The sequence below is a fragment of the Oncorhynchus keta genome, chromosome 20 (assembly GCF_023373465.1).
Source record: "Oncorhynchus keta strain PuntledgeMale-10-30-2019 chromosome 20, Oket_V2, whole genome shotgun sequence".
Classification (NCBI taxonomy): domain Eukaryota; kingdom Metazoa; phylum Chordata; class Actinopteri; order Salmoniformes; family Salmonidae; genus Oncorhynchus; species Oncorhynchus keta.
In genome coordinates, this window is record NC_068440.1 from 2,813,103 (window position 1) to 2,931,243 (window position 118,141).

At 43.2% G+C, this 118,141-nt stretch overlaps 7 protein-coding genes across 18 annotated transcripts; 3 read left to right on the forward strand and 4 right to left on the reverse strand.

The window, feature by feature from the left end:
* Positions 1-7,800: 7,800 nt before the first annotated feature.
* On the reverse strand, positions 7,801-15,421 carry LOC118399151 (N(G),N(G)-dimethylarginine dimethylaminohydrolase 2-like). Its single transcript, XM_035794976.2, has 6 exons — positions 15,159-15,421; positions 13,256-13,913; positions 12,825-13,013; positions 11,850-11,969; positions 9,078-9,221; positions 7,801-8,734 (listed from the first exon to the last, which is right to left on the reverse strand). Exons 2-6 carry the CDS (start codon positions 13,538-13,540, stop codon positions 8,618-8,620), a joined length of 855 nt encoding a protein of 284 aa, XP_035650869.1. The 5' UTR covers positions 13,541-13,913; positions 15,159-15,421; the 3' UTR covers positions 7,801-8,617.
* A 1,583-nt stretch (positions 15,422-17,004) lies between these two features.
* LOC118399017 (prostate stem cell antigen-like) lies at positions 17,005-20,768 on the forward strand. The gene is made up of 3 exons (XM_035794779.2): positions 17,005-17,382; positions 19,314-19,433; positions 20,280-20,768. The coding sequence occupies exons 1-3, from the start codon at positions 17,331-17,333 to the stop codon at positions 20,489-20,491; spliced, it is 384 nt and encodes a 127-aa protein (XP_035650672.1). The 5' UTR covers positions 17,005-17,330; the 3' UTR covers positions 20,492-20,768.
* An 18,103-nt stretch (positions 20,769-38,871) lies between these two features.
* Positions 38,872-47,971, reverse strand: LOC118399152 (chloride intracellular channel protein 1-like). Of its 2 annotated transcripts, none has more exons than XM_035794979.2 (7): positions 47,581-47,971; positions 47,194-47,272; positions 46,155-46,264; positions 45,135-45,260; positions 44,708-44,814; positions 42,133-42,183; positions 38,872-41,543 (listed from the first exon to the last, which is right to left on the reverse strand). In XM_035794979.2, exons 2-7 carry the CDS (start codon positions 47,233-47,235, stop codon positions 41,395-41,397), a joined length of 585 nt encoding a protein of 194 aa, XP_035650872.1. In that variant the 5' UTR covers positions 47,236-47,272; positions 47,581-47,971; the 3' UTR covers positions 38,872-41,394. The 2 variants fall into 2 exon arrangements, with proteins under 2 accessions (XP_035650872.1, XP_035650870.1); XM_035794977.2 differs by having other exon boundaries at positions 42,133-42,314; positions 47,581-47,967.
* Positions 47,972-48,975: 1,004 nt separating this feature from the next.
* On the reverse strand, positions 48,976-51,134 carry LOC118399153 (ly-6/neurotoxin-like protein 1). Its single transcript, XM_035794980.2, has 3 exons — positions 50,944-51,134; positions 50,073-50,183; positions 48,976-49,490 (listed from the first exon to the last, which is right to left on the reverse strand). The coding sequence occupies exons 1-3, from the start codon at positions 50,996-50,998 to the stop codon at positions 49,282-49,284; spliced, it is 375 nt and encodes a 124-aa protein (XP_035650873.1). The 5' UTR covers positions 50,999-51,134; the 3' UTR covers positions 48,976-49,281.
* Positions 51,135-70,551: 19,417 nt separating this feature from the next.
* On the reverse strand, positions 70,552-74,867 carry LOC118399155 (uncharacterized). The gene is made up of 3 exons (XM_035794982.2): positions 74,707-74,867; positions 73,637-73,747; positions 70,552-71,385 (listed from the first exon to the last, which is right to left on the reverse strand). Exons 1-3 carry the CDS (start codon positions 74,756-74,758, stop codon positions 71,147-71,149), a joined length of 402 nt encoding a protein of 133 aa, XP_035650875.1. The 5' UTR covers positions 74,759-74,867; the 3' UTR covers positions 70,552-71,146.
* A 16,027-nt stretch (positions 74,868-90,894) lies between these two features.
* Positions 90,895-96,766, forward strand: LOC127909822 (uncharacterized protein K02A2.6-like). The gene has a single exon (XM_052471890.1). The coding sequence runs from the start codon at positions 93,193-93,195 to the stop codon at positions 95,398-95,400; it is 2,208 nt and encodes a 735-aa protein (XP_052327850.1). The 5' UTR covers positions 90,895-93,192; the 3' UTR covers positions 95,401-96,766.
* Positions 96,767-100,424: 3,658 nt separating this feature from the next.
* Positions 100,425-104,634, forward strand: LOC127909823 (putative nuclease HARBI1). 11 transcript variants are annotated; one of them, XR_008072399.1, is made up of 7 exons: positions 100,425-101,047; positions 101,923-101,993; positions 102,081-102,256; positions 102,347-102,408; positions 102,491-102,588; positions 102,668-102,709; positions 102,778-103,015. XR_008072399.1 is itself a non-coding variant. In XM_052471894.1 (3 exons), the coding sequence occupies exons 1-3, from the start codon at positions 103,644-103,646 to the stop codon at positions 104,567-104,569; spliced, it is 552 nt and encodes a 183-aa protein (XP_052327854.1). In that variant the 5' UTR covers positions 103,550-103,643; the 3' UTR covers positions 104,570-104,634. The 11 variants fall into 11 exon arrangements, 1 of the variants encoding a protein (XP_052327854.1); XR_008072400.1 differs by having other exon boundaries at positions 102,491-102,580; XR_008072398.1 differs by having other exon boundaries at positions 102,491-102,709.
* The last annotated feature ends 13,507 nt before the right edge of the window (positions 104,635-118,141 follow it).

The following is a 118,141-nucleotide window of genomic DNA, read 5'->3' on the forward strand; positions in this document are numbered from 1 at the left end:
TACGTATTGTAGACTCGTCAACAGATATGTTTGCATGTTCAAGAGATTTCTGTAAGTCTTTAGCTGACACTCTAGGATTCTTCTTAACCTCATTGAGCATTATGCACTGTGCTCTTGCAGTCATCTTTGCAGGGCGGCCACTCCTAGGGAGAGTAGCAACAGTGCTGAACCTTCTCCATTTATAGACAATCTGTCTTACCGTGGACTGATGAACATCAAGGCTTTTAGAGATACTTTTGTAACCCTTTCCAGCTTTATGCAAGTCTACAATTCTTAATCTTAGGTCTTCTGAGATCTCTTGTTTGAGGCATGGTTCACATCAGGCAATGCTTCTTGTGAATAGCAATCTCAGATTTTGTGAGTGTTTTTTATAGGGCAAGGCAGCTCTAACCAACATCTCTAATCTCGTCTCATTGATATGAATCCAGGTTAGCTGACTCCAATTAGCCTTTGGAGAAGTCATTAGCCCAGGGGTTTGCATACTTTTTCAAACCTACAATGTGAATGTTTAAAGGATGTATTCAATATAGACAACACAAATACAATAATTTGTGTTATTAGTTTAAGCACACTATGTTTGTCTATTGTTGTGAAATCCAGGTAATTCCGAAGGGTTCACATACTTTTTCTTGCAACAGAGAGGTATAATTTCTGGGTGATTTAAATATTGACTGGCTTTCATCAAGCTGCCCACTCAAGAAAAAACATCAAACTGTAACCAGTGCCTGCAACCTGGTTCAGGTTATCAGTCAACCTAAGAGGGTACTTACAAACAGCGCAGGAATTAAATCATCAACATCTATTGATCAGATCTTTACTAAGGCTGCAGAAATGTGCTTTAAAGCAGTAGCCAAATCCATAGGATGTAGTGATCCCAATATAGTAGCCATATCTAGGAAAACCTATGTTCCAAAGGCTGGGCCTAATATAGTGTATAAGAGGTCATACAATAAGTTTTGTAGTGATTCTTCTGTTGATGTAAAGAATATTTGCGGGTCTGTGGTGTGTAACAAGGAGCAACCAAACGCTGCACTTGACACATGAAATTGCCCTTTCCAGTTACTAATAAGCATGCACCCATTTAAAAACTGTTAAATACCCTTGGATTGATGAGGAACTGAAGAATTGTATGTTTCAGAGGGATGCTGCAAAAGGTATGGCAAAGAAGTCTGGTAGTACAACCGATTAGCAAACGTTCCCGCAAATTGAGAAATCATGTGACTAGACTAAATAAAAATGTACTATGAAACAAAAATAAATGAGAAAAGGCTAACTCTGCTCCATCATTCATTAAATCAGATGGCCCATTCATCACAAAACCCACTGATATTGCCAACCACTTTAATGATTTTTCATTGGCAAGATTAGCAAACTTAGGCATGACATGCCAGCAACAAACACTGACACTGCACATCCAAGTATATCTGACCAAATTATGAAAGACAAGCACGGTATTTTTGAATTCCATGAAGTAAGTGTGGAAGAGGTGAAAAGATTCTTGTTGTCTATCAACAATGACAATTCACTGGGGTTTGACAACCTGACGATATTGCCACTCCTATTTGCCATATCTTCAATTAAAAAAATACTAGAAAGTCTGTGCCTTCAGGCCTGGAGGGAAGCAAAATTCATTCCGCTACCCAAGAATAGTAAAGCCCCCATTACTGGCTCAAATAACTGACCAATCAGCCTGTTACCAACCCTTAGTAAACTTTTGGGAAAAAATGTTGTTTGACCAGATACAATGCTATTTTACAGGAAACCAATTGACAATGGACTTTCAGCATGCTTATAGGGTATGACATTCAACAAGCACAGCACTTACACAAATGACTGATGATTGGTTAAGACTGCAACACTTAACAAAGAGCTGCAGTTAGATTCAGAATGGGTGGCAAGGAATAAGTTAATTGTAAATATTAAACAAATTAAAAGCGTTGTATTTGGGACAAATCATTCACTAAACCCTAAACCTCAACTAAATCTTGTAATCAATAATGTGGAAATTAAGCAAGTTGAGATGACTAAACTACTTGGAGTAACCATGTATTGTAAACTGTCACGGTCAACACATATTGATACAACAGTAGCTAAGACTGGGAGAAGTCATGTCCATAGTAAAGCGCTGCTCTGCCTTAGCAACACTATCAACAAGACAGGACCTACAGGCCATAGTTTTGTCACACCTGTTCAGTAATGTGGTCAGATGCCACAAAGAGTGATGTGGGATAATTACAACTTGCCCAGAACAGGGCAGCACGACTGGCCCTTTAATGTACACATAGAGCTAACATGAATAATATGCATGTCAATCTCTCATAGCTCACAGTAGAGGAGAGATGGACTTCAACAATATTTGTTTTTGTAAGAAGTGTTGACAAGCTGAATGTACAGAGCTGTCTGTTTAAACTACTAGCGCACACCAGAGGTCTCTTCACAGTCCCCAAGTCCAGAACAGACTATGGGAGGCGCACAGTACTACATTGAGCCATGACTACATGGAACTCTATTCCACATCAGGTAACTGATACTAGCAGTAGAATCAGATAAAATAATTAGGCAAAAGTACACCGTATGGAACATCAGGGACTGTGAAGAGACACACACAAAGGTACAGACACACACATACACAGAAGCACTAGCACACGCACTCTACACACACATACATTGTATATTTTGTTGTATGGTGGTATTATACATTTTGTATTGTAGATATGTAGTGGTGTAATGTTATATGATGTACTGTTTTATACACAACACAATGTAACTCCAAGTCAATCACACTTTGTGAAATCAAACTGTCCACTTAGGAAGCAACACTGATTGACAATAAATTTCACATGCTGTTGTGAAAATGGAATAGACAACAGGTGGAAATTATAGGCAATTAGCAAGACACCCCCAATAAATGAGTGGTTCTGCAGGTGGTGACCACAGACCACTTCTCAGTTCCTATGCTTCCTGGCTGATGTTTTGGTGACTTTTGAATGCTGGCGGTTCTTTCACTATAGTGGTAGCATGCGACGGAGTCTACAACCCACACAAGTGGCTCAGGTAAATGCAGCTCATCCAGGATGGCACATCAATGTGAGCTGTGGCAAGAAGGTTTGCTGTGTCTGTCAGCGTAGTGTCCAGAGCATGGAGGCGCTACCAGGAGACAGGCCAGTACATCAGGAGACGTGGAGGAGGCCGTAGGAGGGCAACAACCCAGCAGCAGGACCGCTACCTCTGCCTTTGTGCAAGGAGGAGCAGGAGGAGCACTGCCAGAGCCCTGCAAAATGACCTCCAGCAGGCCACAAATGTGCATGTGTCTGCTAAAACGATCAGAAACACTTCAGGGTGGTATGAGGGCCCGACATCCACAGGTGGGGGTTGTACTTACAGCCCAACACCGTGCAGGACGTTTGGCATTTGCCAGAGAACACCAAGATTGGCAAATTCGCCACTGGCGCCCTGTGCTCTTCACAGATGAAAGCAGGTTCACACTGAGCACATGTGACAGACGTGACAGAGTCTGGAGACGCTGTGGAGAACGTTCTGCTGCCTGCAACATCCTCCAGCATGACCGGTTTGGCGGTGAGTGAGTCATGGTGTGGGGTGGCATTACTTTGGGGGGCCGCACAGCCCTCCATGTGTTCGCCAGAGGTAGCCTGACTGCCATTAGGTACCGAGATGAGATCCTCAGACCCCTTGTGAGACCATATGCTGGTGTGGTTGGCCCTGGGTTCTTCCTAATGCAAGACAATGCTAGACCTCATGTGGCTGGAGTGTGTCAGTAGTTCCTTCAAGAGGAAGGCATTGATGCTATGGACTGGCCCACCCGTTCCCCAGACCTCAATTGAGCACATCTGGGATATCATGTCTCGCTCCATCCACCAACGCCACATTGCACCACAGACTGTCCAGGAGTTGGCGGATGCTTTAGTCCAGGTCTGGGAGGAGATCCCTCAGGAGACCATCCGCCACCTCATCAGGATCATGCCCAGACATTGTAGGGAGGTCATACAGGCACGTGGAGGCCACACACACTACTGAGCCTCATTTTGACTTGTTTTAAGGACATTACATCAAAGTTGGATCAGCCTGTAGTGTGGTTTTCCACTTTAATTTTGAGTGTGACTCCAAATCCAGACCTCCATGGGTTGATAAATTTGATTTCCATTGATAATTTGTGTGATTTTGTCATCAGCACATTCAACTATGTAAAGAAAAAAGTACTTAATAAGAATATTGCATTCATTCAGATCTAGGATGTGTTATTTTAGTGTTCCCTTTATTTTTTTGAGCAGTGTATTTGGTTTTATATGTAATGTACGTGCCTTGACATGCTTGCACCCCAGGAAGAGTAGCTGCTGCCTTGGCCTTGGAATCCCTAATAAATACAAATACTAATGAGTTCCAAACTACCTCTGGAAGCAAGGTCAGCACACTAACTGCTCGTCAAGACCTTCATGAAATGGGTTTCCATGGCAGAGCAGCCACACACAAGCCTAAGATCACCATGCACAATATCAAGCATATGCTGGAGTGGTGTAAAGCTTGCCGCCATTGGACTCTGGAGAAGTGGAAACGCGTTCTCTGGAGTGATGAATCATGCTTCACCATCAGGCAGTCCGACAGACGAATCTGGGTTTGGCGGATGCCAGGAGAACTGTACCTGTTCCAATGCATAGTGCCAACTGTAAAGTTTGGTGGAGGAGGAATAATGGCCTGGGGCTGTTTATATGGTTCGGGCTAGACCCCTAGTTTCAGTGCAGGGAAATCCTAACGCTACAACATACAATGACATCCTAGACGATTCTGTGCTTCTATCTTTGTGGCAACAGTTTGGTGAATCCCCTTTCCTGTTTCAGCATGAAAATGCCCCTGTGAACAAAGCGAGGTCTATACAGAAATGGTTTGATGAGATCGGTGTGGAAAAACTTGACTGGCCTGCAGAGCCCTGACCTCGACCCCATCGAACACCTTTGGGATGAATTGGAACGCCGACTGCGAGCCAGGCCTAATAGCCCAACATCAGTGCCTGACATCACTGATGCTCTTGTTGATGAATGGAAGCAGGCCCCCAAAAGCAATGTTCCACCATCTAGTGGAAAGACTTCCAAGAAGAGTGGAGGCTGTTATAGCAGCAAAGGGGGACCAACTCCATATTAATGCCCCTTATTTTGGAATGCGATGTTCGACGAGCTGTTGTCCACATTCTTTTGGTCATGTCGTGTATATCATGGTCGGGAAGTGTTCCGCAATAGTCTACAACTCTGAATTATGCGTTTGAGAAATTATGGACAACTGTCAGTGTTTCAGCCCATAGGATTTTCCAATTTGGGCCTCGGTTAATCCACAGGAATTACAAACAATGCAAGCATAACTATGGAAATAGTTGAAAGAGACATTTGAACTCGTACTCTCCCTGGCTGTTTAATTTGGCCATCAGATCTCAACCAGCACATTGGTAAATGTATACAATTTAGTCTTCAGATCTGTGATTTATGTCCTGGAGAGTATGACAAAGAATATAAAATGACAAGTGGGGGGCATTTTAAGTCGGCGAGGGGGCAATTTTTTTATGATATACAGGGGTCACGTTAGCTTTCAAGTCTGCTTTCCAAAACGAAGACCCACTAAATCTCTATTTTAACAGATTTCACGTGTGTTCTAATCAAACAAACATGCATTTAAAATCCCCTTCGTGATAAAGCATTGCATGTATCACATCTCATTTGCATAATAGCAGAGGCATTTATAGGATTTGCACACAGGATCCCCCCCAAAATTGTGCCTTTCATTAATTCATTTGATGCAATTCTGTCATTTCGCCTACATGACTGCAGACATTAGTAGAATCCTTTTTTGATACCACAGAATTTCCTGAGTTGAGTGGCTACTCGGACAATGACAAACTGAGATCAACATGGCCTCGTGGTGAACGCAACCAAAAGCCCAGGCCAATGAAAAGACAGAAAACACTTATTCTACAATATTAGGAGGAAATATACAGTTAAAGTCAGAAGTTTACATAAACAAGTTAATGACTCCAACCTTAGTGTATCAACCACTCCACAAATTTCTTGTTAACAAACTATAGTTTTGGCTAGTCAGTTAGAACATCTACTTTCTGCATGACCCAAGTCATTTTTCCAAAAAATGTTTGGTCTGTTTTAATATTTAATCATTTCTGCCCTCCGAATTCATATTCATTATATAAATAGGCCCTTTTCATTTTGTCTGGCTTGCCCGCCCACATTTAAAAAAAATGCTCATATAATTTTTAAAAAACAGGTCACTAGGTGTAGGCAAGACCATAAGCAAATAGGTCAACTGGGATGTGACTAAAGAGTTAATCAGGGTGATTTTTACACAAATTGACAGGTATTTTCCTTTCCATGGTAGTAAGATCTTATCTATTTTTGCTAACTTTCTATTCAAATGTATTGGACTGAGATCATTTATTTATTTTGGGATATGTATACCGAGTAGGTCAATGGGAGTTCTCTCTGACCTTAAACACAATCACCATACTTAGATCTAACTAATCCCTATTATTAATATATTACTTTGATATATACACACACATATAAATATAATAATTTACTATTATAAATAATACATATAAAAACGCAACTAGTAAAGTGTTGGTCCCATGTTTCGTGAACTGAAATAAAATATCCCAGAAATGCTCCATAGGCACAAAACACTTATTTAGCTAAAATTTTACACACATGTATCATAATTTGGTTAGGAAAAGTATCTAGATTATCTGAGGCTGTGGAGGGATCCAAATTGTAGAATTAATTACTTTCTTATCTCCCTGGCATATTACATAATTTATGCAGCAGCATACAATACATTTTTGGACTCACCATTGTGCTGTGCTCACTTGAACAGGAGGTTCAAGGCTTTTTCATGGCGCTCGGGGGAGGGGGGAGCTTCCAAGTCAGGAACTCGGGCCTCTTTCTCGAGCTCTGACCTGAAGATCACTGGCATCATGATTCGACCTTGTATTTTTTCACAGTTGTCTTGAACTCGCCAAAGTCTAAGATTTCCCAGTTTCCTTGAACGCAGCAGAAGTCATGCTGGATTGACAGCATAGCCAATGTATTCTACCTTTTCTGCCCCATGGTGTTGCGTGTGAATGTCTCCTTTTAAGCTTGGTAAGGAGACCCTTAAACCCAGACTACACACCCTCTCAACCAAATAGCAGGCAGGGGAAGCAAAATAGTGATTGCTTTGCAACGCGTCGCGTTTAGCTACGGATTCCTTCCAAACCACTCAATGTTGAAATTTCGATTTCCAACTTGTGTAATGTTTATGTCCAATGGCCGCTGAGCACCGATATGTTTCATCTATAATTTCTCTTCATCCTTTTCAAGGATTAGCCAGTAGATTGTTGACGTGTTTCATGATGATGACTGCTTGTCTAACTTGCTATCCAAGATTTTGAAAGTATGATGTTGACATGATCAGTCAAATCAAAGCTATGGTAGATATAACGTGATTTGACGTAATTCTATCTGTGGCCAATGACCTTGAGCCTACTAATGGGCACTTCTAATGTAAATCTATGGCAGCAGCCAAGAGGGCTTGAACTTTCTAGCTCTCCCTGTAGATTGTGGTGCCATACTGTCCCCATGAGTGACAGAACACTGAACCAATCACAGCGCAACTAGAAGATTACCAAACCCTACACTCTGTATTTTCCACAGGCTGTCCCTACACCACAGAAAGTACTGAGATAGGTCCAAAATGCAGGTCCAAAATGCAGGTGTTTCAGCCTGCCTTACTCAAGAAAGCAAAGAAAGACCATGTTTGTATGCAGCTTTATTAACTCAATAAATTTTGATAACTGATAACATGCAAAACAGACAACAAAAAAGTGCTCTGCCCCACCTGCCCTGAAATTTGCAAAAGGCCTATACAACCGTGTATAGATTCTATGGATTCTGTCTAACGGATGTGCCCATTTAAGTCAGGACTGGCAGCCACTGTGAGTGTACCCATGTGTTTACCAGTCAAATTGACATGGTTAGCAGTGGCAAGTCCCTTCTATGGATTATATTTCTATGGCCGCAACGTAACAACAGCCTACTTACTCTGAGCGCAGAGAGTGTGGTTCGGAGGATGGATCAGACATTTTGGATAATGGCAGCAAGTCTTGTTATATAATATAGGGACATAAAACTGATTTGGCTATGCTTTTGTCTCCAGAGAGCATCTCTGTAGAGCCAGGCCCGTATACAGTACGCCTACATTTAAAATATAGAGCCTATTAAAGATCCTCAAGCCACACTGCACTCTTTCCACAGAAGGGGAACCCTCTTTAGCACCAGTTAGTGCTATCCGGGATGCTTGAGACATCCCTACCTACCCTAAACTTAACCCTAAACCATACAACTTACCTAACCTTAACCATACCTCTAACCTTAACCCTTACCGTAACAGTTTTAAAATGTCAACTTCAATGGGTTGACGTCAGAGTTGCGATGTCCCAAGGATACAGTTTAGACTTTTCCTTTTAGCCCCTGGCCCAACAGCTGGCCATTTTCTTTATGTTCACATTTGTAATTTTCCTATAGCCAGTGAAGGTCTATGTGTTTACTATGGGAGAAGGGCAGGGTACTCAGAAGTATGGCTTCCTATTGATAAGTAGGCAGAATGAAGACAGATGGCCTCCGAGCTTGGAGGCCTCGCTGCACGCTGTAGGGAGGAGGGTGTAGTCTGTCAGCTTCTGGAAGGCCTGTGGGGTGGGGGTGGAGAGAATACCGTTTTATTACAGCCACGTTTATGGGGGAGAAGCTTCAGCCGATGTCCTTGACAGCTGGCTGACAAGCTTTTTGTGTTTAGCCTCATGTTCATCTTGCATTCCTTGATCTAACGTGCACATCATGAGATTATTTCATGGTGTATTGCAGCAGGGTGGAAAATTAATGCCTATAATCATGGCACATTTGGGATTGAGTCGAGAGGGATTTTGCATTGAAAATAAAATTGTCTCTCACTTATATGCCAAAGACCCAATACGGTGGATATAAAAAAAAGTATAGCTTAGTAAAGTAGCCTAAAGACAGATGTTCACTCACAGGGACACTGTCAGGACACTCCTCAGTGGGTGGGTGAAGCAGGTAGTCCACTTTGGAGGGGCCCCTGACATAGACACAGTTAGCAGCTGCGCCCTCCGGGACCGTGAGCACTTCGTAGTGGTGATCAGTCAGCTGCTCCATCATCTACACAAACACAGAGGCAGTGCTAACAAAATTAGCATGACAGCAGCGGCCAGGGTTTGTTCACGTTTGAGTAGCCCACACAGGGAGAAGCTGAACTGGGCAAGATCCAATCATCTCTGGATGGGGACCAAATGGATTACATACACTTGGGTAATGTGAGCAAATAGGGCTCTAAACAACACAATGACATTTTAAAAACAGCCCAACAAAGCTTGCTTTATCATTTACATTCTCATCTGAGCAGAGACATAAATACTGGGCTGGAGAATTTTCAGTCGATCACTTGGCATGTCTGAATGGCAGTTTTGTGGCAAGCAGAATGTACAGTTGAAGTTAGAAGCTTACATACACCTTAGCCAACTACATTTATAATCCGTTTTTCACAATTCCTGACATTTAATCCTAGTAAACATTCCCTGTCTCAGGTCAGTTAGGATCACCACTTTATTTTAAGAATGTTAAATGTCAGAATAATAGTAGAGGATGATTTATTTCAGCTTTTATTTCTTTCATCACATTCCCAGTAGGTCAGAGGTTTACATACACTCAAGTAGTATTTAGTAGCATTGCCTTTAAATTGGGTCAAACATTTTGGGTAGCCTTCCACAAGCTTCCCACAATAAGTTGGGTGAATTTTGGCCCATTCCTCCTGACAGAGCTGGTGTAACTGAGTCAGGTTTGTAGGCCTCCTTGCTCATATGCTTTTTCAGCTCTGCCCACAACTTTTCGATAGGACTGAGGTCAGGGCTTTGTGATGGCCACTCCAATACCTTGACTTTGTTGTCCTTAAGCCATTTTGCCACACCTTTGCAAGTATGCTTGGGGTCATTATCCATTTGGAAGACCCATTTGCAACAAAGCTTTAACTTCCAGACTGATGTCTTGAGATGCTGCTTCAATATGTCCACATACTTTTCCTCCTCATGATGCCATCCATTTTGAGAAGTGCACCAGTCCCTCCTGCAGCAAAGCACCCCCACAACAAGATGCTGCCACCCCTGTGCTTCATGGTTGAGATGGGGTTCTTTGGCTGGCAAGTCTCCCCCTTTTTCCTCCAAACATAACGATGGTCATTATGGCCAAACATCAGACCAGAGGACATTCCTCCAAAAAGTTGCAAACCATAGTCTGGCTTTTTTATGGAGGTTTTGGAGGACTGGCTTCTTCCTTGCGGAGTGGCCTTCCATGTTATGTCGATATAGGACTTGTTTTACTGTGGATATAGATACTTTTGTACCCATTTCCTCCAGCATCTTCACAGGGTCCTTTGCGGTTGTTCAGGGATTGATTCACACTTTTTGCACCAAAGTACATTCATCTCTAGGAGACAGAACGCGTCTCCTTCCCGAGCGGTATGACAGCTGCATGGTCCCATGGTTTCATACTATTGTTTGTACAGATGAACGTGGTACCTTCAGGCGTTTGGAAATTGCTCTCAATGATGACCCAGACTTGGAGGTCTACAATTTTTTTTCCTAAGGTCTTTTGCTGATTTCTTTTGATTTTCCCATGATGTCAAGCAAATAGGCACTGAGTTCGAAGGTAGACCTTGAAATACATCCACAGGTACACCTCCAATTGACTCAGATGATGTCAATTATCCTATCAGAAGCTTATTAAGCCATGATGTAATTTTCTGAAATTTTCCAAGCTGTTTAAAAAGGCACAGTCAACTTACATGGGACCAAACCGGCTGCGCGCGTGCACCATAGTGCATACATTTATTTTGTCCCCCCACACCAAACGCGATCATGACACGCAGGTTAAAATATCAAAACAAACTCTGAACCAATTACATTAATTTGGGGACAGGTTTTGAAAAGCATGAAATATTTATGGAAATTTAGCTAGCTAGCTTGCACTTGCTAACTAATTTGTCCTATTTAGCAACTTGCTGTTGCTAGCTAATTTGTCCTGGGACATAAACATTGAGTTGTTATTTTACCTGAAATGCACAAGGTCCTGTACTCCACCAATTAATCCACACATAAAACGGTCAAACCGAATCGTTTCTAGTCATCTCTCCTCCTTCTTGGCCTTTTCTTCTCTTGACTTTATATTGCGATTGGCAACTTTCTAAATTAGGTGCATTACCGCCACTGACCTATTTCGTCTTTCAGTCACCCACGTGGGTATTTACATTGAGTAGATGGCACGTAGGTACCTGCTTCTATAAACCAATGAGGAGATGGGAGAGGCAGGAATTGCAGCGCGATCAGCGTCACAAATACAACTGACTTCTATTTTAACCTTGGCAACACAGACACTCGTTGGCACAATAATTTAATAATATAGATTTCTAAATGTATTTTTGCAACGCGAGCGGTGTAGTCAGCCTGTTAGTGTATGTAAACTTTTGACCCACTGGAATTGTGATACAGTGAATTATAAGTGAAATAATCTGTCTGTAAACAATTGTTGGAAAAATTACTTGTGTCATCATGCAAAGTAGATGTCCTAACCGACTTGCAAAAAACTATAGTTTGTTAACAAGAAATGTGTGGAGTCGTTAAAAAACGAGTTTTAATGACTTCAACCTAAGTGTATGTAAACTTCCGACTTCAACAGTACATGGATAGAGAGCTACTGTATATTAGTTCACCATCTTTCTCTCGGACACACACTCACCCGGAGGGTCTTCTTGGCCCCATCACTGTTGCTGATGATGATAGTATCAGGACCTCCCATAGAGCAGATGTTCTTTAGACGAGTTCCCTCACACACTGGCACCGTGGACACAGTGAAGTCCTACAACGAGGACAGAGATGGTAAGAGCATTAAGTGGCCTATAAAATGTTGTAGATTCTAAAATATTATTCTTATTGTGCACACAGGGACCCAAAGAAAAAGATTATATCTTTGAATTACTTTTTTCCTTTTTAACATGATCATGTACTTGGATATCAAATCAAGTAATTCATCAGTTAGATAATATTCTGTAAATATTGCATGCAAAGCAACACCAGGAAAGCAGAAAGACTGCAGACAAACAACGCCCCAAACACAATGGTGTAGTTTGCATGCCCCACCCGGACTGATATTGAATATCGAAATCCAACAGGTTATGGTATTGACTACTGTTATAAGTCCATTAAAATAAACAGACCAGACTGTGAAAATCTAATTTTGTCTAGTTTACGGGAGCATGGTAGAGAATTAAGAAGTATGCATTTTTTTTGTACATTCATACTTTCCCATCCATCTCTTTCTACCCTCACACAAGTTGACTCACACGTGGACAGATATACACACATAACTGCCATAAATGCACTTAGCAAGAGGAAGCCATCAATACTAATGGCGCTACTGTGGACCATGTCAAATCACAAGGGGCTTCCTGGTATGATCACCACCATCCCTGACCAATGGGACATAGCTTGCTCTTCCATCATTTGTCTTTGAGACATGAATCTCATAATACAATAGAACAATGACCACCTGCTCATGTCTGCTGCAACACATGGGCTCTGTCCCAATTATTATTTTCTAGATTCTTTATGTCCTCTTTTCTTGCCTCCTCAGAACACATTGGAGGAGAAGGTTGGAGGGTCTTTGGATCTTGTCCTCGCATGTGGTTTGAGAAAGGAATCAAGCTATACTCACTCTGAAAGTGTCGGCCAGAACCTCAGCTCCTCTGTGGTTGGTGTGGGAGGAGATGCCCACAAAGAACTCCCTGCCAGTGAAGAGCACGTCGCTGCCCTCCAGCGTGGCCCCTACGGAGCCTCCCTCCTCTGCCCCCAACTCCACCACTGTCAGGTTCAGCTCCGACATCACCCTCCTCACCGCTTCAGCCTGAGGAAGAGAGGAGAAAGGGACAGGAAGGGAGAGAAAGAGAGGAGAGGTCAAACTGACTACTGCAACATTAATCTATCATTAAAACATAAATAACAACAATATAAATCAATAGTTGAGACAGAACTACAACACGTTTAATGGAATGATTCGCAACACACACAAATCTCGTTCATTTAGGTTAAAAAAAAAGTCAGCGATACAGAGAAGTACTTTTCTCAGTTGTTGTGGTCAGCGTTTACCTCTCTGCGTCTCTGCTGTATGAATGGCCTGGTGATGAGTGCCGTGTCTCCCTGTATCACAGCTACATCCTCTATCCTCCAACTCTCTGGTAGCTCCGGGTCTGCAGGGATCTCTATGAGCTGCAGCCCCACCTTCTGTCTCAGCGCCCCCGTCAGCACCCCAAACTGACGCTGTGCCTTGGCCAAGTCCGTCGTGGTTTCCTCATTATCAACCTTCCCAAAGGTCTCTGGGATGCCCCGCACCACTGCGTGGGTGAAGCAGCCGTACGGCAACACGCTCGCCATGATGTGTGTGCGTGTGAGAAAGAGAGGGAGAGTGTGTGTGTGTGTGTGTGTGTGAAGGCGTGGGAGTACCCTGGCTTTGGGCTAGTATTGGTGTTGTGCCACTACAAGGCAGAACAGAAGTGTGTTTGCCACTAGATGAGTGGGTGACAATTGTTGTCAGAGTGTGTTTCCAACTGTTTGAGAAGCTGTGAGGTGTGATGGCAAGACCAGCTGGACACTAAAAGGATGTGATAGAGCGAATCAGCAGCTCTATGGGGAGTCTGTCATCCAGGCAGGAAAACACACAGGAGAAAGTCTTCATCCCTGTTCATCCACTCCAATACCAACTGCAAAGTTCCAGGGAGGTAAATATGAGTTTCAGTCTGATTGCTGTCTGAAAGAAAAAAGAGGGAGACATTATTTAGGGCTTTTGATGAGAAGGATAAAGCACGTTAGTACATGCTCAGTGACTCATTAGATGAAAGTTCCTGTGATCACTTGTGTCTGCTCTACTGCACGCATTTCACTCTCTTCAACTGTAGGACATATAGTAGGCTACCCTCAGAAAGACAATGGTCTGTTTTGTGGTGCTGCTGGCATTGGACAGTTGGCATGAAAAAAAAAAAACAGTATAATCTCAAGTGTTCAGTGTCCACCATTTGCCATTGAATACTTGATTTAGTCCAACTAAATAAGAATGATTCAATAATTTGTAATGTAACTTCTCTAACTTATTTCAGAGACACTATTAATACAGATAACAGAGTGGACTGGAAAATGCTGACAAGAGCTGCATTGTTCAAGGGCAGATTATTTGAGCTCAACATTCTACAATGGTATTGCAATGGCAAATCAATCAGCTCGTTGGCTACAGTTTAGAGACACTCACTGCTTTATTTTCATCCTGTTGTGAATCCCAGCGTCAATATTATATTTGCTTAAACGACTGCTCTCCCTGCTAGGCACACGAGTCTACTAAACCAGAATGTTGAGCAATTTCAGGTTGACCCCTCTTAACATTTTGACGCAACAAGTGTTTGCAGGATTGCGCCTATATGTTCAGATGCTACCTACATTTATGGTATTCTGGATAATTCATAGAAAATAGCCATTCACGGCAGAATTTGAGTAATTATCAGACAATAACAAACTAAAAGTGATGTCTCTCAATATTGATTTTTAGGAATGTAACCTACCTAAACCTCAAATCAAATGAATACAACTAGATTTAGGACTATTTCTCAAATGTATTTCATTTTGTTATGCCTTTTTAATCATCCCGTACCAGCCATCTGCTGAGTAGCCAAACAAGTTCTTCAAAACGCATCTAACATGTTTGGCTGCAAGAGCTCATCACGCCCAGTGCAATGTTAAGATGTCTACTTTATTATTACTTTTACAGAGGTTAATCAAATTCAGTTATTCCGCCATGTCTTTAATCGTATGTCTATTTTCTCTGTTTTTTCTTTCAATTTCCAAACCTATCCCGTTATTATCTTCTCTTCTATATTTCCCTTTACCCGTTTTACCCGGCGCCCTGTTCACCCCTTCATCCCCCACTTCCCCTCCCCCATCCGTCCAAATTCCCTCCGCTCAAGGAGAAAAGTAGGATATTAATCACGATAGATTTGCTTCTTACCTTGTATGAAAGTGCAGATCGAATAGAATTCAGCAACCAAAGTGCAACTCGCAACTGATTCGGACTTCTGTCACTTTAAGAAAGTACGTTTGACAGCTAATCTTCTCGTACAATGTTGCCCAAACAAGTTGAAATGTTGCTGTAACGTAAACTCGTTCAATGCAGAACACAGATTGATTTCAAGTGGTTTTCGGAGAGATTATTGCACCGGATTCATATTTTCTCCCTGATTCATTGTTTCCAAGTGTGCCACACCCCCGCGCCCTCGCCAATTTTGTATCCGCCCATTCTACAGATTAACGTCAACAGTTCTATCAATTCGCAATGTTAAATTGTATATAGTCACATTATCACTTCGCACGCTTTCGGAGCTTTTTTATAGACGCAATACGATTGACTATTCAATTTTGTGTCTTTGTGTCTGTGTCTTGTTGGAGTCTAGTCTTTGTCTGCGAAAAATAATCCATTTTTTTCTGCAATATTGGTCATATACTTAACCCGCAGTGGGTCCAAGAGAAAGATATGATGGAGTTACACAACATAGTCTGTCAACATGTATATTTTGTCTTGGAGAATTAAGGACACGTTTCTAATTTATTATCAATGCTAGTGGTTTATCATACTTCCCCATGTTTGGCCTCAGATTGATAAACATGACTCTGTCTCAAATTTGAGATAATCATCTCTGGTTAAATGGTAAACACTCAAACAGACCCGCTAGTGACAGATGGACTGTGACCTGCAGACAGGACAGTGCAATGTTCGTCTAGCGACTGGCATATGTTACTGAAATCAAAACGGTCAAAACAGTCAACTGCAGACTTGATTGGGAGTCAGAAGAAAATGGTAATTTGATGACAAGAGAGAGAGACACACACACAAAGACAGAGAGCAATAGAGATATACACACACACAGAGGTCATAGACAGGATTAAGGAAGAACACCATCTGTCAGCCCATCTCCAGGCCTCACAAAACATCCCGTTGAAATACAGTGGAGGAGGATCAGTATTCTACGCATCAGCACTAGCATGAGCCAACTAGTTCAACCCTGTAACCTCCCTTCCGATAGCAAAGCATTTTCCAAAGGAAAACTCAAAAACAAGCAGTTCTTATTGGACAAGTTCATGTAGTGCCTCCCTGTTTCACACTGTTTTCTCACATTTTGTGCTTAATGAACATGACCCTAGCCTATCTAATATTTATCCACAGTGGAGTGGGTTTCAGGAAGGCTGGCTGTACATGGTGTGTTTAATGACTGGTAAACAATTTATCCGGCCTTAGCCCGCCCCTATCACAAGACTCCTGTCACTTGACTATCCTCCCTGCTCACCTCACGGCACTCATTAGGGAGTTATGGATAACGCAGTTACTTCCTCTCTCTGTCTGTCTGTCTGTCTCTTAGTTACTCTTTTTCTTTCTTAGTCATTCCCTGTCTGTCTGTCTGTCTGTCTGTCTGTCTGTCTGTCTGTCTGTCTGTCTCTTTATTATCTCATGCATAAATTGAATGCAAAAGCTTCTCTGCAAGAAATACTCTTGTGTAAAATGCATAATGTTATATTGTAGGTTTCACATACAGTGCATCCCCTCCACTCTTTTTACTGTGCCTTCTGTATCCACATCTGTGGGTGTAGACTTCATTGTGGACATGATGTATAACTTCTCTTGCTATTTTTGATTCAGTACAATATAAATCACCACCACATTTAGTTGTTTTCTTAAAGGCAGGACCTCTGTAAATCCCCCTTTTAGACCGATTTTGACAAATTGTTAGCACACCACACGGTTACCATCCAAATTCAATTAGGAGAGTTTTGGGTGGAGACCTTGACTCCCAATGTGTCTGGTTGGTCAGAAATAAAGAGGACCAGACATGGGGAGGTAGATTGAGGGAATTTACAACTGACCATTTGAGGACAATACAACTGACATCTGGTCACTTATTGCGTTATCAGAGAGGGAAATATCACAGTAGGAAAATACATGTAGTTGACTGCGAGAGAAAGACTGAGAGTTGGATGGATTTGATACTGACTTGGAAGGAAGGAAAGGGAAATTCAATTTGGGAGTAGAGCAAGGCTGAAGATATTAGGCAGGGGCGTTGACCAAAACAACAGAAGAGTTTGTGATATCTTCCAAAGTGCCAAAGGATCAACTTCTAGGACTTCTGCGATGTCTCATCCACAACTGTTTCTTCTTTTCCTGTGCTGTCTTCCTCTGGCAGGTATGTAAGAAAAGGAGGATCATGCCTAGGAATACTCAATTCAATATGACAAAGTATTTTTGTTTAACAAGGACAATTGTCTTTTTTTTAGATTCGACCCATGTCGCGATAGCAGGAGATAATAATGATACATTAGCCAGTCAGCCAAAAAGTTCAGGAGAAAAGCAATACCTCTAGTGCTGAGTTGTCTCTTTTCCCTCCACCTTAAGTACAATGTTAGTGTTATACCCCCATTAGTATGATGTACAGTGCCTTGCGAAAGTATTCGGCCCCCTTGAACTTTGCGACCTTTTGTCACATTTCAGGCTTCAAACATAAAGATATAAAACTGTATTTTTTTGTGAAGAATCAACAACAAGTGGGACACAATCATGAAGTGGAACGACATTTATTGGATATTTCAAACTTTTTTAACAAATCAAAAACTGAAAAATTGGGCGTGCAAAATTATTCAGCCCCCTTAAATTAATACTTTGTAGCGTCACCTTTTGCTGCGATTACAGCTGTAAGTCGCTTGGGGTATGTCTCTATCAGTTTTACACATCGAAAGACTGAAATGTTTTCCCATTCCTCCTTGCAAAACAGCTCGAGCTCAGTGAGGTTGGATGGAGAGCATTTGTGAACAGCAGTTTTCAGTTCTTTCCACAGATTCTCGATTGGATTCAGGTCTGGACTTTGACTTGGCCATTCTAACACCTGGATATGTTTATTTTTGAACCATTCCATTGTAGATTTTGCTTTATGTTTTGGATCATTGTCTTGTTGGAAGACAAATCTCCGTCCCAGTCTCAGGTCTTTTGCAGACTCCATCAGGTTTTCTTCCAGAATGGTCCTGTATTTGGCTCCATCCATCTTCCCATCAATTTTAACCATCTTCCCTGTCCCTGCTGAAGAAAAGCAGGCCCAACCCATGATGCTGCCACCACCATGTTTGACAGTGGGGATGGTGTGTTCAGGGTGATGAGCTGTGTTGCTTTTACACCAAACATAACGTTTTGCATTGTTGCCAAAAAGTTCAATTTTGGTTTCATCTGACCAGAGCACCTTCTTCCACATGTTTGGTGTGTCTCCCAGGTGGCTTGTGGCAAACTTTTAACGACACTTTTTATGGATATCTTTAAGAAATGGCTTTCTTCTTGCCACTCTTCCATAAAGGCCAGATTTGTGCAATATACGACAGATTTTTGTCCTATGGACAGAGTCTCCCACCTCAGCTGTAGATCTCTGCAGTTCATCCAGAGTGATCATGGGCCTCTTGGCTGCATCTCTGATCAGTCTTCTCCTTGTATGAGCTGAAAGTTTAGAGGGACGGCCAGGTCTTGGTAGATTTGCAGTGGTCTGATACTCCTTCCATTTCAATATTATCGCTTGCACAGTGCTCCTTGGGATGTTTAAAGCTTGGGAAATCTTTTTGTATCCAAATCCGGCTTTAAACTTCTTCACAACAGTGTCTCGGACCTGCCTGGTGTGTTCCTTGTTCTTCATGATGCTCTCTGCGCTTTTAACGGACCTCTGAGACTATCACAGTGCAGGTGCATTTGTACGGAGACTTGATTACACACAGGTGGATTGTATTTATCATCATTAGTCATTTAGGTCAACATTGGATCATTCAGAGATCCTCACTGATCTTCTGGAGAGAGTTTGCTGCACTGAAAGTAAAGGGGCTGAATAATTTTGCATGCCTAATTTTTCAGTTTTTGATTTGTTAAAAAAGTTTGAAATATCCAATAAATGTCGTTCCACTTCATGATTGTGTCCCACTTGTTGTTGATTCTTCACAAAAAAATACAGTTTTATATCTGTATGTTTGAAGCCTGAAATGTGGCAAAAGGTCGCAAAGTTCAAGGGGGCCGAATACTTTCGCAAGGCACTGTTTATCTTATAATTGATACATAACCTTAATGTATGTTGCTCCCCTTCCTTCTTAGCACCTCTGTGTTGTTACACATGTGTGTTTCCTGCCATCTCTCCCATGGACTGCCTCAAGTTCCCCCAGGAGTGTCCTGCTGGACAGCGCTGCCTAGCTAGCACTGCAGTGGGGACGCGAGGTGAGTGCAGACTGTGGGTGTTTGTGTGTATATCCATTCTTGCATGCGTGCGTGTGTGGGCATTGGGGACCGTATTGGGTTTCTGGTGGAGGTGGCATGACATATTGTGTTAATGACAAATACAATGAAGCCTATGTTCCGTGATTGTGCGTTGGATTGAATAACAAACTTGAGTGGCACTGCAATTGTGTTGTGTCAACTGAAGTTGAAGAGTTAAGTGTGGGAGATATTTTATGGTCCACTATGCCTGCCTAGAATTGCCTTTCTACTAGGTATTCAAAAGACTGGCTAAAAACGTCAACTGTCACCACTATCTCTCGTTAGCTCCCTAATTCCTGTGATGCCAGGAAATTATCTAAAAAAAAATAGCCTGTGCGCTCAGTGGGTGGGATACAGGATTCTGTGTGCCTCTGAGGATATGAGGAGGATAAGAGGAAAGGGAATGCTCTGAAAACACAGACAATGTCTTTCTTGGTAAAGAGTTTTTGTAACATAACTCAATGGAGGTCAGTAATTTGCAGTGGTTGAATGTATTGTGTTTAACTCCTTTCTAAATGCAGAGCTGGTGTGGCCTATCCGCTGACTCCTGGTGGGCCAATTGTTTTAGCCTCTTAGGACGACAGTAGTATGTCACAATGCCTGTCAGTCTAGCATTTCCACTGTCATCTCCTCTTGCCTCTATTTCAGTCAGTGCACTGACAAATAGGCCTACACGTACTGAAGTGAAATAAAGTATACTGTACTGTATGGATCCAACTCCAAGTCTGGGTTAACTGACTATTAGTAGTGCTAAACTCATTCTGTGTTTTGAGTACTATTGGTATTACCCTTCTCTCCCATCTGCAGGCTCCCTGCGTCTGGTCCTGTACGAGAAGAGCTGTGCCATTCCCTCCCAATGTGGTCTGTCTGGGGAGAAACATACTGCAGGCCTGAACTTCACCTACCACAACAACTGCTGTGACACTGACCTGTGCAACGGGGCTGTGGCCCATGCTGCCCCCATCTGGAGGGGAGGTGCACTGTGCATCCTGCCTATTCTCTCTCTCATACAGGGCTGATATACTGATTTATTGCATGTTATATGAAAATGCACAATCGTACAATAACATGCACAACCTATATATGTCATGGCGTGAATCCCACTAACCAAAACAATCTTAGTATAGACATACACAGTGTGACAAACTGACAGTGCCTCATTTACATGAGCTGCTTACAGACAATAGACACACACACACACACACACACACACACACACACACACACACACACACACACACACACACACACACACACACACACACACACACACACACACACACACACACACACACACACACATATCACACTATTTGAATAACAACGTAACTAGAGACAAAACATAATGTTGATGAAAATGGTACTTTGTTAAGAACCTTTGTTTAAATAAGGGTTAGCTTTGTAATGTTTAGACTTTCCAACTGTGCTATATTTAACATTACCTTGTTGGAAAATGACTGGCAGCAATTAATAAACAGACAAACAAAACAAAACAATTCTGTTTTTAATGTCGATCTCTTTATGTGACTTAAGAAATGACGGTGTCTTTTCAGGGTGATTGAAACATACAAAAGAAGTTAAAAAGAAATGTCAGTCTCATACTACGTTGATTGACATCCTCTGTAGAGATCTAATGAAATGTCGTTGATTCAATGTCCACAACGTGATCTAGGTTAAATGCAACTGCCTTTGATTGAAATGGAAGGTGAAGATAAGGGAGGAAACATGTCGAAGAAAGAATACATTCAAAGTAGGAAGAAAATTGAAAAAACGTTTAAAATATGTTTTCAAATGACGATGCGTTTGAGTAGGAGAAAAGACTACATTAAAGAAGAATAGGACTGCGTTCCTGCACACGGTTCCAACACCATCCTCAAGACACCACGGTGGTAGGCCTGATCAGTGACAATGACGAGTCAGCCTACAGGAAGGTAAGGCACCTGGCTGCATGGTACGCTGACAACAACCTGGCACTCAATGCAAAGAAAACCAAGGAGCTCATTGTGGATTACAGGAAGTCTAAAAGCTGCAGCCACGCCCCAGTTCCCATTGATGGCACTGAGGTGGAGCGTGTGCCCAACTTCAAATTCCTGGGTGTCTACATCTCCGAGGACCTCTCCTGGACCCTCAACACCTCAACCCTGGTCAAAAAGGCGCAGCAGCGCCTGTACTTTTTGAGGAGGCTGAAGAAGTCCCACCTGTCTCCCAAGATCCTGGTGAACTTTTACCGCTGCACGGTCGAAAGCATTCTGACTAACTGCGCCACAGTGTGGTTAGGCGGATGCTCCGTGGCTGACCGGAAGGCCCTGCAACGGGTGGTGAAAACTGCCCAGCACATCACTGGTCCCCAGCTCCCTGCCGTCGTAGACCTCCAGCGCAAGCGGTGTCTGTGTAGGGCGTGAGGCATCATCAGGTCCCTTCACATCCATGCCACAAACTGTTTGCCCTCCTACCATCAGGCAGGCGGTTCAGGTCTCTACGCTGCCACACTAGCAGGCTCAAGAACAGTTTCTTTCCAGCTACTGTAACCCTGATTAACTCTGTGGCACGGCACTAGCCATATCCACCCGTCCACATCTTAGTACTGCCTCTCAGGGACCTTGTTGCACTACTCTCTTTGCACTCTTCACTGTACTACTGGACTCTGACATTGCTGACATCTGATTAAGGACATATTTCAGTTGTACATGAACATGTCTACCTCGGTAACCTCATTGCTGCTCTCACTACATTTCAGTTGCATGGCTCCTTGCACTTTCAATTTGCCTTCATTGCACATTTAGACTTGCCATTTGCCTTCATTGCACATTTAGACTTGCCATTTGCCTTCATTGCACATTTAGACTTGCCATTTGCCTTCATTGCACATTTAGACTTGCCATTTGTCTTCATTGCACATTTAGACTTGCCATTTGCCTTCATTGCACATTTAGACATGCCATTTGCCTTCATTGCACATTTAGACTTGCCATTTGCCTTCATTGCACATTTAGACTTGCCATTTGCCTTCATTGCACATTTAGACTTGCCATTTGCATTCATTGCACATTTAGACTTGCCATTTGCCTTCATTGCACATTTAGACTTGCCATTTGCCTTCATTGCACATTTAGACTTGCCATTTGCCTTCATTGCACATTTAGACTTGCCATTTGCCTTCATTGCACATTTAGACTTGCCATTTGCCTTCATTGCACATTTAGACTTGCCATTTGCCTTCATTGCACATTTATACATCCCACTTAATGACATACATTGTACTTAAATGTTTCACTTGTACATTTTTTGCACTCTTTTATTTGCACTTCTGGTCAGATGATAACTGCAATTCGTTGTAGTTTACTTGTACTTGTTCAATGACAATAAAGTTTAATCTAATCTAATCTAAATCTAATCTAATTTTACAATAAAAGGTAATAGTTGTTACAAGCTTCAGTAAAGGAAAATACTAGAATCCAACAAGCTGCATTGAAATGAAGACTTGGTCCCTTTTGAAAAATAGTCATGAGCAATGTTCCCTCAAATATTTTCCGGCACTGAGCCAACTTGAACATGGTGAAAATTCTTTGCAACTTCCAGTGCCTGTTTACTGTGAACACCGAGTCTGTACCGGCTTTAAGTTACAGTTTTAACATTGGTCATGTGGGCTACTGTGGCTATTCAATCAAAATGTAGGCCTACCAGAGTGGCCTACCACCAAAAACCATGCATCCCATAACAGTTTAACACGAAAATAGCTGTTATATCATTAATCTTACAGTAGCAACAAATGTATACATTCCATTGAGACTTTTGAAAGAACAAAACATGCAACCTGTTCATTCACTTGTGCTTCTGAAAATGCTGTTGTGTTGTTTGATGCAAGAAACCACTTTAGAGAATACAATCCATTATTATTCTCATACCATTATTACAGAGAATCAGACACATTGTGCTACCATCTGCCTATTTGCTACGTAGTTTATTCAAGCCTGTCTCAAAATACAACACTGCCCCTTTAAGACAAAAAAGCTCTAAATGACTCGCTTTTCAAAGACCTCTAGAAATGTACACGTTTTGCGCTCTTGCAGGAAGTAATCAATCTCCTATTGCTGACTACAGATGATCTATAACTGGGCAAATAATGTCTCACTAACTAGCAAAAGGATATGAACAAAATGTGCACACGTTGCTACATGCAGCTCTCGCTTTGATCTCAAAACAAGCAAATCTCACGATCGCTCATTCTGTAAACACATTCCAGTTCAAAGTGAATGGAAATGGTCTATTTGCATATAGGTCTACACCAGCTCTGATTGTTTATGCCGCGCCGGTCTGTGTAGAGTAGGGGCTGAGAAGTTCGTGTCAATGCAATATACTCCTATTTCGATGCATTCTGCCTACAACAAAATCTCTTGGATACTGTAGTTCCGTTTTGTTTGGGTATGTTGCATTGAAAGTGGCTAATATTGTATTTATTCGATCACAATTGCCACAGTAAAGGGAAACGTTGATAGTGTGAACAGGAATAACTATCGAACAGTGGTCACCAACCTTTTCTGAGTCAAGATCACTTTGAGTCAAAATGCAAGCCGAGATCTACCACTCTTATTTGTTTTTTTTGTATGACTTAAAAAACGTAAGCCTATGTAACATTAACCAATTAAAAACAGTACCGTAGCAATGAGGAGGTGTGTGCAGTAAGCTATAGGATCAATACATCATCACTGCATATTGGCTTTGCCCATTGTTGTTCGGACCATTTTTTTAAATTATATTTAAAAATGTGAGGTAGGCTATTTGATTACTCCAGTAATAGATCCGTTGTTGTATTGCTTGTGAGGAATAACTGAGTGAGCATACTTTTAAATAATTCGCTTTTTATCTTTATTTTACTGGGCTGACGGTGCCTGCATCTGATGGTCAGTCTCAAGGCAGGGAGAGAGCAGCAGACAGAGTCCGCCTCTCAATATCACTCCGCTCACCCTTTCTTCAATTGACACTGACCAAAAACGGACAGTCTCCCTCCACTTGATGGCGAAACTCGAGTCGCAACGCATTCTTTCTGCCTCACGCACAAATTCAGGTTGTTACTCCTATAAACAGAGAACGTGAAATATGAATTGATATTCAATACCCCAAAAGACAGTCTCTCTCTCTAGTCATGGTTTTAAATGGTTTGAAATCTCACAGTATCAAATTTGCTATAGCTTTATTGTATGCCTGCTACGTTAACTGCGGACACTGTAATCTGAGCCATCCGATTGGCGAGCGGTAAACAAAGTGTGCACTTGATTTGCTCTCTGGGGCCGCCGGGAAAGCAGCGTTTGTAGCTTCAAACACACGAAACGCTTAAAAATGGCAACAGTTCGCATTCGGGCGCACAGAGCAGCTGAATCGGGTGCACCTACCATCAACAGCCCGAGACGAATACAATAAAATAGGAACACAAGGCTTTATCGTTGTTTTTTTTAACATAAATGTTTGGGAGAAATGAAATGCCTCTGGGAGATCGACCAATCGATTGCGATCGACCGGTTGGTGACCTTCACATCCATGCCACAAACTGTTTGCCCTCCTACCATCAGGCAGGCGGTTCAGGTCTCTACGCTGCCGCACTAGCAGGCTCAAGAACAGTTTCTTTCCAGCTACTGTAACCCTGATTAACTCTGTGGCACGGCACTGGCCATATCCACCCGTCCACATCTTAGTACTGCCTCTCAGGGACCTTGTTGCACTACTCTCTTTGCACTCTTCACCGTACTACTGGACTCTGACATTGCTGACATCTGATTAAGGACATATTTCAGTTGTACATGAACATGTCTACCTCGGTAACCTCATTGCTGCTCTCACTACATTTCAGTTGCATGGCTCCTTGCACTTTCAATTTGCCTTCATTGCACATTTAGACTTGCCATTTGCCTTCATTGCACACTTATACATCCCACTTAATGACATACATTGTGCTTAAATGTTTCACTTGTACATTTTTTGCACTCTTTTATTTGCACTTCTGGTCAGATGATAACTGCAATTCGTTGTAGTTTACTTGTACTTGTTCAATGACAATAAAGTTTAATCTAATCTAATCTAAATCTAATCTAATTTTACAATAAAAGGTAATAGTTGTTACAAGCTTCAGTAAAGGAAAATACTAGAATCCAACAAGCTGCATTGAAATGAAGACTTGGTCCCTTTTGAAAAATAGTCATGAGCAATGTTCCCTCAAATATTTTCCGGCACTGAGCCAACTTGAACATGGTGAAAATTCTTTGCAACTTCCAGTGCCTGTTTACTGTGAACACCGAGTCTGTACCGGCTTTAAGTTACAGTTTTAACATTGGTCATGTGGGCTACTGTGGCTATTCAATCAAAATGTAGGCCTACCAGAGTGGCCTACCACCAAAAACCATGCATCCCATAACAGTTTAACACGAAAATAGCTGTTATATCATTAATCTTACAGTAGCAACAAATGTATACATTCCATTGAGACTTTTGAAAGAACAAAACATGCAACCTGTTCATTCACTTGTGCTTCTGAAAATGCTGTTGTGTTGTTTGATGCAAGACACCACTTTAGAGAATACAATCCATTATTATTCTCATACCATTATTACAGAGAATCAGACACATTATGCTACCATCTGCCTATTTGCTACGTAGTTTATTCAAGCCTGTCTCAAAATACAACACTGCCCCTTTAAGAGAAAAAAGCTCTAAATGACTCGCTTTTCAAAGACCTCTAGAAATGTACACGTTTTGCGCTCTTGCAGGAAGTAATCAATCTCCTATTGCTGACTACAGATTATCTATAACTGGGCAAATAATGTCTCACTAACTAGCAAAAGGATATGAACAAAATGTGCACACGTTGCTACATGCAGCTCTCACTTTGATCTCAAAACAAGCAAATCTCACGACCGCTCATTCTGTAAACACATTCCAGTTCAAAGTGAATGGAAATGGCCTATTTGCATATAGGTCTACACCAGCTCTGATTGTTTATGCCGCGCCGGTCTGTGTAGAGTAGGGGCTGAGAAGTTCGTGTCAATGCAATATACTCCTATTTCGATGCATTCTGCCTACAACAAAATCTCTTGGATACTGTAGTTCCGTTTTGTTTGGGTATGTTGCATTGAAAGTGTCTAATATTGTATTTATTCGATCACAATTGCCACAGTAAAGGGAAACGTTGATAGTGTGAACAGGAATAACTCTCGAACAGTGGTCACCAACCTTTTCTGAGTCAAGATCACTTTGAGTCAAAATGCAAGCCGAGATCTACCACTCTTATTTGTTTTTTTTGTATGACTTAAAAAACGTAAACCTATGTAACATTAACCAATTAAAAACAGTACCGTAGCAATGAGGAGGTGTGTGCAGTAAGCTATAGGATCAATACATCATCACTGCATATTGGCTTTGCCCATTGTTGTTCGGACCATTTTTTTAAATTATATTTAAACATTTGAGGTAGGCTATTTGATTACTCCAGTAATAGATCCGTTGTTGTATTGCTTGTGAGGAATAACTGAGTGAGCATACTTTTAAATAATTCGCGTTTTATCTTTATTTTACTGGGCTGACGGTGCCTGCATCTGATGGTCAGTCTCAAGGCAGGGAGAGAGCAGCAGACAGAGTCCGCCTCTCAATATCACTCCGCTCACCCTTTCTTCAACTGACACTGACCAAAAACGGACAGTCTCCCTCCACTTGATGGCGAAACTCGAGTCGCAACGCATTCTTTCTGCCTCACGCACAAATTCAGGTTGTTACTCCTATAAACAGAGAACGTGAAATATTAATTGATATTCAATACCCCAAAAGACAGTCTCTCTCTCTAGTCATGGTTTTAAATGGTTTGAAATCTCACAGTATCAAATTTGCTATAGTTTTATTGTATGCCTGCTACGTTAACTGCGGACACTGTAATCTGAGCCATCCGATTGGCGAGCGGTAAACAAAGTGTGCACTTGATTTGCTCTCTGGGGCCGCCGGGAAAGCAGAGTTTGTAGCTTCAAACACACGAAACGCTTAAAAATGGCAACAGTTCGCATTCGGGCGCACAGAGCAGCTGAATCAGGTGCACCTACCATCAACAGCCCGAGACGAATACAATAAAATAGGAACACAAGGCTTTATCGTTGTTTTTTTTTAACATAAATGTTTGGGAGAAATGAAATGCCTCTGGGAGATCGACCAATCGATTGCGATCGACCGGTTGGTGACCAATGCTTTAGAAAGTTAAGTGAAGTTCAAACTCATGCTTCTCTCTGTGGGTTGATATTTAAATGCGGCAGTCCCTGGGGAGCTGCTGCGTAGCGGTCTCAGGGCTACAAGGAACATTGGCCATGACAGCAGGACTATAGACAATTGTCTGGTACAAGTTGGTCCATGGAAACCAAATAACACCAATAACATAAAGGATTCAGTCATGTAAAAATAATAATGGATTTTATTAATGATTTTAAACTACAGACTCCCCATTGGGCACACACTGGTTGAATCAACGTTGTTTCAATGTAATTTGTCAGTGTATTGTGACTTGTCACTGACTACTACCAATGTGCTATTTTAAGAGAGATTATTGAGAGATCTCATAACTAAGTAGATTCACTGCCAGACGGTTAACCCATTGTTCCTAGGCCGTCATTGAAAATAAGAATTTGATCTTAACTGACTTGCCTAGTTAAATAAAGGTAAAATAAATAAATAAATAAAATTGAAGTCATTCCAAAGGGTAGTTTATCAGAGCAAATGAAATGTAACTAACTTTTCAAAGTCAAATATCATCAATGATACACGGCCTATATAGTATTTGTGAAGTCATTAACAGCTATTCTTTCAATTCAACCCAACGTTCAACTAAAAATAGACGATATAGGCTTGGGTTGAATAGAGGGAACCGGGGTAACCAAGATTTACCAAGATTTCCTGCCCAAACCCAATCCCTTTTCCAGGAATAAATAACCAAGAGAAACTGGTCAATTATTTCAATGAACAGCATGACCTTAAATGTAACTGTTAAACTGTAATCTGGTTTCTAGGAGTGCAGTTCACAATACATGTATCATCTCATCGTGTAGGCCTAATCCTATTCAAGAATGATGTCCAGTGCATTCGGAAAGTATTCAGACCCTTTCACTTTTTCCACATTTTGTTACGTTACAGCCGTATTCTAAAATGGATTACATATTTTTTCAATCTACACAATACCCCATAATGAGAAAGCGAAAACAGGTTTTTAAAAATGTTTGCAAATATATATAAAAAAAACAAACAGAAATTCCTTATTTACATAAGTATCCAGACCCTTTGCTTATTAGATGCAAAATTGAGCTAAGGTGCATCCTGTTTCCAATGATCATCCTTGAGATATTTCTACAACTTGATTGGAGTCCACCTGTGGTAAATTCAATTGATAGGACATGATTTGTAAAGGCACACACCTGTCTATAAGGTTCCACATTTGACAGTGCATGTCAGAGCAAAAACAAAGCTATAAGGTCAAAGGAATTGTCGGTAAAGCTCTGAGACATGACTGTGTCGAGGCACAGATCTGGGGAAGGGTACCAAAACATTTTTTTGCAGTATTGAAGGATCCCAAGAACAGTGGCCTCCATCATTCTTAAATGGAAGAAGTTTGGAACCACCAAGAATTTTCCTAGAGCTGGCCACTCGGCCAAACTGAGCAATCGGGGGAGAAGGGCCTTGGTCAGGGAGGTGATCAACAATCCGATGGTCACTCTGACAGAGCTTTAGAGTTCCTCTGTGGAGTTGGGAGAACCTTCCAGAAGGACAACCATCTCTGCAGCACTCCACAAATCAGGCCTCTATGGTAGAGTGGCCAGACGGAAGCCCACTCCTCAGTAAAAGGCACGACAGCACACTTGGAGTTTGCCAAAAGGCCCATAAAGGACTCTCAGACCATGAGAAACAAGATTCTCTGGTCTGACAAAACCAAGACTGAACTCTTGGGCCTTAATGCCAAGCGTCACGTCTGGAGGAAACCCTGCACCATTCATCACTTAGCCAATACCATCCCTACGGTGAAGCATAGTGATGGCAGGACCATGCTGTCGGGATGTTTTTCAGTGTCAGGGACTGGGAGACTAGTCAGGATCGAGGGAAAGATGAACAGATAGATCTTTGATGAAAACCTGCTCCAGACCTCTCATACCTCAGACTGGGGCGAAGGTTCACCTTACAACAGGACAACAACCATTGCGACACAGCCAAGACAACGCAGGAGTTGCTTCGCAACAAGTCTCTGAATGTCCTTGAGTGGCCCAGTCAGAGCCCGGACTTAGACACGATCGAACATCTCTGGAGAGACCTGAAAATAGCTGAGCAGCGATGCACCCCATCCAACATGACAGAGCTTGAGAGGATCTGCAGAGAAGAATGGGAGAAACTCCCCAAATACTCCGCCTTTCACTGTAGAAATAACATCTTAACATTTCAAACAAATACAATACCAAAGCATTTCAAGTCAACTTTCAATAACAAGTTTACAGTCTGGAACTCTTTTAGGGCAGCGATCCACCTACACCCTTTGACATTATACAGGTCTAGGACAGCTAGGACAGCATGACCTCTCTTCCTGACCTTGTGCGATATGATGCTGAGCATGCTTCTGTGTCAGTCAACAGTTCTTGTGGTGTTGCAGGTAAGTATGGTGTATGTTGTGCTGTGTGTGTTTAGTCCATCAAGTTCTCTTTCAGGGGAACAGTTCATCTCATCAGTGTGTTGTTCTTTTGTGTTCAGTAGGTGACGACGATTGCCGCGGTACACCACTCCTTCTGTGGTGCGGATGTGATATGAACGTTCAGTGTCAGCTGGCTGGATGACGACTGCTGGCTTCCAGTGTCCATGCTCCTGGATTCTAACTGACTCTCCGTCGATCAGTGGTGGCAGTGGTCTAGCTGACTTGTCGTAGTATCGCTTTTGTTGTTGTCTCTGTGCACGTTTTTCATGCATTTCCTTGTAGCTGACGACCTCAGGTTGCAGCTGCTGGTTGGTGCTGGGAAGGATTGAGCGAAGTACGCAGCTCATCAACAGCTGGGCTGGTGATATGAAGTTGTCAACTGGAGTGTTGCGGTATTCAAGGAGACTGAGGTATGGGTCTCTCTTGTCTGCTTTTGCTTTGTACATGAGTGATTTAGCAATCTGCACAGATTTTTCAGCAAGGCCATTACTTTGAGTGTAATTTTCTCCTCTCCTCAGGCCATCCATCCTGTATGACTTTCCTCAGTTGTGTGAGTTGTGAGTCCTTTTCTGTTTCTGCTTGGATCTCCTTCAGTTTTGTGTCACTAACTGGTAAGTTGCTGTACACAGTGTGCACTTGCATGTCCATGCCTTCACTGAGGCTGCTGTCCTTATAGGTAAGAAACTTCCCGGAGAGTGTGTCTGCGACAGGGATGTCTTTGCCTGGGCGGTGAGTGATTGTGAAGTTGTATTTTTGTAGTTGAATGATCATTCTCTGTAGCTTTGGCGGGGCAGCGGCTCGTGGTTTCCTCACGATTGACTCAAGGGGCTTGTGGTCGGATTCCACAATGACTTGTCGTCCATATATGTACTGATGGAAACGTTTACATCCGAACAGAATGGCGTAGAGCTCCTTTTCGATTTGAACGTAGTTGATTTCACAGTCTGTGAGAGATATGGAAGCGTAGCCATTGGGCTTTCCTTCTTGCAGTAGCACTGCACCTAGTCCATACTTCGACGGAGTCGTAGTAGGCAAGGATTGGTCCTGGTTCTCTCGTGATCAAGTCTTTCACATTCTGGAAAGCAATGTCGTGTTGCTTGTCCCAGAGGAACTCACTGGACTGCTTTAGCAGTTGACGCAGGGGTGCATTAGCATTGGAGAGGCTGGGTGTGAACTTGGCTAAGTAGTTGGCCATGCCAAGCACTGTTTCCAGCTCTGCATGGTTCTTTGGTGACTCCATTTCTTTTATGGCTGAGATCTTCTGTGGATCTGGCTTGATTCCATCGGTCGTGCTCCTCTTTGGTTCGACCATAGACAAGGATGTCGTCCACAATTGCCACAACTCCGTCGATGCCTTTGTACACTTCGTCAATCTTTCGCTGAAACTCGTCTTGGGCTGAGATAATCCCAAAAGGTAGGCGACAGAACCTGTAGTGTCCAAACGGTGTGTTGAATGTTGAGCTTAGATGACTCTTCTGTGAGCTTGATGTCATAAGGTGTATGCACCAATTTGTAAGTCGCTCTGGATAAGAGCGTCTGCTAAATGACTTAAATGTAAATGTAATGTAATGATAGCCCAGTAGCCTGATCTAGCATCCATGACACTGAAGTAGTGTGCTCCTGCTAACTTGTATGTGATGCCATCTAGCGTCGGTAAAGGATAATGGGGGCGTTTGATAGCCTTGTTCAAGTCTCCTGGGTCGAGACATACTCAGAGCTTGCCTGTGAGTGGTTTCTCCACCACCACTAACGCGTTCACCCAGTCAGTAGGTTCTGTAACCTTGGTGACTATGTCAGATTGCTCCATACTCTCCAACTCTTCAGATGGGCACGGAGAGCAAGGGGAATCTTTCTCGGTGGGTAGACCACAGGGGTTGCGTCTGGTTCAAGGTGAATGGTACATTCTCCTGGGAATAATCCTATTCCTGTAAAAACATCAGCAAACTCCTCCAGTACATTGTCTGTCTCTACTGGTGCTGTCACTGATAAAACTAGCTTGATGAGGTCCATGTCTAAACATGCTTTAAGACCTAGCACTGCAGGTGCTCTAGTGTCAACAACATAAAAGTCCAACATGTCACTTTCCTTGTATTTGCATTTGAAAGTGCATGTGCCTTTTACTGGCAGCTGTTCACCACCATAACCAGTCAGTCTGCGCATGGTGGGCTGTAGCTCGCACTCAGATGTCAAGCTGCTGTACTTATTCAGAGGAATAATGTTTACTTGTGCACCAGTGTCTAGTTTGAACTTTAGCTCTGTGCCTTGTGTTCCTATCTCAATGTCAGCAAAGGCTTGCTCTGTCTCTGATATTTGACTTTTCTGTGTCACTGAATCAATAAACAGTTCATTAGCGTTTGACTCTTTGATTGACATTTCATCTTCACTCACTGTGTGTACTGTTTTTCCACGGTAAGCTCTGCACACTTTTGCAAAGTGATTCCATTTTCCACATTTAGTACACTGTTGTTAGCTGGGCAATTTCCTTGTTCCCAATGCACTTTGTATCCACAATATCCACATGTTTTGAGTCTGCCTTGCTCTGTTTTGGAGTTATGTCTCTCTCCGTTCTAAAACACGGGAGGTGTGCTTTGATGTTTGCCTGACTGCACTGCTTGTTTGCGTGATGCTCTCGTGCTACCACTCGAAATGGTTTTCATCTGAGCCTGTGCTGGCTCGTGAGATCTGGCTATGTCGATAGCTTTGGCCAGCGTTACCTCAGACCCAACATTCAAAAGTTTCTCGCTCGCAGTGAGTGTATTCCAAATACAATACGGTCCCTGATCATTGTGAGGGTTGAAATTATGCTTGGCCTATCATGATGGTGTAGGTGTGTGTGTGTGTGTGTTAGAAGTAACATTAGCGGAAAATGGCTAACCCTGGGTGTAGGCAGTTATCATGAGTTATGGGGGACACATACAGAGCATAGTGTTGCGAAAACAGACTGTCTTTTGAGCAGAACAGTCTGCTCAGAAACAGCTACACCTATCAACTGGAGTGCCTAGGGGCTGGGACCAGCTCGTGCGCCAACAATCAACGATAGGTTGAGTAAGTTTAAACCACACTTGACCTCTACTCTGACAGTCCGGCTCGGAAGCAGGAACTACTTCTTTCAGAGTATTAAAGAAGATACCTTTAGGGTGTTGGCCAGTTCTCTGTTTGCCCTGCGAGGTGTGACAGAGAGCCCGTATATACGAAATTCGCATTTACCATTTATTGCTTGAGTTAAATACTTGAAGGAAAATTGATGACTCTGAATTACACTTTATCCCAATACCAGATTAGATTGACGCAACCCTTAACACCATCTCATCCTTGTTTGCATAATCACAGTCTTTCACAAGCAGACGCAGCTCTGTCACAAACTGTTCAAATGACTATCTCCCTGTACTTTCTCATGGAGTTTGTACCTAGCCAAAATCGTATTGGTCTTGGGCGCAACATATGCTTCAAAACGATCGTAGTATATTTTCAGTACCTTTGATTCAGCCTCGGTAAGTGTCCATGTGTTGTAAATATCTCTCCCTGTTTCACCAATCCAGAGGAGCAGGTAGCTGCATTTTTCCTCTTCTCCTCTGTCCTTCAGAGGACCCGTGAACATTAGCTCCACATGCTGTTTGTACTTACGCCATGCATCGGGTAAGTTTGTAGACTCCCAGTCCATTCGAGGTGAAGGAACTCCAGAAAAATCCATCTTGTAAGACCTTTTACTCTGACAACATGTCTTGTTTTGCACACTTTGTACAAAATAATAAAATTCAGTACTACAGGATATTTCTTAACGTAGCTCTTTATTAGCTAGCTATATATAACTGGCAAGTTCACATATTGCCAAACAGGATCAAACTGACCATGACCTAACCGTTTTGGTGGTCTTAACCAATCATAGCACAGTATGACATGGCGGTAAAATGCATCCAATTACAATTCAGTATTTTTACACATATGAATATTACAGAGGGGTTGATTGTAGTTGAAGGATGGGATTAAAAACAAATGCCATGAGTGTGCAAAACTGTCATCAAGGCAAAGGGTGGCTACTTTGAAGAATCCGAAATATAAAATATATTTTGATTTTGTTTAACACTTTGGTTACTACATGATTCCATGTGTTATTTGATAGTTTTGATGTCTTCATTATTATTATACAATGTAGAAAATAGTAAAAATAAAGAACCTCTGGAATGAGTAGGTGTGTCCAAACTTTTGACTGGTACTGTATGTTTTTGATTTTTTTAAACAAATGTAATAACGTGTAATGTAAATGAAAAGCTGAAATGTCTTGAGTCAATAAGTTAAGCATTCAACCCATTTGTTATTGGCATGCCTAAATAAATTCAGGATTAAAAATGAGCTTAATAAGTGGCACGTTGCATGAACTCACTCTGTGTGCAATAATAGTGTTTAAAATGATTTTTGAATGACTACCTCATCTCTGTACCCCACACATACAATTATCTATAAAGACCCTCAGTGAAGGACACAGATTCAACCACAAAGACCAGGAGGTTTTCCAACGCCTCGTAAAGGGCAACTATTGGTAGATGGGTAAAAAAAAAATTGACATTGAATATCCCTTTGAGAATGGTGAAGTTATTAATTACACTTTAGATGGTGTATCAATACACTCAATGGTTGTCTATCTATGATCAACCATCAATTTGACAGAGCTTGAAGAATTTTGAAATGAATAATGGGCAAATGTTGCGCAACCCAGGTATGGAAAGCTCTTAATTAAGAGACTTACCCAGAAAGAGCCACAGTTGTAATCGCTGCCAAAGGTGATTCTAACATGTATTGACTCAGTAGGTTGAATCTAATCAAGATACATTTGATACAAATGTTAGAATTTTCTTCCACTTTTACAACGGAGTTTTTGTGTAGTTTGTTGACAAAGAAAATACAATTAAATCCATTTTAATCCCACTTTGTAACATAAATACTTGTGAATACTTTCTGAAAGCACTGTATCAATTATTAATGTGTAGACAAACTGGATATTGAATTGTTTTTGGTTGTCAACCAAATATCAGCATTTGAAGGAGATGTATCTTCTGCTTGGATAGTACCATCAATGCCACTGACCTAGTCTGGCTTTAATTCCAGTTTAACTACAAATGAATCATTGATATGTTAGATTCACGTCTCCATCTCAACCAAAAACCAAAGAAAAGAATAGGACTAAATCAAATCAAACTTTAAATGCACTTCAAATAATGTTTGATTCAGTCCTATTCTTTCAAATTTGATATTTGGTTGTGTTGTCAAGCAAGCACAATTCTTTATTACTTTTGTAATACAGTAAATCGCCTACATTTAAGGCCATATTGCAAACTGTAACAGTATTTCTTCAACCTCAAAATGAGTAACAAAATCCATGGCCACATTTGGAAGTTATTGTAACTATAAATGTCTTCTTATGTAATCATGAATATATGCAAAGGTCACAGGTTTGTGGAGATCTTCACAATTGCTATAATATTCAGTGCAGAATCTCGAACAGCATTGATCACTTGCACTATGTGCTTATAGTGTAATCTCAACTGCAATCCAGGTAATTTGGTTGTGCTATTAGATGAAGCACAGTGATAACACATTATGTTGATGTATACACACCAAATATCTGACATTGTATTCCCATTTTCATTTTGTTGTGCTTTTAAATGGTTAAAAGTACAGTGATAGATTCAGATGACAACTAAACCAAAAATCAGACATTGTCTTTCTGTTGGAATTTGGTTGTTTTTAGATGGTTGAAAGCATAGTGATAACACACTGGGAATTCAACAAACTTATTTTTAAGTGTGTAAATAAAGGTTGAAACGAATTGATCATTGTCTTAACCAAATATTACCCAAATGTGCCCAGTGGGTCATCCCACATGTTGAGGAAACGAAAGTATAAAATAGCTGACATAACAACGCCACCTCCAATGCTAAATATGTTGCAAATGACATCCTTGTGGCTGTACTATTCAATAACGTGAATGGCACTTAGGTGATAGTCTTACTAAACCTTACCCATGAAGACATACAAAATACACGGAATGTACAAAACATTAGGAACACCTTAATATTGAGTTGCACCCCCTTTTGCCCTCAGAACAGCCTCAATTTGTCGGCGCATGGACTCTACAAGGTGTCGAAAGCGTTCCACAGGGATGCTGGCCCATGTTGACTCTAATGCTTCTCACAATTGTTTCAAGATGGCTGGTTGTCCTTTGGATGGTGGACCATTCTTGATACACACGGGAAAGTGGTGAGCATGAAAAACCCAGCAGCTTTGCAGTTCTTACATGCATTGAACCATTTTTGTTGTTGTCATTTAGCAGACTCCAGAGCGACTTACAGTTAGTGCATTCATCTTAATAAGATAGCTAGGTGGGACAACCACATATCTCAGTCATAGTAAGTACTGTACATTTTCCCTCTAAAGAACACTGTAAAACTTGATTGTTGTTTTGACAGTATTATACAATAAAGCTAACAGTAAAATACAGTTATTTACAGTAAATTGCTGCAAATGGCAATGCACTCTAGGTGATTTTACGCGTAAACAGTAAATGACACCGTCAATTCCAAAGAAACTTTGGCTTAAAGGTCTGAGCAGCCATTCTGATTCCCATGTAAAATAAGCCTTTTGAATGACTAAAACATCACCCAAAATATTTTTTCCAGATAAAAATGCTCAAAATCGGACAAAAATGACTTTTTCTCTCATGTCAAACTACCAGTAAGTCTGAAAAGATACACTGAGTGGACGGGGAGCTAGTAGGCTGAGTGGGCGGGGAACTAGTAGGCTGAGTGGGCGGGGAGCTAGTAGGCTGAGTGGGCGGGGAACTAGTAGGCTGAGTGGGCGGAGAGCTAGTAGGCTGAGTTGGCGGGGAGCTAGTAGGCTGAGTGGGCGGGGAACTAGTAGGCTGAGTGGGCGGGGAACTAGTAGGCTGAGTGGGCGGAGAGCTAGTAGGCTGAGTTGGCGGGGAGCTAGTAGGCTGAGTGGGCGGGGAACTAGTAGGCTGAGTGGGCGGGGAACTAGTAGGCTGAGTGGGCGGGGAACTAGTAGGCTGAGTGGGCGGGGAACTAGTAGGCTGAGTGGGCGGGGAGCTAGTAGGCTGAGTGGGCGGGGAACTAGTAGGCTGAGTGGGCGGGGAGCTAGTAGGCTGAGTGGGCGGGGAACTAGTAGGCTGAGTGGGCGGGGAGCTAGTAGGCTGAGTGGGCGGGGAACTAGTGGGCTGAGTGGGCGGGGAGCTAGTGGGCTGAGTGGGCGGGGAACTAGTAGGCTGAGTGGGCGGGGAGCTAGTAGGCTGAGTGGGCGGGGAACTAGTAGGCTGAGTGGGCGGGGAACTAGTAGGCTGAGTGGGCGGGGAGCTAGTAGGCTGAGTGGGCGGGGAACTAGTAGGCTGAGTGGGCGGGGAACTAGTAGGCTGAGTGGGCGGGGAGCTAGTAGGCTGAGTGGGCGGGGAACTAGTAGGCTGAGTGGGCGGAGAGCTAGTAGGCTGAGTTGGCGGGGAGCTAGTAGGCTGAGTGGGCGGGGAGGGCTGAGTGGGCGGGGAACTAGTAGGCTGAGTGGGCGGGGAACTAGTAGGCTGAGTGGGCGGGGAACTAGTAGGCTGAGTGGGCGGGGAACTAGTAGGCTGAGTGGGCGGGGAACTAGTAGGGGCTGAGCTAGTAGGCTGGGGGCGGGAAGCTAGTAGGCTGAGCTGTAGGCTGGGGGGCTGGGAGCTAGTAGGCTGAGTGGGCGGGGAACTGTAGACTGAGTGGGCGGGGAACTAGTAGGCTGAGTGGATGGGGAACCAGTAGACTGAGTGGACGGGGAACTAGTAAACTGAGTGGACGGGGAACTAGTAGACTGAGTGTACGGGGAACTAGTAGACTGAGTGTACGGGGAACTAGTAGACTGAGTGGACGGGGAACTAGTAGACTGAGTGGGCGGGGAGCTAGTAGGCTGAGTGGGCGGGGAACTAGTAGGCTGAGTGGGCGGGGAGCTAGTAGGCTGAGTGGGCGGGAAGCTAGTAGGCTGAGAGCTAGTAGGCTGAGTGGGCTGGGAGCTAGTAGGCTGAGTGGGCGGGGAACTAGTAGACTGAGTGGGCGGGGAACTAGTAGGCTGAGTGGATGGGGAACCAGTAGACTGAGTGGACGGGGAACTAGTAAACTGAGTGGACGGGGAACTAGTAGACTGAGTGTACGGGGAACTAGTAGACTGAGTGTACGGGGAACTAGTAGACTGAGTGGACGGGGAACTAGTAGACTGAGTGGGCGGGGAGCTAGTAGGCTGAGTGGACGGGGAACTTACTGTGACACACTTCAAACAGGTCCGCCAGGCACCTACTACCATACCCGTTCAAAGGCACTTACATCTTTTGTCTTGCCCATTCACCCCTAACCATTCGATATTAAACTGATTATGGCAGAAGGCCACATATGGCATTAGTCATGTAAACCCCTTACTCTGGTTATCCTAATCGGTGTAAGGTCAAAATCAAAGTAAGCATACGGCGATTAAAACAACTGGTTTTCTGAGCAATCTTTCAAATTATTAGCGGTGTATTTGATCTGAGCATGTGCCAGCACCGGTAGCGCAAGCCTCCATCTTAAACGCGAGTGAAGTGAGTTGTTAAAAACGGAAAGTATGCATCTTATAAATAGCTTTCACACATAAACTTTATGTGTCCGAACTCAGAATATAATAGTCTTCTCAAAAATAACATGGTTACTGTGGTAGAATGTTTATTTTGATTGGCTATTTTCTGCATTCATCAAAAGTCCCATCAGGTAGCCTGACTTCAGATGTGTCCATGTAAACAGGATCATTAGGGAAATTGGTATTCTTGCAAAGCATGTAAACGTTTTAAGCAAACTACTATATTAACTTGACTATCCACAATAATCATATTATTTTGTGCATGTCACCGCACTTCATGTCTCAATTGTCTCCAATCCTTCTTTAACCTGTCTCCTCCCCTTCATCTACACTGATCTGAAGTGGATTTAACAGGTGACATCAATAAGGGATCAGAGCTTTCACCTGGATTCACCTGGTCAGTCTATGTCATGGAAAGAGCATGTGTTCCTAATGTTTTGTACACAAAGGTTTTGTACACTCAAATTGGATCAGCTTAAAACAAGGCTGTTTTAAGCTGATCCACTTAAGTCAGCACCATGAGACTGCACCATCTATGAGTCAGTCTGAGCGCTCTATTCAATCTGTTTCGCTGAAGTTTGCACTATAGAAAGCTCATTTCCGATTGAGCGGCATAGCGTGAATACAATCTCCTTTAAAGCCGGAACATTGCCTTTAAATGTCAATCACGCTGTAACCCTGAACTTGATACGCTGATATGTATTGTATAGAACCCAAACAAATATTTCCAGTTCTTTCCCAGGGGACTGAATTTCAAGTCACTGGTAAAATGGAAGACTTCAAAGTGTGCACTACAAAGCACAGGACGGTAGTAGGTTCAAAGGTGTTGTCGATTTAAACAACCTAAACAACACCCACCTCAATAGGCCTCAAGTAAAACCCTTCCTTTGGCTCACTAAAGGTTCAAACGCTTTTCTTTTTTCAAGTTTAATTGAGTCTTCCATTGTCATTAACCATATCAAAGAGTACAAACTCACAACCCCGTAGCATTCTCCCCTTGGAGATTTCAGTTTCAGTTATCTATGCAAAGAGCATCTCAAATTTGTATGAATGTGACGTTTATGGTTTAGTCATGCGAGGAGGTGTGTGCACGTCTGCATTACATCCTGTAGTTTTCCTTCAGATTTACAGTGAAACATGACTGAACTGGCTTGGTGCCTCAAGGCCATACAGAGTCAAGTACTTCCTCAATAACCTAAAGTTCACATAAAGCAGCGAAAATAGCCATATTACTTTGTCTGGAGTAACTCAACTCCTCTGCAATATGAGCCTCTCACAGTTTTTTTTTTATTGTATCAAAAATATCCTTCACTTTGAATTACCCCCTGTATATAGCCTCGCAATTGTTTTTTTTACTGCCGATCTTTAATTATTTGTTATTTTATTCTCTTGACTTTTTTTTAAAGGTATTTTCTTAAAACTGCATTGTTGGTGAAGGGCGTGTAAAGTAAGCATTTCACTGTAAGGTCTACAGACCTGTTGTATTCAGCCCATGTGACAAATACAATTTGAGTTGATTCACTAGCAAAAGAGCCTTACAATGGGGACATAAGCTTGATAAACCCTTCACAGCGCTACAAGCCGGAGAAAGGAGAAGCCGAGATCTGTTGAAATCGTTTTCTGTGTGGATAAATGTGTGCTGAGAAACACCTCTGTATAGTGTGCCCCAATTGGCCCAAGACCTGCTTTCCCGTTCCCTGAGCCTAACTTCTGACCATTTAGCATGTATAAAATGACTGGTTCAAACTGACCATGTCATCCACCCTGTTAACGGCTGTTTGCCCTGAACAATATATCAACACTGTAATAATATGTTGGTAATAATGTATAATTGTAGACACGCCTATAACTAACCTCTCTCTTTCAGCTGCAGGTAGCAGTTAAACTGGTCTAGGTATGCGTATCTGTGTGTGATCACAACAGGAACAGTTTTTTTTATGGCTTGGCCGAGAGATGGAAACTAATAGGGGGTAACGTGGCAATGTATGCAGTGCAGAATTAATCATAGAGACTGAGCAGACTACTATACGTTCAGTTGGATGCAACCATATGTAACCGACTGCCCGTGTATACAACTTTAACTGTGTGTAAACTGCCCCTGAATACACAGTATTAACAGTGGATGTGCCACGTGACAAAAAGTGAACCATAAACTATGGTAGCCTAGTGGTTAGAGTGTTGGACTAGTAACCGGAAGGTTGCAAGTTCAAACCCCTGAGCTGACAAGGTACAAATCTGTCATTCTGCCCCTGAACAGGCAGTTAACCCACTGTTCCTAGGCCGTCATTAAAATAAGAATTTGTTCCTAACTGACTTGCCTGGTTAAATAAAGGTAAATGTTTTTTTTTAAATACGCCTCAGAGAGTTTCACAAACTCTTAAGAGGCCAATGAAAAATGTTCAACTTGATCTTACAGTGATATTGATTTCCTGTTCTCAAGAAAGACTGTTGGAATGGTGTGCGTGTGTCTGAGGGAGTGCCTGTATGTGTGAGTGCATTGGTGAGTGTGTCTAGGATATCTGATCAGATATGTGTGTATTTGCTGGTGTGTGTGTGACTGATGGGATCTCCTTGTCCTCCTACTTAAGTGCTTTAGCCACGGCTGAGTAGGCGATGTGTATCTCTGTGTCGTTGGGGCAGGTAGAGGAGAACTCCTCGTGGGCGTACGCAGCATCCAGGTACCGCCACAGGTTGGAGAGAGACTTGGGGATGGAGAAAGTGCGATACTTCAGACACACCACCTTCGGGTTAGACAGAGAGAAACTATTTTTACATCATCCTGTAAAAATAGTTTTTATTCATACATCTCTACATGCATAGTTCTAATGGTGCTTATAGTGTTCATAGTGTAATCTGTACTTTCTGGCTTTTAGCTTCAGTGTGTAAATTCTGCGTCAATATATTTAGTCTGTATATTCTGCTTATTGTCCGTCTGTATATTCTGTTTATTGTGGCAGCACCATTTCACTGAGTCAATTCTTGTACATGCAAATGTATTTGGTGAATAAAAGTGATTCTGAATACACGTGGCCACTGAATAACCAAACAAAAAGTAACATACAAAAAAGCTAAGACAAGAAAGGTAACCGTTATAGCCAATAAATATAATTGTGCGTTTGTAGTCCAAACAATAATGATCAAAAGGCCCATTGGATCTGCCTGAACACTAATGCTAATATATCCTTGTGATCTTACTTTGCAGTTTTCACTGAAGTTATTACTGTACATGTGGGAACATTTAGCAAACAAGTGGTCCACCAACCTCAATTAATACTGATTTGATTATAGACTTCACGCTAGGCCACAAGCAGGGCTTAAACAAAGGATTACCTTGACAATGTTCAGCTTGGGAAGCAAGTTGCAGTCGGCCAGAGTGAGGACCTGCCCATCCAGGAAGGGACGGGAGGAGGAAGTGACATCATCAGCACTATTCTCATCAATCTCGTCAGGAAGTGGGGAGCCAAGGTATTTGTCTAGCTTATTCAGTGCCTTGAGCAAGCCTTTCTCTAGGTCTGACCGTGCAGAGAACACACAAAGTACAACACATGGATTAAGACTGAAACGCGTACATAAACTGTAGTACGAGCAAAGGTAAAGCTCCTCAGTAGTATCAAGCAAGCAAAGCCTTCATTGAGCTCCCTGTGATTAGACTGAAACAAACCTCTGAAAGAAGGAATTGAATGTGCTGCACCATGAAACAATATGACTCATAGAAATATAATTACTATTCTATATATATGGTGCATCCGGAAAGTATTCAGACATACCCGTGGTATACGGCCTGATATACCACGGCTGTCAGCCAATCAGCATTCATGGGTGAACAACCCAGTTTATAAATAAAAAATATTCCTCATCAATCTAAAAACAATACCCCATAATGACCAAGCAAAAACAGGTTTATATAAACATTTGCAAATGTATTAAAAATAAAAAACAGAAATACCTTATTTTACGTAAGTATTCAGACCCTTTTCTATGAGACTCAAAATTGAGCTAAGGTGCATCCTGTTTCCAATGATCATCCTTGAGATGGTTCTACAACTTGATTGGCGTCCACCTGTGGGAAATTCAATTTTTTGGACATGATTTGGAAAGACACACACCTGTCTTTATGAGGTCCCACAGTTGACAGTGCATGTCAGAACAAAAACCAAGTCATGAGGTCGAAGGAATTGTCCATAGAGCTCCGAGACAAGATTATGTCGAGGCACAGATCTGGGGAAGGGTACCAAATAATTTCTGCAGCATTGAAAGTCCCCAAGAACACATTTGCCTCCATCATTCTTAAATGGAAGACGTTTTGAACCACCAAGACTCTTTCTAGAGCTGGCTGCCCAGCCAAACTGAACAATCGGGCGAGAAAGGCTTTGGTCAGGGAGGTCACCAAGAACCCGATGGTCACTCTGACAGAGATCCAGAGTTCCTCTGTGGAGATGGGAGAACCTTCCAGAAGGACAACCATCCCTGCAGCACTTCACCAATCAGAACTTTATGGTAGAGTGGTCAGACGGATGCCACTCCTCAGTAAAAGGCACATGGCGGCCCACTTGGAGATTCTCTGGTCTGATGAATCCAAGATTGAGCTCTTTGGCCTGAATGCCAAGCATCACATCTGGAGGAAACCTGGCACCATACCTGCGGTGAAGCATGCTGTGGGATGTTTACCAGCGACAGGGACTGGGAGACTAGTCAGGATTGAAGTAAAGATGAACGAGCAAAGTACAGGGAGAACATTGATGAAAACCTGCTCCAGAGCGCTCAGGACCTCAGACTGGGGCAAAGGTTCACCTTACAACAGGACAATGACCCTAAGCACACAGCCAAGACAACGTAGGAGTGGCTTCGGGACAAGTCTCTGCATGTCCTTGAGTGACCCAGCCAGAGCCCGGACATGAACCCAATCGTCTGGAGAGACCTGAAAATAGCTGTGCAGCAACGCTTACCATTCAACCTCACAGTTTTGAGAGGATATGCAGAGAAGAATGGGAGAAACTCCTCAAATACAGGTGTGCCAAGCTTGTAGCGTCATACCCAAGAAGACTTGAGGCTGATATTGCTGCCAAAGGTGCTTCAACAAAGTCCTGAGTAAAGAGTCTGAATACTTATGTGAATGGAATACTTACATTTTTCACGTTTCTAAAAACCTGTGTTTGCTTTGTCATTATGGGGTATTGTGCGTAGATTGACGAGGGGGAAAAACAATTGGATACATTTTAGAATAAGGCAGTAACGTAACAAAATGTGGAAAAAGTCAAGGGGTCTGAATACTGTCCAAATGCCCTGTATGCTAATGTCATTACAACATTATTTGAATCAAAACAAAATACATAGTTTAAAGGATTTGAGGCACAGTTGTAAATTGTTGAACTAGAGTCATTTAAAATGTCCTTTTGAATCTTTGCACATGACAATTGCTCATCTGAGTAGAGCGTGAAAGAGCTGCTAAAAATACAAGACAACATGCGACCGCTTTGTGAAGAGACGCCAAGCTCAGAGCATAATGCCATTAACAAAGACATTCCCTGCTGTTTTGGAAAACAGAGACAGATTGTGGGAGCTTCATGCAGGTGCTTGTGACGATACCAGTATTGCAATATTTTTTTCCATGGAAAAAATGAAAACACGAAGCAGGCCAAACTCTTTGGTCATTTAAAAACCTGATGTACAGTATATAAAATGTTGTATGCTATAGCTTGGAAAACAAATCAGTGTGTCTCTCGATGACAACATAATGATGTTTGTTTACAATATTAGGGTTCCGAAATAAGTTACATCCGTTTTGTTTCCTTGCCACAATCGTGGTACTGGTATCGTCCCGGCCCTAGTGCTTGCTAGCATGCAACAATGTTGTTGTACATGAAGGGTCGGGCTCAGTTCATCCTGATTTGTCATTGTCACTCACTGTCATTGAGCTGGGGGTTTGAATTCTTGATGTAGGCTGAGAACTTGGAGAACACGTCTAGGCCGGCTGTGTTAGACTCAGGGTTCCTGGAAGCCAGGCGGGGGTATCTGTGGGAGGGGGTTGGGGAGGCATAAAACATGTCAGTCAGTGAGGTATCTCGAGGAAAACATATTCTCTTCCAGAGAGGAACATAAATACGAATGTTAAAAATATAAAGTATCAAAAGCCTTCATGCATGTACATAAACGATCAACATACTCGACAGAGGCAAACAACAGATACAAATGATTCTTCAACACAACAACGGCACATGTAACATAGACGTGGAAGGGTATGAAACTTTGCTTGATACACAGTAGCAACATAACTGTCTGATGGTATGATCAGAGGATGGATAGAAGGATAAAATGATGGAAGGAGTGATTACTTTGGAGGGGACAGGTTCTCCTCCAGGAACTCTTCTATCTTGTTGGTGTCGGTTTTCACCTCCGTCCCGTAGAGCAGGAAGGGGGGCTGAGCACCAGGGGCCAGGTCCTTAAGGATCTCTGGTTTCCTATCAAGAGACAGAAAATGACAGAGGAACAAACAGGAATGCTCTCTTGTTACTTTTGTTGCTTATTTTCTTGTATTTTTCCTAAAACTGCATTGTCGGTCAAGGTCTTGTAAGTAAGCATTTCACTGTAAGGTCTACTACACCTGTTGTATTTGGCGTTTGTGACAAATCAAATTTGATTTGCAACAATGACAGAATTACAGGGAGTGAGAAAGAGGTAGAAGGTAGAGACATATGAGCGTATGTGAATGTGAAAAATGTATACGTTTGTGACAGAAAAAAAAGATTTAAGTCTTACTATGCTGAACAAAAATATAAAACACAACATGCAACAATGACAAAGATTTTACTGAGTTACAGTTCATATAAGGAAATCAGTCAAATGAAATAAATTCATTAGGCCCTAATCTATGGATTTCACATGACTGGGCAGCGGTGCAGCCACCCCCTGGGGAGCCAGGCCCATCCAATCAGAATGAGTTTTTCCCCACAAAAGTTTTTTTTATTGCAGTCAGAAATACTCCTCAGCCCCCCGTCACAAGGTGCACCTGTGTAATGATCATGTTGTTCAACCAGCTTCTTGATATGCCACACCTGTCAGGTGGATGGATTATATCGGCAAAGGAGAAATGCTCATTAATAGGGATTTAAACAAATTTGTGCATAAAATGTTAAAGAAAATGAGCTTTTTGTGCGTATGGAACATTCCCCGATTTTTTATTTCAGCTCATGAAACATGGGACCAACATGTTACATGTTGCGTTTATACTTCTGTTCAGTGTACAATGGGTTCAAGGGTACAAGACGGTGTATAAAGACAGATAGTAGCTTAGACATGTGCAAATGTAATATCAATGTATATGTAACATAAATACAGATTGATAGGCATTAGACCTCTTCATGTCCACGGTGGTGACGTTGAAAGTGACTCCTTTGAGCCACAGCACCATGAAGAGGCGCTGGGAGAATGGACAGTTGCCAATGCTCTGGCCATCACTGCCTGCCTAGAATGGGGTATAAGTCCTTATATTATGGTCATTCTTCCAAACAAGAATACAGAAGATCAATAGGGGAAATCAAACAGGGAACACATGGTTTTAGATGAATTCTAAACATAAATATTGCCCACATAAGCAAAATAATTTTGAAATGTACTTGGCTTCGATGTAACATGTAAAGTGAGTGAGAATGGAATTGACAATAATGTGTGTAGTTCAAATGTCTTCATAGAAGGAATTAAACGGTTTTACTCAAATATACAATGCAATGTGTGAAAGAGTAGGGACTGTGGGTCTCTTGAAATTAGAATGGTGGGGAAATGGACAAGTCAGCATTTTAAGCTGCTACCAGAAGAACATCTTTTATACATGAACAAAACAAATTTACACATCTACATATTCACACAGAGAAATCATTATAGGCCATGAAGGACCATGAGAGCAGGAAAAACAATTTTTATATTGGATCATTTCCTCCGAATGACCACACCCCTGGGCTGCTCTGGCCAGTATGTATTATCTTAATGTACATTTAATAAGATTAGTACATTTTCTGGCCATTCAATTGAAGTGCCAAATGGAGTGCAGCAATAGGCATAGCTTCTGTTAATAAATATCCTAATGTTATTCCATCTTGTTAAATATAGGCTATTGCCTACTATGAAAGCCATTAGGCCTTCTCTAGGCATTCAGTCTTTGAACAAATTCCGCGAAGGACCAGTGACAACAGTTGACTTTACTCACCGATAGGTAATCTTGTTTTAGAAATGCTTGGGCCATTTTATGATGTTTCAGTAAAATAGATGACACTGTAGGTAGGCTACCACATAGTGACATGTTGATAGCGTAATGTAATGGTGCATTGTTTACAAAGTAACTTGTCCAACGTATGATTATGCATGTCAGAGCAAGATGGATTTGATGACGTCGCTTACCTTCACAAAAAGTTCAACTTGAAGTCTATTTTCGTCACTCATCTTTTTGTTTCAAGTGTTGCCGCTGGAACTGGGAGACCTAAATGTGACACAGGGCAGTTTAGTTTTGGGAGGGGAAACAACTGTCAATGTGCAGTATTACACACATTTTTTTATAGGCCTATTCGGTTAATTTCAACAATACACAGCAACCCGAATGTCGACCAAGGGCTTGACCGCACCATCTGCTATGACAAGACATATTCTGTAGTTTATATAAACGAATACAAAACAAACATCCGAAAATAAGGTCTTACTGTAAACCGTTATGACTTAATAGCAACCTTCCAAGAGATTTGGTTGAGTGAGAATGTAGTCTAAATTGTAACAAATTAATGATTTCCTTACCTCGCTCAAGTTCTGTGTGGGACTTGCAGTAAACGTCTTGTCAGTTTCCCCTCCCTCTGTGTCGCTCGCTACACACGCATTCCTCCATTTCCTGATGGTGGAAGCCAACACTCAACTAGCAACGAGTGATGTTAACCTAGCCGACTCAACTCCACCGATTGTGTGTGTACGTGAGAGAGATGTGGAAAAGAGAGGGGCGAAGAAGGGAAGGTGTAATTACATGTTCCCAACTATTCCGTTAGTCTATAGTAGGTCATCTATGCAATTTGGGTTATGAAATCAAAAAGAAGCCTACACAACGTGGAAGGAATTGCACCTGTACTAGCCCAAAGACCGGCAGACCGCGATATTATGAATATATTTAAATGTCGGTTGTCTGCTCATCGGGCCAGGCACTCAAGCGTCAGTGATAAGCTTATGTAACAGACCTTTGAAGGTGTTGTGTGACACTTAATCAGGTGTTCTGGTGTATTCTTTTTCTGAAATGTGTCATTATGTAGGTAGACAATTATCTACATATTTTAATATTGGACTAATTCCATTTCCTGGAATATTGTGATATCATGACACTTGGGTGGGTTTATTCACGTTGATATGCTCTGTGCCAGAAGGGTATAAAACACAAGCTACTATAAATAATACCATTGTTATTCCATGATGTGTACATACAATTACATTCATCAGGGGAAACAGATGATATGTTTAAATCTGGCCTTTGGGATCAATGAGAGGTGCGTATATATATTGACGTGCTTATATTTAAATATGCATATGTAGGTGTTTGGTGTGGTAGAACCACACTGAATCTGAAATCAAACCCACCAGTCATCTAATTTAAGTACTATTTTCTGGACATTTGACAGCATCGGGCCGAGTCGTCGATTCACCAATGTGCTTTCGTCTCTCTCATGCACTTGATGGCGCTATTGGTTTGAAAGTGAGTTGCTGGGAAACCGGGTGGAGAAGGATTCCATCAGCCTGTCTGCCAGCTGAGTTCGGCTGCCTATGGTGTCAGGGTGGAATCTCCTACTGTAGAAGACACATAAACGTAGGCTAATGTGAATAGACACCCAAATGATGCACACTGACACTAGCTTGATGTCCACACACCGGCTCAACCCTTACCTGAGCCATAGCCTAACCCTAACCCTAGATGTATAAGTTTGTCTTGAATTTATTTGACCATAAATCTTTTACAGTTACAGTTTCTTATGTTTGACAGATTGGCAGCCTCCTAACTAAAGCAGTATTTGTTCAACTTATTATCATGCAAACATCCATTATTGTTTCAGAATTTTGTCCAAACAGTACATTCTCAATGAAAATGTCTGAATATAAAAGTGTAGAGGACATTATTTTGTCAAACAATGAAAAACAGCACCTTTTTTCCCCCCGTTTTGTGACACAACTTAATTCCTTTATTATTCAGAATAATATTACAGCATTGGTATGTGTGTTCAGTAGAGTAGTGGAAGTAGAGTAGTGCACTTCAAGTTGTTGCGTATCATAGTTGCAAGTATTATTCAGTTGATAAATGTTATTAAAATAGATGAGGAGTTTAAGAACAATTCTGAGCTCACTGTTGCCAAACCTAGTTAATAGAGGATGGAGACAAAGTAGTCTGAAACCGGTTTAAACAGTGTGAACAGAAGTGTAACAGGTTTAAACAATACTGTGAACAGAAGTCATTGTTTGTCCAGTCTAAACACCCCAGGCCACCAGGGCGGCGCTGAGTGCCACAGTCACAGAGACCTGGACGGAGCTGGCCCCGTTACACAGGTCTTTCTGGCAGCATGAGGAGCTGCTCGTGACACCAGCACTAAAGATGGTTGCAGTGATGGTCTTGCCACACAGGTCTGAGTCCAGACAACCACGGGTGTGGAGTGTCAGAAACCCAGTGGCATTGAATTCTAGATGGAATGAGATTTAGAACAAAACGTTAGGAAAACATGCTCTTTCCATGACACAGACTGACCTGGTGAATCCAGATGAAGGCTATGATCCCTTATTCAGGTCATTTGTTAAATCCACTTCAATCAGTATAGATGAAGGGGAGGACTCAATTGCACTGATACAATTGAGACATGGATTGCGTATGTGTGCCATTTAGAGGGCAAGACAAAAGATTTAAGTGCCTTTTAACAGGGTATGATAGTAGGTGCCAGGCACGCTAGTTTGAGTGTGTCAAGAAATGCAACGCTGCTGGATTTTTCATGCTCAACAGTTTCCTGTGTGTATCAAGAATGATCTACCCCCCAAAGGACATCCAGCCAACTTGACACAATTGTGGGAAGCATTAGAGTCAACATGGGCCAGCATCCCTTTGGAAAGCTTTCGACACCTTATAGAGTCCATGCCCGGAAGAATTGAGGCTGTCCTGAGGGTAAAAGTGGTTGCAACTCAATATTATGAAGGCGTCCCTAATGTTTTGTACACTCAGTGAATGCTAATTCATTGCATATTCACAAGTCTTTATGTACAGGTTTCCTTACTTGCTTCTCCGGTGAAGCAGTTGAGAGTGGAGTTGTCACACACTATGTTTGTGGGAAAGAAACATGTCCCAAAGACCCCCACATTGCACTGCTTACAGGTCAAGGACTGGGCTGTGGAACATGGAGGAGAGGCAAGAGAAGTGGATGAATCATGTGCAGTTCAACACAATACAACACGACACAAACAATGATACAGTAGGTAGATAGGAGCACCTGAACGTCATGAGTGGCATCAGGTGGAAGAATGAAAGAACACAGATTGATGTCATACCTATAACTCACCCAGCAATTCACAATAAAATGCTGAAACGTACATGTTTAGAAATTCACAGTATGTATTGGTATCAGGTATATATATATATATATATATATATATATATATATATGAAAATGAATGGTTGATTGTATACTGTGTAAATTGATGTTGTACACACAATGCAGCCCTGAAACTAGAAGTGTGCTTAGTGGCTTGTCTTATCTACAAGTTTGCCAGTAAAATGTGGTTCAGTCATTACAATAGAGTCAATATCCTCTTATTATTGAAGGTACTGCTACCACAGGAGACTAAACTTGTCATACAGTATAAGAATGGCCTCGGTGCCCATGGAAAATACGCATCATTATTACTGGTAATCAGACTAAAACAATAGAAAGCACTCTCAGGTTCTTCAAACTCCTTTGTTCTGTACAGAATATGTGGCATGCATCCCACAGATGTCTACCATCATATCATATTACACTTTTATAACCTTAGAAAATAAAAGCACCTAGTACAGGATTTGCGAAAAACCTAAACTAATCAAATCACAACCTATTACTGTATCTGTCTTTGAATATTGCCATAGGAACAGAAGAAGCTGATATGACTTACCCACTGCTATGAAGACCACCAGGACAGTCAGCACAATCAAAATATTACTCTTCATCTTCTTGCAGGAGGGTAGTGTTTGTTGTTGTCAATAGGAGGCCTATTCTCAGAATCTATTCACTTCATAGAGACGGGAAAGAACACTAATCAAATGAATGGGGAAACATCCAGTTTCCTGCTAAAGGTGTGATGCAGATGGAGACTAGAATGAAGTATAGCAGGTTTTATTGTCTTCCATGAGTGTGCTGAGAGGACATTTGTCTGAAATGAAGTCTGGAATGCAGACAGTATCTTATCATTTACATCACATTGAAATGCTCAGTCAAAAAGTTAAGTTGGCGTCTTGATTCGAATGATTTGCTCCAGCCTTTCACACACACACAAAAATACACCATGTAGTGTCTCGTAGTAGCAAATATTTTCGAAAGTGTATTCAGTATGATTACTTGTTGCACATAGAATACATAGAAAGGTTATCTCTATAAAAGAGCAACATGCTCAATGGGGAAACTCACTACGTATGATAATGGTCAGTAATAGTGACATGGTTGAGAAGTTATTCCATTAAAAAGTGAATAGTGACTCTGACTCTGTTCCAAATGTGAATGCAGTAAAGTACATACATTGATTAACTGTTCATACAGATGCTGCAGTAGGATGTTGAGTATTCTAGGCCCTAGAAGTAAAACCAGTTTGAATTGGTACTTGGAACTAAAGCTTAGAGTGAAACTAGTCTGAATAAACATTGTAGTCTTTTCCAGAATAAACCATTTTCAATGTGTTGTGTATCTAAGAACTACAACCGACAATAACATCATTCAATGGAAACCTGGAAACCTATGGAGGAGGTGTCCTTATTGTGAATAGTTTGTCGAGGTCGAAGGCCAGATGGCCACCAGGGTGGCACCAGGGGCCACGGTGAGAGTTAGTTGGATGGCTCCGGCAGCCTGCCACGTTGCTCGGGTTGGTGCTGCAGCAGGTTTGTGAGATGGTGTAGCCGGCTCCTAGATGCTAGCAGTGAATGTGGTGTTACAGGAAGCTGTGGCCATGCAGCCCTTGCACGTGATGTTCAGGATGCTACTGATGTTGAACAATAAATGAAGAAGGAATAAAGCAGGAGCAATTGTAAATACAGGTATTTTTTGTTTGGCGTGCACTTTATTTAACAGTACACAAATTGCTAGGTTAACTGAGAAATGACACAGTAATTATCAAAAAATGACACTTACATAAGCTAAGAATTATTTTTCTTATTTTTATTGTAGCCTTCTACTTGGATGAAACCACAGGGTCAGTACCTGCTTGTCCGCTCTAGCAGTTGGGCTCTGAGGTGCTACATGTTGTATTTGTACCAAACAGACAAAGGCTGGTGATCCCCATAGAACATGTGTTACGATGCAGAGACTCTGCTGTGAGATGGATGGATGAGAAAGATGGTGAGAAGGAGAACAAAAGGAGAGAAACAAATAAGATTGCTGTCATCATGACGCAACCACCAAAAACTATCTCATTGTAATGGCTGGAATGGAATGAATGGAACGCTATCAAACAAATAAGGAAACCATGTTTGACACCGTTCCAATAATTCCATTCCAGCCATTACAATGAGCCTGTCCTCCTATAGGTCCTCCCACCATCTCCACTAATCTATGCCTACCTGCACTCACCAGCGCTGTCTAGTCTGCCTCATTAATTACTGTTGTTGTTTACGTTCTGTCGCATAATTCAACAGGTGTGTCAATAGCAGGATAGTTTCAGATTAAAAATCAATAGACTTGGCTATAAAAATAACACCTATCTATACATACTTTACATTGTCTGCGAGATCAGACATAGTATTACTATCATCCGAATGTTCATTTTCGGAAGTTGCTTTCATTTCAGAGCATAATTTGTAAACATTTCAACTGCATTTAATTATTACTTTTTTTTCAATTCTACAAAAAATGCACACCCATCCAAATGATGTCTTTCTTCTCTTTCTTGTGATGTACAGTGCCTTCGGAAAGTATTCAGACCCCTTTACCCTTTCCACAGTTTGTTACATTACAGCCTTTTTCTAAAATGGATTAAATATTTTTTTTAATCAGCAATCTATACACAATTCCCCAAAATGACAAATCGAAAAACAGGTTTTTAAAAATTGTTGCATATTTAGTAAAATTAATAACCTAAATACTTTATTTACATAAGTATTCAGACCCTTTGCTATGAGACTCGAAATTGAGCTCAGGTGCATCCTGTTTCCATTGATCATCCTTGAGATATTTCTACAACTTGATTGGAGTCCACCTGTGGTAAATTCAATTGATTGGACATGATTTGGAAAGGCACACACCTGTCTATATAAGGCCCCACAGTTGACTGTGCATGTCAGAGCAAAAACCAAGCCATGAGGTCAAAGGAATTGTCCGCAGAGCTCTGAGACAGAATTGTGTTGATGCACATATCTGGGGAAGGTTACCAAAACGTATCGGCAGCATTGAAGGTCCCCAAGAACACAGTGGCCTCCATCATTCTTAAATTAAAGAAGTTTCCAACCACCAAGACTTTTCCTAGAGCTGGCCGCCCGGCCAAACTGACCATTCTGGGGAGAAGGGCCTTGGTCAGGGAGGTGATCCTGATGGTCACTCTGACAGAGCTCTAGAGTTCCTCTGTGGAGATGGGAGAACCTTCCAGCAGGACAACTACCTCTGCAACACTCCACCAATCAGGCCTTTATGGTAGAGTGGTCAGACGGTAGAGTGGCCACTCCTCAATACAAGGCACATGACAGCCCGCTTGGAGTATGCCAAAAGGCACCTAAAGACTCTCAGAAACAAGATTCTCTGGTTTGATGAGACCAAGATGGAACTTTTTGGCCTGAATTCCAAGCGTCACGTCTGAAGGAAACCTGGCACCATCCCTATGGTGAAGCATTGTGGTGGCAGCATCATGCTGTGGGGATGTTTTTCAGTGGCAGGGACTGGGAGACTAGTCAGGACAGAGGCAAGTATGAACGGAGCAAAGTACAGAGAGATCTTTGAAGAAAACCTGCTCCAGAGTGCTCAGGACCTCAGACTGGGGCGAAGGTTCACCTGGCTTCGTGATAATGCTCTGAATGTCCTTGAGTGTCCCAGACAGAGCCCGGACTTGAACTCGATCGAACATCTCTGGAGAGACCTGAAAATAGCTGTGCGGCGACATTCCCCGTCCAACCTGATAGAGGTTGAGAGGATCTGCAAAGAAGAATGGGAGAAACTCCCCAAATGCAGGTGTGCAAAGCTTCTAGCATCATACCCAAGAGGACTCAATACTGTAATTGCTGCCAAAGGTGCTTCAAATAGGTACTGAGAAAAGGGTCTGAATACTTATGTAAATGCAATATTTACGTTTTTTATTTGTAAAAATTAGCAAACATTTCTAAGAACCTGTTTTTGCTTCGTCATTATGGGGTATTGTGTGTAGATTGATGAGGGGAAAAAACCATTTTAATCCATTTTAGAATAAGGCTGTAACTGTAACGTAACTAAAAGGTCAAGGGGTCTAAATACTTTCCGAAGACACTGTAAGTGTCAAGACAATGCGTTTACTCCGAGACAAAGTTTTAGCGTTCTTATAGATGCCACGGAAAGACAATGCACTCAATTGAGCCCATTTCAGCCATTACTCCGGGGTGTGATACAAGCATTTCCATAGTCGTAACGTTAACAAGAAAAAAACGTCAGGCCCAACAGACCCGGCTCCAGGATGAGATGCGTGAGGGGACATTTCAAATCCATGGGGGGGGCACAACTAGTCTTGCTTTAAAGCTTTAATAATGTAAGGTAGATTGGTCCTACTACTGTGTGTCAATTTGCTAAATTTCCACACACTATTCATTACAAAACTTTACAAAAATGTATCTGAAATTTAGCTGTACACATCAACAACCATGGCTTTATATAATAACAGAAATATATACACCCCACTACAACATGTGTATCCAAAATGCAGCCTGTAGCCATAGCTGCCATTGGTCTATTTTTTTATTTCACCTATACTTAACCAGGTTGACCAGTTGAGAATAAGTTCTCATTTACAACTGCGACCTGATAAAGCTAAGCAGTGCGACACACACAACACAGAGTTGCACATGGAATAAACAAATGTACAGTCAACAACACAATAGAAAAGTCTATATACAGCGTTTGTGCAAATGAAGTAGATTAGGGAGGTAAGGCAATAAATGGGCCATAGTGGCAAAATAATGACAATTTCGCAATTAAACACTGGAGTGGTAGATGTGCAGAAGATGAATGTGCAAGTAGAGATACTTGGGGTGCAAAGGAGCAAAAAAGAAAAGCAATATGGGGGTGAGGTAGTTGGATGGGCTATATACAGATGGGCTATGTACAGGTGCAATGATCTGTAAGCTGCTCTGACAGCTGGTGCTTAAAGTTAGTGAGGGAGATATGAGTCTCCAGCTTCAGTGATTTTTGCAATTTACTCCAGTCATTGGCAGCAGAGAACTGGAAGGAAAGGCGGCCAAAGGACGAGATGGCTTTGGGGGTGACCAGCGAAATATACATGCTGGAGCGCGTGCTACGGGTGGGTGCTGCTATGGTAACCAGTGAGCTGAGATAAGGCGGAGCTTTACCTTGCAAAGACTTATAGATGACCTGGGGCCAGTGGGTTTGGCGACGAATATGTAGCGAGGGCCAGCCAACGAGAGCATACAGGTCGCAGTGGTGGGAAGTATATGGGGCTTTGGTGTCAAAACGGTTGGCACTGTGATAGACTGCATCCAATTTTCTGAGTAGAGTGTCAGGGGTTATTTTGTAAATGACACCGCCGAAGTCAAGGATTGGTAGGATAGTCAGTTTTACGAGGGTATGTTTGGCAGCATGAGTGAAGGAGGCTTTGTTGCGAAATAGGAAGCTCATTTTAGATTTCATTTAGGATTGAAGATGCTTAATGTGAGTCTGGAAGGACACCTAGGTATTTGTAGTTGTCCACATATTCAGAACCGTCCAGAGTCGTGATGCTAGATGTGCGGGCAGCTGCGGGCAGCGATCGGTTGAAGAGCATGCATTTAGTTTTACTTGCATTTGCACAGAAGGAGAGTTGTATTGCATTGAAGCTCGTCTGGAGGTTTGTTAACACAGTGTCCAGAGAAGGGCCAGAAGTACACAGAATGGTGTCATCTGCTTAGAAGTGGATCAGAGAATCACCAGCAGCAAGAGCGACATCATTGATGTATACAGAGAAAAGAGGCGGCCCAAGAATTGAACCCTGTGGCACCCCCATAGAGACTGCCAGAGGTCCGGACAACAGGCCTTCCAATTTGACACACTGAACTCTGTCTGAGAAGTAGTTGGTGAACCAGGCGAAGCAGTCATTTGAGAAACCAAGGCTGTTGAGTCTGCTTATAAGTATGCGGTGATTGACAGAGTCGAAAGCCTTGGCCAGGTCGATGAAGACGGCTGCACAGTATTGTCTTATATCAATGGCGGTCATGATATTGTTTAAGACCTTGAGCATGGCTGAGGTGCACCCGTGACCAGCTCGGAAATCAGATTGCATAGCGGAGAAGGTATGGTGAGATTCGAAATGGTCGGTGATCTGCGAAGCAGTCATTTGAGAAACCAAGGCTGTTGAGTCTGCTTATAAGTATGCAGTGATTGACAGAGTCGAAAGCCTTGGCCAGGTCGATGAAGACGGCTGCACAGTATTGTCTTATATCAATGGCGGTCATGATATTGTTTAAGACCTTGAGCATGGCTGAGGTGCACCCGTGACCAGCTCGGAAATCAGATTGCATAGCGGAGAAGGTATGGTGAGATTCGAAATGGTCGGTGATCTGTTTGTTAACTTTGCTTTCAAAGACATTGGAAAGGAAGGGTAGGATAGATATAGGTCTGTAACACTTTGGGTCTATAGTGTCTCCCCCTTTGAAGAGGGGAATGATCATGGCAGCTTTCCAATCTTTGGGGATCTCAGACGATACGAAAGAGAGGTTGAACAGGCTAGTAATAGGGGTTGCAACAATTGTGGAGGATCATTTTAGAAAGAGAGGGTCCAGATTGTCTAGCCCGGCTGATTTGTAGGGGTCCAGATTTTGCAGCTCTTTCAGACCATCAGCTATGTGGATTTGGATGAAGGAGAAATGGAGGAGGCTTGGGCAAGTTGCTTTTGGTGGGTACAGAGCTGTTGACCGGGGTAGGGGTAGCCAGGTGGAAAGTGTTTAAATAACTCTTTTATAAGTCTCAGTCACAAATGACAGCTACAATAATGGTGAACAACGTGAAAGAGAGGCTTGTATAATCATGACTCTTTCAAGTTTACAGTTCATCGTTTGCCAGTATTGTGCAGAAAATCTCCCCCCAATTCTCCAGGGGAGAATTTTGGCAGGCAAGAAAATGGCCTTGCCGAACCCCCCCCCCTTCTAATTTCCTTAATTTTGTGGCTAGAGTCAATAGTTATAGTATGTGTCTTATATTAAACAGAGGAGGGAGTAAAATGTAGTCAAGATATAAACATTTCAGAACAACTACTCGTCGAATAAGACATGGGAGAGATGACAAATGTTGGCAAAGAGATTTATTTATAGACTAATAGACTTGAAACAAATAGCCAAACCGAAAACTGAAGATATTACTAGTGCCTACCGTTTTCTTCTATGCTTGATTCCCCCCACTCTAAACAGAGTAAGGGAACAAATGTTATCCCTCACCTTGGTAGCCCCTCGATGACCAGAAGTTTTGGTTAGCGGAGATTCTTCTGCTGCTTTACAGGAGATTCTTCTCCCGCTTTACAACGAGCCCTGGCAACCACCGTTATGGAAGGATCTTTTGACCCACGCGAACGGGGAGATTTCCCACCTTAACACAGGATCCATGGCCCCCTGGGCCTGGCCTGAGAGATGATAAATCTGAATGCGCATTTGTGAGAAGTGGTGTGACCAGAAACCGTTCAATGTAAAGGTCTTTTCAGCTGCTATCTCTGCCTGTTATATAGGTAATCTTCGACAATAACACAGTAGCGAAACATCCTCTGTTATGTTGTTTCATGAAGGGAGAGCTTCGCTTACACCCAGTCTCCACGCCTCTAGCTCCAATCTGGAACATGTCTATTGTGCTTGAGGTGAATTTTCAGCAACCTTTTGAGCCGCTGGAGGGAGTTGAATATCTCTCCTTCAAGATGGCTTTGCTGATTGCCCTTACATCCGCAAAGCGACTGAGTGATCTGCACGTCCTGTCAACCTACAACTCGTGCCTACAGTTTGTCAAGGTAACATGGTTCAACACAATCTCCCATTCAATTAGTGCATATATGTACATAATGCATTTCAGCTAATTTAGTGTGTTTTTGTGAGACGAATTGAATGTGAGGTTGGGTTGCGTGGTTACCTAACCTTCACCTTTATGCCTAACAGGCTGACTACACCGCTCGCGTCACGCATCACAAATGTAGAAATCTATATTATTCAATTATTGCACCCACACTGCTTGCGCGCGCCCACGAGCATCTGCGTTGCCAAGGGCTAAAATAGAAGTTAGTTCTATTTCTGACGCAGATCGCGCTGCAAGTCCTGCCTCTCCCATCTCCTCATTGGTTTATAGAAGCAGGTACCAACGTGCCATCTCCTCATTGGTTAAACCCACGTGGGTGACTGAAAGACAAAATAGGTCAGTGGCGGTAATGCACCTAATTTATGAAAGTTGCCAATCGCAATATAAAGTCAAGAGAAGAAAAATTCTGGAAGGAGGAGAGATGACTAGAAACGATTCGGTTGACCATTTTATGTGTGGATTAATTGGAGGAGTACAGGACCTTGTGCATTTCAGGTAAAATAACAATTCAATGTTTATATCCTAGGACAAATTAGCTAGCAACAGCAAGCTAGCTAAATAGGACAAATTAGCTAGCAGGTGCAAGCTACCTAGCTAAATTCCCATAAATGTTTAATGCTTTTCGACCTGTCCCAAAATTAAAATAATTGGTTCAGAGTTTGTTTTGATATTTTAACCTGCGTGTCGTGATCGCGTTTGGTGTGGGGGGGCAAAATAAATGTATGCACGATGGCGCACGCGCGAAGCCGGTTTGGGTTCCGTGTTAGGTCAGCGGCAATTACGTTTGTTTCACCTTATGGCTTTCCACCCGCCGCCCTTCACTTCTAAGGAAGAAGGGTATCTCCACCATTTGTCCAGTACGCGATTCGCTCATTTACTTGGATCAGGGATGGGCAACTACCCCCTTTTGTAAGCCGCGGATCAATTTTCCCCCAAAAATTATAAATACAAAATTATTATAATTGTAACGCAGCGTGGTTAGGGTTAAACATCTTTAATCAAGACGAATACCGGGAAAAACATTACAAATATACAAAACAATACATGTGAAAACCAAAACAGTCCTGTGTGGTGAAACAAACACAGACACGGAAACAACCACCCACAACTCCCAACACAAAACAGGCTACCTAAATATGGTTCCCAATCAGAGACAATGACTAACACCTGCCTCTGATTGAGAACCATATCAGGCCAAACATAGAAATAGACAAACCAGACACACAACATAGAATGCCCACCCAGCTCACGTCCTGACCAACACTAAAACAAGGAAAACACACAAGAACGATGGTCAGAATGTGACAATAATAATACTTTTGAAACTCAGTCGGGGTGTTGAGAGTTAGAATAGTAGAATACATGTAACCAATGTGAAATGGCTAGCTAGTTAGCGGGGTGCGTACATACACAAGGTGCAATTTCGCTTGCTTGTTCATCAGCAATTTTTCTCTTGTTATGTCAGTCAGTCAGTCACTCAATGAGCTCATATCAGCTACATTGTCTAAGATTGGTAAATTAGTCTATCCGGCTATCTAGGGCCCCCATTAATTTTGTTAGTCACTCTCATTAAGATATCATATTAAAAACGGCAAACATTTCCCTCCACCCTTTGTCAAAATGTGTTGAATTGAAGGAGATTATATGTAAAACTGCTAATTTTTCTCTCCTCCCCATGGCAAAACTGTTATAATTGCATGAAATTAGTTATAAAATTACAAAATGTTCTCTCCGTCAAAATGTGTTGAATTGCAGAAAACTTGCTTTAAAACTAAAATAATTTAGGCCCAACAAAATTTCACTTAGGCTAGGGACTCCCTTTATTAAGGAGAGGGGCTCAACTCATTCACCACTCAACCTGGCTGTCTCCAAGAGACGCTGTGTGATTGGATACTTGTGACCCACTCATATTCTCATAGAACTAGGGTTACGCAACTTTGGACCTTTTTCTTTGCCTCCCAAACCATCTTCCTCACTGTGCATGGGGACAACATATACCTGCATCCAATACCAGGCAAGTTTACCACTCTTAGGGATAGATCGAAATTTACTTGGGGGAGGGGTGGTCCAAAAAGAGGAGGTTTTCTTTTGCTCTGGGGAGGTTTTGTTGTTTTTGGGGAGGAGCACAGGGGAGGGTAGTGTGTTTTTTCTCTGGTTTACATTTGCTTTTCTGCTTGTATTTCCCTATAAACAATGGCTTGACTTACTTTCGATATTATCCTAAAACAGTTTAGAAACATTTGTGAAGGTTTAGTATGGTGTTGCTATTATTAAGCTTTAGCTACTGCAGGTCTATGATATAAAGGCAGTGCGCCCAGGCCTATCAGAGTTACTCCTATAGTTACTCCGAAAAATATAATGCATATCTTTAAGCAAATTTGGATGGAAAATTAACAAAGTACCCTCCTTCTGTATGTCTACAGTATGCTGCAGTAGCCAGTAGCTGCAGTAGCCATCTAACATAAAGACATTTTGGTGTCGTAACATGCCACCGGCATATCTCTATCTCTATCTATCTCTATCTCGCTGGGGTTAGGCCTAAGCTTCTCTTCCTTTATATTGGCTATATGTCACGCCCTGACCATAGAGAGCCCTTGATTCTCTATGGTGTAGTAGGTCAGGGCGTGACTAGGGGGTGTTCTAGTTTAATATTTCTATGTTGGTGTTTTGTATGGTTCCCAATTAGAGGCAGCTGGTAATCGTTGCCTCTAATTGGGGCTCAGATTTAGGTAGCCATTTCTCCCACTTGTGTTTGTGGGATATTGTTTGGTTTTGTGCTTGTTGCACCACGTAGTGACGTTTTGTTGCTGGTTTATTGGTTTGTTGAAGAAGTTTCACTGTAATTAAATATGTGGAACTCAACACACTTCAACAGGCCTTGGTCCGTTTCGTACAACAATCGTGACCGAATATCCCACCATAAAGAGGGCCAAACAGTGCACGAGGTAAAGGAGTTTTGAACATGGGAGCAAGTCATGGGAGGACACGACCCTTCCTTGGCGGGAGTCGCAAAGGAGCATGGAAGGATAGTGACGACGCTGGGGACAGCGGCCACAGAAACCCCAATATTTTTGGGGGAGGGGGCACATGGAGCTGGCGGCTGAGCAGAGGGAAGAGCCAGAGACCGTCAGGGAGGCGATAGAGAAGTGGTCGGTCGACCCAAGGAGAGAGCCTGAGCCCGCCTGGGAGTCGATGGAGCAATGTGAGGAGGGATATCGGAGAATGATGTTGGCGAGTAGTAGGCTGCAGCGCAGGCGTGCTGAAGAGCGTGTCATCAGTCCGGTGCCATGTGTGCCGGCTCTCTGCACTCTTTCTGAAGAGCCAGAGACCGCCAGGGAGGCGATGGAGAAGTTGGGAGAGAGAGAGATGAGAGAGATGTTGTGCAGGTGTGTTCTGCATAACATTCGACCTGAAGATCCTGTCAGCAGTCTGGTGCCACCTGTGCCGGATCTACGCACCAGGCCTCCAGTGCGCCTCCCCAGTCCGGTACGTCCTGTGCCAGCTCCCCACACTCGCTCTGCAGTGCGTGTCACCAGTCTGGTGCCACCTGTGCCGGCTCCACGCACCAGGCTTGTGTTAAATGCTTGATAATGTACAGTGTGTGACTTCAACAGAGGTATATTTTCTGGGTTACTTAAATATTGACTGGCTTTCATCAAGCTGTCCACTCAGGAAATACCTTCAAACTGTAACCAGTGCCAGCAACCTGGTTCAGGTTATCAATCAACCTTACCAAGGTAGTTACAAACAGCACAGGAATGAAATCATCAACATGTATTGATCACAGTTTTACCAATGCTGCAGAAATGTGCTTTAAAGCAGTATCCAAATCCATTGGATGTAGTGATCACAATACAGTAGCCATAATCTAGGAAAACCCAAGATCCAAAGGCTGGGCGTAATATAGTGTATAAGAGGTCATACAAGTGGTTTTGTAGTGATTTCTATGTTGATGATGTAAAGAATATTTGCTGGTCTGTCTTGTGTAATGAGGAGCAACCAGATGCTGCCCTTGACACATTTATGAAATGTCTTATTCCAGTTACTAATAAGCATACACTCATTATGAAAATGAATGCAAAAACTGTTAAATCCCCTTGGATTGATGAGAAATTCAAAAATTCAGCCAGGTCACCCTTGATACAAGTCAGTATTTGACGTTCATCCATGTCTGAGGACGTCGGGAGATGATGTGGAAACTGGCGACGAGGGGCAACAGTGAGTAAGTATCTGCCTCTGATTCCAAAGGTTGCAAGTTCAAATCCAGCAAAATAAAAACATTTTTATAATGTTTTATTTACGCCTGTCGCAAACCTTATGCTTTTGAACACACCGATTGCGTCATTGCATCACTGCTGCTTAACATTTTGCACAGCTGGGCAGCTATACTGATGCAGGTACCTTTTGCACAGCTGGGCAGCTATACTGATGCAGGTACCTTTTGCACAGCTGGGCAGCTATACTGATGCAGGTACCTTTTGCACAGCTGGGCAGCTATACTGATGCAGGTACCTTTTGCACAGCTGGGCAGCTATACTGATGCAGGTACCTTTTGCACAGCTGGGCAGCTATACTGATGCAGGTACCTTTTGCACAGCTGGGCAGCTATACTGATGCAGGTACCTTTTGCACAGCTGGGCAGCTATACTGATGCAGGTACCTTTTGTACAGCTGGGCAGCTATACTGATGCAGGTACCTTTTGCACAGCTGGGCAGCTATACTGATGCAGGTACCTTTTGCACAGCTGGGCAGCTATACTGATGCAGGTACCTTTTGCACTGGTCGCATGCGGTTGGACACATGGAGGAGAGAATCATTTTCACAGTATCCTCAAAACCATGTCTTTTTGACACAACTGCTTGACAGTTACAGGGACATAATCACAAAAAATGCTGCTTGGAGACACGTGTCCACGATAGTAGGATTGCCAGGTCAGTTTAGTAGTGAGCTTGTGCTAGATGTGGCTAACCTGGCTTGCTAACCTAGCCAATGAGGTGTGTGTGTGTGAAGAAATAGTCATATAAATGAAGCTAGTTACTACCCCTGATAACTTTCCCAAATAATCATGTTTGAAAGAGTGTGAATGTCAGATAAATAGTAATAGAAATGGTAGATACTACTGTACCCCTGATAATTTGGTCAGATAACCGTGCGTGTGTGTACAGTCGGTGACATGTCCATGATAGCTATCTAATAACTATAGTTATGCTAGGTAATGGTTTGGCTTATCATGTTCACGTCTATGTAGAAGAAGACTGTAGGAAGAAGTGGAGAGGACTCAGGGACAAGTATCAGAGAGAGAGAAGGGCAGAGAAAGAGAAGAAGAGGTCTGGGTCAGCAGCTTCAGGTCAGCAGCTTCAGGCCAGTAGCCTTGGCACTTCTGCCACAGTCTTTCTTTTCTGGATCCATTTATTGTGCCTAGGGCAACGAGTGGCAATTTTACAGCCAGACCCTCTACTCCGTCATCCACAAGTGTTGACGCCACCGGTGCATCAAGACCCTCAACGTCATCTACAAGTGCGACCATCGCCTCCACCGGAGGAGCGAGACCCTCTACAACGTCTACATCATCCACGAGTATGACCACCACTGGTGCAGCCATGGAAGATGATGAAATGGAGGAAGCACCTCTGGATCTATGACCACCTGAGATTATTATGAACCTCACGGAAGGGACCACTGAGGACCTCGTTGAACAGGATGTGGCCGTGGAGACAAACAAGGAGAGAAACGAAGAGGAACAACGTCACACCAGGCGTCATCGGAGGTACCAGCCCCCAGATCCACTCAACTCATTTCAGCAGAGGCTCCTCCAAGCCGTCGAGAGGGATGCAGCCCAACCTGATGCACACAGGAAGGAGGATGAAGAGACCCTCTTTGCCATGAGCCTGATGTCAACACTGAAGAGGCTGCCTCAGCAAAGAAAAGCGGTAGTCAAGGTTCAAATGTATCAGCAGCTTTTCCAAACCGAGTTCAATGGTAAAAAAATGTTTTCTCTACATCACAGGTAGTGTCATAAGTGTTGCGACAGTGAAGCAAAGTAGGCTACTAGCCTACTCATGTAGGCTAATTGGTATTTCAGATCAAAGTATTAATATGAGGCAAATGTATAGCTGTTGTTTCTAGGTTAGAAAATATCCCAAAACAACAGTTTGCTGTCTAAATATTTGCCTGTCATATTCATCTTTTGATCTGAAATACAAATTCCACGAGTAAACAGCGAGTATTACCAACTTTGCCGCACTGTTCCAATATTTATGCCACTAACTACACTATACAAGCAGTATTTAGGTAATATAACACCATAAAAGGTGAGATTTATGTTGTTAAGCTTGTATGTGTTGTTTTTCTCTTCCCCTCTGGAGATGGAGTGAATTTAGCCGACCAGCTCACAGGAAGAGGAGAGGAGTTGCCGGGGCCAACCAGCTCACAGGAAGAGAAGAGGAGTTGCCGGGGCCGACCAGCTCACAGGAAGGACAGGAAGAGGAGAGGAGTTGTCCTAGTTGTTGTTTTCACCTCTCTCATTGTACCTTTCTTTTCACACACATGTCAGTTCCGTTTAAATTCGGTCAATTCATAAAGTCATTTGTTTTTAAAGTCTTAGGATAGCATTCATTATTAGTGTTACATAGATTTCTGATTTGACAGAATTGAAACTCACACACCGGAGAATTCCCAGATGCTCTTGTTGGTCTCCTACAAGACAAAAGGTGAATATATTTATTTCATTTAAAACCACTTGAAAACCAGGGTGTTGAAACTGTTTGTGAAGTTAAGTTCTATCGACTGGTCCATGACGTCCAGGGGCCATTTGTTTGTTTAGCTGTGTTATGGCTACATATGATTTCTTGTTCCAGAGAGACACACACTCCTCTTCTCCACTCCTCTCTGTCCCTCAGATCTCCAGTTACCTGCCCTCTCGCTCTTTATGGCCATGCCTGAAGTTCCCCTACTACGTCTAGGCTTCATGAGTAGTCCCTGTATCAGTCTGCAGTTGTGCCAAAAAGACATGCTCTACATAATCTTACAGATTACAGGCTACACATTCATTTAAAAAATATATGTTTTGTCACGCACACACATCTCTTTCAATAGTTCTATTTTTTTTAAACATTTTTACAACACACACCTATCATGTTCTTTCCTATTACTTGAATACTAATTAAATGATGTTTTCATAGTCAGGTGTTTCAGTTGTTTATTAATATCTCATTTAGACTTCATCTGCTTATTTCTTCCTTACACCTTTGCAGATCTAAGACGAGATGAAAGTAAAAACACATTCTCTTCCTAATTCGTTTTTTTCCCCCCACCTGTATTTTGTCAGGCCAGTGAACATGGTGGTAAACTGTACTATTTGTATGGACCCTAGGTTACCTAGGTTACCCTTTCCCTTTCCCTTTGTTATCATACTAACTGTATGTCGTATAACCTTAATTAGTGCTCCTGCTCACCTGGTGTACCATGCCAGGTGTGTATAATACAGACGTTAATGGGAGAGGGAAGGGTTAAGGTGTGGTCTTTTACTCCCAAATGTCACTTAAATATAGCTGCCAAATGAAGAGAGACAATGATACATAAAGTAATCTGGGGGAAAATGCAATTTTATGGACAATGGTGGATGGTTCTTAAAATAACCTTTGTTATGGGGCTCTTAAAAGACCTGTTTCACTCCACGGCATACTGCCATGGGACTTCACCTGCTGGCGATGAGTAGTAGGTGGTCAGCTTCACCCTCACCTGCAGTGCCTGCCCGGGGACGTTGTTGGCACCTGCCCTGGTGACATCAGGTTGGTGACCATTTGGCGTGGCCATCTCCACCCGGAGCAGCTCCTGGAATTACCTCTGCATGTAGTTGTGGAGAACTCATGTGGCCTTCACGCAAGCATCGACATTTGAGGGGCTGAGCCCAAGCACGCTCCAATACATTCTCCACCGGGCTGCCAGAATCCCAAAGGCGCATTCAACAACTAACCTTGCACAGGATAGTCGTTTGTTAAAGATCCTTACAGGTTTTGGCAATGGCAGCTGGCGTCCAGCGTAGGGCCTCATGAGGTTGGGTCTTAAAGGGAAGGCCTCGTCGCCGAATAAAACGTGGGGAACAGGACCCAGATCTTCAGCCCCAGGGAGTGATGCAGGTGGTGGAAACTCCAGGGTGCTATCCTGAAGTGCCTGGCCGAAGGCAGTGTCCCGGAGAGTCCCGCCATCACTGCCCTTGCCGTAAGCACCAACATTGACAACACGGAAATAGTAGATGGCATCTACGACAGCCAAGAGTACAACTGAATATGTACCCTTGTAGTTGTAGAATTACGAACCTGAGCACGGTGGAACCTGGATTACTACATGTTTCTCGTCAATGGAGCCAAGACAGTTGGGGAAATTCCACCTCTTCAGGAACTCGGCAGCGATGGCCCTCCAGTCTTCCTCCTTGGGGACAGGCATGTATTCACCAACCAGACAGTCCCAAATGGCTTGTGCCACAGAGGGGGCAATGCCTGCCACCGTGGACCGTCCAACTCGTAAGCTGAATCCTATGGTCCTGTAGTCTCCTGTCGCCAAGAATCTGAAAACATAATTCAAAATAATGATCAATATTGTGTGTAACTTGAATTCTACCCACATATTATATCTACTCACATAGCTACCTCGTTACAGTTTATTATGATCTACTAATTCAATTGTAATACTCATCAACCATCATTAACAATGCCGTGAAACTGTACAATTCAGTCTATGACTATATCAATAAACTGTAGCCCAGGCCAACTCTACTCTTAGAAAGAATGGTACTATCTACTTAAAAGGGTTCTCCGGCTGTCCCCATAGGAGATCCCTTTTTGGTTCCAGGCAGTACCCCTATTGGGTTCCATGTATAACATTTTCCCCAAAGGGTTATACCTGGAACCAAAAATGGTTATCCTATGGGGAAAGCAGGACACTTTTGGAACCTTTTTCTCTAAGAGTGTATGTGAGTACAATAAGAATGTAATGAATGACTAACTGTCTTGAACAACAATGGGTCCTGGAGAAGACTAGCCTACCTTCATCAGGGCAGAAGGCACCTTTCTTTTCATTTGGTAACATTGCATAATTAAACAAGGATTATAAACCAACTTTGGGAAAAGTTATAGTCCTAATGAACATTCTGTAAAAATACATCTGATGTCAAGTAGGGACTATTAATAGAGAGCCCTTTAGCTAGCTAGGTTGCACATAAAAACAACGTATCAAATATCAATCAATTATGGTATCAAAGGCTTTCAAAATGTACTAGAATGTATTTTACAGGAGACAAATCGCCAGCAGCCATTTGTCAGACAGCAGCTCTTCCCTGTGCTTCAAGCATTGAGCTGTTTATGACCTCAAGCCTATCAACTCCCGAGATTAGGCTGGTGTAACCGATGTGAAATGTCTAGCTAGTTAGCGGGGTGCGCGCTAATAGCGTTTCAAACGTCACTCGCTCTGAGACTTGGAGTAGTTGTTCCTTTGCTCTGCAAGGGCTGAGGCTTTTGTGGAGCGATGGGTAACGATGCTTCAAGGGTGGCTGTTGTTGTGTTCCTGGTTCGAGCCCAGGAAGGGGCGAGGAGAGGGACGGAAGCTAAACTGTTACACTGGCAATACTAAAGTGCCTATTAGAACATCCAATAGTCAAAGGTATATGACATACAAATGGTATAGAGATAAATAGTCCTATAATTCCTATAATAACCTCAACCTAAAACGTTTTACTTGGGAATATTGAAGACTCATGTTAAAAGGAACCACCAGCTTTCATATGTTCTCATGTTCTGAGCAAGGAACTTAAACTTTAGCTTTTTTACATGGCACATATTGCACTTTTACTTTCTTCTCCAACACTTTGTTTTTGCATTATTTAAACCAAATTGAACATGTTTCACTATTTATTTGAGGCTAAATTGATTTGATTGATGTATTATATTAAGTTAAATAAAAGTGTTAATTCAGTATTGCTGTAATTGTCATTATTACAAATAAATAAATAAAGAATTGTCCAATGAATCGGCATCGTTTTTTTTTGGTCCTGTAACGGTTTTCTTTTGGTGAAGGAGAGGCGGACCAAAATGCAGCGTGGTTATAATTCATGGTTCTTTAATAATGAAACCATACATGAATACACTACAAAAACAAGAACTGTGAAAACCCGAAACAGTCCCATGTGGTACAAACACTGATACAGGAGACAACCACCCACAAAACACAACACAAACCAGGCTACCTAAATATGGTTCCCAATCAGAGACAATGACTAACACCTGCCTCTGATTGAGAACCATATCAGGCCAAACATAGAAATAGACAAACTAGACATGTAACATAGAATGCCCACTCAGATCACACCCTGACCAAACAAAACATAGAAACATACAAAGCAAACTATGGTCAGGGTGTGACAGGTCCTCCAATAATCAGTATCAGTATCGGCGTTGAAAAATCATAATCGGTCGACCTCTAAACATCACTCTGAGATGCACAAAATTTTACCTTTATTTAACTAGGCAAGTCAGTTAAGGACAAATTTTTATTTTCAATGACAGCCTAGGAACAGTGGGTTAACTTGTCAGCTCGGGGGTTTAAACTTGCAACCTTCCGGTTACTAGTCCAACGCTCTAACCACTAGGCTACCCTGCCGCCCCCATATAACATTCAAAATGGGTGAACCTCGGCAGGGATTCCTTTAACAACTGACTTTCAGCATGCTTATAGGGAAGGGCATTCAACATCTACAGCACGTACAAAAATGACTGATGATTGGCTGAAATTGATAAGAAGATTGTGCGAGCTGTTTTTTTTAGACTTCAGTGCAGATTTGGACATTATTGATTATAATCTACTGCTGGAAAAAATACTTGTGTAATGGCTTTACACCCCCCGCTATATCGTGGATTGAGTTACCTGTCTAACACAGAGGGTGATATTTAATGGAAGCCTCTCCAACATAATCCAGATAGAGTTGGACATTCCGATGGCTGTTGTCTAGACCCCTTACTTTAGTTTTAGAATGGGTAACAAGTAGTAAGCTAGTACAAAATATTTTTTTAACTAAAAGCATTGTTTTAAGGGACAAAATATTGACTAAACCCTAAGCCTCAACTAAATATTGTAATTGAGCAAGTTGAGGAGACTAAACTGCTTGGAGTAACCCTGTCAAAACATATTGATGCAACGGTAGCTAAGATGGGGAGAGGTCTGCCAGTAATAAGTCATAAAGAGTGGCTTTCTTGACATTGCTAGCAACAAAACAAGTCCTACAGGCCCAAGTTTTTTTGCAACTGGACTATTGCCCAGTCATATGGTCAAGTGCAAAGAGGTTGGCAAATTACATTTGGCCCAGAACAGAGCAGCACGGCTGGCCCTTAAATGTACACAGAGGGCTGACATCAGTGACATGCATGTCAGTCTCTCCTGGCTCAAAGTAGAGAGATTGACTGTGTCACTTCTTGTCTTTTGAAAGGTTTTGACATGTTGAAAGCACCAAGCTGTCTGTTCAAACAACTAGCACACAGCTCAGACAACCATGCATATCCCACAAGACATGTCACCAGGGGTCTCTTCACAGTCCCCAAGTTCAGAGACTTTGGGAAACGCACAGTACTGCACAGAGCCATGACTACATCAAAATTTATTCCACATCAAGTAACTCATGCAAGCAGTAAAATCAGATTAAAAAAAACAGATAAAACTATACCTTATGGAACAACGCGGACTGTGAAGAAAAACACACCTGAAAACACGCAAGCACACACACTCTACACACGTACATTGTAATATTGTTGTATGGTGGTATTATACATTTTGTAATGTAGTTATGTAGTGGTGTGAAAATGTCATAGGATGTACTGTTTTATTTCTGTTTTTGTGTAACTGCCTTAATTCGTTTGGACACCAAGAAGAGTATCTGCTGCCTTGGCAGTAACTTGTGGAGATCCCTAATAAATACGATACTCTCATCCAAAGCGACTTCCAGAAGCCAATAAGGGTTAAGTGAATTGCTCAAGGTCACACAGACAGAATTTTCACCTAGTCGGCTCTGGGATTCGAACCAGCGACCTTTCTGTTAGGCTACCTGCCGCCCACCGATATAGACGTTTAGGTGCAAAAAAATGGAAATTGAAAGTGATCTGGTGCAGTGAAAAAGTGACTTGTGAATTTGTTTGTTGTACTCAGTCAATTGAAAATGTACTTAGAGTATTGAAACATGATGCATTTTGATTATCTGTTTCGATTTTTATGCTAAGAGTTGGGAAAATGTACCACGTGAAAATTGCACCAAAGTGAGTGATTTCTTTTAATGACAAAACTGCTGATAATTCAAAAACAGCAAAAAATGAAAGATTGCTTTCCATTAGTTTCATTCCATAATACACGCGCCACACACTGTAGTAACTTAAGCTTAATTAGAACGAAGAAAAACACATATGTAAGGTTTAAGAATTCAACGTTACAGCTTCAACAATACACTGATCGACTTCCACAACAATAAGTATCTAATAAGTAACAAAATTAGTGTCTTTAATGCATTCTGAGACATGTGCTTCTCTCAAAATTTGAGGTGATAACTAAAAAGCCCTTGATTATGGATACTCAGTGCATTATTCTGATAGGAGGCAAAGAACTTGAGAGGACGACGTGACAGCATACCATCAAAACATGAGAAAAACAAGTCAAGCTGGATTAAACATGCAGTGTGAATGAAACACACATTTCATCAAACTGGTTTACTAAGACAACACTAATTTCATGATGTATAAACATACTAAGATTGGTCTTCATTTCAGGCTGGAGGATGTAAAGTCTTTATTTCGATGTAGGGGCTGTCTTCTGGTTCTTCGGAATCAGAATCAGAATGTGTCTTCTAGTTGTTCTAGTTCTAGTACAGCATGCGGCCCCACACGGAGGCCACCAGGGCTGCGCCGAGGGCTGCGGTGACAGAGAGCTTAGCAGAGGTTGCGCCGCTGATTGTGACTGGGTTACACTTGTTGGTGTCGCAGCAGGTCCTGACAGTGGTATAGGTGGCGCCCATGAGGGTGTCAACGGTGGTGTTGCACATAGCACCTTCCAGACAGCCTTGGGTGTTGAAGCCTAGGAAAGTACTGAGGGAGGGGAAGGCTAGAGAGAGAGAGAAGATATGAGGGTTAGAATGATGATGAACCTGATTCTGTGTGTGTGTGTGTGTGTGTGTGTGTGTGTGTGTGTGTGTGTGTGTGTGTGTGTGTGTGTGTGTGTGTGTGTGTGTGTGTGTGTGTGTGTGTGTGTGTGTGTGTGTGTGTGTGTGTGTGTGTGTGTGTGTGTGTGTGTGTGTGTGTGGGGGGGCAGGGATGGGCAATTGGTGAAATTGGCACTCCTTTTGTAGGCTTGCAGATCAATTTCCAGTTGGGGTCTCAATTTACTGTTGTCAGTCACTCAATTAACCATGTCAACTAACAATTTTTAGATTGGTAAATTAGCGGCTATTCCCATTGATGGAAGTTTAAGGAGAGGAAGAGATTTCAATTGACATAATATGTGCATAAGCTTTCCATTTAAATTATGTCCTTGCCTTACCTTTCGTTGTGGCTGGCAACGTGACATTCTTTCACTGTAGCTCCGAACAGTAAATATCAGTTTACATGTAGCCACTATCTAGTTAGCTCTAGTTAAGATCTAGTTAGCTCTAGTTAAGATCTAGTCATGGGATTTTCAGTTATTTTGACTGACTCTTGATCTTTGACTAATTTCGTTAATTTGAGTTAGTAGCACATAGGAATCATGATTCTAAAAGCCTCTCGTTCGCACGTCCATAGCGGGCTTATTGGAGCTTTCATTTGTTACTGAGACCTGTGAAAGTGTTTAAAAAAATGGAATTTGTTGATTGCTAGGCATACAAATAAGATTATTTTGTGATACATTTGAAACAAGGTCTATTTGTGGCCGCAACCGGACAAGATTGTGAACGACTCTTGGTGGAATGTATTGCTTGACTGCCGTGAGGATGATAAGCACAATATAACTTCAGCCCCCCAAACAACTAAAATTAACGAGTCACTCAGAAAAAGCGAATCATGACTCTCGAGTCAGTAAAAACAGTCGCTCAAAAATAAGGAATCATTCGCAAACTGCGATGTGCCCAGAGAATGTACTGCCACTAAGTTCATACTTTCTTTTGTCTGGGTGCTAAAAAGTTTTTCTTTTTAAATAAATAATGTGATGGTGTGATAAATAATGTGATGATGCAAAAATAATGTGATGTTGTGATAAATAATGTGATGGGGCAAAAAAATAATGTGATGTTGTGATAAATAATGTGATGGGGCAAAAAAAGAATGTGATGTTGTGATAAATAATGTGATAGTGTGATAAATAATGTGATGGAGCAAAAATAATGTGATGGTGTGATAAATAATGTGATGTTGTGATAAATAATGTGATGGGGCAAAAATAATGTGATGTTGTGATAAATAATGTGATGGGGCAAAAAAAGAATGTGATGTTGTGATAAATAATGTGATGGGGCAAAAAAAGAATGTGATGTTGTGATAAATAATGTGATAGTGTGATAAATAATGTGATGGAGCAAAAATAATGTGATGGTGTGATAAATAATGTGATGTTGTGATAAATAATGTGATGGGGCAAAAATAATGTGATGTTGTGATAAATAATGTGATGGGGCAAAAAAAGAATGTGATGTTGTGATAAATAATGTGATGGGGCAAAAAAATAATGTGATGTTGTGATAAATAATGTGATAGTGTGATAAATAATGTGATGGGGCAAAAATAATGTGATGGTGTGATAAATAATGTGATGTTGTGATAAATAATGTGATGGGGCAAAAATAATGTGATGTTGTGATAAATAATGTGATAGTGTGATAAATAATGTGATGGGGCAAAAATAATGTGATGGTGTGATAAATAATGTGATGGTGCAAAAAAATAATGTGATGGTGTGATAATTAGTGTGACGGTGAAAAAATAATGTGATGGTGTGATTATTAATGTGATGGTGCAAAAAAATAATGTGATGGTGTGATAATTAGTGTGATGGTGCAACAATAATGTGATGGTGCAAAAATAATGTGACGGTGTGATAAATAATATGATGGTGCAACCAAACCTCCCTTAGTAGCTCTGGCTACTGATGTAATGCATTTAGTTGAGGGAGTTAAATTGTTTAACTGCACAAGTTGACTGCTTGTGTGGGTATGGAGACCTGCGAGCCAATGTGGCCCCTCATTATGAGTTCAGATTTTTTTGTGGCCCCCAGTTGCCTATCCCTGGTGTGGGGGATGGGGAGTTTCTACCGAGCATGTTGTTCAGGTGAGCTGAATGAGAGGGGATGGGGTGGGTTGGGATTTGAGGAGGGGTTGAGTACTTACTAGCTTTTCCAGTGAAGCAGCGACTCGTGTTGGTTGTGCAGACATGATCAGCAGCATTTAGGCAAACTCCCACCAGGCCCACATCGCATTTGTTACATGTCAGCGACTCCACTGAAACACACAGCGTTGGGTGGGGTTAGACAATCAGATCACATGGCTTCACACACAACACACAATGGCTGAGTGAGAGAGGAAACATGACAATGATGAAATGTTAATTGTTTGTTTCTGTTAGACACATTGGAGGTTGTAAATACATCTGCCAGTACAGAATAAACAGGGGGCATCTTTGTGTAAGGTTGCGTTTCATGACTGAAGACCTCAGATGATTTGATGTGTGGTCATAGACATCTGAGCCCTTTGGACCACACCCTTGTTTGGTGTGCTATACACTACCACAGCAGTACAGGTATGTGGCCTTTATCATACATAATAATTCAGATTCACAGAAATGGCATGTCATTACATAATAGACATTACATGAATCAGACAGAATTGTAATTCCCGATCATCACTGCTGTCTACAACATCTTTCTTTGCAGGATTGTGAATGAAGACCCCTGACCAAATGTTAACTCCTACAGAGTAGGTCTCTACAAAGTTTCTGTAGCAATTTCTCTGACCAGTCAATTAACAATGACTTAGAAGTGCATTCAAAAGCATAGGGAAAGTGCTCTCTACCTTCTACACCCACTTCCGTGCTGTTGAATGCACCGCTAGCTAATGCTTACAGTTTCCACTAGCATTGCTACATGCTTTAAAAAACACTAGCCAGGAGATGCTGGACATTGCTACATAACTGGACTACAAACTCAAAAACTTTACAAATTAAATGACAACCCGAAGCCGAAAATAAACACAAAAAAGAGCCTCTAATAAAGTAGACTATCCTTTAGACTGAATAGAACGGACACGTATCATAAAACCTATGGATGAGAATTGTTGCAGGAACAAACCTGTAGCTTAAATTTACCCTGTCATGATAACAACTGAAATACAATATTGTCCAAGCAAATTGCATCCTCAGTTTTGTTTGTGAGCGAGTGGCAATGATGATTAATTAGACTCACCTAGCATAAAAGATGCAACAACTGCAAGGATTCCAAAAGCGATTTTGTTCATCTTGACAGAAGTGATGAGTTGAGATTTGATCGCAAAAAAAAAAATCCTTTCAAAGGTCTTATTTAGCAAAACCAACTGGTAAAGCCTGGGTCCAAAACATTGGATTTTATACTGTCAGAATTGGGTTGGGGCGAAAGGAGGAGGGGGAAAATGGAGTTCAACCGGTTTTCGGTCATCCTCTGAAAGGTGTGAATGTTTGGAATGAGAGGTATACTAATCTAAGTGGTTGAGGAGGGAGACGGTGGTGGGATGGGCGGAAGAAGGGAAAAGAGGGAGGTTTATGATTTACAGTATATAGGTGTCACTGAATTCCTCTGTTATTCAAATATTCAAACAAAGCCCATGTATGTCATCGCACAGCAACTGGTGCCAGGTTAACCTTATTACAAGTCAACTGACTGAATATCACCGTAGAATTTCCTTTCATATCAGGTGATAGTCACACTCAAGTGATGATGAGGTGAAAGTATACCATAGAATATACACTGTGCAACTCAGCAGGAAGAGTGGTTCACAAGAGAGCTAAGGATCCACTCAGGGTTGTTGATCAAAAACATGAAACGTATAGGCCTAACTGATAACATTCAATCATTGTGCATTTCAAACTGGTCACAGAAGTATATTTTAAGATGCAGCTGAAACAAATAGGATGCTCTACTACTATACAACAGGGAAACAAGGAAGGTTTGTTTGACACCGGATATTACACTAAAGAATGCTTCGAAAGCTTCGAAAAACCCAGCTCGTGAATACTTCAAATTTCTTAGCTGCCTTAAGACAGTATTCATACCCCTTGACTTTTGCCACATTTTGTTTTGTTACAGCCTGAATTCAAAATGGATTAAATACATTTTTCTTCTCACAAATACAGAAATATCTAATTAACATAATATTCACATGCCTTGAGTCAATACATCTTAGAATCATCTTTGGCAGTCTTTCTGTGTACGTTTCTAAGAGCTTTGCACACTTGGATTGTTCAATATTTGCACATTATTCTTTGAAAAAATTCTTAAAGCGGACTGTAAAATCTTGACCTCCATATTGGCTAAACGGCTGGAGGCAGTGTGTAAAGCGTCTGTGTGTTGCTGGTGAGATGAGTCTGGTGAGATGAGTATTGAAAGCAATTTTACTAAAAAATATCACAATACACGTTGTATAAATACAAGGACACAAATTCGGACCGCAATACAATAAACAATCACAAACAAACATGGGGAAACAGAGGGTTAAATAATGAACAAGTAATTGGGGGATTGAAACCAGGTGTGTAAGACAAAGACAAAGCAAATGGAAAATGAAAAGTGGATCGGCGATGACTACAAGGCCGGTGAGGTCGACTGCTGAACGGCGCCCGAACAAGGAGAGGGACCGACTTTGGCGGAAGTCGTGACACAGTGATTGCAACAATAATACATCCAGATCAAACAGGTTTCACTACTGGTCATCACCTACCTGACAACATATGTAGATGCCATTCCCCAACCAGTGTCATGCATGCCATTGGCATTGGATGCTAAAACAGACATGCCTGTCCCCAAGGAGGAAGACTGGAGGGCCATCGCTGCCAAGTTCCTGGAAAGGTGGAATTTCCCCAACTGTCAAGGCTCCATTGACGGGAAACATGTAGTAATCCAGAAAAACGGGGCGCCACATACCTGTACTGCTGTGGTAATGTATAGCACACCAAACAAGGGTGTGGTGCAAAGGGCTCAGATGTCTATGACCACACATCAAATCATCCGAGGTCTTCAGTCATGAAACACAACCTTACACAAAGATGCCCCCTGTTTATTCTGTACTGGCAGATGTATTTACAACCTCCTATGTATCTAACAGAAACAAACAATTAACATTTTGTATCTAACAGAAACGAACAATTAACATTTTATCAGTGTCATGCCCCCCCCCAAAAAAATGCTGCTGATCAGGTCTGCACAACCAGTACAAGTAGCTGTTTCACTGGAAGAGCTAGTAAGTACTCAACTCCTCCCCAAACACCAACCCACCCCACCCCCTCCTCTCATTCAGCTAACCTAAACGACATGCTTGGTAGAAACTCCCCATCCCCCACACAAGCAGTCAAATGATTTGTGCAATCACTTCATTTGTGCAGTTAAACAACTTAACTCTCTTAACCAATATGCATTATATCAGTAGCCAGAGCTACAAAGGGAGATTTGGTTCACCTATCTGATTCTGATTATTTTGAGTGACTATTGTTACTGACCTGAGAGTCATGATTTGTTTTTCTTAGTGACTCGTTCATTTACAACTGTAAAAACTCGATCATTAACATTTACAAGTTATTTACAACTATGACCTGGCCAAGATAAAGCAAAGCAGTAGGACAAATCAACAACACAGAGTTACACAAACAAACGTACAGTCAATAACACAAAAGAAAAGAAGAAGAGAAGAGTAGGGAGTTAGAAAATAAATAGGCCATAGAGGTGAAAATAATTACAATTTAGCATTAATACTGGAGAGATAGACGTTCAGATGGTGATGTGCAAGTAGAGATACTGGGGTGCAAAAGAGCAAGAGGGTAAGTAATAATATGGGGATGAGGTAGTTGGGTGTGCTACTTACAGATTGGCTGTGTACAGGTACAGTGATCGATCGATAAGCTGCTCTGACAGCTGATGCTTAAAGTTAGAGAGGGAGATAAGTCTCCAACTTCAGTGATTTTTGCAATTCGTTCCAGTCATTGGCAGCAGAGAACTGGAAGGAAAGGCAGTCAAAGGAAGTTTGGTTTTTGGGGATGACTAGTGTAATATACCTGCTGGAGCGCGTGCTACGGGTGGGTGTTGCTATGGTGACCAGTGAGCTGAGATAAGGCAGGGCTTTACCTAGCAAAGACTTATAGATGACCTAGAGCCAGTGGGTTTGGCGACGGATATGTAGTGAGGGCCAGCCAACGAGAGCATACAGGTCGCAGTGGTGGGTGGTATATGGGGCTTTGGTGATAAAACGGATGGCACTGTGATAGACTGCATCCAGTTTGATGAGTACAGTGTTGGAGGCTTTGTTGCGAAATAGGAAGTCGATTCTAGATTTAATTTTGGATTGGAGATGCTTAATGTGAGTCTGGAAGGAGAGTTCACAGTCTAACCAGACACCTAGGTATTTGTAGTTGTCCACGTATTCTAAGTCAGACCCGGCCAGAGTAGTGATGCTAGTCGGGCGGGAGGTTGAGGCGCAGCAATCGGTTGAAGAGCATACACTTAGTTTTACTAGCATTTAAAAGCAGTTGGAAAGCCACAGAAGGAGTGTTGTATGGCTTTGAAGCTCGTTTGGAGGTTTGTTAGTACTGTGTCCAAAGAAGGGCCAGATGTGCAGTTGAAGTCGGAAGTTTACATACACTTAGGTTGGAGTCATTAAAACTTGTTTTTCAACGACTCCACACATTTCTTGTTATTAACAAACTATAGTTTTGGCAAGTCGGTTAGGACATCTACTTTGTGCATGACACAAGTAATTGTTCTAACAATTGTTTACAGAAATATTATTTCACTTATAATTCACTGTCAGAAGTTTACATACACTAAGTTGACTGTGCCTTTAAACAGCTTGGAAAATTCCAGAAAATAATGTAATGGCTTTAGAAGCTTCTGATTGACTCAAATGATGTCAATTAGCCTATGGGAGGTGTACCGTGGGTGTATTTCAAGGCCTTACCTTCAAACTCAATGTCTCTTTGCTTAACACCATGGGAAAATCAAAAGAAATCAGCCAAGACCTCAGAATGTTTTTTGTAGACCTCCACAAGTCTGGTTCATCCTTGGGAGCAATTTCCAAATGCCTGAAGGTTCATCTGTACAAACAATAGTACGCAAGTATAAACACTATGGGACCACACATCAGTCATACTGCTCAGGAAGGAGATGGGTTCTGTCTCCTAGAGATTAACATACTTTGGTGCAAAAAGTACAAATCAATCCCAGAACAACATCAAAGGGCCTTGTGAATATGCTGGAGGAAACAGGTACATAAGTATCTATATCCAGAGTAAAATGAGTACAATATTGACTTAACCTGAAAGTCCGCTCAACAAGGAAGAAGCCACTGCTCCAAAACCAACATAAAAAAATACAGATTATGGTTTGCAACTGCACATGGGGACAAAGATCGTACTTTTTGGAGAAATGTCCTCTGGTCTGATGAAACAAAAATCACCATCCCATCCACAAAGCACAGGGGGATTCAGCATGGGGGTGCTTTGCTGCAGGAGGGACTGGTGGACTTCACAAAATAGATGGCATCATGAGGCAGGAAAATGATGTGGATATATTGAAGCAACATCTCAAGACATCAGTCAGGAAGTCAAAGCTTGGTCGCAAATGGGTCTTCCAAATGGACAATGACCCCAGGCATACTTCCAAAGTTGTGGCAAAATGGCTTATGGACAACACAGTCAAGGTATTGGAGTGGCCATCACAAAGCCCTGACCGCTACCCAAAACGTTTGACCCAAGTTAACCAATTTAAAGGCAATGCTACCAAATACTAATTGAGTGTATGTAAACGTTTGACCCACTGAGAATGTGATGAAAGAAATAGAAGCTGAATTAAATCATTCACTCTACTATTATTCTGAAATGTAACATTCGTAAAATAAAGTGGTGATTCTAACTGAGAAATTTTTACTTGGATGAAATGTCAGGAATTGTGAAAAACTGAGTTTAAATGTATTCGGCTAAGATGTATGTAAACTTCCGACTTCAACTGTATACAGAGTGGTGTTCTCTGCGTAGAGGTGGATCACAGAATCACCAGCTGCAAGAGTGACATCATTGATGTATACAGAGAAAAGAGTCGGCCCGAGAATTGAACCCTGTGGCACCCCCATAAAGACTGCCAGAGGTCCGGACAACAGGCCCTCCAATTTAACACATTTAATTCTATCTGAGAAGTAGTTGGTGAACCAGGCAAGGCAGTCATTTAAGAAGCCAAGGCTATTGAGTCTGCCGATAAGAATACAGTGATTGACAGAGTCGAAAGCCTTGGCCAGGTCGATGAAGATGGCTGCACAGTACTGTCTTTAATCGTTGGTGGTTATGATATCGTTTAGGACCTTGAGCATGGCTGAGGTGCACCCATGACCAGCTCGGAAACCAGACTGCATAGTGGAGAATGTACGGAGGGATTCGAAATGGTCGGTGATCTGTTTATTAACTTGGCTTTTCGAAGATTTTAGAAAGGCAGGGCAGGATGGATATAGGTCTATAACAGTTTGGGTCTTGAGTGTCTCCCCCTTTAACCTGTTAAGTCGACTCTCTACTTTTTCGAACATTCTGTTAAAAATCGCGCAACATTTCAGCGCCCTGCTGCTCATGCCAGGAATATAGTATATGCATATGATTAGTATGTGTGGATAGAAAACACTCAAAACACTCAGACGTTTATAAAACTATAAAACTTCATCGAAAAGTGCAGGAAAATCTGATCACTGAAAATGGAAAAATATATCCATGCGCGACTTGAACCCATTGATAAAGGTGAACCACATTTAATGGGGCTGAGGTTGCAATACCTACAGCTTCCACACGTTGTCTAGAGTCTTGTCATTTGCCTACTATTTGTTTCTTGGTCAAACAGACGTAAGGCAGCGCATTTCTTCCGGTCTCCGACCGGATATTTTGGTTGAGATTTACCCGGACATTATTTCCAGACGGACAGCTAAAGAATATACTTCGCCTCGTGATCAATTTGATCGCTTATTAACGTTTAGTAATACCTAAAGTTGCATTACAAAAGTATTTCGAAGTGTTTTGTGAAAGTTTATCGTCAACTTTTTTAATTTAAAAAAATGACGTTAAGTTATAAGACGCAATTTTTTTCCGTTTATCACACAGTCTTCATAGATCAATATCTAGGCTATATATGGACCGATTTAATCGAAAAAAAAGACCCAATAGTGATTATGGGACATCTAGGAGTGCCAACAAAGAAGATGGTCAAAGGTAATGAATGTTTTATATTTTATTTGTGCGGTTTGTGTAGCGACGACTATGCTAATTATTTTGTTTACGTCCCCTGCGGGTCTTTTGGGGTGTTACATGCTATCAGATAATAGCTTCTCATGCTTTCACCGAAAAGCATTTTAAAAATCTGAATTGTTGCCTGGATTCACAACGAGTGTAGCTTTAATTCAATACCCAGCATGTGTATTTTAATGAACGTTTGAGTTTTAACTAGTACTATTAGCATTTAGCGTAGCGCATTTGCATTTCCAGATGTCTAGATGGGACGCCTGCGTGCCAGGTAGGAGAAAGAGGTTAACACAGGTGTGAGTGTTGACGAGGACAAGGCTGGAGATCACTCTGTCATGCTGATTGAGTTCGAATAATAGACTGGAAGATTCAAAATGGTCAGTTTGTTATATCTGGAGTACTTCTCCTGTCCTATTCGGTGTCCTGTGTGAATCTAAGTGTGCGTTCTCTAATTCTCTCCTTCTTTCTTTCTCTCTCTCGGAGGACCTGAGCCCTAGGACCATGCCCCAGGACTACCTGACATGATGGCTCCTTGCTGTCCCCAGTCCACCTGGCCATGCTGCTGCTCCAGTTTCAACTGACCTGAGCCCTAGGACCATGCCCCAGGACTACCTGACATGATGGCTCCTTGCTGTCCCCAGTCCACCTGGCCATGCTGCTGCTCCAGTTTAAACTGTTCTGCCTTACTATTATTTGACCATGCTGGTCATTTATGAACATTTGAACATCTTGGCCATGTTCTGTTATAATCTCCACCCGGCACAGCCAGAAGAGGACTGGCCACCCCACATATGCTCTCTCTAATTCTCTCTTTCTTTCTCTCTCTCGGAGGACCTGAGCCCAAGGACCGTGCCCCAGGACGACCTGACATGATGACTCCTTGCCGTCCCCAGTCCACCTGACTGTGCTGCTGCTCCAGTTTCAACTGTTCTGCCTTGTTATTATTCGACCATGCTGGTCATTTATGAACATTTGAACATCTTGGCCATGTTCTGTTATAATCTCCACCCGGCACAGCCAGAAGAGGACTGGCCACCCCACATAGCCTGGTTCCTCTCTAGGTTTCTTCCTAGGTTCTGGCCTTTCTAGGGAGTTTTTCCTAGCCACCGTGCTTCTACACCTGCAATGCTTGCTGTTTGGGGTTTTAGGCTGGGTTTCTGTACAGCACTTTGAGATATCAGCTGATGTAGGAAGGGCTATATAAATCAAATTTGATTGATTGAAAAGGAGGGTGGTGCTTAGAATCATTGTTCTTCTTCTGTCAACCGTGGTTACCTGCAAGGAAACACATACCGTCATTTCTTTGCACAAAAAGGGTTTCACAGGCAAGGATATTGCTGCCAGTAAGATTGCACCTAAATCAACCATTTATCGGAACATCAAGAACTTCAAGGAGAGCGGTTCAATTGTTGTGAAGAAGACTTCAGGGTGCCCAAGAAAGTCCAGCAAGCGCCAGGACTGTCTCCTAAAGTTGATTCAGCTGCGGGATCGGGGCACCACCAGTACAGAGCTTGCTCAGGAATGGCAGTAGGCAGGTGTGAGTGCATCTGCACGCTCAGTGAGGCGAAGACTTTTGGAGGATGGCCTGGTGTCAAGAAGGGCAGCAAAGAAGCCACTTCTCTCCAGGAAAAACATCAGGGACAGACTGATATTCTGCAAAGGTACAGGGATTGGACTGCTGAGGACTGCGGTAAAGTAATTTTCTCTGATGAATCCCCTTTCCGATTGTTTGGGGCATCCGGGAAAAAAGCTTGGTCTTGTGTCATGCCAACAGTAAAGCATCCTGAGACTATTCGTGTGTGGGGTTGCTTCTCAGCCAAGGGAGTGGGCTCACTCACAATTTTGCCTAAGAACACAGCCATGAATAAAGAATGGTACCAACACATCCTCCGAGAGCAAATTCTCCCAACCATCCATGAACAGTTTGGTGATGAACAATGCCTTTTCCAGCATGATGGAGGACCTTGCCATAAGGCAAAAGTGATAACTAAGTGGCTAGAACAAAACATTGATATTTTGGGTCCATGGCCAGGAAACTCCCCAGATCTTAATGCCATTGAGAACTTGTGGTCAATCCTCAAGAGACGGGTGGACAAACAAAAACCCACAAATTCTGACAAACTCCAAGCATTGATTATGCAAGATTGGGCTGCCATCAGTCAGGAAGTGGCCAAGAAGTTAATTGACAGCATGCCAGTGAGGATTGCAGAGGTCTTGAAAAAGAAGGGTCAACACTGCAAATATTGGCTCTTTGCATCAACTTCATGTGATTGTAATTGATTGTAATTATACTTCAGTATTCCATAGTAACATCTGACAAAAATATCTAAAAGTCACTGAAACAGCAAAACTTGTGGAAATTAATATTTGTGTCATTCTCAAAACTCTCTCATTCGTTGACTTCTGTGACCGTAAAAGCCTTGGTTTCATGCATATTAACATCAGAAGCCTCCTCACTAAGTTTGTTTTACTCACTGCTTTAGCACACTCCGCCAACCCTGATGTCCTTGCCGTGCCTGAATCCTGGCTGAGGAAGGCCACCCAAAATTCTGAGTTTTCTATCCCCAACTACAACATTTTCTGACAAGATAGAACTGCCAAAGGGGGAGGAGTTGCAATCTACTACAGAGAAGCCTGCAGTTCTGTCATACTTTCCAGGTCTATGCCCAAACAGTTCGAGCTTCTAATTAAGAAAAAAAAATCTCTCCAGAAATAAGTCTCTCACTGTTGCCGCATGTTATAGACCCCCCCCAGCTCCCAACTTTGTCCTGGACACCATACGTTTATTGATTGCCCCCATCTATCTTCAGAGTTTGTTCTGTTAGGTGACCTAAACTGGGATATGCTTAACAACCCGGCCGTCCTACAATCTAAACTAGATGCCCTCAATCTCTCACAAATTATCAGGGAACCCACCAGGTACAACCGTAAATCCGTAAACATGGGCACCTATATAGATATTATCCTGACCAACTTGCCCTCCAAATACACCTCTGCTGTTTTCAATCAGGATCTCAGCGATCACTGCCTCATTGCCTGCATCCGTTAAGGGTCCGTAGTCAAACGCTCCCTAAAACACTTCTGCGATCAGGCCTTTTTAATCGACCTGGCCCGGGTATCCTGGAAGGATATTGACCTCATCCCATCAGTAGGGGATGCCTGGTTGTTCTTTAAAAGTAATTTCCTTAAATAAGCATGCCTAATTCCATTTTTTTTAGAACTAATGCATTATAAACCACACACAAGTCAGAGTTATATTTAAACTTCATCTTTAATTATATGACCTTCACCATAGCCCTTTGACTCTCAGATCAATTCAGTGTCTATAAATGAATTCTGAGAGTGCTTACAAAATAATACTTAGTATCTTTTATAGCCAAGACACACTCCTCTCAACTCACATGACGAACAACAGATCTTAGGAACTTCACAAAGGGCCTTTTATTTAAAAAAGGAGTATCCCATAGCCAGATCGCATTAGCAATACATTATTGTTCAGTTTGCTCTCTAAAACGAGGTTCTAATCTCGTTCTTTGTACTTCATAGTACCAACACATTACTCACTATCTGGAATGCTCTGTAGGCTTTATTGGCCAAAGACATCGTACATCTCCTCTGTCAGTGCTATCTCATAGAGGCCCATCCTAATATTCTAATGCAATACAAAGATTATAAAATAATCTTACAAGCATTATAACATAATCTTGCAATTTTCCACAACATCTCTCCATCACATGATTTAACAGATACATTCACATTGGAAGACACTGTTCAATTCTGACTTCTCCCTTTCTGATATTCTGCATATTACCAGACATGTAAAAGACAAGCCTGACGTCTCCCCTCTCTGGGCCCAAAGTGACTTTTCCCTAGAGAAGAAAGGAAAATACAACTGCCGACAGTATAGTTTAAAAAAAACACATCCTAATGACAAGTATCTCACATAAGCATATTATGAAAGTAAATAAAACATTATTTATCAATGTTACCTAACTAATTCTGATTCAGCTACGACACTAAGAACAGATATAGCCCTTGGTTCACTCCAGACCTGGCTGCCCTCGACCAGTACAAAAACATCCGGCGGGGTACTGCACTAGCATAACCCAGCCACAATCAGCTTGGCAACGTCCGCCAAGCTCTATGTCACCGCAGCCCTCAGCGCAGCCCTGGTGGCCTCCGTGTGGGGCAGCATGCTGTACTAGAACTAGAACAACTAGAAGACACATTCTGATTCTGATTCCTAAGAACCAGAAGACCGCCTCTACTTTGAAATATAGACCAATCCTAGTCTGTTTATACATCATGAAATGTTTTCTTAATAGGGCTGCAATCACGTTAACGGAATCGATATGACAACAGCGAGTGAAAGTGCAGGGCGCCAAATTCAAAACAACAGAAATGTCATAATTAAAATTCCTCAAACATACAGTGGGGCAAAAAAGTATTTAGTCAGCCACCAATTGTGCAAGTTCTCCCACTTAAAAAGATTAGAGAGGCCTGTAATTGTCATCATAGGTACACTTCAACTATGATAGACAAAATGAGAAAAAAAATCTGGAAAATCACATTGTAGGATTTTTAATGAATTTATTTGCAAATTATGTATAAGTATTTCAGTTTTGTGATCTTGTAGGAAAACAAACACCCACAACTCAAAAGTGAAACCCAGGCTACCTAAATATGATTCTTAATCAGAGACAACTAACGACACCTGCCTCTGATTGAGGAAACATACTAGGCTGAATTCAAAACATAGAAAAACACACATAGACTGCCCACCCCAACTCACGCCCTGACCATACTAAATCAAGACAAAACAAAGGAAATAAAGGTCAGAACGTGACAGCTTCGAAGCAAGTAACACTGAAACATGTATGAAAGCATCAGCTGTTCTGGACAACTGTGTGATCACGCTCTCCGCAGACGATGTGAATAAGATCTTTAAACAGGTCAACATTCACAAGGCCGCAGGGCTAGACGGATTACCAGAACATGTACTCTGAGCATGCACTGACCAACTGGCAAGTATCTTCACTGACATTTTCAACCTCTCTCTGTCAGAGTCTGTAATACCAGCATGTTTCAAGCAGACCACCATAGTCCCTGTGCCCAAGAACACTAAGGTAACTTGTCAAGATGACTACTGACCCATAGCACTCACTTCTGTAGCCATGAAGTGCTTTGAAAGGCTGGTCATGGCTCACACCAACACCATTATCCCAGAAACCCTAGACTCACTCCAATTTGCATACCGCCCCAACAGATGATGCAATCTCTATTGCACTCCATACTACCCTTTCACACCTGGACAAAAGGAACACCCATGTGAGAATTGATGACATCTCAGCGTTCAACACCATAGTGCCCTCAAAGCTCATCACTAACCTAAAGCCCCCATTCTCATCGACGGGGCTGTATTGGAGCAGGTTGAGAGCTTCAAGTTCCTTGGTGTCCACATCACCAACAAACTAACATGGCCCAAGCTCCCCAAGACAGTTGTGAGGAGGGCACAACAAAACCTATTCCCCCTCAGGAGACTGAAAATATTTGGCATGGGTCCTCAGATCCTCAAAAGGTTCTACAGCTGCACCATCGAGAGCATCCTGACGAGTTACATCACTGCCCGGTATGGCAACTACTTGGCCTCCCACCGCAAGACACTGCAGAGGGTAGTGCGTACGGCCCAGTACATCACTGGTGTCAAGCTTCCTGCCATCCAGGACATCTATACCAGGTAGTGTCAGAAGAAGGCCCTAAAAATGTCCAAAGTCTCCAGGCACCCTAGTCAGACTGTTCTCTCTGCTACCGCACGGCAAGTGGTACCGGAGATCCAAGAGGCTTCTAAATAGCTTATACCCCAAGCCTCCACTGATGTACATGTAGGTAGAGTTATGTGACTATGCATAGATAATAACAGAGGTAATATGTACAGTGGGGCAAAAAAGTATTTAGTCAGCCACCAATTGTGCAAGTTCTCCCACTTAAAAAGATGAGAGAGGCCTGTAATTTTCATTATAGGTACACTTCAACTATGACAGACAAAATTAGACAAAACCATCCAGAAAATCACGTTGTAGGATTTTTTATGAATTTATTTGCAAATTATGGTGGAAAATAAGTATTTTGTCAATAACAAAAGTTTATCTCAATACTTTGTTATATACCCTTTGTTGGCAATGACAGAGGTCAAACGTTTTCTGTAAGTCTTCACAAGGTTTTCACACATTCCTCCATGCAGATCTCCTCTAGAGCAGTGATGTTTTGGGGCTGTTGCTGGGCAACACGGACTTTCAACTTCCTCCAAAGATTTTCTATGGGGTTGAGATCTGGAGACTGGCTAGGCCACTCCAGGACCTTGAAATGCTTCTTACGAAGCCACTCCTTCGTTGCCCGGGCGTTGTGTTTGGGATCATTGTCATGCTGAAAGACCCAGCCACACTTAATCTTCAATGCCCTTGCTGATGGAAGGAGGTTTTCACTCAAAATCTCAGGATACATGGCCCGTTTCATTCTTCCCTTTACATGGATCAGTCGTCCTGGTCCCTTTTCAGAAAAACAGCCCCAAATCATGATGTTTCCACCCATATGCTTCACAGTAGGTATGGTGTTCTTTGGATGCAACTCAGCATTCTTTATAATCCAAACACGACAAGTTGAGTTTGTACCAAAAAGTTATATTTTGGTTTCATCTGACCATATGACATTCTCCCAATCTTCTTCTGGATCATCCAAATGCTCTCTAGCAAACTTCAGACAGGCCTGGACATGTACTGGCTTATGCAGGGGGACACGTCTGGCACTGCAGGATTTGAGTCCCTGGCGGCGTAGTGTGTTACTGATGGTAGGCTTTGTTACTTTGGTCCCAGCTCTCTGCAGGTCATTCACTAGGTCCCCCCGTGTGGTTCTGGGATTTTTGCTCACCGTTCTTGTGATCATTTTGACCCCACAGGGTGAGATCGTGCATGGAGCCCCAGATCGAGGGAGATTATCAGTGGTCTTGTATGTCTTCCATTTCCTAATAATTGCTCCCACAGTTGATTTCTTCAAACCAAGCTGCTTACCTATTGCAGATTCAGTCTTCCCAGCCTGGTGCAGGTCTACAATTTTGTTTCTGGTGTCCTTTGACAGCTCTTTGGTCTTGGCCATAGTGGAGTTTGGAGTGTGACTGTTTGAGGTTGTGGACAGGTGTCTTGGTAACGAGTGGAGGACAGAGGAGCCTCTTAAATAAGAAGTTACAGGTCTATGAGAGCCAGAAATCTTGCTTGTTTGTAGGTGACCAAATACTTATTTTCCACCATAATTTGCAAATCAATTCATTAAAAATCCTACAATGTGATTTTCTGGATTTTTTTCTCATTTTGTCTGTCATAGTTGAAGTTACATTTACATTTACATTTAAGTCATTTAGCAGACGCTCTTATCCAGAGCGACTTACAAATTGGTGCATTCACCTTATGACATCCAGTGGAACAGCCACTTTACAATAGTGCATCTAAATCTTTTAAGGGGGGTGAGAAGGATTACTTTATCCTATCCTAGGTATTCCTTAAAGAGGTGGGGTTTCAGGTGTCTCCGGAAGTGTACCTATGATGAAAATTACAGGCCTCTCTCATCTTTTTAAGTGGGAGAACTTGCACAATTGGTGGCTGACTAAATACTTTTTTGCCCCACTGTACATCAGTGGAGGCTGCTGAGGGGAGGACCACTCATAATAATGGCTGGAATGGAGTGGATGGAATCAACCACATGGAAACCATGTGTTTGATGCCATTTACTCCATTCCATACATAATTATGAGCAGTCCTCCCATCAGCAGCATCCACTGATGTACATATTAGCTTAACTAACCAGTGCCCCCGCACATTGACTCTGTACCGGTAACCCTTATATAAAGCCTCGTTATTGATATTTTACTGCTGCTCTTTAATTGTTTGTTACTTTAATTTCTTATTTTTTAGGTATTTTTCTTAAAACTGCATTGTTGGTTAAAAGGGCTTGCAAGTAAGCATTTCTCAGTAAGGTCTACACCTGTTTTATTCGGCCATGTGACATATAAAATTTGATTTGAGACCACTGTTCTAGAGTTTCCCCTGGTAACACTATCAATGTTTCCCTTTACTGTGGTAATTGTGACCGAATCAACATAATATTAGCCACTTTCAATGCAACATACTGAAACAAAAATAACTATGCAAACAAATTATTCTGTTGTAGGTAGAACGTATTGGAGTAGGATTCTATTCCATAGACACACTACTCAGCCCTTCCTCTACACAGACCAGTGCGACAAACAATCAGAGCTGCAGTAGGCCTATGCAAATAGACCTTTGCCATATATGGATTTGTGCCATTTACTTTGAGCTGGACTGTGTTTACAGCATGAGCGGTCGTGAGTAGATGCTCTTGTTTTGAGATCAAAGTGAAAGCTGCATGTAGGCACATTTTGTTCATATCCTTTGCAAGTCAGTGAGTTATTAGCCCAGTTATAGATCATTTGTAGTCAGCAATTGATTTACTCCTACAAGATCACAAAATGTGTACATTTCTAGACATCTTTGAAAAGCAAGTAAGGGAAAGAGCTTGTTTTTGTCTTAAAGGAGCAGTGTTGAATTTTGAGACAAGCTTGAATTAAGTTAAGTAGCCAATAGGCAGAGAGTAGCATAATTTGTCTGACTCTGCAATAATGATATGGGAATAATACTGCATTTTATTTTGTAAAGTGGTTTCTTGCATAAAACAATAACATTTGAAAGATGATAAACAGGTTAATGTCAAGCCCTGCATGTATTTTGGAATGTAGGCCAACATTGAACACCCCACATTATCTTCTACTGTAGGCTGAATGATCTCAACAGCTATTTCTATGTCAAAATGTTATGGGATGCATTTTCTCCATTGTTTTTGATGGTAGGCCACTTTGGTAGGCAGGGACTGGGAGACTAGTCAGGATCGAGGCAAATATGAACGGAGCAAAGTACAGAGGTCCTTGATGGAAACCTGCTCCAGAGTGCTCAGGACCTTAGACTGGGTGAAAGATGGTTCACCTTTCAATAAGACAACGACCCGAAGCACACAGCCAAGACGACACAGGAGTGGCTTTGGGACAAGTCTCTGAATGTCCTTGAGTGGCCCAGCCAGAGCCCAGATTTGAACCTGATCGAAATTCTCTGGAGAGACCTGAAAATAGCTGTGCAGCAACGCTCCCCGTCCAACCTGGCACAGCTGGAGAGGATCTGCAGAGAATGCTCTGGATAAGAGCGTCTGCTAAATGACTTAAATGTAAATGTAATGGGAAACTCATACCCAAGAAGACTTGATGCCGTAATTGCTACCCAAAGGTGCTTCAACAAAGTACTGAGTAAAGGGTATGAATACTTATGTAAATGGGATAGTTCTAAAAACATTTTTAGAAGCTTTGCATTGTCATTATGGTGTTTGGATTGATAAGGGGGGAAAAAACATGTAATTCATTTTAGAATACGCCTGTAACCTAACAAAATGTGGAAAGTCAAGGGGTCTGAATACTTTCCGAAGGCACTGTAAATATAAAATAACTAGAGATGTCACACCAGTGGCCTCAGTAAATGTTTTTCTTCCTATTAAGATATATATATATATTTAAAAAATGTATAATCTCCCAGGTACCCCCTGAAGACTGCCCACGTACCCCGAGGGGAAGCTACAGACGATTTTGTGAGAAGACCGATTTTCATGATGTCTCATGGTCTTACGAAACCGCTCTAGCTTTGTCACCTTTCACCACAGATGCAGAAGTGCGACATGGGCAGATGTGGTGGATTGAGATCCAATGCAACAATACAAATATATATTTTTAAAACACATATACAGTCTTTCTCTAATTTACTATAGCGGCCTGGAACTGCCTTGTTTTTCTAACAATGTGTCAATATCGCAAAATGAACTTCCTAACAACCTGTTGTCGTATTCGCGTGGCTATTGTCGTCAACCAGAAACAGGTGTTGAGAACTCGATCTGGCGGAATAGGACAATTACAAGCGTTTATTTCAGAGAGCTCTCGGTAATCCACACCCCCAGTGGGCAGAGCTCGGCATGCTGAACTGGGACACGTTTTAATATGATATAAAGCCTCTTATTTTAAAAATCCGCTATGGTTCTGTTTAGCCTAGTTGGTGTAGTATCTGGGATCTACATCTGTTTATATTAGTTACTGTGCTGTTACTAAGCAGTAATGCATTACGGCAGTTTTACTACACCTAATAGGAAATGCACATGCGCGCTGGAATGCCGCGAACTGTAGAGCACGAGGGGTTTTTGACTAAAAGACTGCTTGAAGGGAAGAATGTTGCGTGAGTAATGAAACTCAAAATAATTATGTAATTCGTCAGTTATTTTTTATTTTCTTTCGCCAGTAGAGAAGGCTAAGCACTGCTAGCACTGCCAGTACAGTATTCAGGAGCTGCCAAGTAGCAAGACTATTGGAGTCCAGAATAGCGACACTGCCCTCTGGTGGTTAAATAAAATAAACTGTCATTGAACCCATTGAAATTAGGCGATCTCAGTGGAGAAATATTGTCAAGGGGAAAAAAAGGAAGAAGGGACGTAACACGGTGTGTACATTAATACAAATGAGTGCAGTGAATGAAGTAATTGCAGAAACTTCTGAAGTGAAGAAGTAGATGAATATTCAGAAAATTAAGGAATATAAGGAAACTGAACAATTAACTGTGAAAATGGCAACCATTGGTCGAGTACCAGAGTTTGAGGCTACAAAAGAGGATTTTGATTCCTATTTGGAGCGTTTTGAGCGTTGGCTGGCTGCAAATTAAATCAAAGATGGAAAGAAAGCAGACGTATTTCTCAGTGTTTTGGGTCCAACTGAGTATGGATTGCTGAAAGGTCTCATTGAACCAATGAAAGCAGTGGAGTTGAACTATGCAGAACTGACTGAGACTCTTTCAAGGTATTTAAAGCCTAAGCCAATTCTCATTGCAGAACGTTTCAGATTTTACCAACGTCACCAGAGTCAAATGGAAACCATGGCTGACTACATCCTTGCTTTGAAAAGGCTGGCAAGTACATGTGAGTTTGCACGATTAGTTGATGTTGCTCTCCGAGACAAGTTTGTATGTGGTCTCACAGGTGAAGCATATCACAGAAGGCTCCTGTCAGAGAAGGACCTGACCTTTAAGAAAGCCGGTGATATAGCACTTGGACTCGAGCTTGCCCACAGGGATACTATTGAGTTATCGGGACATGCAGAACGTCAGAAAGGTGTTCACAAGGTCAGTGATGCACGTGGTGAAAAAAGCTCACAAAAGTCACACTTTTTTCAGTCCCGTCCTCAAGGTTACACAAGAACAAAGCAGCCCACATCTCAAAGGTCTAAGCCAAGTTGCTACAGATGTGGGGGAGATAATCATCAGCACAGTGAATGTCGATTCCAAAAGGAAAAGTGCCACAATTGTGAAAAGGTTGGACATTTACAGAGAATGTGTAAAGCCTCGAAACGCACGGCAAGAGCGCACAGACGCAGCACAAGACGAGGACGGCACAACTGAAACAGTATTGGAACTGTTCACAGTGTACACGGCTCAACAACTAAAAGATGGAATCTATCTCAACATGGAGTTAGCGGGAAAAATGCAGCTGGACACCGGAGCGTCTGTATCCCTGGTTCCAGAGAGACTCTACAAGAAAAAGAAAAACTGAAAGAGTGCCCTCTTCAGCCCGCGTCCATCCGCCTTTCTTCATACACTGGTGACACTATTCCTGTGTTAGGGCAGATCCAGGTACCAGTCCGGTATGAGGGGAAGGAGTGGACGCTACCGCTTGTCATTGTTAAAGGAGAAAAATCAGCCTTGCTAGGCTACAAAATATCAACTTGAACTGGGGAGAAATCTTCAGTCTGAGAAATGACAAACCAGTGAGTCAGGCGACACTCACTAACATGCTGGAGAAGCACAAAGAACTTTTCAAAGATGGCTACGGTGAAATACAAGACTTCACATCAAAAGTCAGAGTGCAAGAAGGAACCAAGCCTATCTTTCACAAACCACGTCCAGTTCCCTATGCTCTTAAAGAAGCAGTAGAGAAGGAACTGGACCACCTACAGAAGAATAACATAATAACGAAAGTAGCAAGGAGCGACTGGGCCGCTCCGATTGTTGTAGTCCCAAAGAAAGACAAGACCGTCAGAATGTGCGGTGACTACAAGTTCACAGTAAATCGTTGCATACTACCAGAGGAATATCCACTACCAAACGCTGAAGATCTGTTTGCCACTCTAGCTGGTGGGAAGGTTTTCAGTAAGCTGGACCTGGCATTCGCTTATCAGCAACTGAAGCTGGATCCGGAGTAAGAACATTATCTGACCATCAATACACACAAGGGGCTATTCAGATTCAATCGCTTGGCCTATGGAATCTCGACAGCTCCAACGATATTCCAACAAACAATGGATCAGATCTTGGACGGTATAGACCATGTAGTGTGCTTCATGGACGACATCCTCGTGTCAGCACCAACCATTGGAGAGCACCTTGTAGTGCTGGACAAAGTGATGTCAAGACTGGAGAAATACGGAGTGAGAATGAAACGCAGCAAGTGTGAGTTCCTCCAGGACTCAGTGGAGTATCTTGGATACAAGATTGATGCACAAGGCCTACACCCAACCAACAGCAAGGTGGAAGCAATCGTAAACGCTCCAGCACCCACAAATATCTCAGAGCTGAGGTCATTTTTGGGGCTCCTGAACTATTACGGAAAGTTTGTGGCAAACTTGTCCACATTGTTGCATCCGCTTCACCAACTGCTGCAGGCCGATACAAAGTGGAATTGGTCCCCACAATGCGAAGAAGCATTCAAGACTTGCAAACAGCATCTGCTAAAGAGCAAGTGGCTTGCCCAATATAACACAGAGATGAAGCTGAGACTTGCGTGTGATGCATCTCCATACGGAGTAGGAGCCGTCATCTCACATGTTCTACCGTCAGGTGAAGAACACCCTATTGCATTTGCATCACGGACTCTGTCACCAAGTGAGAAAAATTATGCTCAAATTGAGAAGGAAGCCCTGAGCATAATATTCGGAGTGAAGAAGTTTCACAAATACCTCTACGGAAGGAAGTTCCAACTGCTGACAGATCACAAGCCTCTGTTGGCCATCCTTGGGCCAAAATCGGCTATACCAACCCTTGCTGCACTTCGAATGCAACGTTGGGCTCTGATATTGTTAGCCTACGACTACGAGATTGAGTACAGACGATCCAGTGATCACGCAAATGCCGATGCACTATCAAGACTACCATGCAATAGTGACTCCGACAGTGAAGATGATAGAGCAGTCTTTCAGATCTCTCTCATTGATGACCTGCCCATATCTGCTTCTGACATAGCAGAGGAAACAAGGAAAGAACCAGTGCTTTCCAAAGTCTTGGACTTAACATTAGGCGGTTGGCCAACCTTCGTAAATGACGATAACCTTCGTCCATTCATCGACAAGAAAGACCAGTTGTCCACTGATCAAGGGTGTGTTCTGTGGGGATCAAGGGTGGTGGTACCTCACAAATTCCAGAGGAGACTGCTATCTGACCTGCATGAGGGACATCCAGGGATCACTCGAATGAAAGCACTCGCTCGCAGTTGTCTGTGGTGGCCTGGACTGGATCAGGACATTCAACAGCATGTAGGCCACTGCTCACCTTGTGAAGCTGTTCGCAACAAGCCTGCTGCTGCACCTCTTCATCCATGGTCCTGGGCTGCTACACCTTGGGAACGCATCCATGTGGATTACGCCGAAATTGACAAGCAACATTTCCTTGTTGTCGTCGATGTCCATTCCAAGTGGATGAAAGTGTTTCCTACTCAACTGACCACAGCTGAGAAGACCATCAATCTTCTCAGACACCTGTTTGCATCCTTTGGACTAGTCAAGGAGCTCGTATCGGACAATGCCCCCCCGTTCACGTCAAACGATTTTGAAATGTTGCTCAAGAACAACGGAGTAAGGCACATCCTGTCACCACCTGACCATCCGGCATCAAACGGAGCAGCGGAGAGATCCGTGCAAACCTTTAAGAAGGCCTGGACTAGACTCCAGGTTCAGTCTGTGCCCATCCACCAAAGGCTTCCCCGGTTCCTGTTTACTTACCGTAACACCCCACACACAGTAACGGAATGTACACCAGCTGAACTGTTTCTGAAACGCCAACCACGTACCCGCCTGACATTGTTGAAACCAGACTTGTCAAGCACTGTGGCAAAGCACCAGCTACAGCAGAAGAAAGCTCATGACAGACACTCAAAGACTGTCAGAGAATTCAAAGAGGAAGAGAGGGTGATGGTACGTGATTTCAGACACCCCAAGCGCCTGTGGAACTCAGGTGTGATCTTGCAACGCAGAGGACCTTTGACTTACCAAGTCCAAATTGGTCATCGCCAGGTCAACGTTCATGTGGATCATCTGCTACGGTCCAACGCCCCAGCAGAGACATGCCGAGAGAACAAGAACAATAACGACCCCCAGGACTATTCTCCTGACTGTGGACGTACGGGAGAGACAGAGCCTGACCTTCCACCCGAACCTGGCCCACCACAGGAAGCCCAGGAGGAGCGGAGATATCCTATTCGACAGCGAAGGGCACCTCAAAAGGTTGACCTGTGAGTTGAGCTGGTTAAGGAGGTAACGGACAGTAAAACAAACACTTTAATATGTCCTAGATAAAAGGGAAGAAAAAGGACATTACATGGGTTAGTTATTAGGACACAAACTCCATCTTCGGGGCAGAATAATCCCCTGGATTTGTGCTGGGCTCTGAAAAGTCTGCTTCAACCCAGTAGTTGAAAAATGTTTAAGAATGCATTGTTCAGATATTGCATTTGTAGTTACCTAACATATTTACCTTGTTCTCTGGGAGTTAAACACTATGGGGGAGGAGTGTAGTATCTGGGATCTACATCTGTTTATATTAGTTACTGTGCTGTTACTAAGCAGTAATGCATTATGGCAGTGTTACGTTACTACACCTAATAGGAAATGCACATGCGCACTGGAATCCCGCGAACTGTAGAGCATGAGGGGTTTTTGACTAAACGACAACTAACTGTACTCCCGTCTCCTGCCTGGTCATTTCTCCACAACACAGATATTACAGTTAGGCTAATATATTTGCAATTAATAAGTAAAATGTATTTGAGTAGAAAACATGAAAACAACGAGTCCCAGGAAGTTCACAATAGAACATAAATTAGTTATTTGGCTACCTAAATTATTGGGATAATCGGGTTACCACAAGGTTTTGGAATACATTGGGCTCATTGACAAAACAGACCACGGAACGCCTTTTCCCATGAAGGTCTGTGTAAATCATGTGTTTATATTAGACACGTTGATAGCAGTGAATGACAGCTATTCATTTACTCTGATAATATTTGTAAGTAGAAGCCATATCAGCCAGGGAAAGTAATTGTTCTCACTTTCATAGAATATTCAGATTTGTTTGCCTGACCGTGGGGCTCTTTACCTGAATTAATAGGATTTTCTTGTGATCACAACATAACTACTTATTTTGCTCAAATAAAGATATAATTAAATTGTTTTCTTTTAAAAGATGGGCCTGGCTGAGAATAGAACATTCAGTTTTCTACCTGAGTGTGGCGCTGTTTACTGCAATTCTCTGGATTCTCTTGCGACCAGAACAAAACTACTTTTACTCAACTAGAGTGAAATAAAAGGAAGTAATCGACACTGGTATGTTTCCATGTTTTTACTCAAAGATATTTTATTTTTTCGGCCTAGTATGGTTCTCAATCAGAGGCAGGTGTCATTAGTTGTCTCTGATTGAGAATCATACTTAAGTAGCCTGGGTTGCACTGTTTGTTTGTGGGTGATTGTCTATGTTAGTGGCTTGTGTCAGCACAGGTCTCATTTGTAGCTTCACGGTCATCATTGTTTTATTGTTTTTGTTACTCTTTTGTATAGTGTTGCAGTGTTCAGTGTTCTCTTTATTAAAATTCACTATGAACACATACCAAGCCGCATTTTGGTCCTCTGATCCTTCTCGCCTCTCCTCTTCAGATGAAGAGGAGGAAGACCGTGACAACAGCATAAGAGCCCTTTTAGGTTCTAGATAGCTCTTTTTTTTTCTAAGAGTGGAATGTAGGCTAATGTGAAGAGACATCCACATGATGTCAGTTTCATGCTTGTTGGAATAAAAGGAATGGGGGTGCACACAAGTGTTTTAAAATAGATGCAAAATAAAGAATTCTGTACTTTTAAATGAATTAACACCAGTAATGAGTTTGAGCTGAGCTCCAGCACATTAACGGGTCCAAAAATGAGTAGGATAAATAGTGTAAAAGTACTAACCTTAACCCTAGAAATATGTAATATGGGACCAAATACTACACACTTGGCTACTTTCCTACACCAGTGCATTTTTCAAAATACTTTTGACACCTTCAAATGGGAGGAGTAGATATACAGTGAAGTGCTTTAATTTATAGATGGTAAAACAAATATATGTATGAAAATGCATTGGAGCCCTCAGTCACAAAGTCAATTTTCTTTAGGGCTGTCCCTGACAAAAAATAAATACATATTGGGCGACCGAGAATCGTCCTGTTCTTTTGATAAATTGGTCAGACACACCCTATGGGTTTGAATAAAATACGACATATGCACTGAATACCTAGGATAGGGTAAGTAAGGGTAAGTAATCCTTCTCACCCCCCCCAACAAGATTTAGATGCAAGTGGCTGTTCCACTGGTTGTCATAGGTGTTTGCACCAATTTGTAAGTCGCTCTGGATAAGAGCGTCTGCTAAATGACTTAAATGTAAATGTAAATGTAAATCTTGTCTGATGCTTTACGCACACTATTTGATTAAATAATTAAGTCAGACAAATGACTAAAGAGCCCTGTCACGAACCTCACTGAAGAGGGTGCCTCTTCCTGTTCGGGCGGGGCTCGGCGGTCGTCGTCACCGGCCTATTAGCTGCCATCGACATATGTCACGGAAGCTCTGAGACAGGGGTACATTCGGCCCTCCATGTCACCCGTCTCCTCGAGTTTCTTTTTTGTGAGGAAAAAGAAGGGAGGTCTGCGTCCGTGCATTGATTATCGAGGTCTCAATTCGATCACCGTGGGTTTTAGTTATCCGCTACCTCTCATCGCTACGCGTTTCTTCACAAAACTGACCTCAGGAGCGCGTATAATCTGGTGCGTATTCGGGGAGGAGACGAGTGGAAAACAGCGTTTAGTACCACATCAGGCCACTATGAGTACCTCGTCATGCCGTATGGGTTGAAGAATGCTCCAGCCGTCTTCCAATCCTTTGTAGATGAGATTCTTAGGGACTTGCACGGGCAGGGTGTGGTAGTCTATATTGATGACATCTTGATTTATTCTACCACGCGCGCCGCGCATGTTTCCTTGGTGTGCAGGGTTCTTGGGCGACTGCTGGAGCATGACCTATACGTCAAGGCTGAGAAATGTGTGTTCTCCAAACCAGCCGTTTCCTTCCTGGGTTATCGCATTTCCAGCTCGGGGATGATGATGGAGTGTGACTGCGTTAACGCCGTGCGTAATTGGCCGACTCCGACCACGGTAAAGGAGGTGCAGCGGTTTTTAGGGTTTGCCAATTACTACCGGAGGTTTATCCGGGGTTTTGGTCAAGTAGCGGTGCCCATTACCTCACTGCTGAAGGGGGGACCGGTGCGTCTGCGGTGGTCAGCAGAGGCTGATGGAGCCTTCAACCAGTTGAAGGTACTGTTCACCGGAGCTCCCGTGTTGGCGCATTCGGACCCTTCGTTAGCATTCATAGTGGAGGTGGATGCGTCCGAGGCTGGAGTTGGAGCCGTGCTGTCTCAGCGCTCGGGCACGCCATCGAAGCTCCGTCCCTGCGCTTTCTTTTCTAAGAAGCTGGGTCCGGCGGAGCGGAACTATGATGTGGGGGATAGGGAGTTACTAGCTATGGTAAAGGCCCTGAAGATGTGGAGACACTGGCTTGAGGGGGCTAAACACCCTTTTCTCATCTGGACTGACCACCGTAATCTGGAGTATATTCGGGAAGTGAGGAGACTGAATCCACGTCAGGCTAGGTGGGCCATGTTCTTTACACGTTTTAGATTTATGATCTCTTACAGACCAGGTTCCCTCAACACTAAGGCCGACGCGCTGTCCCGTCTCTATGACACCGAGGACCGGTCCATCGAACCCACTCCCATCCTTCCAGCCTCTCGGCTGGTGGCCCCAGTGGTATGGGAGGTGGACGCGGACATCGAGCGGGCGTTGAGGGTTGAACCTGCGCCTATACAGTGTCCAACTGGTCGAAGTTACGTACCGCTTGGTGTGATAAATTGATAAATTGATTCGGTGGGCTCACACACTACCGTCTGCGGGTCATCCGGGGATTGATAGGACAGTGCGGGGTCTTAGGGGGAAATACTGGTGGCCCACTTTAGCTAGGGATGTGAGGCTCTATGTCTCCTGTTCGGTATGCGCCCAGAGTAAGGCTCCTAGGCACCTTCCTAGAGGGAAGTTACAGCCCCTCCCGGTTCCACAACGGCCATGGTCCCATCTCTCGGTAGATTTCCTTACTGATCTTCCCCCATCTCAGGGGAACACTACCGTTCTGGTCGTTTTGGATCGGTTCTCTAAGTCCTGCCGTCTCCTCCCATTGCCGTCTCCTCCCATTACCCACGTCTTCCGGCACTATGGGGTTCCAGAGGATATAGTCTCCGATCGGGGTCCCCAGTTCACGTCCCGGGTTTGGAAGGCGTTTATGGAGCGTCTGGGGATCTCGGTCAGCCTTACCTCTGGTTATCACCCCGAAAGTAATGGGCAGGTGGAGAGAGTAAACCAGGAAGTGGGTAGGTTTCTGAGGTCGTATTGCCAGGACCGGCCAGGAGAATGGGCGAGGTACGTTCCGTGGTCAGAATTGGCCCAGAACTCTCTTCGGCATTCGTCTACGAATATGTCGCCATTCGAATGCGTACTGGGCTACCAGCCGGTCCTGGCTCCGTGGCATCAGAGTCAGACCGAGGCTCCTGCGGTGGAGGAGTGGGTACAGCGCTCTAGAGAGACCTGGCGGGCAGTCCAGGATTCTCTCAGGCAGGCCAGTGAACGGCAGAAGAGAGACGCTGACCGCCACCGCAGTGAGGCCCCGGTGTTCGCACCAGGGGACAGGGTCTGGCTCTCGACCCGAAACCTGCCCCTCCGCCTGCTATGCCGGAAGCTGGGGCCGCAGTGTGTGGGGCCATTTAAAGTCCTGAGGAGGATAAACAAGGTTTGTTATAGATTGCAACTTCCCTCTTATTATCGCATTAACCCCTCGTTTCATGTGTCTCTCCTCAGGCCGGTGGTAGCTGGTCCTCTACAAGACAATGAGGTACTGGAGGTCCCTCCACCCCCTCTGGACATCGAGGGGTCCCCGGCATACACAGTACGAGCTATTCTGTACTCGAGACGCCGGGTGAGGGTTCTGCAGTACCTCGTGGACTGGGAGGGGTACGGTCCGGAGGAGAGGTGCTGGGTACCGGGGAGGGACATTTTAGATCCTTCCCTCTTGAGGGATTTCCACCGCCTCCACCCGGATCGCCCCGCGCCTTGTCCTCCGGGTCGTCCTCGAGGCCGGGGTCGGCGCGCTGCGGGAGCCGCGCGTCGGGGGGGTACTGTCACGAACCTCGCTGAAGAGGGTGCCTCTTCCTGTTCAGGCGGGGCTCGGCGGTCGTCGTCACCGGCCTATTAGCTGCCATCGATTCCTTTTCCGTTTGTGTTGGTTAGTGGTTAATTGGGTACACCTGTTTTGTATTAGGGTTTGTTTGTAGGGTATTTAAGGGCACTAGGCCCGCTGGGTATTTTGTGCGGGCTTGTTTTTTGTTACTCTGTGTTTGATGGTGTGATTTGTTTTCTTATCTTTATTCTCTGGGGCCTGTTGCACAAAAGTAGAATTAAGACATCCGGGATAAATGACTCAGCTGAGCTCAATGAAGCCAAAACATGTGCGTCCAGGCTTAATTGGTTGCACAAAGACCAAGCCAGGATGAGCAGACACGGATTCATTAAGCCAGGTGAAACCAATCCTGGATAGGTGCGCGCTCACGGCTCACTCAAATAGACCCCGCCACAGATCACAGATTAACTGATTTACCATGGCAACTAGAGCCGCGTACTTTTCCCCGTCGGAAGCACAAATCCTCATGGAGGCATACGAGGAGGTAAAAGATATAATTAAGAAGAAAGGCAACACCGCCACAGTGATAAAGCAAAGAGAAAAAGCGTGGCAAAGTATTGCAGACCGCCTGAATGCGTAAGTAGTGCACAATTACACACTCACCGCTCCGCTGAAACATCACAATTACAATTCAAATATTTAATTCACATCTCCAAAAACGCAGTTGTACTGTAATTATGAAACGGTTAAATTTTTAATTGAAATGCACTGCAGATATGAGTGAAATTGTGTAAAGTAAGTCCATCACACTGTATAAAGCTATGATAAATTATTATTAAAGCCTTACATTATTATTTAACGTTACTACGCTCAGTACGGTTTAATCTTAGCCGTTGTACTCTGCTTCTTATGTTGTCCACCGTTTTTTTTGTGTTTCTCCTGCTTTCATTAATGTAAAGCTGCTTTGACAGAATGAAACAATTGTGAAAAGTGCTATATAAATAAAATTTAATTGAATAAATAGATGAGCTATAATAATAATCACTTTAATTTATATAGCGCCTTTCAAAGGACCCAAGGTCGGTTGCTCACTGCACTGCAAAAATGTCTTTCTTACTTAGTATTTTTGTCTTGTTTTCAGTAAAAAAAAAAATATCTAAAAAACATCTTGAATATTTTCTTGAGCAAAATTACCTAGGAAAATAAGCAAAAAAATCTGCCAGTGAAACGAGAACTTTTCTAAAATTAAGTGTTTATGGAAAAAGTAAACTTATTTCAAGAGAATTTTTATTATATTGACAGATTTTTTATTTGCTTGTTTTAAGCACACATTTACTTAAAGTTTATATTTTTTGTCTAAACTATACTTATTTTGCTAGGTCATTTAGCAAATCAAGAAAATACATCTTTATTTAAGTTTTTTTTTTTATATATTTTTACTGAAAACAAGACAAAAATACCAAGTAATTTTTTGCAGTGTGACTCCATTAAATGTGTGTGTGTGTGTGTAGATTAAACATGAACGGGCCAAAACGGACATGGCAGCAGGTCAAAATCAAATACAAGAACATTCTGCAGAATGGTATGGTCCCTGACTAATATTTAACAAAGCACAAGCATATATTGTACCCAGAAGGTGCCTGCTCACACATTGTCTGTACTGTTTTAGCAGTGAAAAAGAATACCCACAGACAAGGCACGGGTGGTGGGTCACCAAAGGCTGACCTTACCCCAGCAGAGGACATGGCCTTGGAGCTAAATAAAGGCAGGCCCGTCTTAGAGGGGATCCCTGGGGGAAAGAGACGAGCATAGGTTCCTCCCAAGATGCCACCCGCTTCATTCAAGGTATGTCCTTCCATCTCTACATGGGATACAACCACATTCATATTGAATCAATTTGGACTGTCTGACTTTGGTTTACCTATTGCCTTGCAGTGTCTGGCAGCACTGTGTTCCTGTTAGAGCCACCAGCACAAGCACCAGACGATGCTGATCCAGTGAGTACTCCATCAAAGGCATACTGTAGGCCTGGCATGTCTTGTCTACTAGCTTCAATATGAATCCGATTAAATGTGATAGGGTGAAGGCCCCAGTGCAGCAGCAACAGCACATGATGGAGACGATGATGATGAGGAGGAGACCATCTCTCTGGATTCCAGAAGGCATGAGGTATCATGGTAAGACTGTGAAAGTACTATTTACTCTACAATGGTGAGGAGTCCTCATCAAAATCAAAAAATCTAATTTCTTTTACAGGACCCAGATGCTATACAGTGGGAAAACCAGCCTGGCAACATAGTGCGTATTAATAAAAGGACACCACATCCTGCCAAATTCCAGCTGCGCTAATTGTATTGTGTTCACAGAGCTCACAAGCTATCAGAAAGTTGTATGGCAACCACCTCCGGCGCCAAATAGAACTGGCAGACATAGACATTCAGTACAAGAAGAAAAAGATGGAAAATCTTGCACTGGAGTCCGAAATAAAAAGAGGACAATTAGGAAACTGGACCTTGAAATAAAAAAACTTGAGAGGGAGGTGAGATATGCCTTCAATGTACACTGTATGCTAACTGTAACACAAATGTATTAATCATTATTTGTATTTCCTCCCCAGCTCCAAGAAGATGACACAGCTCAAAATAAAAATTAGGTATATTCTCGTAAAGTCAAGTGAGCCATGACATATGAGCTCTTATTGTGAGCACACAGGACGGTGGCATCTTTCTAAGGTTTTTTTATTTTCCCAGCAATCAGTACAACCAAGTCATCGTTATAAGGCATCGCCCTCTTTTGCCCACCCCCAGCACCAGGTGTGGCCACTAGCCTATATGAAGGCCCAAAATTGTGTGTTCCTTTCTGCTCTGGCAATGGCATGCCCATTCGTGCGAGATGTGGTGGATGAAGAAGCACTTGTGCTGAGGAGAGCCTTCAGGCGAGAAAGGGTCTTCAGGGACCGGTTGGACCCACTGGCCTTCCCTGACGACCATCTATATGAAAGATACAGGTTTTCTGCAGATGGCATCAGGTATCTATGCAGACTACTGGGTCCCAGGATTAAGCACCGCACTGCACGGAGCCATGCACTGAGTGTGGAGCAAATGGTTTGTGTGGCCTTGCGCTTTTTGCTAGTGGAGCCATCCTGTACTCAGTGGGGATGCAGAACAGCTGAACAAGGCCACAATTTGCCGCACAATAAGGAGTGTGTGTCTGGCTATCAAAGCATTAGCAGATGTCTTCATGTCCTTCCCTGGCCACAGAAGACTCTGTGACATCAAAGAGGAGTTCTATAGGATTGCAGGTAAGAGGATCTACAAATTACAGGACAACTGTTAACACATAGTAGGATACTCATTACTTTGTGTGACAGGTTTCCCCAATGTCATTGGTGCAGTGGACTGCACACACATAAGGATAAAAGCCCCTCAGGTGCCCATGAGGCCGATTTTGTGAATAGGAAATCCTTTCACAGCATTAATGTTCAGGTGAACATAACTTTTTGATATTGTCCATTGACGAACACTCTGCATTGCCAGTGATGTGCATTGATTGGTGTAATATTCCTCATCTTATGATTTCAGATGGTCTGCAATGCTGACTGTGTGATCAGCAATGTTGTGGCAAAATGGCCTGGCTCAGTCCATGACTCCAGAATCTTTCGGGCCTCTGAAATCTATCAGTGCCTATCACAAGGTAAGCCACACAACCCCTATTTATAACCATCATGGCTGTGTCAAGAATATCACTGTGTTTATGAGGTAGTAATGATGAGATTTTGTGTTGACAGGTGAATTCTCTGGTGTGTTGCTGGGAGACAGGGGGTATGGCTGCCAGCCTTTTCTCCTGACACCTTTCACAGACCCCCAGGAAGCACAGCAGGCCTACAACCATGCCCATGCCAGGACCAGGGCCAGAGTTGAAATGACCTTTGGCCTCCTGAAGGCACGCTTTCACTGCCTTCACAAATTAAGGGTCAGCCCTGTTAGGGCATGTGATATTACTGTGGCTTGTGCTGTCCTCCACAATGTGGCCTGCCTGAGGAAGGAGAGGGCCCCCAGAGTGCCACCAGCCATGGACTGGGACAATCCGGCAATCTTCCCTGATGACGACAGTGGTCGGCTGCTGAGGGACCAATATGTGTTGAATTATTTTAGTTAGTATGTGTGCTTTCAATTTTGGTTAAATATGTCCTGCGGTGGCAGAGGAATTTGGGTTTTTTTGGGTTCGTTTTTACGGGTGGCCTCTTATGATGTTTGTGCGGTATACTGTGTGTAATACAAGGCTGCAGGGAGGCTACTGCATCCATTCATTTGTCTGTTCAGTTGATGTGTATGGATTTGTCCTGCATTTATTTTAGTGTGCAGACATGCAGGGTGTGTTATATTTGAATGTGTATGTATCATTTTGTATAATATGCTTGGATTCTGTGCTTTCCATCTTGTAGAGTCACTGTGACTTCAGTTTCGAAAGGAGCTGATGGTTTACCTGCTTTGTTTTGTCCTTATTCAATAAAGGAACATAATGTTACACATTGTGTTTTTATATTCATATGGAATGTGTATTTGTTTATATGACAGAGTACTAGGGCCACACTGAAGAAAAAGGATAAAGTCATAAATTTATGAGGCTGGTTCTTTCTGCAGAAAAGCTACATATTGTTTTTACAGTTTTGATACTTATGACAATGTGATACTTAATATTCTGGCACATCAGCATGTCTTTGTTTATGAAACCATACTGAAGTACAATTTCACGAAATGCCCCGCATCTGTCATTTTAACAACTGTCCTCCTTTAAAACAACTGGTTACAATATTATGACTTGTCTTTTTTTTCCCTCTGTGGCCCTAATATTCTATCATTTTATATATAGTCTATGGGAAACTGTAAATTATCTAATGATAGCAACATCTAAAAATCATTTTTTATCCAAAATCATTGAAATGATTTAAATAATGACAGTGGGTCTAGTTATATGTGATAACAATGTATAGTGAGCAGTGAAATAACTATTGGTTTCCATTTGTGGTGACTGCTGACTGACATTAGGGATGAGATTAAATAGATCCTGGAATTTAGCCTGGTCTGGAGCAAGCTAGCTCCACAGAATAAATCTCCATGGTAATTTATACCATAACATATCCTCCTGCCCCCTATCCATCTTTAGTGCAACCGGATTACGGATCAATTGAGCCAGGATCACCAAAATATCCTGGCTTAATCCCTTATCCTAGTTTTGTGCAACAGGCCCCTGGTCTGTTTTGTCCTGTTGTTTTGGACTGGCAACCTGTATACGCCCTGGGTGTTGGCGTGATCATTTTCGGTTGCACCTGTGTAATAAATTTGATAAACGACAGACCCCTGCTCTCTGCGCCTGATTCCATCCACCACTCATAGTTATTCGTAACAAGCCCGATGGTCAGACTGTGTAATAAAATGACAGCAAGTGCCTGTGTTACTGGAGCACGTTGTCTCGCTCTCTTCCCTACTGCAGCAAAACGGCACCAGAGCAAGTGTCTATTGCTCTGTCTGAGCCGAAGCTGCAACAATTTCAACCTTTTAGTTTCTTACTTGTTTGACAGAAAAGTTGTGACTGAAAAGTTTGTTACCGGAATCCCTCATTTCTTAATGAAAAATATCCCCTAAACGGTTGCTCTCTTTACATGAAACATGTAAGCGTCGCATGCATGTGACCAATCATAATCACATTTTATAAATTGGTTATAACAAACTCTGAACACAGTAACACGTGCTGGTAAAATGGTTGCGGATAATAAACTCGAAACTGACAAATGTTTACAGGTTTCTTAGGAGGGAAAGGGGAAGTCAAATCTGTGGGTGACATTTGACATGTGGCGCTACAAATTCTGGAGATCAAGAAAAAGGAGGGTATAGAACCAAGCGTTACGGGAATATAATGTGGGCTGTTAGATTACAATATTACTTTCTGACCATTTGGAATTGTGTAAACACCACAAAATAAGTGTACCATAGAGTATCGAAGAATTTAAAAAAATATATAAAGCCTTTATTACAGCAGACTAAAAACAGTTGTATGCATTTGAATTGCAGTTTATTTATTGTTTAGGCTAATTATTCAAAGCTGTCTTTAACATTTAAATAAACAAAAATGCTTGATTGCATTTCAAAGCATGAATGTCTCGTATGCTGTGTGATGGCATGAATATAGGCATAAATTAAGTTACGGTATTAAGACGAAACATTACTTATTATAATGATGATCATAATAGTAGTTATTATAAAAATAAGGAGATCAAGAAAAAGGGGTATAGGAGCATGAGTTGCGTGCATATTATGTGTGACAAACAGGTGCTGTTAGATTATAATTTCTCCCTGTTTGGAACAAATTGTAAAGCCTTTAAGGCTTTACAGCATAGCAAAGATTAAAAACAGCTGAATCTGTGAAATTGCTTTAACAGACATTTGCGGTTGCACGAGTGTTGGTCTTCAAAGATTCAGTAGACTATTAAACAAACACTCAACAGAAGCAAGATCATTTTTATGTCTGTAAAAACCCCTTGACCTTTTCCACATTTTGTTAGGTTACAGCCTTATTCTAAAATGTGGTGAATTGTTTTCTCTTCATTAGTCTACACACAATATCCCATAATGACAAAGCAAAAACAGATTTAGAAATGTTTGCTAATTTTATGAAAAAAAGGAAATATTACATTTAAGTATTCACTCTTTACTCAGTACTTTGTTGAAGCACCTTTGGCAGAGTTTACAGCCTCGAGGCTTCTTGGGTATGAGGCTACAAACTCTGTAGGGCACTCAAGGACATTCAGAGACTTCTCCCAATGCCACTCCTGTGTTGTCCTGGCTGTGTACTTAGCCTCATTGTCATGTTGGAAAGTGAACCTCCGCTCCAGTCGGAGGTCCCGAGAGCTCTGGATTAGCTTCAGCAAGAATATCTCTGTACTTTGCTCCATTCATATCTGCCTCGATCCTGACTGGTCTCCCAGTCCCTGACGCAAAAAAAAATATCCCCACAGCATGATTCTGCCACCAACATGCTTCACCAGTCCAGACGTGACCCTTGGCATTCAGGCTAAAATAATTCCATTTTGGTTTCATCAGACCAGATAATCTTGTTTCTCAAGGTCTGCGAGGCTTTAGGTGCATTTTGGAAAACTCCAAGCGGGCTGTCATATGCCTTTTACTGAGGAGTAGCTTCCGTCTGGCCACTCTACCATAAAGGCCTGATTGGGGCGGCAGGGTAGCCTAGTGGTTAGAGTGTTGGACTAATAACCGAAAGGTTGCAAGTTCAAATCCCCGAGCTGACAAGGTACAAATCTGTCGTTCTGCCCCTGAACAGGCAGTTAACCCACTGTTCCTAGGCTGTCATTGAAAATAAGAATTTGTTCTCAATTGACTTGCTGTAATGAGTTTCCTCCTCTTCTTCCGAAGAGGAGAGGCGAAACGGATCAGAGGACCAATACGCGGCGTGGTAATTTTCCATGGTACTTTTTAATGCTATAAGGTACACATGAACAAAACTAACAAAACAAGAAATGTGAAACTCAAAAAACAGTCCTATCTGGTGCACACACAGAGACAGGAAACAATCACCCACAAACACACAGTGAAACCCAGGCCACCTAAGTATGATTCTCAATCAGAGACAACTAATGACACCTGCCTCTGATTGAGAACCATACTAGGCCGAAACATCGAAATAACCAAAACATAGAAAAACAAACATAGACTACCCACCCAACTCACGCCCTGACCATACTAACTAAACACAAAACACAGAAAATAAAGGTCAGAACGTGACAGTACCCCCAAAGGTGCGGACTCCGGCCGCAAAACCTTGACCTATAGGGGAGGGTCTGGGTGGGCGTCTGTCCGCGGTGGCGGTTCTGGCGCGGGACGCGGACCCCACTTCACCATTGTCTTTGTCCGCCTTATTGTCCGCCTCCGTGGCTTTCTCACCATGGCAACCCCTCTCAATGACCCCACTGGACAGAGGGGCAGCTCGGGACAGAGGGGCAGAAGCTCTGGACAGAGGGACAGGGGCTCTGGACAGAGGGACAGGGGCTCTGGACAGAGGGACAGGGGCTCTGGCGCCTCTGGGCTGAGGGGCTCTGGCGCCTCTGGGCTGAGGGGCTCTGGCGCCTCTGGGCTGAGGGGCTCTGGCGCCTCTGGGCTGAGGGGCTCTGGCGCCTCTGGGCTGAGGGGCTCTGGCGCCTCTGGGCTGAGGGGCTCCGGCAGCGGCGCCGGACAGGCGGGACGCTCCGGCAGCGGCGCCGGACAGGCGGGAGGCTCCGGCAGCGGCGCCGGACAGGCGGGACGCTCCGGCAGCGGCGCCGGACAGGCGGGACGCTCCGGCAGCGGCGCCGGACAGGCGGGAGGCTCCGGCAGCGGCGCCGGACAGGCGGGACGCTCTGGCAACGGCGCAGGACAGGCGGGACGCTCCGGCAACGGCGCAGGACAGGCGGGGCGCTCCGGCAGCGGCGCCGGACAAGCGGGGCGCTCCGGCAGCGGCGCCGGACAAGCGGGACGCTCCGGCAGCGGCGCCAGACAGGCGGGACGCTCCGGCAGCGGCGCCAGACAGGCGGGGCGCTCCGGCAGCGGCGCCAGACAGGCGGGACGCTCCGGCAGCGGCGCCGGATGGGCGGGACGCTCCGGCAGCGGCGCCGGACAGGCGGGAGCACCTGCAGAGAGGAGACAGAGAGACAGCCTGGTGCGTGGAGCTGCTACAGGAGGCAGCGGCGCCGGACAGGCGGGACGCTCCAGCAGCGGTGCCGGACAGGCGGGACGCTCCGGCAGCGGCGCCAGACAGGCGGGACGCTCCGGCAGCGGCGCCAGACAGGCGGGACGCTCCAGCAGCGGCGCCCGGCAGCGGCGCCGGACAGGCGGGAGGCTCCGGCAGTGGCGCCGGACAGGCGGGAGGCTCCGGCAGCGGCGCCGGACAGGCGGGAGGCTCCGGACAGGCGGGAGGCTCCGGCAGCGGCGCCGGACTCCGGCAGGGCGGGACAGGCGGGAGCTCCGGCAGCGGCGCCAGGCGGGACAGGCGCCGGACAGGCGGGAGGCTCCGGCAGCGGCGCCGGACAGGCGGGGCGCTCCGGCAGCGGCGCCGGACAGGCGGGAGCACCTGCAGGGAGGAGACTGAGAGACAGCCTGGTGCGTGGGGCTGCCACAGGAACTACCAGGCTGGGGAGACTTTCAGGAGGCTTGATGTTAGGAGGAGCCTGAAAGATCGGGCTGTGGGGGAGCACTGGAGCTCTAGTGCGCAACCTTGGCACCACTTCCCCAGGCTGGACAACTACTCGAGCCCGGACCCTCCAGAGTGCAGGCACAGGTTGAACCGGGCTGTGGGTAAGCACGGGAGATCTAGTGCTTACTACACGCACCTCTCCCCTAGGCTCCACTCCCACAGTTGCCCGGTACGAGCGGAGCGCAGGCAGAGAACGCACTGCACCCTCCCAGCGCCCCGGAGACACAGCACGCAGAGCCGGCGCAGGATAACCTGGACCAAGACTGCGTACCGGCGACCAGACCCGCGGAATCTGCACCATACGCCCTGGCTCAATGCCCACACTCGCATGGCACTCTCGGGGGGCTGCCCTATAGCGCACCGGGCTATGGACACGCACTGGCGACACCGTGCGCTCAACCGCATAACACGGTGCCTGACCAGTAATGCGCTGCTTATCATAAGCACGAGGAGTGAGCTCAGGTCTGCTACCTGGCTTAGTACCACACCTCGTGTGCCCCCCCCCAAAAAAAATTTGGGGCTGCCTCTCGTACCTGTCGCACTGCCGTGCTGGCTTCGCCAACCTCATTCTCCTGTAACCTTCCTTGCATTGCTCCATCGAATCCCAGGCGGGCTCCGGCACTCTCCCTGGGTCGACCGCCCACCTATCTATCTCCTCCCAAGTTGTGTAGTCCAGATTCAGCTCTGATGCTGGCCGCTGTTGTTGCTGCTGCTGCTGCTGTCGTCGCTGTCCTTTACCACGCCGCTTGGTCCGATTGTGGTGGGTGATTCTGTAATGAGTTTCCTCCTCTTCTTCCGAAGAGGAGAGGCGAAACGGATCAGAGGACCAATACGCGGCGTGGTAATTTTCCATGGTACTTTTTAATGCTATAAGGTACACATGAACAAAACTAACAAAACAAGAAATGTGAAACTCAAAAAACAGTCCTATCTGGTGCACACACAGAGACAGGAAACAATCACCCACAAACACACAGTGAAACCCAGGCCACCTAAGTATGATTCTCAATCAGAGACAACTAATGACACCTGCCTCTGATTGAGAACCATACTAGGCCGAAACATCGAAATAACCAAAACATAGAAAAACAAACATAGACTACCCACCCAACTCACGCCCTGACCATACTAACTAAACACAAAACACAGAAAATAAAGGTCAGAACGTGACACTTGCCTAGTAAAATAAAGGTAAAATAAAAAATATAAAAAATTGGTGGAGTGCTGCAGAGATGGTTGTCCTTCTGGAAGGTTCTCCCATCTCCACAGAGGAACTCTAGAGCAGGTTTTCATCAATGTTCTCTCTGTACTTTGCTCGTTCATCTTTCCCTCAATCCTGACAAGTCTCACAAGTCCCTGCCGCTGGTAAACATCCCACAGCATGCTTCACCGCAGGTATGGTGCCAGGTTTCCTCCAGATGTGATGCTTGTCATTCAGGCCAAAGAGGTTTCTTCAGACCAGAGAATCTCCAAGTGGGCTGTCATGTGCCTTTTACTGAAGAGTGGCTTCCGTCTGGCCACTCTACCATTAAGTTCTGATTGGTGAAGTGCTGCATAGATGGTTGTCCTTCTGGAAGGTTCTCCCATCTCCACAGATGAACTCTGGAGCTCTGTCACAGTGACCATCAGGTTCTTGGTCACCTCCCTGATCAAGACCCTTCTCCCTCGATTCCTCAGTTTGGGCGGGCGACCAGCTCTAGGAACAGCCTTTGTTCTTCCAACCTTCTTCCATTTAAGAATGATGGAGGTCACTGTCTTCTTGGGGACCTTCAATGCTGTAGAAATGTTTTGGTACCTTTGCCCAGATCTGTGCCGTGACACAATCCTGTCTGTACTTTACGGACAAGTCCTTGGACCTCATGGCTTGGTTTTTGCTCTGGCATGCACAGTCAATCAAATTCACTAATAAAGCCGATGTCACAAAGTGCTATACAGAAACCCAGCCTGAAACCCCAAACAGCAAGCAATGCAGATGTAGAAGCACAGTGGCTAGGACAAACTCCCTAGACAGGCAGAAACCTAGAGAGGAACCAGGCTATGAGGGGTGGCCAGTCCTCTTCTGGCTGTGCTGGGTGGAGATTATAACAGTACATGGCCAAGATGTTCAAATGTTCATACGTGACCAGCATGGTCCAATAATAATAATCAGTGGTTGTAGAGGGTGTAACAGGTCAGCACCTCAGGAGAAAATGTCAGTTGGCTTTTCATAGCCGATCATTCAGAGTTAGAGACAGCAGGAGCGAGAATACTTAATTTCACACAGGACACCTGATAAGACAGGGGAGATAAGACAGGAGAAAAACTGCAGATATAGCAGACTCTAGCCCCCCGAACACAAACTATTGCAGCATAATTACTGGAGGCTGAGACAGGAGGGGTCGGGAGACACTGTGGTCCATTCTGACTATACCCCCGGACAGGGGAAACCAGGCAGGATATAACTCCACCCACTTAGCCAAAGCACAGCACACACACCACTAGAGGGATATCTTCAACCACCAACGTACTAGCCTGAGACAAGGCCGAGTATGGCCCACGAAGATCTACCTCACGGCATGAACCCGACAGGAAGATCAAGTCAGAGACCCACTCAAGTGAAGCACCCCTCCTAGGGACTGCATGGATGAGCACCAGTAGGCCAGTGACTCAGCCCCTGTAATAGGGTTAGAGGCAGAGAATCCCAGTGGAGAGCGGGGCACCAGCCAGGCAGAGACAGCATTTTTTCTGCATTTTCGGACAGAAAGTTTCAGATTTTGTGTAGATTTAAAAAAAAAAAAAAAAACAGTCCTTGAAACAGTCTTGATATGTTCCTTAAAAGAGAGATCAGGGTCCAGAGTAATGCAGAGGTCCTTTACAATTTTATTTGAGACTGTACAATCCTCAAGTTTACTTGTCAGATCCAACAGATGATCTCTTTGTTTATTGGGACAGGGCTTCACCATGTTTCATCGAAATGTACAGCTGTGTATCGTCCACGTAGCAGTGAAAGTTTACATTATGTTTCGAATGACATCCCCAAGAGGTAAAATATATAGTGAAAACAATAGTGGTCCTAAACGGAACCTTGAGAAACACAGAAGTTTACAGTTGATTTGTCAGCGGACATACCATCCACAGAGAAACTGATATCTTTCCGACAGATAAGATCTAAACCCGGCCAGAACTTGTCCGTGTAGACCAATTTGGGTTTCCAATCTCTCCAAAAGAATGTGGTGATCGATGGTATCAAAAGCAGCACTAAGGTCTAGGAGCAAGAGGACAGCTGCAGAGCCTTGGTCTGACGCCATTAAAAGGTAATTTACCACCTTCACGAGTGCAGTCTCAGTGCTATGATGGGGTCTAAAACCAGACTGAAGCGTTTGGAATACATTGTTAGTCTTCAGGGAGGCAGTGAATTGCTGCGTAACAGCTTTTTCCAAAAGTTTTCCAAAAACAGCTTTTTCCAAATTCAGGAAGCAGCTCTTTCAGTAGTTTAGTTGGCATAGGGTTCAGTATGCAGCGTGAAGGTTTAGAGGGCATGACTATGTTCATCAATGTGTCAAGAGATCTAGTATTTAAAAGAACTTGAGTGTCTCCCATGACCCTAGGTCCTGGCAGTGTTGTGCAGACTCAGGACAACTGAGCTTTGGAGAAATACAGATTTAAAGAGGAGTCTGTAATTTGCTTTCTAATGATCAAGGTCTTTGTCAAAGCAGTTCATGAATTTATCACTGCTGAAGTGAAAGCCATCCTCTTGGGGAATGCTGTTTTTTAGTAGTTGGCTTTGCGACAGTGTCAAATACATTTTGGATTGTTCTTATTCTCTTCAATTAAGTTGGACAAATAGGATGATCGAGCAGCAGTGCGGGCTATTCGATACTGCGCGGTACGGTCTTTCCAAGCTAATCGGAACACTTCCAGTTTGGTGTAGCACCTTTTTCGTTCCAATATTCTGGAAGCGTGCTTCAGGGCTCGGGTATTTTCTGTATACCAGGGAGCTAGTTTCTTATGACAAATGTTTTTTTTGTTTTTAAGGGTGCGACTGCATCTAATGTATTACGCAAGATTAAATTAAGTTCCTCAGTTAGGTGGTTAACAGATTGTTGCACTCTGACGTCCTTGGTAAGGTGGAGGTATTCTGGAAGGGCATCTAGGAATCTTTGGGTTGTCTGGGAACTTATAGCACGGCTTTTATGATCCTTGGTTGGGGTCTGAGCAGATTATTTGTTGCGATTGCAAACCTAATAAAATGGTGGTCAGGATTATGAGGAAAAACATTAAGATCCACAATATGTATTCCACGGGACAAAACTAGGTCCAGAGTATGACTGTGGCAGTGAGTAGGTCCGGAGACATGTTGGACAAAACCCACTGAGTCGATGATGGCTCCGAAATCCTTTTGGAGTGGGTCTGTGGACTTTTCCATGTGAATATTAAAGTCGCCAAAAATGTGAATATTATCTGCCGTGACTACAAGGTCCGATAGGAATTCAGGGAACTCAGTGAGGAACGCTATATACGGCCCAGGAGGCCTGTAAACAATAGCTATAAAAAATGATTGAGTAGGCTGCATAGATTTCATGACTAGAAGCTCAAGACAAAAACGCAGTCTTTTTTTTGTAAATTGAAATTTGGTATAGTAAATGTTAGCAATACCTCCGCCTTTGCGGGTTGCGCAGGAGGATATGGTCACTAGTGTAACCAGAAGGAGAGGCCTCATTTAACACAGTAAAGTCATCAGACTTGAGCCATGTTTCAGTCAGTACAAATCACATCAAGATTATGATCAGTGATTAGCTCATTGACTATAACTGCCTTGGAAGTGAGGGATCTAACATCAAATAGCCCTATTTTGAGATATCAATCTCTTTCAATGACAGGAATGGAGGAGGTATTTATTCCAGTGAGATTGCTAAGGCGACCACCGGCATGTTTTGCCCAACCTAGGTCGATACACAGACAGTCTCAATGGGGATAGCTGAGCTGACTACACTGACTGCGCTAGTGGCAGACTCCACTAAGCTGGCTAACAGCCATACTGCCTGGCCTGCACCCTCTCATAGTGGAACTAGAGGAGTTAAGAGCCCTGTCTATGTTCATAGATAAGATGAGAGCACCCCTCCAGCTAGGATGGAGTCCGTCACTCCTCAGCAGGCCAGGCTTGGTCCTGTTTGTTGAGTCCCAGATAGAATTTGTAGATAATTGTCCCTCTATGTTTTTGGAGGGGCAGAAAACAGTTTAACCAGCGATTTGAGTTGTGAGACTCTGCCTTAGAGCTAACTGGCAGGGGGCCAGAGACAATTACGCAATGCCAACATCTTTCTAGCTGATTTACACGCTGAGGCTGTGTTGCGCTTGGTGACCTCTGACTGTTTCATCTTAACATCATTGGTGCCGACATGGATAACAATATCCCTATACTCTCTACACTCGCCAGTTTTAGCTTTAGCTTGCACCATCTTCAGATTAGCCTTAAAGTCGGAAGCCCTGCCCCCTGGTAAACCGTGTATGAATGCTGAATGATTCGTTTTAAGTCTAATACTGCGGGTAATGGAGTCGCCAATGACTAGGGTTTTCAATTTGTCAGCGCTAATGTTGGGAGGCTTCGGCGTCTCAGACCCTGTAACGAGTGGATGGGAGACCAGAGAAGGCTCAGCCTCGTTGCTTAATGGGGAGAACCAATTGAAAGTTTGTCAGCTGAATGAGCGACACCGGTTGAGCATTCCTACAGCATTTCCTTCCAGAAGCCATGAGAATTATCCAGCTGCAGGGACTGTGCGAGGGGATTTCTACTACTACTACCTGTACTTATTTGTGGCACAGACACTGTTTCATCCTTTCCTACACTTAAATGACCCTTGCCTAACGATTGCATCTGAAGCTGGGCTTGCAGCATGGCTATCCTCGCCATAAGGCGATCATTCTCCTGTATATTATGAGTACAGCAACTGCAATTAGAAGGCATAATGTTAATGTTACTACTTAGCTTCGGCTGGTGGAGGTCCTGTAGAACCATGTCCAGATAAAGCGTCTGGGGTGAAAAAGTTCAATGGAAAAAAATTGAAAACGGTATTTAAAAAGTAAAAACCTTAAAGTTGGCAGGTAGCAAATTAACGCTAGCAACAAAACGCACAGCAGCATGTAAACAAGTCCACCGGTGGGACCTATGTTGACAGGTGTGTGGCTTTCCAAATCATGTCCAATCAATTGAATTTACCACAGGTGGACTCCAATCAAGTTGTAGAAACATCTCAAGGGTGTTCAATGGAAACATGATGCACCCAAGGATTTTCTTTGTAGAATAATATTGAGGACATCAAGACTATGAAATAACACATGGAATCATGTAGTAACCAAAAACATTTTTTTTAAATCAAAATATATCTTAGATTCCTCAATGTAGCCACCCTTTGCCTTGATGACAGCTTGGCATTCTCTCAACCAGCTTCACCTGGAATGCTTTTCCAACAGTCTTGAAGGAGTTCCCACATATTCTGAGCACTTGTTGGCTGCTTTTCCTTCACTCTGAGGTCCAACTCATCCCAAACCATTTGTTGCGAAATAGAAAGCCGATTCTAGATTTAATTTTGGATCGGCGATGCTTGATGTGAGTCTGGAAGGAGAGTTTACAGTCTAACCAGACACCTGGGTATTTGTAGTTGTCCACATATTCTAGGTCAGAACCGTCCAGAGTAGTGATGCTAGCCGGGCGGGAGGGTGCGGGCAGCAATCGGTTTAAGAGCATGCACTTAGTTTTGCTAGCATTTAAAAGCAGTTGCAGGCCACGGACGGAGTGTTGTATGGCGTTGAAGCTCATTGTCCAGAGAGGGGCCAGATGTATACAAAATGGTGTCGTCTGCGTAGAGGTGGATCAGAGATTCTCCAGCAGCAAGAGCAACATCATTGATATGTACAGAGAAAAGAGTCGACCTGAGAATTTAACCCTGTGGCACCCCCATAGAGACTGCCAGAGGTCCGGACAACAGGCCCTCCGGTTTGACACCCTGGACTCTATCTGAGAAGTAGTTGGTGAACCGGGCGAGGCAGTCATTTGAGAAGCCAAGGGTATTGAGTCTGCTGATAAGAATGCGGTGATTGACAGAGTCGAAAGCCTTGGACAGGTTGACGAAGACTGCTGCACAGTAATGTATTTTATCGATGGCGGTTAGGATATCGTTTAGGACCTTGGGTCTGGGTGAAGAAGGGGTGTACGGGTGGGTGGGGGCAAGTTGCTGCAGGGGGTGCTGAGATGTTGGCCAGGGTAGGTGTAGCCAGGTGGAAAGCATGGCCAGCCGTGCTAGATTTATTGGTGGTGACAGTGTTTCCTATCCTCAGTGCAGTGGGCAGCTGGGAGGAGGTGCTCTTATTCTCCATGGACTTTACAGTGTCCTAAAACTTTTTGGAATTAGTGCTACAGGAGACAATTGTCTGTTAGGAAAGCTAAGGCTAGCTTTTCAAACTGACTGAGTATATTGGTTCCTGACTTCCCTGAATTATGGGGTATTGTGAGTAGATTGAGGATTATTTTTGAAACATTCCATTTTAGAATAATGCTGTAACGTTACAAAATGTATAACAAGTAAAGGGATCTGAATACATTTTCCGAAGGCACTGTATATGGGTGATTTATCTATTTAAAGTCAGGCTATTGATTATATACCTAATTAAGTTGGTTTCCTCTCAAGTTTCTTAGACAATTAGGCTAAGGCTGTGACCTCGTCTCTGCTGCTGCCGCCGCCGCATTGTTCTCAATCCCAATAGGCTAGTTCATTTTGCTATTATGCACATAGCAACATAGGGAAAGGCACCAATTCTACGGCCCACTGACGATTATGTTTCAGAACCGCGGACCGTACCCAACGTGAGAGAAGGCGCATTTGTTATAAAATAGTATTTTATTTATTATTGCTGCACTAATATTTTTATATAATGTAAGCATATACTATTTCAGTATCACATTTCTTAGATTGATGGACTGTGCCATCCCCGTGGCCTACGCAATGGATTAGACCACTGAACATGCACAAATGTGACCGGTGTCTTGTCCACCATGAAGAAAAATAACTAGCCGACTGCTCGACTAAAGAATTCTCGGTAGACCAACAGCCTATCAACCAAATAGTCGACTAAATGGGGTTAGCCTTAATTATCTTACAAAAACAAATTTGTTGCAGAAAACATCTCGCAAGTTTATGGCAAATTTGATGCAAACTAACATATTGTGCCACAAAATGTTGCTAGAAGTTTGAAAACGTTTAACACTAAATCAAATCAAATGTTATTTGTCACATACACATGTTTAGCAGATGTTATTGTGAGTGTAGCAAAATGCTTGCGTTTCTAGCTCCAACAGTGCAGTAATATCTACAGTACATCATTGTCATGTCATAGTCAACATAGCTACTAGAACTAACCCGCTACAATCATGCAGTACAGTATAGTCAACAGCAACCCGTTTGGCAGTTACACCGGGGGGCTCAAGTGGCAAAGAGTTCCAGTGTTGGATAG

Coding starts and splice junctions, on each gene's coding strand:
- LOC118399151 (XM_035794976.2), bottom strand. CDS start 13,540: ATGGCGAGCGTGTTGCCGTACGGCTGCTTCACCCACGCAGTGGTGCGG. Junction 9,222..11,849: donor GGGCCAAGAAGACCCTCCGG/GTGAGTGTGTGT, acceptor GTGTTTGTGTAG/ATGATGGAGCAGCTGACTGA. Junction 8,735..9,077: donor AGTGTCCTGACAGTGTCCCT/GTGAGTGAACAT, acceptor CCCACCCCACAG/GCCTTCCAGAAGCTGACAGA.
- LOC118399017 (XM_035794779.2), top strand. CDS start 17,331: ATGTCTCATCCACAACTGTTTCTTCTTTTCCTGTGCTGTCTTCCTCTG. Junction 17,383..19,313: donor GTGCTGTCTTCCTCTGGCAG/GTATGTAAGAAA, acceptor CTTCCTTCTTAG/CACCTCTGTGTTGTTACACA. Junction 19,434..20,279: donor CACTGCAGTGGGGACGCGAG/GTGAGTGCAGAC, acceptor TCCCATCTGCAG/GCTCCCTGCGTCTGGTCCTG.
- LOC118399152 (XM_035794977.2), bottom strand. CDS start 47,235: ATGAGTGACGAAAATAGACTTCAAGTTGAACTTTTTGTGAAG. Junction 45,261..46,154: donor ACCACCGTGGACATGAAGAG/GTCTAATGCCTA, acceptor GTCTCTTGATAG/GAAACCAGAGATCCTTAAGG. Junction 41,544..42,132: donor CCAAGCTGAACATTGTCAAG/GTAATCCTTTGT, acceptor TCTAACCCGAAG/GTGGTGTGTCTGAAGTATCG.
- LOC118399153 (XM_035794980.2), bottom strand. CDS start 50,998: ATGAAGAGTAATATTTTGATTGTGCTGACTGTCCTGGTGGTCTTCATA. Junction 50,184..50,943: donor GGTGGTCTTCATAGCAGTGG/GTAAGTCATATC, acceptor CATGTTCCACAG/CCCAGTCCTTGACCTGTAAG. Junction 49,491..50,072: donor CTGCTTCACCGGAGAAGCAA/GTAAGGAAACCT, acceptor CATTCCATCTAG/AATTCAATGCCACTGGGTTT.
- LOC118399155 (XM_035794982.2), bottom strand. CDS start 74,758: ATGAACAAAATCGCTTTTGGAATCCTTGCAGTTGTTGCATCTTTTATG. Junction 73,748..74,706: donor TGTTGCATCTTTTATGCTAG/GTGAGTCTAATT, acceptor TGTGTGTTTCAG/TGGAGTCGCTGACATGTAAC. Junction 71,386..73,636: donor CTGCTTCACTGGAAAAGCTA/GTAAGTACTCAA, acceptor CTCTCTCTCTAG/CCTTCCCCTCCCTCAGTACT.
- LOC127909822 (XM_052471890.1), top strand. CDS start 93,193: ATGGATCAGATCTTGGACGGTATAGACCATGTAGTGTGCTTCATGGAC.
- LOC127909823 (XM_052471894.1), top strand. CDS start 103,644: ATGTCTTCATGTCCTTCCCTGGCCACAGAAGACTCTGTGACATCAAAG. Junction 103,713..103,992: donor GGAGTTCTATAGGATTGCAG/GTAAGAGGATCT, acceptor TTATGATTTCAG/ATGGTCTGCAATGCTGACTG. Junction 104,105..104,198: donor CTATCAGTGCCTATCACAAG/GTAAGCCACACA, acceptor TTGTGTTGACAG/GTGAATTCTCTGGTGTGTTG.